General features: G+C 38.8%; 3 protein-coding genes and 1 long non-coding RNA gene across 17 annotated transcripts in view; 2 read left to right on the top strand and 2 right to left on the bottom strand.

Moving 5' to 3' along the window:
- SSBP2 (single stranded DNA binding protein 2) overlaps positions 1-18,007 on the top strand; it is a 302,125-nt gene extending 284,118 nt beyond the window's left edge. For 2 of the 8 annotated variants that reach the window (XM_060143230.1, XM_060143231.1), the window contains exons 13-16: positions 769-847; positions 3,172-3,200; positions 8,995-9,093; positions 16,684-17,349. In XM_060143230.1, the coding sequence (XP_059999213.1) occupies positions 769-847; positions 3,172-3,200; positions 8,995-9,093; positions 16,684-16,713 (237 nt within the window). In that variant the 3' untranslated portion in view covers positions 16,714-17,349. Of the gene's footprint in view, positions 1-768; positions 848-3,171; positions 3,201-8,994; positions 9,094-11,314; positions 11,429-16,683 lie in introns of all 8 variants that reach the window. The other 6 variants (XM_060143232.1, XM_060143226.1, XM_060143224.1 and 3 more) reach the window with 6 other exon arrangements.
- Positions 18,008-61,753: 43,746 nt separating this feature from the next.
- Positions 61,754-109,357, top strand: ACOT12 (acyl-CoA thioesterase 12). Its single transcript, XM_060143223.1, has 15 exons — positions 61,754-61,886; positions 66,654-66,723; positions 71,607-71,667; positions 82,732-82,833; positions 87,349-87,484; positions 91,993-92,149; positions 93,705-93,824; positions 94,683-94,833; positions 95,340-95,395; positions 95,681-95,744; positions 96,419-96,502; positions 105,455-105,588; positions 107,327-107,455; positions 108,816-108,942; positions 109,208-109,357. The coding sequence occupies exons 1-15, from the start codon at positions 61,754-61,756 to the stop codon at positions 109,355-109,357; spliced, it is 1,674 nt and encodes a 557-aa protein (XP_059999206.1).
- On the bottom strand, positions 93,840-115,439 carry LOC132516929 (uncharacterized). Of its 6 annotated transcripts, none has more exons than XR_009539519.1 (7): positions 112,069-115,439; positions 110,167-111,608; positions 109,217-109,302; positions 108,826-108,978; positions 104,466-104,679; positions 101,584-101,791; positions 93,840-94,777 (listed from the first exon to the last, which is right to left on the bottom strand). It is a non-coding gene; the product is annotated as an uncharacterized LOC132516929 (long non-coding RNA). The 6 variants fall into 6 exon arrangements; XR_009539518.1 differs by having other exon boundaries at positions 109,250-109,302; XR_009539514.1 differs by having other exon boundaries at positions 108,826-109,302.
- Positions 115,440-118,292: 2,853 nt separating this feature from the next.
- Positions 118,293-127,068, bottom strand: ZCCHC9 (zinc finger CCHC-type containing 9). Of its 2 annotated transcripts, none has more exons than XM_060143220.1 (6): positions 126,981-127,068; positions 125,439-125,877; positions 122,617-122,767; positions 122,205-122,297; positions 120,180-120,248; positions 118,293-118,901 (listed from the first exon to the last, which is right to left on the bottom strand). In XM_060143220.1, the coding sequence occupies exons 2-6, from the start codon at positions 125,820-125,822 to the stop codon at positions 118,783-118,785; spliced, it is 816 nt and encodes a 271-aa protein (XP_059999203.1). In that variant the 5' UTR covers positions 125,823-125,877; positions 126,981-127,068; the 3' UTR covers positions 118,293-118,782. The 2 variants fall into 2 exon arrangements, with proteins under 2 accessions (XP_059999203.1, XP_059999205.1); XM_060143222.1 differs by having other exon boundaries at positions 125,439-125,845; positions 126,981-127,065.
- Positions 127,069-144,179: the final 17,111 nt, after the last annotated feature.

Raw genomic sequence — 144,179 nt, 5'->3', positions numbered from 1 at the left:
CAAACTAAGGTCTGAGTTTCCTTAGAAGTATTCCGGGGAGTTGAGGGAGAGACTAAGCGGGCAGGTCATGGGCTCTCCACCACCAACTCTACCACAGCACATCTCTTTACATCTGTGTTGTACTAGGCTTCTAATGTAAGGTTTCATTTGAAAATGAAATACCACTACTTTAAAAAATGTTAAATCTAACTGCTATTGAATGCCTAATTGTGACTGAACTGACATAGTTGAGACTGCCAAGAAGACTTAGCTATATTCAGCTATCCCCAAGGAGCTAAATGTATTTAACCTGCAAGATGAAATTATTTATCATGTCCATTTGAACAAAGATAGATTGTCTGCTAAGAAAAATGTTAATGTTGGCATATAATGTTCAGTTATTCTTATTAATAAGCCAATACCTTTAGCAGTTTCTTAAGAATTACCTCTGGTTTATAATAGCAGAATTTGTCAATAGCATAGAATACTTATCTTCTCATTTGCACTGGAATATATGTGCTTTCTGGTTAAGGATATCTGAAGAAAAATTTGGATATGAATGAGGATTAGCCTGAAGATCTAGAACATAGAGAAGATGGAATGAGGGAAGTAGCAGTCCAGTTAGAGAATCTAGAAAGCTGGAAAAAAATCTAGGAAAATAATCTCCATAATTTGGAAATGAAAATAAGTTATAGAAGTGTCTTACAGTGTTAAAGATAGGTATTGTGACATTGAGATGAACAATTGTTTTCAATGTGATCACAGTCATTTTCTCCGTTTTTTAAATAGTTTCCAATGGGCCCTGGGTCAGATGGTCCCATGGGTGGATTAGGAGGAATGGAGTCACATCACATGAATGGCTCTTTAGGTAAGGATATTAAATCTGATGTTCAGAAATGAATTCAAAACAAAACCTTAATTCTACATCGTGAATATCATGATTTGCAAAGTTCTTTTTATAGGAACTCATTTTGAAATGCTTCAGCTTTTATCTACAACTGATAGTTTAATCCATAGGATATTCGCTATGATGGCTAGAGATTATTTGGAAAATCAGATATGCGAGAATTGTTCTAACCTAGCTCATATTCACAGGTATTTACTTTAACTTATCAAAATCTGAGTGTTTATGATGAAAGGAGACACTGCTGCTTTGGGCACCTAGAGGACCATGGTATCCTCACAGTGGGTTCCTTTGTCTCCAGAGGTCTGTAGACACAGTCTCAGAGGAACTTCAGTCCTCTCCAAGAATGTCTTGATTTTGTTTTTGCATTTTAATGTTTGTCTCTTTTTAAAAAGTAAAATTGGTAATCATATTCTGGATAATCTGAATGATTCTCTTAAGAGAGAACACTGCCCACATTGTCTGTGTTCGTGATAAAGCTGATTTCAAGTAGTGCAAATAATGGTTGTAAACATACTTCATAAATGATGTCTTCTTACCAAATGAAGCCAAATATCTGCAAGGTGAACAAAAAGTTTCACAACAGTGAGAAACAGAGACAAGTGGTACAAAATTGACCTGGTCACACAGCATACTGTATATGTAGGCAGGCCAAAGGCAAAACCAAAACAAGGGAAAAAAGACATTTATTTTATGTTTGTATGTTTATCATCATCATATATCATAAACTATTTTAAAAGTTGACAGTGGGGTTGGAGGTTTGTGATAATTTTTTTCTTTGAAAAAGAACCATCTTTTACTTAAGTTGGAGAAACTATGCCATGAGTAACTCAGGTTGTACACGGATTTCACAACCCCACCCTAGGTCAGGAAATGCCATCCTCTGATACTTCGAAAAGCTATGTAACTTCAATAATCAAGAAATTATTTACAACACTTTGATAGACTTTTTTTTTAATAGACTTTTGTGCTTTTAAGGATCCATGCTTGTTTTGCCTCGTTTTCAAAATGTTAATTTGCACTGTCCAGTTATGGTAGTTACTAGTCATGTGTGACTACTTAATTCTAAATCAAATTAAATGTAAAATTCACTTCTTCAGTTGCACTGCCACATATCAAGTGCATATAGTCACATGAGCTAATGGCTATTGTAACAGACAGCACAAGGAAACATTTCCAGCATCACACAAAGGTCTACTGGGGATAGCACCATTCTAGAATTTTACTTTCTAATTTATTGCAAAATAATTTACTTTCCAATCTTTTAATTTGTAAAATCATTCACAAAAAGATGGCATTTGGTCATAGTGAGAAGATTCTTAGTTATATTACTCACTAGAACAGAATTTGCAAAATAGTTTCACATATACTTGTCATCTATAATGAATATTGTTGCATATATTTATAGATACATAATTGCATATATACATTCAGTATTTAACATTATGCCTATTTATAAACTAATGCTAATAAGCCTTTACTTTATTTGTGACTGTTGAATGCTGTACTATTAAAATATTATAATATTTTTATGCCAGGAAAATTATTTAAATAGTTAAAAATAAAGCTAAAATTGTGGCGAGGATCTGATTATTTTTCTTTGTTACCTAAGTTATGATTCCATTTCTTAAGTAAGAAATTAGTATTGATTGTCCATTTCTCCTAAGAATTAAAATAAACCCACAGTGTTACATTTTGAAGACATTTTTACTTTTGATGGACTGCCATGAATATTTGTTGCTGCCAAAATTTTCTTAAAAATATTATGCTTTGATTTTGGTTATTATAGTAAAACATGGTTCAGAATCTTGTCAGGTATTGTTGCAAATGCCTGTTTTGTACTTTATCAGATGTACAGAAGCATCATTTCAGAAAATAGAGATCTCTCTCTCTCTCTTGCTCTCTATTTACATATCTATAAATATATATATACACATGTGTATTAGTGTACACATTTTAAAATTTTGAATTGAGTAGGATATATATGTCTACTGTTTCACTTTCAGGAATTTATGATAGCAATAGTTTTTTATTCTGGCATTACCAGAAAAAGTAGATGATTGGGAAGGAAAGGTACAACTCTTACTTGCATTTGTCATCAGATGATACTTAACTTACCACACAGTATAAGAGAAAAGTAATTTTTTGAGATTCAAAAGTCTAGGAGATATACACTGCAAAATACATACAGTGTACTGCATTACTACATTAGTTTATTTTAAAGGAGTATTTAATTTACAGATAGAATCATTACCTAATAAAGGCTTTCTTTCCATATTTTGTTTTAGGCTCAGGAGATATGGACAGTATTTCCAAGGTGAGTATTATGTATTGTGTTGTTTTTTATCTGTGTTTTATTCTACACAGAACTCTTATTAAGTTTGAGAATAACATTATGACTTTTGTTCTTAAAGAGTTTGAAAGTAGAAGGCCAAATATAATTAAGTAGAAGTTTAAAATATTAGTGCATATAATCTGTAGGAAAGGGTAAAATCAGTCTTTTAAGAATATTTCAAAGCATGCTAGGATTCATTTACAGGATGTGATATACATGATTAATTGATATCCAAACAAATAATAATCAGTTTAATCACATTATGATGTTACGCATTTGTAAAGCAAACTGGCATACTTTAATCTTTTGAAAATGTAAAGAAATCTAGAGCAACACGAAAAGAGGTAAATTTGAAAAAGTGGTTATTATATGTTGTAAGGGCATTGCATTTATACATCTCATTTGTATTCCAAACTCTTATCAGGCAATGCTGATGTCCTCAATCATTATTATAGTTCCACAGAATAGAGTAAGAAAGTAATTAGAGGAAAATTATATTAATAGAAGTAGGAAAGTGACCCTTCCAATAGCACATGTCTCTGTTTTTCCTCTGTCAGTCGTCTGAGTTTCTAAAATTAATCCTTTGGTAAGATGCCGTATATTTTTTGAAGAATACCTAAATACTTTTTAGGTGATGATGAATTTTAAAATACTTCTCTGTGGGTCAAATGTATATTTAGAATGGCTGATAAGAACTAATTATTAACTACCACTAGAATGACTCTCTCAGAAGTCTTCTTTATATCAATAAATACAGAAATTCATTAAAGGATGACTTCATTTTTAATTCTACTTTGAATTTATATTCATGTATAATAAAGTAAAATTCCTGATGCCAAGAAAAATAAAATGAAGTTGAGCTATAGAAACTTATAAATTAAGACTTCAAGCTAAAAAAAAAAGAGAGAGAGCGTTTAATTGGCATTCTGACATTGTATCTGCATCGCCTGGCTGCTTGGCCTAGGAACTTCATCATGCACTTTGGATGTCTGTGTTTAGAAACAATCAGGAAGATCTTTTTCTTTTCTAAAAATAGATATATACAAACGGCACCATCTTACCTCTGTGAGAAATAGTATTAGGTAAGCCTTCAAAAACCTTGTTTTCAAAATAAGATTAATTGTATAATACCGTTAGAGCCTTCCTTCTGGGAAGCACCTTTACAAACCAGATGAACGTGATTGTATTGGCTGTCTTAGGTATCTAACAATTGATGTTGGCTGAATTGTGCTTTGTGGTCACAGTAAAATGTCTGAAGTTATATTTGAGAAACATATTCTAATGTCTAAAGATAATTCTTCATTACACAAAGGCGGGAACATCCAGATTGCTTAAGGCCGTCTTCGTAAAGTTTCCACTGACATAACCTTGTACACTACATAGATGTAAATGAAATTCTATACGGGAACGTACTTTGTAATTTATAAAGCACTTAAAAAATTTTTAAGGGCCATAATACCATCTTCTAATCTGCCCTCATATCAGATCCATTGCTATTCCTTCTATGCTTATTTTCCCATTCCTATACCCAGAAGCAAGTTTTTCCACCACACTGTGCCTGCTGCTGCTAACATTCTCTTGCCTAGTGATTACTGTTTATTCTTTAAGCATTAATTGACCACCCATTGTGTACTTTTATGTATTGAGTATTGCCTTGTGCACTATGGGGAAATACAAAAGACTTCTTTAAATACAAACATAATCTTTGCCCTCAAATGGTTTGTACTTCGGCAGGAATTCCTTCATTCAGTAAACATTAATGTGCCAAGGCATTATTCTGGGCTATGCAATTCCAAAGACAAACAAGATACGGTCTCTGCCCTCAAGAAGCTCAGTATAACTAAGGAGACAAAACAAATACAATAGGGAAAAAGTTTACAAAGGAAAGTACACTTCAACTGACATAAGAATTATGCCCAAGGGAATTCCCCGGTGGTCCAGTGGTTAAGACTCTGCGCTTCTACTGCAAGGGGTATGGGTTCGATCCCTAGTCAGGGAAATAAGATCCTCCTGCATGCCGCGCGTGGCAGCCAAAATAAATAAGTAAAAATAAAGAAAAAGAAATAAATAAAAAAGAATTATGCGCAAGTAATAAACTTGCCACTTAACAATGTACTGGAAATGACTGGTTGCATCCACCTTCAAATGGGCTCCGAAGCATCTCATTTCTGCCCTGCCCCCACTCCTCATTCCTTGGCTCCAGGCTCTAACCAGGCTGTCTGGGTGATGGTACCACTATTGTCTGTCCCATCTCCACTTGTCTGTCACTTTATCTCTAATCAGCAGCATCAAACGTATTATAAACCCCCCTCCCAATTATTTTTTCCCTACGTCTTTCGACTCACAGCTGAATTTTTCAGCCTTTTACTCCAAGCTATGCAAGTTGTCACTACCTTCGTTTTCCCCACCTCTTCCTTTTCCACCACATGTCCGGCCATCTCAAGAAGCTCTCTTCTCCCTTTTCTCTTATTTCCTGGGCTCATTCCTTTTCATCCTATTCTTTTTCTAGTCATTCTTGTTTGTGAATCAGAAGATGATCTTAACCACTTCTGCTTAGCAATTGTGTTCAAACTTGCTCTTGGGTCTCTAGCTGCATCTTCCTAATTCTCCAGTTAAACCTGTATTTTGTCAAGCATCAGTATTACATTTTTTAAATTTCTTACTCCATTTTAAGAAGTTGTTTGACCAACCTACGCCCTTTTTGTGCATTATATTCTTGCCTTGTTGATGAAATCTACTGGAGACACTGCACACAAACATAGCTACAGTTAAATGCAGCATACACACAGTTCATTGCCACCCACCGTCATAACCTGCTCTGGGTTGGTGCTTGGAACCATTGTCTTAGCTGTTCCTCAGATACCAATACTGAGTATATCTTTAGCTATATCTTCATCACGTCACCCAGGGACCATGGACAGCACAATTTCCTTAAGACTCCTCATTGAGCAACTTTTGTTGTTTTCACAACATTTTGCAGAGATTACCTCAGATTTGTTAAAGGTGTTCTATCATTTCATGATTTTCAAATATACCCAGTGAGCTAGATAGGAAGAGGTTTCAGAGATCTGATACTAGCTCAGTTTTGTGTGTTGAATGTGTCCTTTTAATCCGCCTCTCAATGTTCTCATATACACCACCACCACTGCCCCCTAAAAACATTTAATGCTGAGCCACCATGCTATGAAAAGATAGCATGGAAAACAGAAACACCATGAAGTGTTTTATATGTATTTAAATATTACTGTAATGTTACTTTTAAACTTCAGATTTTTTTTTTTTTTTTTTTTTTTTTTTTGCGGTATGCGGGCCTCTCACTGTTGTGGCCTCTCCCGTTGCGGAGCACAGGCTCCGGACGCACAGGCTCAGCAGCCATGGCTCACGGGCCCAGCTGCTCCGCGGCACGTGGGATCTTCCCGGACCGGGGCATGAACCCGTGTCCCCTGCCTCGGCAGGCGGACTCTCAACCACTGCACCACCAGGGAAGCCCAACTTCAGATATTTTTAAATCGACACTTTGAGTCAGGAATCAATTTGAAGGTAGCCAAACTCAGAATTGCAAATCAAGAAATGATATCACTTCAATGTGGAGTTTAAAAAAAGGATACAAATGAACTTATCTACAAAACAAAAATAGAGTTACAGATGTGGAAAACAAACTTATAGTTACCTGTGGTAAGGAGCAAGGGATACATTGGGAGATTGGGATTGACATATACACACTACTATATATAAAAGAGACAACTAATAAGGACCTACTGTATCACACAGGGAACTCTACTCAATACTCTATAATGGCCCATATGGGAAAAGAATCTAAAAAAGAGTAGATATATGTACATGTATAACTGATACACTTTGCTATACACCTGAAACTAACACAACATTGTAAATCAACTATACTCCAATAAAACTTTTTTTAAAAAATTAAAAAAGCAATGATACATGGCAAAAGTGCAGCAGAGTCTGGGAGCACCCCAGTTTAGTCAGAGATATGCTGCTCCTCTCAGGGCACCTCACGTACTTAAGGCTAGGAGTGTGAATATTATGCAAGGATGGACAGGGCTCGTTTCATATATCTGTTTGAATATGTAAAAGTATGCAGCTTGTAAGTACATGTTCATATACCCCTGTATAGGTATGTTAGATTATTTTTTATTCCAAGATTGCCAGTTTCTCCATTACGTATGAAATGACAAATCTGCCTTCACCAAAGACTTATAGATTTTGGGTAAATCTTATAGTGTTTTTATAAATTTGCCCTTTTTTGAGCTAAGTAAGCATTATCATTCCTGCTTTCAAGACACAGTTGATTAATAACTTTATTCATGAGTTGTAGCTTAGTTACCTACAGCTTAGTTAATTGCATTTCAATTTTACTTAATTTTTTTTTCAGGAAATCAGGTTATCCATGTTCATTTCAAAGTCCAGTTACTTGGGAAACTAACATTTCCAGAGAAAAAAAATTTTTCCAAAAAAAAAAAAATAGAATCCTCTTTATTCCATTAAGCTGTGGTTCCCCAGCCCTTGGGGTTCACTGGCAAATGGAGCTCCTACGGACTTCAGAGGATCCCTGTTCTCAGATCCTCCCTGTGGGGTGCACAGCAGGACAAGATACAAGCTCTATTTCTACCAGCTCATCTACCTGTCTCTGCTTTACAGTTTAACCATATTTTTAAAAAGCACATATTCTTCTGGGGATAACCCATTCATGACATTTTCGTTTTTATTGCCTAACTTGGTTTAGTTAAGTCAAAATCCTCAGAGCAATTTTGTGTAAAAAAATCTAAAAACTTATTCAAAAACAAAATATAAAATGGCAACAGCTCAGGAAAAAACTCTAAAACCTGGCTTACGTTTGAAATAACAAGTAAAAGTTTTTAACCTTGAAGTTTATTTTTACAAGAATCCCTTAGTCACAGTTGCAATCCTGTGTGAGCATGCTTTATACGCCGCTGCCATTCTGTATTCCCTATCAACGTGGAGTATCAGATGACCTCACGTGGCTAAAATCGCACAGCAAAAACAAGACTAGCGAACTTAAATAGAATATAAAGCAGTATACTGTTAACTTTGTGTTTGATTAGATTGCTAATATCAGCCATTTTATCTTAAAAGTTTCAAATAAATCTGCTCAAACAAATGATAGGAAAGGGTTCTAAATCACTCCACCTCTGAGCCTCCTTTTCCTGTACAAGTACATACTGAATTCTCAAGTCCTGAGGTATTTATTTCTCTTGTTCTTAACTATCGTTAACCATTTTCCTTTTTTCCTTATGGTTCATATAAAAATAATGGTTAAAGTCGTGTTACTATGTAAACCACATGTAGAATTAAAGGGAAATATTTATCAAAACAGTGACCTTTCGAGTTTGATTAGTAAAATCACCCAGGGAAGTTATTGTTCCATCCCACCTGATCAGTGGGTAGAATGCACACTTTATCATGCCCCTCCTGGGAATGTTTCTTAAACTCTCCAGAAGTCTAGGAACTCTGTGAACTGAGAGTGGGAAATGGAATAAATGATTCTGAGACTAAGACAAAGAGTTACAGTGAATTATTTTGGGTTTTCTGTTTTTTAATTTTCATTTGGGAAAGGATTAGTACTTGTCAAGGTGCAAAGAATGAACAGAATCCATGGTAGAAGTCTGAGATTGGAATTATAAGTCTGCTTTGTCCTTAGAGATGATGGTATAGATTCCATGTTTGAAACAGTACCATGTAAAAGGGAAATTAAAATCTTCAAAATGCTTTGTTTTCTAAATCTTGTTTACAGAATTCTCCCAATAATATGAGCCTGAGTAATCAGCCGGGCACTCCTAGGGATGATGGCGAAATGGGGGGAAATTTCTTAAATCCTTTTCAGAGTGAGAGTGTAAGTATTCCCTTGACTACGTTACTATATCCAGATTTTATTTCTGAAGCTCTTCTTTAGAATAAATGCATAAAGCCATTATTATGACTGTTTATCTAGAATTCAATAGGTTGATCTTTTAAAAGTTAGAAAACTAAGTGGAGTTTCTTTGAAAGTATTAAAAAATAAACTTTCTACTCCGATTCTATGTACATAGTTACAAAGACAAAAACTTTAATACTAATTTTACGTTAGAAAACATCCACCATAAAAGAACGTACTAGAAACAGGTTGCATATGTGATCGCTTTTATAAATTTTTCACATTACTAAAATGTCTTTGATCACTGCAAAACCAGGTTTATTCTCAGTGCTGTCCTGAAAGCTCTGAAAATTGTCTCTAAGATGTCTTTACATTATGCACTAGACTTTCCTGTCTTGTATGTTAACGAGTTATTTACATTTAACCTGAACTGGATATCCACGTCGTTTTCTGTGTGACTATAGTGTTAAGCAAAGGCAATATCATTTCATGTCTCCATAGAAGTAGATAGGAGCAAACGGAGAAGCGATAAAATTTATTCCTTCATTTAACAGTCACTGAGCACTGTCTACAGGCCAAAGCAATGTGCTAGGCACTGGAAAGACCAAAAGGACAACATGGTATCTTTTCTCAAGGACTTACTGCATTATACAATAATTTATTAACTAATATTTCACATAAGAAGCATCTATAGAATTTTTAAAAATACAATTTCCCAGAACCCTCCCTGGACCCAGCAAATCAGAATTTCCAGGAGTGGGGCCAGGCATCCTCCCATGTGAAAAAGCTTCGTCAGTGATGCTGATGCACATTCTCTGCTAAGAACTCCTGAACTGGAATAAAGGAGTTCAGAACCCAAACTAGTTTCATGTTCATAGAATCAGTGCCTCCAATACATGTACCGCCATCATTAAAGTAATAGAGGATCTACCAAACTATAAACAGAATCAGAAGAGAAAATTACCTTCATTTTGCCCAGACCTTTACCAGAGTTGATGCCATCAGAATTTGAAGCGGTGGCTAATAACATACCTACTTTTGCACAGAATGGCTGCTTCCCAAAATGGAACCCAAGATTGAGTGTTCTGTGGTTTCCTTTATTTCTTGGTGTTGACCTAGCACCTCGGCATGGGACAAGACTTCCCTTGTTTTTAGACTTTAATTTCTGTTAAAACTAGAAATAATATTATGATCTTTAGTTTATCTGTTTTATTTGCAGGATATTTATGATTAGTAAGAACCAAGAAGGTATACATAAAAACTCATATTTAAAGAAATCCAAAGATTAGCCTGTCAATGATGAGGAAATAGAAAAATGTGAGGAACTATTAGTTTTTCATAATGCTTAGGATTATGGGATTTCTTAGAGCCCGCTTCTTTCACTAGTTTGCTTCAAGACTATGGACAAATTAGTTAATTTTAATTAATTAATGTTCACTTTATCTAATTAGAGACATTAATTTCATTTTATGCTAATTCTTCCAGTAATGGTATAATTCAGTGAGGTATATGATAATTAATTCAGTTCAATTCAACATGTATTGAGCCTGCACTATGCAAAGCACTAGGTTAAGGACAAAATATTCTGAAACAAACATAATACATCCCTAACCTCAAAGAATGCAATCTGATGGGAAGAACATGTTTACACAACTAATTAAACCATATGTCAGATTAATAAGTGCTACAATAGATATAAACCAGGTGTTTTAAGAGCACCAAGGAAAGTATTAATTTTGTATTGGAAAAGAAAACTTCTTTAAAAAGGTTCCACGTGACTTTAACTTTAGGGGCAGCGACGACAGGAACTCTCCCCCTTCCTTCCCAGATTTGTTGTGGGCGACTGCCGCCTTGTTTGCCAGAGAGGGGAGCTGCTTCAGAGCTGGCATCAGAAAGCTCTTCACGGGGATCAGAGAATCAGATAGAACAGGACTTAAAAAACTACTTTGTGCAGAATAAACACCAGCCTCATCCTTTAACCCCAAGTGGATTATGCACATGCTGGATAGCAGATCCCTCTGGGAATATGTGCGTAGCATATAGAGCCACTGGAGTAGGGCTTCCCCCACCCCTGACTCCTGACCCAGCCTCGCTACCCTTAAAGCCAAGAAGCAGGTAAAACACCAGACTGCTGTGCAGAGTTAGCAGAAAACAGAAGCTCCCTCCTGTCTCCCCCCTCCCTCTCTCCTGTCCCCACTAGCAAAGTCCCCAAAAGAGAAATACTTGGATGATGGTTGAGAACCTGCACCACCTCCTGGAGGGTAGTGCAGCCTTGGAAGCCGGTCCACACTGGCTGCGCTGTTCTGTCTGCCAGGTGAGGGGTCTACATGCTATGAGTGACACCCTGGTTATCTGTGGCTTCCTCTATCACATCCACACATTTTTGTTTGCACCTTTTTAAAAGATCAAGAAAAGAGAACAGAGAGGAAGAAGACAAAAGAGATTCATTGCTGACAAATGTAGTAAGGCCTTGAAGTAAATAGACTAGGTATCTCCACTAAGTTAGCTTTACTATCATCAAGGAAAACCAGGAGGTCCAAGAGGGAGGGGATATATGTATACATATAGCTGATTCACTTCACTGTACAGCAGAAACTAACACAACATTGTAAAGCAATTATACTCCAATTAAAAATAAATAAATAATTTTTAAAAAGAAAACATTTCCAGTAACTAAACATGCAAACTGAATTCTAGTGGTTTTTAATGCACATAAGTCTGAAAAGCACAGATTTTTGAACAGTCTGCCTTTTGAGGGTTTGTCGGTCTTTATCTTGAAGTTTAACCACATAAGAGGCCTGGGCAGACAGCAAACGTCTATTGACTGATTATCATGTACAGACACTATCCCTTACACATACTACTTAATGTAATCAATATAGAAACAGAAATGTCCAATCCAAAGGCAGAAACCTTGCAGTGCCAACACACTTTACACAAGAAAATAGGAATCAAAAAATGTTTCAACATTCAGACTCTTTTGGGGGGGGATCCAAAAAAAGCCTTTATTTCAAGAAACAAAGATGCCCCCTAGTGTTCAAACTCTATAAAATGTTTGGCTTTAAAAACATAATACAAAAAGGCTTAATTCAAGGAATAGTGCTTCGTGCCTCTCAAGTAAAGAAAGCAGTTAGTCTTATTTCTTGAATTAATTTAGCAGAATATTTTCACCATACTGAGCAAACATGCTATTAAAATCATGGTGTCAAATAGAAATTAGAAACAAGGTGGTAGATCATTTCCTATTACCCTTACTGCCTTTTTTCATTTTCTTCTCTTGTAAAGAAATCACATATGCCCCAATTTTTTTTTTTACATAGTCACATACACACTAGATTTATTTCACTTTAGTTCAGCTCAGGTACCTGTAGTATTATCTCTCATTAAGAAAAAATATTATATAGATGCTTAGAAATAGAAATGTAAGATCTGAAGTGTTCTTGAAGTGTATGAAGAGAAATGTAAGATCTGAAGTGTTCTTGAAGTGTGTGAACAGAAATGTATGCACATTGTTCAAAGATTTAATGGATATTTCTGATGGAGTCCAAGGTACATGAACTGGGTATAATAAATTCTCTAGCTCATGTTTTACATGCATAACCAAACACTGATGCAGTCAACAGCACTGTAAGGCCATTTTATCATTTGATCGAGGAGAACCAGACTCAGAATAGTTTTGAATGCTGTGATATCAGGGCAACCTGATATCACAGCATTCTGACACAAACACTAGAATATGTCATGGCATATTGATGCAGCAGTACAACAGAAACATTGCAGTGTGGTCTCAGGACAATACACCATGAATATTTTATGTCTCTAAATACGATACCCCATTTAACACTTGCTCTTCTACTTCTAGAAAACTGTAAGCCACTTCTGCTTGAATAGTAATCAATAGCAAAATTCCTTTTTGCTGGCACATTCTGCGAGTTTCCCTAGAAAGTTTGCAATTGCCCTCAATCTTACTTAGTTGAAGCAGTTTCAATAAAGGCAGCAGCAGACGAGCAGTTTACAGCCTTAGCAGTGCAAATAGCCCATCGCTTATAAAGACAGTCACACACAAATACAATCTGTTTTACTGTGCCAAATACACTTAGGGCATCATTTTACAGTTACTTGTACTATTCAAAATTTAAATTTCATTAGATGCTTGCTAATTTTTGAGCTGTATTGCTTGGAGATGGTGCTTCCATCCTTTCTGACTGAATCTGGCCCTGACTTTCATGTTGTACCCTATTTTCCATTCAGTTTCCTCCCTGAATAAGCCTAACTCTCTTAACTTCCCAATGAATCTGTAACAAATTCTCATTTTACTGTAAGATTTGCTTAAGATATTTGAAATAACACAGGTTAAAAATCCTAACAATTGCCAATGTTAAGAAATGGGAGCAACCAATAACCATGCTTGGTAGCAGAGAATGTGCATATATACTTGTCTCTATATACGCATACTTTTAATGGTGTATAATTAGAATGAAGGCTATAATATATTCTTAACTATATTCCCTAATGTTACATTGCATTTGAATGAACTGGAATAATCCTTGTGAAGAAAGGATTCAGGGATTTTTAAAATCTGATTATTCAGGATGTGCATTAAATGAGATGGTCTCTAGAATTAATTATGATTTATCCAGAAAATTTTTTTGCAACATATCCTTTGAAGTCCTTTTTAAAAAAGGAGACTTTAAAAAAGCTTTAAAGTCTTTCACTGTTTTTAGATTGGCACAATATACCCATTAAAAGCTTTGTCTTTAAAATAATGATTGATGGGCTTCCCTGGTGGTGCAGTGGTTGAGAGTCCACCTGCCGATGCAGGGGACACGGGTTCGTGCCCCGGTCCGGCAAGATCCCACATGCCGCAGAGCGGCTGGGCCCGTGAGCCATGGCCACTGAGCCTGCGCGTCCAGAGCCTATGCTCTGCAACAGGAGAGGCCACAACAGTGAGAGGCCCGCACACCACAAAAAATATATATAGAGAGAAAAAATAATGATTGATGATCTAGCTGCGCTATTTAAAATTAAATACAGTTAAATTTTCAGTTCCTAAGTTACACTAGCTACGTTTTAAGAGCTCAGCAGCCATGTGTGGGCGCTGTACTGAACAGCACAGAATAGAACATATCCATCATCACAGAAGGTTCTACTGGGCAGTACTGATTGGCTCACCGATCCTTACTATAAATAAGCAGTAGCCATAGAAAGCATAGATTAAATTTCCTATGCCCATTTTGCCATATTCTTATGTTTTCTACTTTTAATAAAACCTTAGTATCCATTTATCTCCTTGTTTAGTCTTGCCCCTGAAAGTCAAATGCCAAAATAGGATTATTTTGTCAAAGGTTGTGCATAGGTCATGGCAGTGTGCTGTCATTATTTGTAGTGGAGATTTGCATGGTATCTCCTGATGAGATGGGGGTAGATCCCCTCCCAGCTCAGGGACGGGGTGGGCTCCACTTTACTGATCCTTCTCAATGATTGTTTGGGGGTTTTGGGTTTTATTTAGCTTTGCTTTTTCGTTGCCACTATCAAGCATAAAGAGGGAGTTTTTCTATCAAACTGAATCCCCTTTCGCTTCTCTGGCAGTCTCCCCTTTATATCACCCTACTCACTGTAATCCAATGTGGAAGGTCAGTAACATATAATTAGCTTTCCTATACTGAGGAAATTTGAGGCTATTAAGGGATTAACAAGTAGATTTTTCCTTGATTTGACCTGTGTTTAAAGGATTAACAATCCTCCCCCTAAGGTCCAGTGACCCGTTTTCAGGCTTAGTCATCTGCTTTTACTCAGGATCAATGTGGGCTTTTTGGTTTGAGCACTAGATCAAACTCTAATGACCTCCAGTCCAGACTTCTGCCAGCTGAGCCACTGTCACCCTGAGCTCTTCCCTGGGAAATCCTGCTTTCACCATATTAACAAATCCATCCCTATCTAATACACACCTTATACTTCGTTTCTGGTTCCTGCACGACCTCCGCTCATTTGGAATTCACTTCTTTCTGTTCTGTCTGTTCCTTTTTTAGAAGGTTCATGCTCCCCTTCCCAGGACCATCACTGTTCCTGGTTAAGCCCCTGCAGCCTGGGACCAAACCCTCTCACTTTATCTGCCTCTTTCCATGAGGCGCAATCATTATTAGCGCATTAAAAGGAATTCTCTTTTGCCCTGGTCCTCACAGGTTCTCATAAAGCATTTAAAATATTCAAGAGGTCATATTAAATATGGAAACCGTTACCTCTTGGAAATAGACGCTCCTCCTTCCCGTCACAGGGGATCTATAATGTGCTGTCCAAGATGGTGGCCACCAGCTACGTGGAGATATTTAAATAAGTTAAAGTTAAATAACATTAAAATTTTAGTTCCTGGGCTTCCCTGGTGGCGCAGTGGTTGAGAGTCTGCCTGCCGATGCAGGGGACACGGGTTCGTGCCCCGGTCCAGGAAGATCCCACATGCCGCGGAGCGGCTGGGCCCATGAGCCACGGCCGCTGAGCCTGCGCGTCTGGAGCCTGTGCTCTGCAACGGGAGAGGCCACCACAGTGAGAGGCCAGCGTACCAAAAAAAAAAAAATGTTAGTTCCTCAGTGGCACTGGCCATACTTCGTGGGCTCAAGTTGCCACATGTGGCTAGTGGCTTTCATACTGGACACCACAGGTTGTGGAACGTGTCCATCGTTGAAGTAAGTTCTGTTGGGCAGAGCTGCTCTAGAACTTTTCTGTCACAGTCTATTCCTCAAGCATATGAGGGTAGATTGGCATCATTATCAAAATAATTGCTGTTTGTCATTTGTTAAGACCACTTTTCCAAATTTCTGAAAGTCTCGCCTTTTACCAATGGTCAGCCTCAAACTGACAAGTAACATGTAACAAGAATGCCCCTACTCCCACCCAGAAATGCCTGTGGATTGAGCTAGGAGTCACAGCTTCAAGGAATAAGTTTATATGCTAAAGTATAAATCAGACTCTTAAGTATTTTCTAAATGCTTTAATAAGGATTTCTTATGGCCAGCTGGGAGTTATACTATTACTCCAGCATTTACTGAACACTTTCCGTGTATTCAATAAATACATAGTTTTAAGGGTTTTATAGTCAGTCCTCCCAAAACCCGTTTAAGATCGATACTATCATTAAGCTGATTTTACAGGTGAGGAAACAAGCACAGAGAGGTTAGTAACCTCCCAAGTTTACACAGCTAACAAAGACTCTCCTATCCCTCACACGTATCTGATTATTATGAATCAACCTTGGACTAGATTTACCCAAATTGTTCCAAGGGCCTATGAAACATGAATCTGGCTAGGCGGAGAAAGCTGAGGGCCTAGGTACTTATCAAACCCCTAAGCTCAGAGAGAGAATGAGACTGCTTGCTTTCCAGAGGAAATATTTAACAGTTCAGGACAGTCAATTCTATATAATTTTACTCTTTTTATGCTTTCTTATTTTTATGCTGTATTTAAAGCTTGTGCATAAAAGACATTAAAATTCACAGTTACTATTGTTTACCAAGGAGAATGTTAGTGGCCTGTAGAAGAATTGTTGTTAAAATATGGATTCTTCTCTCCTTCTAGTACTCCCCTAGCATGACAATGAGTGTGTGATCCATTACCAAGTCTCCTCATGGAAACCACAGTGAGTCAGCCCTTCACAGAACTACTACGGAAGAAAATTATTCATCACAGTGTACAGTTAAACAAAGGAATCTCAGTCACACCAAACCAACCTTTTTATTTCCTGCTCTCTCCCCTATTTTGTGAAGAAAGCGGGTCCAAACGTGATTCGAACAACTGTACAGAGCGGCATATTAGAATTGCCCTCAACGGAACTGCAAATGATTATCTGTGTATGTATATGTGTGGGAAAGAGAATGTATTGTATGTGTGTATGTTATATGGACACATGCACATACATACATTGACCCACAGGACATTGTAAAATACTATCACATGACATCTTAAGTAGAAATAAGTAGGGACTTTTATTCCATCCTTTTTTTCACGTTTACATTTTAATTATTAAAAGTTGCTCCTGCCCCTCCCTGATCTATTTTGTGCTGTGTATATCACTGCTTTATATAAGTTATTTTTTAAGGTGAACTCAGATGTTATGGTTTTGTAAATGTCTGCAATCATGGATAGGAATAAAATCGCTTATTTGAGAGCTTTCATTAAATTGCGTGTGATGCAAGTTATCCTGTGAATCACAAAGTGTACTGTCTCAGAAAAGAAGTGTGTCTTCATCTTTATGTCAAATCAAACAACTTCTCAGTAACCTTCAGTGAGTATTTTTGTACTTTTTATGTAGGAAAAGTGTTACTTCAAATCAACAAAAGCTTAACTGGGGCCTAACACAGTATATTTCTGCAATAACTGCTCTAGATGGAATTCTTGATTTGTCTTAGATGATACAGAAAATCATTAATTAGCCGTGATTGCTTAGACCATAGCAATAAAGTGACAGGGGTCATCATATTTTTAGCAACATATTTCCTCTTTAATATGATAAAGCCCAGAAGTGGTAACACAGCTATTTGCTTGAATATGTCACTTGTCACCAGGAATGCTAGAGCTAAATTTTTAATAACATACTAACGTGAAATGTACCTCATTTTTATTCAGACTTGTGAATATCTCCACATAGACACTGCAAAGGAGATAGATTCAAATGATTGAGACTTTCAGCACAAGGGGGAGGGAGTTTTTAATCACACACCAGGGGCTCTGGAGTGCTGCTTCTCTACCCAGGTATCTTAGTAGCAGCAAAACTGACTGTCCCTTCTTGCGGCCAGCAGAGCACCTGCTCTGTTCCCAGGATATAGGACTTACAGTAGAGCGAAATTATTGATATAACTATATTTCATCTAGCCATTGACTTCAGTAGGCTACATCTGCTTCATATAACTGTTCATAAAACATTAGAAAAATTTAAACAAAACACTTCCCTTATGAAAGCACATTGCTCTATGGCCCTTTCCAGATCTTTTGGGTTTTCGGTGTTGAATCAGGCATACAAACATCAAAGTCATAATAGAAAAGTCTGAAGACTGATTTTACATTCTAAAGCTAAGTTGGTGATCCTTTCTTTGAAAATTGTGATAAAAATAACCATTGATCAGCAACTATATATCCAGACTCCAGAGACTTTGAAAAGCATTGTTTAATCTCAGGTAAGGGGCATCCATATTTCTTTAGGCGTATGGTATCTAAAGTGAAAATTTGGCAATATATTTACTAGTTCCTCATCCCAGATGACTTATTTCTCTCAAATCCATAAGGATTTATTCCTTCTGAAAATAAAGATTTTTGCCTGTGCATGACAGGGATGTCAGGCAGAACTGTTAAGAGGGGAAAAGGAAGCTGAATTAAAATTTATGTTCCAGATTTAAACTAATCAAACTAGTTGCCATTAATCACAGTGTGCCAGGGGCTAGGACTGCACACTGGAGAACAACTCCAAGCTTTCAAGCCACAGAGAGGCTTTCATGAAAAATTCAAACGACAAGGTCTTTAACTCAAGCCAAGGTAACCTGAAGATGACACCTTGTACAGACACATGAATTTACCAAGAATAATTTTAACTTTCACTTTTTATGACAGCTGTGTGAACACTGAGAGTCTTGTGATTATTAAGCTTAATCTTATAATGCTAGAATTTTGAAACCTTTTGTTGACTCTTTTCTCTATTGTTACTGATCTTGAATTTCTTTCATTTGCCTTCTAAGAAGGTATTGTTTCTTATAGTCAAAGAATCCTGAGCATGATTTTACTTGCTCTTATTTTGGAAGTAATATTGGAATATGAAGGCAATAGGGTCCCATTATTTCTAGCCTATTTGGTCAAAATAGTAAAATTGACGTTTTCCAAGGTATAGCAATCAATTCAGCGTATTTCTCTTTCTCTTGGAACCCAGATTAAAAATAGCTAGTTTTTTAAATTCCTGAAATCATTGAAAATTTGAAGAAGTTGTATTCAAGAAAACCAGAAAATAAAGATATTTAATTCCAATATCAAATAATTTTCTCATGCACCGAATGGAGGATAGTATATCTATATATTAATTTTGTTTAGGTTTTGAATCATTTAAACCTTATCCTTTTCTCTTTTCACCCATGTTTTCCATGCATTTGTGTTGGTCTTTATATATACTACCTGTTCCTGAGTTACTTTTAACATTTCACCTCACAGTAACATTAGCAATTCTTGCCTACATTGAACATATAAAATATACATGTGAAATATAAAAATAAATAGGTGAAAACATTAACTCTTATTACTCTGCTTTGCGTTCTGCCTAACTCACTACAGCTGAAAATATATGTCAGAGTCTTTCTAAGGTACATATGTCCTTAACTAGCTACCTTTCTTATAGCAAAGCTGCACACAGGAACAGAGGCTGTGAGGTGCCACTGATCTGGTAACAACCCACACATCTGATGGGTGAATGTTCGTTCTCCTTTCCAAGTGTTCCAGTTTGGACACAGTTGCTGATGAACAGGAATTACATGGCTAAGAATCTGAGGTTAAGATTTCTCTATTGCCAGGAAATTAACAAATCTGCTCCCTGAGCCATGGAAAGTGCCCAAAACAACCCTTTCCCTCCAGGAATAAAATAAAGTGCCATTTCTATATTTATGATTCTCTAAGCTATCTGAACTCTGTTGCATTTCATAGGATCATTCAGTTAACACTCTTCTTATAGTTTAAAAGAGCAGATGAAAATATATGAGTTCAGTTTGGACATGAGGAAGCCCTACATCTGTCCATACCTTTTCTCTATCATTTCATCCTGAGAATGTGCAGCAAAGCATTTAGAACTGTGCGCTTGGCAAAGAGTTTTCCACAGTCCTTAATCCCATGAAGTCTTGATTGGGCTTTTTCTCCACGTCTCCTTCCCAATCCCTGCACCCTCCAGTAGAAATAAGATACAAACTGAACATTTTTACTTTCCTAGCCCTTACAGTTTTCTTCTTCATATAGTATATAGTTTTCCTAGGGGACGTAATCACAATTTCCACTTTCTGACTGCCACTGTTAATTGGGTCAGTGAACCATACCTTGAGAAATACTGGAAAAGTGAACCACTATTAATACACTTCCATTTGGCATATTAAACTTGCGTGTGTGTGTGTATGTGTGTGCTGGGGGTGGCAGTGTGAAGTTTGCTCACAAAACACTTCCATTATGACTTATATTATTGCACAACTGGTAACTATTAATTCCTTCCTTTGTATGTTATTTCAATGGTAAAATAGCTGATTAAAGTGATTTCAGATGGAAAGAGTAATACAAAACATAAGCAGATGGACTCACCTGCTTTCACATCCTCTGCTAGCTTGTCCACATTAGGCTTTCTTGAGAAGGCACTGCACCTAAAGGTAAGAGCATAAATGACCATCTAATCCTTGGTCACTTCACTGCCACGAATTGTGCAATAATTACAGTCTTTTGATGTAGACATTTGTTTAGAAGAAACTGAGTTGATGTTATTTCGCCAAAAATGTCAACTTTACCCATGAACTGTAATTCGCATTGAAAGGAGTGACCTACAGATGAAAACACCTGAGACCTCTTTAATTACTTTCCTGAACTATATTCTAAAGAGAAATGATCAGTTGAGTAGGTCTCCTAAGGAGGATTTCCTCTAAGTTTCCCATGTTAACTTAGTGCAAATGGTCTTCCTGAGTAGAAGAAAAATAATTTCTGTAAGTATTGATAGTTTAATGTGAATATTTTTGCTGACTACATCCTTAAATATGTAGACAAATATATAGATACTGTAAAATTTAAAGTGGGACTAAGTGTTTTCATGTATAGTTTGTCTTTTCCCCCTTTGCGGATTTACTGTCCTCAGGATAAATTGGACTCACCTTGATTATCCCAGTTATTGAAATGTAATGATATGTCCCTAGAAATATTTAGCATTTCCATTTTTTAAGTGAGATGTGCAATTAACGTGACAAAGGCAAGTGTTAATATTCCTATTAAAAAAGTATTTACTCCCAGAATTTTTTCCCAGTTAACATTAAAACTTTATCCCACTTTTCTCTTTTGTACCAAATGACCTCAGTACATTGCCCAGAAAATGAAATTTGGATTCTTCAGTGTTCTCAGAACACAAGACAACATGTTATTAGCTAAATTACCATCGTGTCCTGACAGAATTGCTCAGGAAAACACAATTAATCATCTACTTATTAGAAAACAACAACTCAAATAACCTTTCCAGTTTACGTAATTTGAAAATAAACCTGATTTTAGCCACACCTTAGAAATGTTTTTAATATAAACAGATTAAACTGTGTATGTGGCTTTCTATTAGATTATATTTCAAAATATTTACTTTCCATGCATTACAACAGTTAAAAACTTAACAGAAACTATATGTTAGAATGAATAAAGGACATGGTGTTGTTTCAAACATGAATGGACAAGTCTTTATAACGAGGGTTCTTTATAGCCATCAGCTTATTGTACTGTTTAATTTATCTAATTGTGATTTTAAGAATTTAAGATGTTTTCTTACTACATGTGTTAAAATGTTACTTATAATATCTTCCTGGAAAAACAATTATTTGTCAGGCTTTTATGAATGCACAATTAATGTATAACTGTAATTGGAGTCTGGGATGCCTCTTCATAACCTCCTGTCCTTCATTCTACTATGGCCACCAGCTACCCAATACATTTTGTAAATTCAGCGTCTGCCTGTGTGTGTGTGTATGCACACATGCATGCACATACGTGCATTATTACATTTTCAATTGGATTTATCACTCCCCATTTTTGTACAGATATTTGAGCTAGTCACGCAGTGTAAAAGGTTGCCATAAAGATGTACGTAAATATCCCTTAATTTCGCACATTTTCACATTTAATTCTAAAAATACAGATTTTCATCTACAGTTTCTACCATTTCTAGCCTCTAGCTTTATTACTTATTGAAAAAGTAAAGGAAATTGTTCATATGAAGCTAGCATAAATGCTGTCTGAATGATAAAATTGTAATTAATGTGGACATCTGTGTCTACAATTGAATTAGGCATTATGCTTTATGTAAAAACCAGGTGTCTCTAATATCAAAGAATTTCTTTATATGCATTTAAATAGGTTATGATGAGTGGCTAGCTCTCTGCGGTCAGATAACTAAACTTTGAATACCAAAAATATAACTAATATTATTAGCAAATCTGTTAATGGGTAAAAAGTTCAGTATTTTATTCCAAGTAGGATTGCACATAATGTGGAAATCTGAGGCAGTTATGCAGGTGATTCGTGTAAAACTATGCTTCTCCTCAAGTACATTCATCTTTCTGATGAATTATACAGATGGTCGCCTCAGCTCACCATGAGCATTTGCCCAAATACAAATTCTGAAGTAGGTTCTGCACACTACTGCATAGATATTTAAGAATATAGGAAGAGGGAGGTCTATAACTGAGATTAAGAATTCATCCTAGGGCTTCCCTGGTGGCACAGTGGTTGAGAGTCCGCCTGCCGATGCAGGGGACACGGGTTCATGCCCCGGTCCGGGAAGATCCCACATGCCACAGAGCGGCTGGACCCGTGAGCCATGGCCGCTGAGCCTGCGCGTCCGGAACCTGTGCCCCGCAACGGGAGAGGCCACAACAGTGAGAGGCCCGCATACCGCAAAAAAAAAAAAAAAAAAAAGAATTCATCCTAGATAAAATGGAAGCATATAAATTATTTTTTCAATAAATTCTTAAATGCTGTTTCTGTAGTATTCAAGAGAATTTAAGTGTTTTATTTTTAGCATTATGGTTTTGACCCACATGGTGTCTTCTAGCTCACTGCTGCCACATATTTGTACAGTCTTTAGAAAGGGTAATGCTGTAAATCCCACTGGGCAGACACCTTATTGAGCTGAAGGTTACCTCAAGTAACTTATGAGGCAGTTTTAGCAAGGTGTCTGGATTTCTGGGAGATGGAAAGTAGGTAGCAAGGCAACTGGAGAGTCCCTGAATTGAAACAGGTAGAGTCCTATAACTAAGAACTTCTCTGGAAGTTGTTACTTAAGCTGTTTCTAATGGTGCAAAAGTGGCTATTAGTGGTAGTAACATCCTGTAGATTCAGGACAAGAGTAACATACATTAAAAAAAAAGTCAGTAGAATTAGTTTAATGCCTCCTCGGCTCCTTTTGGTAAGTGAGATAACAGTAAAAGTACAAAATGAAGGGTAAGGGGCTGGAGACTGCACACCCAGGCCCACACAGTGAGACTCACCAAGTGTTTGTTCCCATAGCTCAGTGTATCTCTAAAGGTAAAACAAACCCTTTATATCTAGAGAGGCATAAAAATTAAATAAAAGAAATTCCAGAAGTTTCATTCCCTACAAAATTGTCTGATGACGAACATGGTATTGCCGTTTAGAAAGCTCTAGAGCCAACAGACATTATACATATAAATGTTTATCTGTCTTAGTTTGCAAAGTTTCCCTTGAAGTCTGAAGGGCCCTGCTTGGCTACAGGTGCATTTCTCAGTGTACAATGATATCAAATTTTCCTCACGTGACTGTATCTTTGCATCTTATAGCACGTAATTCTTGACGATAATAGGAAACTCCTGATATCTACTCAGGTCACATGAAAAACTTTGCTTTTAAATGTGCTCACAATATAATCTCCGTTATCACATATAATATAAAACATAAAATTAGAATACATTGTATAAAAGAATTCAGTGTTTATTATTTTTGTAAATATTGTTTCAGAGAAAGAAATAGTTTAAGAGTTGAAAAGTCAAAAGTATTCTCTTGACAGTCTTAATGGTGCTCACTGTCTTGTCATGAAGTTAATCATTATTCGCTTATGACTGAAGGGATAGTACACATATTTAATGGTCTCAAAATTGTTTTAACAGAACACATGTATAAATAATTGAAAGTAGTAATTAATTTTAATTTTGAGAACTCAGCATGCTATTACAACAAGCGGTTACTAGCCAAATTTCATATATTTACTTCATCTTTGAGAAGTACTTACCTAGGCACAATTTTTAATTCGATTGAAAAAGCTCCAGAGAGCTGAACTTATACCCAGAGAAAAAGAGAATACAATGAACACTTTCAAACATATAAGCAATATATGAAAGTGTTTTATGAAAATAGATCACTAGCAATTGCAAGAGATCATCTCACCATAAAAGTTCTCAAACTAATACACAATTCAAAATTGAAATGCTCAGTATAAGAGTTACTAATAAGAAATTTACTGAATCCAATAACCAAATCAAAACCAACATAGGAGCCATATCTAATTTGTACCAAAAGTGCATTAGTAAGACCACTACCAGTATTTCTAAGATAATTATCTCCACAAAAATCAGAACATAACCAAATTCTCAATATTGAGACAGAGTTTAAAATTCAATCCATTTAGCAAAAATTCCTTTTGAAATAGGCAACACAATCCTCTCAGGCCCTTCTCAAAAAATAGTAATCTTGCTGAAAGATTTCTGGTTGTAAAACTACATGGTCCAGTGAAGCTCAGTTTAGAATGTAAAGCATTCAAGGTCCAAATCTCAGTAGAACATATATGCTGCGAGTATCTCTAAGATGAGCCTTTTAAGTCATCTCCAAGGGGAGGTGGTCTGGGGTGAGTAGAAGTCTGGCAAGCTCTCTCTGGTTACTTCACTTCCCAGATGACTCAAAACCTTGTTTAATAAGGTATTTACTACTGTATTTAAGTTATAGAAAGCTTTTGTATAGTGTTTCTGTGTAAGAGAGTTACTGAACTGTGTATCTGCAAAAATAAGTAAGCAATATCAACATCCTTTCCTTCAAGCAACCAGAAATATTATGTTGTTTTGCTCTGGCAGGCAGCACTTCAGGAAACACGAAATGTAGATTGGAAAAGTATCTGTTCCAGATAACTTTGATCTTCATTTGAAATCTGTTAAATAAAATATCTTTCTGGTTCACTTGGCAGTATTATTTCTCATCAAGTTTGCCATGACACGAGCTCTTGCATTGGGCCTCAAAAATTGAGGTCCACACTTGTGCATTAAAGAGGCACTGAGGGGCTTCCCTGGTGGCACAGTGGTTAAGAATCCGCCTGCCAATGCAGGGGACACGGGTTTGAGCCCTGGTCCAGGAAGATCCCACATGCTGCGGAGCAGCTAAGCCCGTGCGCCACAACTACTGAGCCTGCGCTCTAGAGCCTGCGAGCCACAACGGCTGAGCCTGTGTGCTACAACTACTGAAGCCCATGCAATAGAGCCCATGCTCCACAACAAGAGAAGCCACAACAATGAGAAGCCCACACACCACAACAAAGACCCAACACAGCCAAAAATAAAAACAAATAAATAAATTTTTTTTAAAAAGGCACTGGAAATGTAAAAGCTTATCCAGCTGAAGAGGAGTTTTGGAGCAGACAAATAATTAAATCACATATCTTTTCCATTTGAGTTGCACAAATAGATGTTCTTACTCCTAGTAAGTAGGAAATTGGCATTTACCAAGGTTAGTGATTAACCACTAAACTGCCACATAAACTTCAGAAGTAAATGTGTACAGTTAGTCCCTAACCTATTGTGGATTTATTCCCACTACAGACAAAAATTTATGCTATAGGCTCTATATTATGGATCGCTTTGTGGTGGATCTTGATTCTGCTTGCCAAAAATAAGCTACATCATTCCAACTGTTTTCAGATATAAATGCCAGCAATTGAAACACTTCAAATCTATTTTTGACATAAAAACTTATACACAAAAGATGGATTCAAACAAAAGAATTGTGAAAAATAGGTAATTTGGGACTTGGAGAGAGAGAGTATATATGTGCTAACAGTGATTTATTAACATTTCAACTTTCAAACTCTTTAGAATAAATGCTTATTTCACAAATTGAATTTATATTTTACCATTTGATTAAAAGTTGAAAATCAACATAAATATACAGAATGTGCTTAGAGTTCAAGACATTTCTTGGTTACTTGGCTATGAATGTTTATTTTCAGTGATTATGTTAAAAGAATATATTGAAAAATATGACTTAATTGTAAGAAATCAGAGATCTAAGAGTTTGAGATCAAGATGGTGGAGTAGGAGGATGTGAAGCTCACCTCGCCTGATGAACACATCAAAAATACATCTACATGTGGAACAACTGTCACTGAAAACTGGAAACTGGCAGAAGGACTCCTGTACAACCAAGGCTCTAAGAAAGATACACAGGTAATCAGGTGGGAAGGGAAGAAAAGCAATAGGATTGGAACCTGTGCCACTGGGAGGGGACTCAGAGGAAAAGGAGAACACACGGGGGGATACCCACCCTGGGGAGTGAATGGTTGGAACCACAGATTGGGCACCCCAGCCCTGGGGTCCTACTTGGAGGAGAAAAGGCCCCTTGGCTGGTTAGAGGACTGCTAGGAGTAATGGAAGGGCTGGGGGAGCCTGGATATCCTTGTAAGGAGCACACGTTCACTGCCTTGTCCCTAAGCAGGACAGAGAGAGGTCTGCTCTAATGGCTGCCGGGTTTCCTGCAGTCACTTTGCCACACATTCCAGCCTAGCCAAGCCAACACTCTGGCCCCACTCACGTCACACCACAGTGCAGCACAGGATCTGCAGCAGCCATGACCAGGGGAAAGACGTGACCGTGGGACACAGAGGCAGCCCGGTCCTGGGGTGGAGCCTGGGTTGGATGGCAGCGCCCACTGTTAGTGATTACACACACAGAGCATCAGAAGCTGCCGCATCTCTGACAGTAGACACTCCACCACATTTCACCCTCCAATACACACCAAGAGTCTGCATGGGGCCTGCCTGCCCTGTGGAGCAATTCTACACAGGGCAGGGGCAGCAGAGGCTGGGGGCAGTGATTGGCTGTGAGGGACAAAGGGGACTTACACCTGAGGCTGTGTCTAAACAGAGCAAAGGAAACAATTGTGGGTGCCTGCAAAGGCAGCACATCGGACACAGCTTAGATCTCTGTCAGCAGAGGACATGTTCTGAGAGCCTGCACAGGCCCCACTTGCTTCAGCACGCCCCCACTCTGGGGCAAGGGTCGCAATGAGGGGAAAGGGAAAAAACATACACTTAAAGGGAACAGAGCCAGCTCAGACCCAGCTCTCAGGCTCCTGACAGCCCTCAGGGCCTCAGGGTAGTGACAGCCACTGAGCAAAGGGGAAGTCCCACACCCAGAACCAGCTCTAGTGACTCCATCTCCAGCCCCACCACCTACAAGGTGATAGCTGCCAGCACACCCTGAAGAAAGATGTGACTTACATCCATGTCAAATCCAGCTCACCCACCAAAGGCACTGGGCACGCTCAGTCTGCATAGGGATGCTCCCACATAAGAACATCCCTTCAAGACCACAATAGGTAACTGTTTCACATAAACTCATAGAGGCAGAGAAAGTTAAGCAAAAAGGCAGAGGAACTACTCTCCATTGAAAAAGAGCAAGAGAAACCCCCTGAAAAAATAATGAAATAGAAATAAACCATTTACCAGATAAAGAACACAAAACATTAGTAATAAAAATATTAACTGAATTAGGGAAAAGAATTGATGTACACAGTGAACATTTTAACAAGGGACTAGAAAATAAACACCTGATCATAAATGAAGAATTCAATAGCTGAAATCAAAAACACACAGAAGGAATGAATAGCAGACTGACACAGAAGAATGCATAAGTGATCTGGAAAATAGAATAACGGATATCACCCAATTATTAGAGTATCTAAAGAAAAACAAAAAGTCTTAAATGAAAACAATGTAAGAGATGTCTGGTATAACATTAAGTATACCAACATTCACATTATAAGGATCCCAGAGGAGAAGAGAGTGAAAAGGGGATCAAAAATGTATTTGAGGAAATTACGACTAAAAACTTCCCAAACATCAAGAAGGAAATAGATATCCATGTACAGGAATCACACAGGGTCCCAAAAAAGATGAACCCAAACAGACCCACATCAAGACATATCAGAATCAAAATGACAAAAAGATAGAGAATTCTAAAGGCAGCAGGAGAAAAACAAAGAGTCATATACAAGGGAATCCCCATAAGGCTATCAATCAGCCTTATGATTTCTCTGCAGAAACTCTGCAGGCCAGAAGGGAGTGGCACGATAAATTCAAAGCTCTGAAAAGGAAAAATATGCAGCCTAGGATACTATACCCAGCAAGATTATCATTTACAATAGAATGAGAGATGAAGAACTTCTCAGATAAGCAAAGACTAAAAGAGTTCATCAATACTAAACCTACCCTAAAGAAATGTTAAAAGGGGCTTCTCTAAGTGGAAAACAGGTAAGTATCTATGGCAAAAGGAAAATCCCACTAGGACAGGCAAATATATTGTAAAGACTGAGGATCAACCACTTAAGCCAGTCTGAAGATTAAAAGACAAAAACTATAAAATCAACTACAACTATAATAAACAGTTAAGAGATAAACATGAGGATATAAAATACGACATAAAAAATGCAAAAAGTGGGGTAGGGGAATAAAAATTTAGATATTTTAGAATGTGTTTGAACTTAAATGACTACAAGTTTGAAACAAGTAGATATACCTATAGGACAACATATGTGAACTCCATAGTAACCACAAATCAAAAACCTACACAGATTCATAAAAACTAAAAAGAAAGGAACACAAGCATACTACTGAAGAAAATCAAACCACAAGGGAAAAAGCAAAAAGAAGAAATGAAAAAGCAAAAAGAAGAAATGAACAGAGTGGAACTAAAAAAGAGAAAAGAAAGAAAAATGGAAAACAAGTAATAAAATGGCAGTAAGTACATAAATGCTCCAAACAAAAGACACAGGATGGCTGATTGGATTAAAAAAAATGACCCTTCTATATGCTGCCTACAAGAGACTCACTTCAGAGCTAAAGACACACACAGACAAAGTGAGAGGATGGGAAAAGATTTTATACAAACAGAAACAAGAAAGCAGGGGTAACAATACTCATACCAGACAAATTAGACTTTAAAACAAAGGCTATAACAAAAGACAAAGAGGGACATTATATAATGATAAAGGGATCAATACAAAAAGAGGATAGTACACTCATCAACCTATATGCACCCAATACTGGAGCACCTAAATATAGAAAGCAAATATTAACAGACATAAAGGGAGAAATTGACAATAACACCATAATAGTAGGAGACTTTAACAGCCCATTTACATCAGTGGACAGATCAACCAGATAGAAAATCAAAAAGGAAACAGTGGTTTTAAATGACACCTTAGAGAAGTTGGATTTAATATCTACAGGATATTCCATCCCAAAACAGAAGAATACACATTCTTTTCAAGGACATGGAATGTTCTCCACAATAGGTCACATGCTAGCCCACAAAATAGTCTTAACAAATTTAAGAGGATAGAAGTTATTTCAAGCATTTTTCCAACCACACAGCATGAAACTAGAAGTACAGAAAGAAAAATGGGAAAAGAACAAGCACTTGGAGACTAAACAACATGCTACTAAAAATCAAATAGGTCAGTGAAGAAATCAAACAGGAAATCAGAAAATACCTCAAGATAAATGAAAATGGAAACACAATACTCCAAAATCTACAGGATGCAGCAAAAGCAGTTCTGAGGGAAGTTTACAGTGATACCAACCTTCCTCAAGAAACAGTAAGGATCTCAAATAGACAACCTAAACTACCACCTATAGGAATTTAAAAAAGAACAAACACAGCCCAAAGTCTGCAGAAGGAAGGGAATAATAAATGTCAGAGAGGAAATAATTAAAATAGAGATTTAAAAGATAGAAAAGATCAATGAAAGCAAGAACAGTTGGGGTTTTTTTGTTTTTGAAAAGATTAAAAAAATGATAGGGCTTCCCTGGTGGCGCAGTGGTTGAGAGACGGCCTGCCGATGCAGGGGACTGAGGTTCGTGCCCCAGTCCAGGAAGATCCCACATGCCGCGGAGCAGCTGGGCCCGTGAGCCATGGCCGCTGGGCCTGAGTGTCCGGAGCCTGTGCTCCGCAACGGGAGAGGCCACAACAGTGAGAGGCTCGCGTACCTCAAAAATAAAAAAAGATAAAACTTTAGCCAGGCTCACCAAGAAGAGAAGAAAGAGGACCCAATTAAAACAAAATGAAAACTGAAAGAGAACAGATAACAACAGATACCATTCAGATATAAAAAAATCATAATACTGTGAACAGTTATATGCCAATAAATTGGACAACCTAGAAGAAATGGACAAGTTTCTAACAACATGCACTTGCCAAGACTGAATCAAGAAGAAACAGACAACTTGAACAGACCAGTCACTAGTAGTGAAAACAAAAATAGTAATTAAAAAAAAAACTACCAACAAACCAAGTCCAGGACCAGATGGCTTCACAGGCAAATTCTACAAACATTTACAGAAGAGTTAACACCTATCCTTCTCAAACTATTCCAAAAAATTGCAGAGGAAGGAATGCTTCCAAACTCATTCCATGAGGCCAACATTACCCTGATACCAAAACCAAACAAAGATATCACACAAAAAAGAAAATTACAGGCCAATATCACTGATAAACATAGATTTAAAAATCTTCCATAAAATATTAGCAAACACAAATCCCACACTACCTCAAAAGAATCATACACTATGATCAAGTGGGATTTATCCCAGGGATGCAAGGATTTTTCAACATCCATAAAATCAATCAAAGTGATACACCACATTAACAAATTGAATAAAAACCATATGATCATCTCAATAGGTGCAGAAAAAGCTTTTGACAAAATTCAACATCCCTTATGATAAAAACTCTCCAGAAAGAGGGCATAGAGGGAACATACCTCAATATAATAAAGGCCATATATAACAAACCCACAGCTAACATCATACTCAATGGTGAAAAGCTTAAAGCATTTCTTCAGAGATCAAGAACAAGACAAGGATGTCCACTCTCGCCACTTTTATTCAATGCAGTTTTGGAAGTCGAAGCCACAGCAGTCAGGAGAAAGAGAAACAAAAGGAATCCAATAAATTGGAAAGGAAGAAATAAAACTGTCATTGTTTGCAGATGACATGATACTACACATACAAAATCCTAAAGACACCACCATTAAACAGAGCTCAACGAATTTGGTTAACATGCAGAATACAAATTTAATATACAGAAATCTGTTGCATTTCTATACACTGACAGTGAAATGTCAGAAAGAGAAATTAAGAACACAACCCCATTTACAATCCCATCCGAAAGAATAAAATACCCAGGAATAAACCTACCTAAGGAGGTAAAAGACCTGTATTCAGAAATCTATGACACTAATGAAAGTAACTGAAGACAAAAAACAAACAGATGGAAAGATATAACCTGTTCATGGATTAGAAGAAGTAATATTGTTAAAATAACCATACTACCCAAGGCCATCTACAGATTCAGTGCAATCCCTATCAAAATACCAGTGGCATTTTTTCACAGAAATAGAACAAATAAGATTTGTATGGAAGACCCCAAATAGTCCAAATGTTCTTGAGAAAGAACAGAGCTAGAGGAATCACACTGACTCTAGACTATACTACAAAGCTACAGTAATCAAAACAGCACTGGCACAAAAACAGATAAATAGATCAATAGAACAAAATGGAAAGTCCAGAATAAACCCACACACTTATGGTCAGTTAACCTACGAAGGAGGTAAGTATATACAATGGAGAAAAGACCATCTCTTCAATAAATGGTGCTGGGAAAACTGGACAGCTATATGTGAAAGAATGAAAGTAGAACGTTTTCTCACAAATAAACTCAAAATGGATTAAAGACCTAAATTTGAGACCTGAAACCATAAACCTACTAGTAGAAAACATTGGCAGAACACTTTGACATAAATTGTAGCAATATTTTTTTCAATCTGTCTCCTAAGGTAAAGGAAACAAAAGCAAAAAGAAACAAATGGGACCTAATTAAACTTAAAAACTTACACACAGCAAAGGAAACCATCAACAAAACTAAAAGTCAACATACTGATTGGGAGAAATTATTTACAAATGATGTGACTGACAAGGGGTAAATATCCAAAATACATGAACGGCTCATACAACTCAACATCAAAACAAACAACCCAACTTAAAAAATGGGCAGAAGAACTGAACAGACATTTTTCCAAAGAAGACACAGAGATAGCCAACAGGCACATGAAAAGATGCTCAACGTCGCTAATCAGAGGAGTGTAAACAAATCAAAAGCACCATGAGATATCACCTCACACCTGTCAGAATACTTACCTTCAAAAAATCTACAAATAACAAATGTTGACGAGGATGTGGAGAAAAGGAATGTAGATACATTGTTGGTGGGAATGTAGATAGTGCAGTCACTATGGGAAACTGTATGGAGGTTTCTCAAAAAACTAAATATATAATAGAACTGCCATATGATCTAACAGTTCTACTCCTGGGTACATATCCAGAAAAAGATGAAAACACTAATTTGAAAAGATACATGCACCCCAGTGTTCATAGCAGCACTACTTCCAATAGCCATGATATGGAAGCAACCCAAGTGCCCATGAAGAGACAAATGGATAATAAAGATGTAGAATATATATATACATATATACAATATTATATTACTTAGACATAAAAATGAAATTCTGCTATTTGTAGCAACATAGATGGACCTAGAAAATATTATGCTTAGTGAAATAAGTCAGAGAAAGACAAATATTATATGATATCACTTATATGTGGAATCTAAAAAATAATACTGATAAATATATATAGCAAAACAGAAACAGTCTCACAGATATAGAAAATAAACTACTGGTTACCAGTGGCGCAGGGGAAGGGGAAAGGAGCATGTTAGGGGTATATGATTAACAGATACAAACTAGTATGTATAAAATAGATAAGCAACAAGGTTATATTGTACAGCCCAGGGAATTATAGCCATTATCCTATAATAACTTTTAATGGAGTATAATCTGTAAAAATACTGAATCACTATGCAGTACTTCTGAAACTAATATTGTAAATCAAGTATATTTCAGTAACAAGAAAAAATAAATCAGACATCTTAAAGAACTGGTTTTTGAAGATGTTTGTATATAGAACTGTTTCAACTGGAAAACATAATCTGAACATTTCTGGAATGCAAACAGAATTATAAGATTACTTTCCCATTAGGTAAACTTTGTCCTCCTAAGACATTTAGCCAGTATACGGAGATAAGAAGCTAGCTGTGTGAAGTTTACTTTGACCTTTACATTCTAGAAGAGATGAGACCAGAGGAGTCTTGCTGCAAAGAACCAAGAAATTTATGTGCAGGGTTGGTTCCTCTGTCTTCCTTTGAAATAATTCCAATCATATATCCAACTTGAGCACAACACTCCTTTTCCTGCAGTTAGTTCGACAGCTTCTGCCTGCATCACAAAACCTTATTTCTCAAGCCACGTTTAAAACAAAGAGGGTGAGTTAAGATGGAGGGATGAGAATGGAAACTTCAAGAAGGCGGCTTTAAAATAAACAAACCCTATTTTCAGCTTTAGAAAAAAAAAAAACTATTTTCCTTTCACAATAGAAGAGTACATAGAAAAAACTCTTACAGGTCAATGAAAAAATTAGTTACCCAATCATGCGTTATCTTCATCAAGTGAAATCAAACTTGTCTAATAAGAAATTCATATAATTTTTGTAAGTAGAATTACATTAAATCCTCTCTATATATCTTTCTCTCTCATTCGGGAGTCCTGTTATCTCTAGTACCTACAATTAGTCCTTGTAGTTAAGGTACCATGTAGAATTATTGAAAAGTTAATGCACCTTCATAAATAGTTATTACTTTAAAAGGATTAATGTGGCTCTTGAAACAACTACCTTATTCCTCAAGGAGTAACTTTGACACTGGTAAGAACAGTGTCCAATCGTTTTTGGAAGCTTATTAAGGCAAAAATAAATAAATAAATAACTCCAGGAAAACCCAGGTAAATAAAGCCAAGTTGATACAAATCTTAAAACTACTGTGGCAAGTGGTAATGGCATCTCACAATTACTATAATCTTTCCTGTAATGAAAGATTACAATTTGATAAAAGAATTCCATTTCTCCATTAAGCAATCTTTCAAGATGTTTTGCTTTGGGGCTAACTACACTCTTCACCTCTACCACAAGACCCATTATTCACGTTCAAGCCAGTTAAAGGTAACCTTTCTCAATCTCTCCCAACTTGTACCCCTCCCCACTGGTCCCTGGAGTCCTGTTTGAATCTGCAGCAGGTGGTTTACAGCATGCATTAGCAGCTACTCAGAATGAAGCCTCACTGCTTCCCTCCCTTGTACCCGTCCCCCAGTCTCTATCAGTCCCCATGGAGACCCACAAAACTTTTAGCTACTCTATGTTTTACCTCCAACTTCTATAGTTTGCATTGTGTCAGTTTGGGTTTTGTTTTTCAAGGTTTTTTGTTTTTGTTTTTTTCCTTTTACTTGTCTATCTGGGTGTTAGCAGTTGTTAAGGAAAGAAAGTGTTCAGTGACTGATAGAACATGATAGCTCAACAACGAACTGATTATCTTTTTATTAAACATGATTACTGGTTTCTACTGATAACTGTTAAGCATGTCCTATTAGGTAGGCGTATGATTCTTGAAGACCCTGAGTTCACTCTGGTTTTTTGGCTCCACATATTGTAACACTGAGACAAACATCTACTAATATCTTACAAATTAGCTTTGATGGAATATTATAAATGTGTAGTTTTCTTCCCAATGTTTTGAAGCAATGGGGGAGAGGAGGGGAGGGCGAGAGCATGCCCCTTCCTCTTTCATTATTGATCCTTTACATGGATGAAGTGTGAGCTGATTGTTTTATAACAAGCCGCCTCCACCTCTTCCATCAACAGTTCCTCAATGTGGTTTATAGTAAACATACCTAGGCTTCTAAGACTTCTAAAAACCTATAAATAAGTAATTTAAATATTTTAGATGCATGCTCATTACATCTATGAATTTCTTCTGTGAACCTAATTCATTACAACATGCTAATGCAGTATTTTTTCATCTAAACACATTCAATTATCTCAATATCTGATGTGAGGGAAAGGGGAGACTCTTGGTGGTAAGGCAGTCATATCCAGCAAAAACACATTAGTTATATGGCTTTGAAAAATTAAAATAGGAAGCATTTCTTAAGGAAAATAATTAAATCATAGCCCAGCATACTTCTGAAACCTGAGTATTTGATGATTGCTTACAATAATTAACTGGTTACTCCCCTGAGATGAGACTTCCTCCCTCATAGGAAACAAGTAAAATTAACAAGTGAGTATGCTGATTAAATGCTGTGATTTCACTCTGTGTCCCAAGTGACTCACATGTCTACTCAAAGGCTAAGATTAAAGTGGGGCGTGTAGGTGGGATGGAGAAGTACAAGCAGCTCCTCTGGCCAGCTTGGCAGACACGGCTGCTGTGTAGCTGAATGAGTACATGCCCCTCTCCGAGGTAAGCTCCCTCTCCCTGAGCCTGAATGGTACATGAAAGCCTAACGGTCTCCAGAAATCACAGCGCCAGTATGTTCCCAGTGGGCAAATAGCATCAAAGAGCAGCAAAATTCTTAATCTTTAAAGTCTACATGTTTTGTTTGTTTTAAATCATTTTATTGAGGTATGATTGACATGTAGAGAGCTGTACATATTTTATATATACATATTGCTAAGTTTGGGGATAAGTATACACCCATGAAACCATCAGAAACACAGACATATCCATCACCTCCCAAAGTTTCCTCTCACCCAATTTGTCACGTACGTGTGTGTGTGTGTTAAGAGTACAGTACTGTTAGCTGTTGGCACTATGCTGAATAACAGGTCTCCAGAAATTATCTTACATAATTCAAACTTTCTACCCTTTGAACATTATCTTTCCATTTCCTACTTCCCCCAACTCCTGGAAAACACTATTCTACTGTTTCTATGGGTTTGATGATTTTGAGATTCCACATACAACATTCATCTTTGTGTCTGGCTTTTTTCACTTAGCATAATGTCCTCCAGGTCCATCCATCCTTTGGATCAATACCCATAAGTGGATAGCTGGACTATATGGTGTTCTATTTTTAAGTTTTTGAGGAACCTAAATACTCTTTTCCACGGTGGCTGCACCACTTTACATTGCCACCAACAGTGTACAAGTGTTCCCTTTTCTCTACACTTCTCAACACATTTTTTTAATAAGCAATATCCTAACAGGTATAATATTTCATTGTAATTTTTATTTGCATTTCCCTAATAATTAGTGATGTTGAACACCTTTTCAGATCCTGTTAGCCATTTCTAAGTATTCTTTGGAAACATGTTTATTAGGTCCTTTGCCCATTTTTTGATATTGAGTAATACGAGTTTCTTATATTTTGCATGTTAAGCCCTGAATAGACATATGGTTTGAAAATAATTTCTCCATTCCATAGGTTGCTTTTTCATTCTGCTGAATATTTCCTTTGCTGTGCAGAAGCTTTTTAGTTTGATATAATCTCATTTATTTATTTTGCTTTTGCTGTCATATCCAGAAAGTCATTGCCAAAAATCAATGTCTAGGAACTCCTCTATGTTTTCTAAGAGTGTTAACAGTTTCAGGTTTTATGTTTAAGTGAAACAAAACATAAAAATTTGACTCACCCCAAACAAGAAGATGGAGACATATTCCTAATAAGGAATATGTGTAAACTATGGCCAAAAAAAAAAAAAAAAAAAAAAAACGAAAAACTTCAGATATTAACTTCCAAAGTTTTGTTACTTTTGCTTATTAAAATATTTTGGTTATTTTTAAAATTAAGAAATTAAAGACCTCTGATTAGAAGCAGTATAGTGTCACAGTGACCATAGTATTAGCAGACAGAAAGAAGTGGGCGTTATAACCTTGCTGTCATGACGTGACTGGACAGGTTATGTTTTTCTCTGAGTCTCAGTTTGTTCAGCTCTAAAATAAGATCATGGATTTGAAAAATCTCTAAGCATCATAAACTTCAAGAAAGTAACAATGATAAAATATCTCTTCTTAAAGCTATTGCATTTTGATAATACTAATAATAATACTATATCTAACACTGTTAATGTCAAGATAAGATCTTATAAATAGCTAGAAAATTTTATTGAGGTAGAGAAACAGTCTGATAATAAAAGAAGATTTGGAGGCCTGATTTTTCTGAAAGTTTACCACCATTTTTGAGTTCACTTTCCTATGTTAACAACCGATTTTCCTATGTTGTTATTGAAAATGCCAGAGAAATTGTCTAATAATATCGATCTTTTCAGACTTTAGGTTCCTAAAGAAAGAAGCAGCTAAGAAGTGATGAGAGTCAGAAGTGACATGATTAAATGCGTCCCCTGCCCAATGCATTAGCCCTTTCACATATTTAACAAAATTTTAAAATGTACCCACATCTCTATAGGACTAACTTTTGTTCCCTTGACTACATTCTGAGATTTTACTACATCTAAGCTCTAAAACTCTGACCTGGGGAGTTACTTACTAATAATATTTCAAGAGTATTAAAGAATAAAGAAGTATATTTATGAAGTTACCTTGTTCGTGTGGAGTTGTCTGCTCTTCTTTTTCATTCATTTGAATAGAACTCTAAATGTCCACTTGAACGAAGGAAGCTACCGTAATTATACCAGGCAGTAATGAGATTTTGGTACCTGAAATATTTAGAAGACATACTGATGAAGAAAGATGTCACAGGAAAGCAAATTTAATGAAAAGGTTTCAATCAAAATGCCCAAAATCTAATAAGCCATGCAGTGGTTAACATCAGATGTGACAGAACCTGATTTATTTTAGAGGTAAGGAAAGAGGTAGAGGTGGCAGTTGCCAGATCATACAGGAGATTTTGGAGATAAATCATTTAGTCACTTTATGAAATCGTTGTTCATTAGTCTATGACTTGTTGTGGACTTGTTATGCAATCTGTTTGGAATTAGACTACAATTAATTTGAAGCACTCTGCACAGATTCAAATGTACATATATCTTGTTTTTGTACTTGAATTCACAGTTTACATAGTTTTGTGTTTTACTTTGACTATTTTTTAGAATTATGCTAGAGTTAATATATGTAATTTGTTTTGAAACAAATCTTTATATTGGGTTTTAATTGATAAAGACTTCTTTTTTTAACATCTATATTGGAGTATAATTGGTTTACAATGGTGTGTTAGTTTCTGCTTTACAACAAAATGAATCAGTTATATATATACATATGTTCCCATATCTCTTCCCTCTTGCATCTCCCTCCCTCCCACCCTCCCTATCCCACCCCTCCAGGCGATCACAAAGCACCAAGCTGATCTCCCTGTGCTATGCGGCTGCTTCCCACTAGCTATCTACCTTACGTTTGGTAGTGTATATATGACCATGCCTCTCTCTCGCTTTGTCACAGCTTACCCTTCCCCCTCCCCATATCCTCAAGTCCATTCTCTAGTAGGTCTGTGTCTTTACTCCTGTCTTATCCCTAGGTTCTTCATGACATTTTTTTTCTTAAATTCCATATATATGTGTTAGCATACGGTATTTGTCTCTCTCTTTCTGACTTACTTCACTCTGTATGACAGATTCTAGGTCTATTCACCTCATTACAAATAGCTCAATTTCGTTCCTTTTTATGGCTGAGTAATATTCCATTGTATATATGTGCCACATCTTCTTTATCCATTCATCCAATGATGGACAATTAGGTTGTTTCCATCTCCGGGCTATTGTAAATAGAGCTGCAAAGAACATTCTGGTACATGATTCTTTTTGAATTATGGTTTTCTCAGGGTATATGCCCAGTAGTGGGATTGCTGGGTCATATGGTAGTTCTATTTGCAGTTTTTTAAGGAACCTCCATACTGTTCTCCACAGTGGCTGTATCAATTAACATTCCCACCAACAGTGCAAGAGTGTTCCCTTTTCTCCACACCCTCTCCAGCATTTATTGTTTGTAGATTTTTTGATGATGGCCATTCTGACTGGTGTGAGATGATATCTCATTGTAGTTTTGATTTGCATTTCTCTAATGATTAGTGATGTTGAGCATTCTTTCATGTGTTTGTTGGCAGTCTGTATATCTTCTTTGGAGAAATGTCTATTTAGGTCTTCTGCCCATTTTTGGATTGGGTTGTTTGTTTTTTTGTTATTAAGCTGCATGAGCTGCTTATAAATTTTGGAGATTAATCCTTTGTCGGTTGCTTCATTTGAAAATATTTTCTCCCATTCTGAGGGTTGTCTTTTGGTCTTGTTTATGGTTTCCTTTGCTGTGCAAAAGCTTTGAAGTTTCATTAGGTCCCATTTGTTTATTTTTGTTTTTATTTCCATTTCTCTAGGAGGTGGGTCAAAAAGGATCTTGCTGTGATCTATGTCATAGAGTGTCCTGCCTATGTTTTCCTCTAAGAGTTTGATAGTTTCTGGCCTTATATTTAGGTCTTTAATCCATTTTGAGCTTATTTTTGTGTATGGTGTTAGGGAGTGATCTAATTTCATACTTTTAAATGTACCAGTCCAGTTTTCCCAGCACCACTTATTGAAGAAGCTGTCCTTTCTCCACTGTACATTCCTGCCTCCTTTATCAAAGATAAGGTGACCGTATGTGCATGGGTTTATCTCTGGGCTTTCTATCCTGTTCCATTGATCTATCTTTCTGTTCTTGTGCCAGTACCATACTGTCTTGATTACTGTAGCTTTGTAGTATAGTCTGAAGTCAGGGAGCCTGATTCCTCCAGCTCCGTTTTTCGTTCTCAAGATTGCTTTGGCTATTCGGGGTTTTTTGTGTTTCCATACAAATTGTGAAATTTTTTGTTCTAGTTCTGTGAAAAATGCCAGTGGTAGTTTGATAGGGATTGCATTGAATCTGTAGATTACTTTGGGTAGTAGAGCCATTTTCACAATGAGGATTCTTCCAATCCAAGAACATGGTATATCTCTCCATCTATTTGTATCATCTTTAATTTCTTTCATCAGTGTCTTATAGTTTTCTGCATACAGGTCTTTTGTCTCCCTAGGTAGGTTTATTCCTAGATATTTTATTCTTTTTGTTGCAATGGTAAGTGGGAGTGTTTTCTTGATTTCACTTTCAGATTTTTCATCATTAATGTATAGGAATGCCAGAGATTTCTGTGCATTAATTTTGTATCCTGCTACTTTACCAAATTCATTGATTAGTTCCGGCAGTTTTCTGGTAGCATCTTTAGGATTCTCTATGTGTAGTTTCATGTCATCTGCCAACAGTCACAGCTTTTCTTCTTCTTTTCTGATTTGGATTCCTTTTATTTCTTTTTCTTCTCTGATTGCTGTGGCTAAAACTTCCAAAACTATGTTGAATAAGAGTGGTGAGAGTGGGCAACCTTGCCTTGTTCCTGATCTTAGTGGAAATGCTTTCAGTTTTTCACTATTGAGGATGATGTTGGCTGTGGGTTTGTCATACATGGCCTTTATTATGTTGAGGAAAGTTCCCTCTATGCCTACTTTCTGCAGGGTTTTTATCATAAATGGGTGTTGAATTTTGTCTAAAGCTTTCTCTGCATCTATTGAAATGATCATATTGTTTTTCTCCTTCAGTTTGTTAATATGGTGTATCACGTTGATTGATTTGCGTATATTGAAGAATCCTTGCATTCCTGGAATAAACCCCACTTGATCATGGTGTATGATCCGTTTAATGTGCTGTTGGATTCTGTTTGCTAGTATTTTGTTGAGGATTTTTGCATCTATGTTCATCAGTGATATTGGCCTGCAGTTTTCTTTCTTTGTGACATCCTTGTCTGGTTTTGGTATCAGGGTGATGGTGGCCTCGTAGAATGAGTTTGGGAGTGTTCCTCCCTCTGCTATAATTTAGAAGAGTTTGAGAATAATAGGTGTTAGCTCTTCTCTAAATGTTTGATAGAATTCGCCTGTGAAGCCATCTTGTCCTAGGCTTTTGTTTGTTGGAAGATTGTTAATCACAGTTTCAATTTCAGTGCTTGTGATTGATCTGTTCATATTTTCTATTTCTTCCTAATTCAGTCTTGACAGGTTGTGCAATTCTAAGAATTTATCCATTTCTTCCAGGTTGTCCATTTTATTGGCATAGAGTTGCTTGTAGTAATCTCTCATGATCTTTTGTATTTCTGCAGTGTCAGTTGTTACTTCTCTTTTTTCATTTCTAATTCTATTGATTTGAGCCTTCTCCCTTTCTTTCTTGATGAGTCTGGCTAATGGTTTATAAATTTTGTTTATCTTCTCAAAGAACCAGCTTTTAGTTTTATTGATCTTTGCTATCGTTTCCTTCATTTCTTTTTCATTTATTTCTGATCTCATCTTTATGATTTCTTTCCTTCTGCTAACTTTGGGGGGGTTTTGTTCTTCTTTCTCTAATTGCTTTAGGTGCAAGGTTAGGTTGTTTATTCGAAATGTTTCCCGTTTCTTAAGGTAAGATTGTATTGCTATAAACGTCCCTCTTAGAACTGCTTTTGCTGCATCCCATAGATTTTGCGTCGTCGTGTCTCCATTGTCATTTGTTTCTAGGTATTTTTTAATTTCCTCTTTGATTTCTTCAGTGATCACTTCGTTATTAAGTAGTGTATTGTTTAGCCTCCATGTGTTTGTATTTTTTACAGATCTTTTCCTGTAATTGATATCTAGTCTCATAGTGTTGCGGTCGGAGAAGATACTTGATACAATCTCGATTTTCTTAAATTTACCAAGGCTTGATTTGTGACCCAAGATGTGATCTATCCTGGAGAATGTTCCATGACACTAGAGAAAAATGTGTATTCTGTTGTTTTTGGATGGAATGTCCTAAAAATATCAATTAAGTCCATCTTGTTTAATGTATCATTTAAAGCTTGTGTTTCCTTATTTATTTTCATTTTGGATGATCTGTCCATTGGTGAAAGTGGGGTGTTAAAGTCCCCTACTATGAATGTGCTACTGTTGATTTCCCCTTTTATGTCTGTTAGTATTTGCCTTATGTACTGAGGTGCTCCTATGTTGGGTGCATAAATATTTACAATTGTTATATCTTCTTCTTGGATCAATCCCTTGATGATTATGTAGTGTCCTTCTTTGTCTCTTCTAATAGTCTTTATTTTAAAGTCTATTTTGTCTGATATGAGAATTGCTACTCCAGCTTTTTTTTGGTTTCCATTTGCATGAAATATCTTTTTCCATCCCCTTACTTTCAGTCTGTATGTGTCTCTAGGTCTGAAGTAGGTCTCTTGTAGAGAGCATAATATATATGGGTCTTGTTTTTGCATCTATTCAGCCAATCTGTGTCTTTTGGTGGGAGCACTTAGTCCATTTACATTTAAGGTAATTATCGATATGTATGTTCCTATTCCCATTTTCTTAATTGTTTTGGGTTCCTTATTGTAGGTCTTTTCCTTGTGTTTCTTGCCTAGAGAAGTTCCTTTAGCAGTTGTTGTAGAGCTGGTTTGGTGGTGCTGAACTCTCTCAGCTTTCGCTTGTCTGTAAGGGTTTTAATTTCTCCATGAAATCTGAATGAGATCCTTGCTGGGTAGAGTAATCTTGGTTGCAGGTTTTTCTCCTTCATCACTTTAAATATGTCCTGCCAGTCCCTTCTGGCTTGCAGAGTTTCTGCTGAAAGATCAGCTGTTAACCTTATGGGGATTCCCTTGTGTGTTATTTGTTGTTTTTCCCTTGCTGCTTTTAATATGTTTTCTTTGTATTTAATTTTTGACAGTTTGATTAATATGTGTCTTGGCGTATTTCTCCTTGGATTTATCCTGTATGGGACTCTCTGTGCTTCCTGGACTTGATTAACTATTTCCTTTCCCATATTAGGGAAGTTTTCAACTATAATCTCTTCAAATATTTTCTCAGTCCCTTTCTTTTTCTCTTCTTCTTCTGGAACCCCTATAATTCGAATGTTGGTGCGTTTAATGTTGTCCCAGAGGTCTCTGAGACTGTCCTCAGTTCTTTTCATTCTTTTTTCTTTATTCTGCTCTGCAGTAATTATTTCTACTATTTTATCTTCCAGGTCACTTATCCATTCTTCTGCCTCAGTTATTCTATTGATCCCATCTAGAGTATTTTTCATTTCATTTATTGTGTTGTTCATCATTGTTTGTTTCATCTTTAGTTCTTCTAGGTCCTTGTTAAATGTTTCTTGCATTTTGTCTATGCTATTTTCAAGATTTTGGATCATCTTTACTATCATTATTCTGAATTCTTTTTCAGGTAGACTGCCTATTTCCTCTTCATTTGTTAGGTCTGGTGCATTTTTATCTTGCTCCTTTATCTGCTCTGTGTTTTTCTGTCTTCTCATTTTGCTTATCCTACTGTGTTTGGGGTCTCCTTTTTGCAGGCTGCAGGTTCATAGTTCCCGTTGTTTTTGGTGTCTGTCCCCAGTGGCTAAGGTTGGTTCAGTGGGTTGTGTAGGCTTCCTGGTGGAGGGGACTAGTGCCTGTGTTCTGGTGGATGAGGCTGGATCTTGTCTTTCTGGTGGGCAGGTCCACGTCTGGTGGTGTGTTTTGGGGTGTCTGTGAACTTATTATGATTTTAGGCAGCCTCTCTGCTAATAGGTGGGGTTGTGTTCCTGTCTTGCTAGTTGTTTGGCATAGGATGTTCAGCACTGTAGCTTGCTGGTCGTTGAGTGAAGCTGGGTGCTAGTGTTGAGATGGAGATCTCTGGGAGATTTTCACCACTTGATATTATGCAGAGCTGGGAGGTCTTTTGTGGACCAGTGTCTTGAATTTGGCTCTCCCACCTCAGAGGCACAGCACTGACTCCTAGCTGCAGCACCAAGAGCCTTTCATCCACACCGCTCAGAATAAAAGGGAGAAAAAGTAGAAAGAAAGAATTAGTAGAAGTAGAAAGAAAGGAGGGAGGGAAGGAGGGAGGGAGGGAGGGAGGAAGGAAGGAAGGAGGGAAGGAAGAAAAAAAGAAAGAAAGAAGATAAAGTAAAATAAAATAAAGTAAGATAAAATATAATAAAGTTTTTTAAATAAAAAAATAATTGAGAGGAAAAAAAAAAAGGACGGATAGAGCCCTAGGACAAATGGTGGAAGCAAAGGTATACAGACAAAATCTCACATAGACGCATACACATACACACTCACAAAAAGAGGAAAAGGGGAAAAAATCATAAATCTTGCTCTCAAAGTCCACCTCCTCAATTTGTGATGATTCGTTGTCTAAAGGGGGGAAGGAAGGAAAGAAAGAAAGAAGATAAAGTAAAATAAAATAATTAAAATAAAAAGTAATTATTAAGAAAAAAAATTTTTAAAAAAAACGGATGGATATAACCCTCGGACAAATGATGGAAGCAAAGCTATGCAGACAAAATCTCACACAGAAGCATACACATACACACTCACAAAAAAAGGAAAAGGGGAAAAAATCATAAATCCTGCTCTCCTTAACTGAAAAAAGTCCACCTCCTTAATTTGGGATGATTCGTTGTCTATTCATGTATTCCACAGATGCAGGGTACATCAAATTGATTGTGGAGCTTTAATCCGCTGCTTCTGAGGCTGCTGGGAGAGATTTCTCTTTCTCTTCTTTATTCTCACAGCTCCCCGGGGCTCAGCTTTGGATTTGGCCCCGCCTCTGCATGTAGGTCACCGTAGGGCGTCTGTTCTTTGCTCAGACAGGATGGGGTTAAAGGAGCAGCTGATTCGGCGGCTGTGGCTCACTCAGGCCGGGGACGAGGGAGGGGCACGGAGTGCGGGGCGAGCCTGCGGCGGCAGAGGCCAGCATGACATTGCACCAGCCTGAGGCGCGCCGTGCGTTCTCCCGGGGGAGTTGTCCCTGGTTCCCGGGACCCTGGCAGTGGCGGGCTGCACAGGCTCTTCGGAAGGGGGGTGTGGATAGTGACCTGTGCTTGCACACAGGCTTCTTGGTGGTGGCAGCAGCAGCCTTAGCGTCTCATGCCCGTCTCTGTGGTCCGCGCTTTTAGCCGCGGCTCGCGCCCGTCTCTGGAGCTCCTTTAAGCAGCGCTCTTAATCCCCTCTCCTCGCGCACCAGGAAACAAAGAGGGAAGAAAAAGTCTCTTGCCTCTTCGGCAGGTCCAGACTTTTCCCCGGACTCCCTCCCGGCTAGCCATGGTGCACTAACCCCCTGCAGGCTGTGTTCACGCCGCCAACCCCAGTCCTCTCCCTGCCTCCGCCCGAAACCCGAGCCTCAGCTCCCAGCCCCGCCCGCCCCGGCGGGTGAGCAGACAAGCCTCTCGGGCTGGTGAGTGCCGATCGGCACCGATCCTCTGTGCGGGAATCTCCCCGCTTTGCCCCCCACACCCCTGTTACTGTGCTCTCCTCCGCGGCTCCGAAGCTTTCCCGCTCCGCCACCCGCAGTCTCCGCCCGCGAAGGGGCTTCCTAGTGTATGGAAACCTTTCCTCCTTCACAGCTCTCTCCCACTGGTGCAAGTCCCGTCCCTACCCTTTTGTCTCTGTTTATTCTTTTTTCTTTTGCCCTACCCAGGTACATGGGGGGTTTCTTACCTTTTGGGAGGTCTGAGGTCTTCTGCCAGCGTTCAGTAGGTGTTCTGTAGGAGTTGTTCCACGTGTAGATGTATTTCTGGTGTAACTGTAGAGAAGAAGGTGATCTCCCCGTCTTACTCTTCCGCCATCTTACCGGAAGCCCGATAAAGACTTCTTAAAGGCGAAAATTCCGTTTCACCATTCTCCGTACGTATACCTTTACCTGTTTCAATGGTACTTGTGTCTTGCAGTTTGGGACATGTTTTAGAATAAAGTTTCATATTATAAAAAAGTATATAATATTATATAAAATAATTATATAAGTGTATTAAAAATTATATAAACAGTTATAATTATATTTTAAAAATTCAATATACTGAATTTCTGGAGAAACTCCTAAGAATTAAGCAAATTTCAGATTATGTAAGAATGTAATCATGCCAATATTATAAAGAATAAAACAGTATAAAATATCTAGAAGCTTGTCATAATCTCAAGCATTAAGTTGACTCTGAAGTCAGGCTGCTCAGGTTCCATTTCTGGTTCCACAATTTCCCACTGTGTGTGACTTTGGACAAGGTGCCTAACTTGTGCTTATTTCCTCAAATATAAAATAGGAATTCTTAGTATTACCTTATACTAATCCATGCAAGGTTTTGTGACAATTACATGAAATGATGCATGTAAATCACTTCGTATGCTGTCTGGCACAAGCAACAATAAAGTACTAAAAATAAATAGAGTACTAAATAAGTCTAATGATTCTCTTTTATAATTAGAAATTATTGAATGAAAATTATTTTAGGTTGATTCTATTATGTGAAAAAAATATTTAGCATTTACAAAAAAATCCCAGGAACTTCCCTGGTGGTGCAGTGGTTAAGAATCCGCCTGCCAATGCAGGGGACACAGGTTCAAGCCCTGGTCTGGGAAGATCCCACATACCGTGGAGCAGCTAAGCCCGCGAGCCACAACTACTGAGCCAGCGTGCCACAACTACTGCAGCCCATGTGCCTAGAGCCTGTGCTCTGCAACAAAGAGAAGCTACTGCAATGAGAAGCCCACACGCCGCAACGAAAGTAGCCCCCGCCCGCCGCAACTAGAGGAAGCCCGCGCACAGCAACAAAGACCCAACGCAGCCAAAAAATAAATAAATAAATAAATTTATATTTTTTAAAAATTCCCAAATTATACATGCATATTTCTTTTAAAACCAGCTGGTAAATTTCCTTTTTTCAAATTAAAATATATTAAGGTTTTGCTCCATTTCAGTCTATGAGGTGCATTGTTTGACTAAGAACTTAGAACTTTGAGTATTTTTTAATCAAAAATCTCATGTATAGGACTAAATTTTTATTCTATATAGATTTAGCTATTTAAAAACTTACCTAGTGAAATCAAGTCTTTCATATTAAGATCAGTTCTAGAAAAACATTAGAAATCACAAAGACAATTGTTATTATTTTGCTATTTGAGAAAGAACAGCAAGGTAGCTGATATTAAAATTCTATTGAGTGATGTGTTTTATAGGGTATATTCTGAATTCAGGTCAGATTTGGTCTGATCACAATTTTACATTTATATTCTGTGCATTAATTATCAAGGTGTGGTAGAAAGTCCAGAATTATGAAAAATTTTATATTTGTTGCACTACAGATGATAGCAAGATAGTGGGCCTAAGTACTTAAGATGTTCATCAAGTGCTGAAGTTTAAAAAGCGGTTCTTCTTAACCCTCTAATATCAGGAATCCAGTTAGCTAATGTGTTCAATGTTTGCATTACTGCCTCCTACTCTTATTGTGGGTCTTGGCCAAAAAGTCACCTCCCCAGAGAGCTCTTCCCTGACCCCTGTAGCTAAAGTTGTCCACCCCTGCCCCTGCCCCATTTCATGCTTTATTTTCTTCATAGCACTTATTTCTATGATAAATTATCTTACTTATAGTTTATGTGTTTATCGTTGGTGATAAATTATCTTATAGTTTGTGTTTATCTTTGGTCTTCTCCCACTAACATGTGAGTTCTATGAGAGCGGAATTCTGACTGCTTTGCTCACTGTTATGCCTAGAACAGCATCTGACACATGAATGAATGGAAACAATGAACATGATCACTAAACAGTAGGTTTGCAGCCTCATCATTGTTCTGTTGTTGAGGGTGTGTGGTGGGGGGGGTTAAAAGTGGATTAAACCCCACATAGAGTCCTGTCATTGTTTCCTAGACTTCTGTCCCTATGTCACGGAACAATGAGGTGACAATGCCCTTACATTAAAAGGGGCCCCCTGCCCTGGTCCTGCACTTTAAAGGGCTCCATGTAACACAGGCATGCCCACCCAAATTTTTATTAAACTATACATGCGATACTCTTGGGGTCTGGCACTCACTGATGTGGCACCATCCTTAACCCTAATATCCATTCTAATGAGTAACACTGTCCAGGTCTCAGGGAAATGCCTCTCCACTCTGCTGCCCTACACCCTCAAAAGGTATCTGAATTTAATAAAGGTTTGTGATTTTTCAGTCAGAGATAAACACTGCTTTAGAATGTGGGAGGATTTCATTGGGAGAAGTTCAGTGAAAAATTTCAGTAGGTGAAAAGAGAAACTAATTCACCTAACAACTTTACTGTGAGATGGTTATGTATACAATAGATTCTATTGCACAACAAGGTATTTCCTGGGAGTTCTGTCTTTTTTTCTTTCCTTCATTTTCCAGTTCCTGACTGGGGAGATACCTGGGAATTAGGGAAGTATGTGCAACAGTAGTACATAGTGGCTATGTAAATTGCTACAATATGAAACAGTTACTCATCCAAACATCATCAGCCCAAAGACATGTGTAATAATAAATTCATTTGTGTTTTGTATTTTGCCAACTTTCTATTTTGTCATCATAAATGTATATTTTAAGATGGGAGGATAGAACATATTTTAACAATTTGCTCACTTGATTTATAATTTTTAAATATTTAGACATATGGAGTGTGGGCCTCCATTTGGACTCTTGTTCTAAAATGTACAATTTTTAGGAACAGGCTTGCAATGAAGCGATATGAAACAATCATTTTCTCCCTATCTGTGCTGTAAGTCATAGTTAGTCTAAAAGGAAAGGTTTCCTTATATCTGGAAGAAATTATAATCACCCTCATCAATTAATTCAGCCCCATATTAATTCTTGCTCTGCTTGAATCTAGTTCTGGAAATTCCTACCCAGTTCAGTTTTATGATCTTAAAGTTATCAGAAAACTCTTACTTGTCAAAGTTATTCTATTTGGACATATCAGATTTCCAGGAATTTTACATCATTTCTAGACACAAAATAATACTTATTTGACAATGCTTCCCACATAATTTAACATATATATATATATATATATATATATATATATATATATATATAGTTGTAAGATGCAGCCCTCTTAGATAATCAAAGACCTGACATGAGAGAAAAAAAATGACACCACACAAAATCTTTGTTTTCTAGGCAGATCACTGAAAAGGCAAATAAAATCCCCTGCTTACAATTTCTCATCAAGAAGAGACCAACAATCTGAATACTCATGTGAGCCAATAGAGAATTCTGTACTACATTATAAAGAGAGTCAATTTTTTTTTTTTTTTTTCCGGTACGCGGGCCTCTCACTGTTGTGGCCTCTCCCGTTGCGGAGCACAGGCTCTGGACGCGCAGGCTCAGCGGCCATGGCTCACGGGCCCAGCCGTTCCGCGGCATGTGGGATCCTCCGGGACCGGGGCACGAACCCGTGTCCCCTGCATCGGCAGGCCGTCTCTCAACCACTGCACCACCAGGGAAGTCTGAGAGTCAAATATTTTAATCAAAGTTTTCTAACCCAAACAGTTTCTCTGATGATTGATCACACTAGCATAGGAAACAGAAACACAATACAGCAGGAAAATATACACCTTGACTCGGGATTTTTCTCTTAGAATAATTCCTCCACTCCTCTTACCTTCTTTTACCAAAAACATACATGCTACTTTTCATATATAGTCATTTTCTTTCATTCTTATTATTCCTAGTAGTTTTGTACAAATCGATTTTTGGCTACAGAAGTCTGTATTTTTAAAAGCTTCTTTTACTCCCTTTTATTCTCATTACTTTCCCACACATTCTACCTCTTAGCTTAATCAGGTTTTGTCATCACCTGAATCTTAATCTGTGGCATCTAGTGTCCTCCTAGCTTTGCAAAATGTGAGGCTAAGGTCTCTAACTTATTATCCTGTTTTTCCATCTTGTCTTCCCCAAGCTAGCAGAGTAGTGGACAACCATTTGTCCTTCTACCTTTTAATTCATCCTCATAGTAAGTTTTTTCAGTGTGGCATGAACATGTTCAATACATCCAAATATCCCCAGTTCCTCTGCAAAAAGGAACAAAACTCTAATGGTGTAAATTACCTGTAAGGGAACGTGTATTTGTTTCCTATTGCTCCTGTAAAAAAAAAAAAAAAAAAGAACACAAACAGTAGCTTAACACAGCACAATTTATCCTTTAATAGTTCTAGAGATCGAAGTCCAAAATCAGTCATCACGGCCACCGTTCTTCTGGAGCTCTTGAGGAGAATCTGCTTTCCTGACTTTTCTCCTCTCCTGGAAGCCACCTACATTCTTTGGGTTGTGGCCCCTTCTTCCAACTTCAAAACCAGCAGCGAAGCATCTTCTCTCTTCTCTGACCTCCTGATTCTCTCTTAGAAGGACGCTTGTGATGACATTTGGTCCACCAAGGATAATATCTCCATCTCCAGATCGTTAACTTAATCATGTCTGCAAATTTCCTTGTGCTGTGTAAGGCAACACATTCATGAGTTCTGGGGAGAAGGATGTAGACATCTCTGGGAAGCCATTCATTATTCTGTCTACCCCAGAAGGGAAGGGAACAGACAGGGCAGAGGGAGAAGTTGAACTATGATATAGGTACATCAGAGACCTCAGGCAATCCCACAGAGATTCTAAACCAGGCATGTTCTTCAGAGATGTCCCAGAGTGAAGCAAGAGGCCAGGCCCTTATACTCCCCAAATTAGCCAGTCACTGAATACAACTTCCCTATGGGAAGGGAACATGAATAAAAACCCAGCAGTTTCCTTCCACTAAGGGCAAATCCTGGGGAGGTGCCCAGGTGTCATCCAAGAATAGGGACACTCTTGGTAACTGGGAGAATGAAAGCTTGGGTCCTGAAGCGGGTATTGTGTGCAGTGCACCACAAAATCCACTGAAGTCCACCCCTTGCCTGCTCAGATCCACTTGCTTTGTACAGTAAGTCAGACAACTTTGGAACCAGCCACTCCAAAATTCTAACTGATCTCTTTTCCTGGAGAAAACTTACAAGAGGAAACTTAGTGGGACAAGCTGTATCCCCCACGCTGCAGCTGGTTTCAGAAATGTGACGATGCTAATAATCACCCTCCTCAATTGCCCATTCTAGATTCCCCTTGGCTACACCTCTACTGGCTGAGGCAGTTTACCAGGTGAGTTAATTACATCCTCATCCCTGAGGGATCTTGTTTATCCTTGTCATCATGTCCTTCACAGGACATGGCTGCTGCACAGGTCTATTAATCACCAAAATTGGGCAAGTGAGAACCAAGAGATGCTCTGAAAATTACTGCATGCCGAATGTATTTTTGCCTTCCTCAAAAATCTAACCTACTCCTGGAGTTTTAGGTCAGTGGCCCTCGCAGGAATGGTGACACCTTTCCTCCCTGCTGGTCTCTTGGCACAAGGAGCCTGGAGTGACCGGGACTCTTGCTGGACCCCCAGCAGAAGTGTCCCCCTTTGGGAATCAGGAGATCTACACCCACAAAGCCCTGAGTTGGGAGTTGCAAGGACTGGAATCACACATTTTCCAAGCAGCATAAGCGACAGTGATTGGGTTCATCCCTACTTCCATCCCCTGCGTCCCAGACCCTTGGGTTCTATTACATATACATACAATGACCTGCAATGGTCTCCTAATTCCCCTTCTTGCACCTTTGCCCCCAGCAATCTATTCTCAACAGAGCAGCTGGACTTATCTTTTTGAAATGTAATGCAAATCTTATCTTTCCTCTACTCAAAGCTCCCTAATTCCCCATTTCATTCAGACTAAAAGCCAAAATATTTACAGTAACTTTGAAGGACCTGCACAACTTCTCTCCCTTCATTACCTTTCTGGTATCATCTCAGGACACTTCGGCCCCATCTGCTCCACCCAGCCTCTGCTCTGTTCCTCCAACATGCCAGGTACACCCCCAGCTGAGGGCCTTTGCACTGCTGCTCCCTTATCCAGAACACTGCTACATTAGTCGGAATAACCTAGGCAATGTTGCAATAACACACCACCCCCAAATCTCAGGGTTACAGCAACAGAGTCTCTGGGTTAGCTGCAGGCCCTGGCCCATGCTGTTGTGCCCAAGATGCCTCCTGAGGGGACCTCTTCTATGCAGACCCCACTGGCTGAAGAGAAGGGAACACGACAAATCATGCCCTGACCCTTAAAGTCCTTTACCCACCGCTGCTTACGTCTCATTTGTCAAATCAATTCATACTCGGGGAGATACGGGATAGTCCTACCGTGTGGCCAGAAGAAGAAGGACAGGAACATTAGCGAACAGTCCTAAAGACAACCTTCTCCCCTAGAGAGGCCTCATGGCTCCTCTGTCACTTCCTTCTGACCTTTGCTCAAATATCGGGTCTCAGGGAAGCTTTCCTGACTATCCTGTGTAAAATTGCAGCCATGCCTACCTCCCTCCATCCCTCTTCAGCTTCATTTTTTCTCCAAGCATCACACACACACACACACACACACACACACACACACACACGTTTATTTTGTTCAGCTTCTGTCTCCCCTCAGCAGAATGTAAGCTCCATGAGACCAGGGTAAGCTCTCAACATTTGCTGAGGGAATATTCGGGACCCTCTTGGCTTCCTACTCCCATTTGTATTAGGATTTTGAAATATTAATTATTGTCGTCGTTTGCCTCCAAACTTCTTCTGACCAAATTCTGACAAGAATAAGAGCAAAATAGTAAGGAAATGTTTATGTTCCTTTGATATCCCAGGCTTCACGTGTGATTCTATCGAGGAGAGAATGTGCAAGACAGTCGTAATTCCAACAGGTAGGAAATATATTTTTTCTAAGATTTATTAAAATCTTGATTAGCTCCAATTGTCTTTATTAGTTCTAATCTGTAAACCAACATTTTTTTGACCTATGAATTACTGTCCTGTAATGTAAAGTTAATTTCAATTTTCTCCTCTTTGATTTTCTCTCATGTGATAAAATTAAGAGGAAAAAAAAAATCCTTAATGAAAAATCCAAGACATCAATACCTACATTATAGAACATTTTTTTCTTTTCAAATGCTATACGATGAATGATAATTAGGATATTGTTTAAAACATTCATATTATTTTAGCTAAATAACATTGCAAATGGCAACAAGCCAAAGAAGCAGAGTTACTTAGGAATTCAGATTTGATTACTGATTAGGTGGACAATGCAGGGTAAATATCTGGACCTTAGTTTTCTCATTGAAAAGTTGGAGTAATTATAGTGGCTGCTCCCATGCAGAGTGTCTTGTGAATTAATTAATGGTTCTAAAGCCCCTCAGGATAATGCAGCATTATATAAAGTTGGGTTACTTTTCTAGTCTCCCATAGGGACAGGAACTGACCTGGATCTCTTTGATGCTGCTTTGCGTGCCCCACAGCACCCAGGCAGGGCTCATGCCGGTGAGACCTTGTGGGGACCGAGCGGTTGCCTGATTTAAAGACACACTGATGACTGTGGAGGTTTCGCATCTCTAGCCCAGTCAGCTGCATGGCTGAAAAACTGATTTCAAAATTTCTGTAAGAAAAAATGATTTCCAATGTGTGTTGCCTTTGTTTTATTAGGATGCTGCAAAGTGTGTAATCAAACATCATTATAAAAGTATACCACCTATTTGAAAAAAATAAAAATGTTATATTATGGAGCTGGATCACTTACCTGATATGAGCTAAAAATGAGAAGCACTGATGTCACTCAGAGACTGGAAAAATAATGAATATTTTCATAGCAAATAAAAGAAAAGTAAAGAACTGCCAGAAATTGTGTAAGACCATTGTGCGGGTGTATCAGTTAGAAATCTTTTGGTTACACATGACAGATAACCAGACTCAAACGGGCTTAAACAAACAAGCAAAAAAAAAGTGGGGGGAGGAAGGGCCATAGAAAAAACTTATCTGTTCATGTAATTGGAAAGTTCCAAAGTATGTTGGTTTCAGGTGAGGCTTGATCCAGCAGCTGAAGAACATTATCAAGGACTTGCCTTTCCCCATTGTCTTCCCCATGCCTGAATGCCTTTGTACAAGTCACTGCTAATTTTTAAAAAATTGTCTAGCTTCCCTTCTCCATTCCTAATCCAATTTCCTTTGGGAGAATGACTTCTCCCACAGTGGGTTTAATCTTAGTGAGAAAGTAATTCCAGGCACCTGTCTCATCTCTACTGAAACCAAGAGAAACAGGTTTTGCCCTTCCTGTACCCTTCCCTTCCCCAGTCCTAGGACCATGAGAAGACATATGAGTTAAGCTTGAGCAGATAGATGCTCTCTCCTGGGACTTTAGATCTTAACCAAGGTCCACAAGGAAGGAAGGAGCAGAGGCAAGGCCATACCAGAATCTTCTTCTTTTTTTTTTTTTAATAGGGTCTCTCTTTTTTTAAATTAATTTATTTATTTTTGGCTGTGTTGGGTGTTCATTGCTACATGCAGGCTTTCTCCAGTTGCCACGAGTGGGGGCTACACTTCATTGCGGTGCACGGGCTTCTCATTATGGTGGCTTCTCTTGTTGCGGAGCATGGGCTCTAGGCACGCGGGCTCAGTAGTTGTAGTGCACGGGCTTAGTTGCTCCACGGCATGTGGGATCTTCCCGGACCAGGGCTCGAATCCATATCCCCTGCATTGGCAGGCTGATTCTTAACCACTGTGCCACCAGGGAAGGCCCAGAATCTTCTTAACAAACATTTGCTGCACTTCTCAGCCCTGCAGCACAGCGTTTGCACCTGCCCACTGTCAAGACTGGTTCTCCAAATCTAGTCAGTTCTGGGAGCCTCCAAAGCATTCCCCTTTGCTTAGGATGCTTAGGTCCTGCTGCTTGACTGACAAAGTGATGAACAGTTTCTGGGGATGACCATGCAGAGGAGAGCCTCCCCTCTCCGTGTCCCCATGGCACTGTGTACAGTATCTTATGATATGCCCACTACTGATGTAAATAACAGACCGAGAGCTCCCTGAGCTCTGAGAACGAGGGCTTTACCTGTGCTTAGCCCAGTGTCTGGTCAATATTACATATTTAAGATAACGTGTTCAATGAAGTAGTTGGTGAATGAATCTCTTTAGAGAGAAAAGTCATGCTGGTATTAAACAATTTTAAAATTTAAGCAGTATTTTATCAAGCACAAATCATAAAGCCTCTTTACAAAGTGTGGAACTGACAGAAAGAATATTTTTAGGCTGTTTTATGAGGAGTTATTGCACATTCTTTGAGGATCTATATACCTGCCAGGACTAATCTTGTTCATCATTGAAATTTAATCTGAAGGCTTCTTCACAGCAGATTGATGCCTATATAATAGGGGAGAAATATCCAATTTGCCACCAAGAAATGCCTCTGATGTTTAGGTACAGGCCTCTTCCTAAATGAAATAAAGTATCGAAACCTCCAGTTGGTTTTAGCCTTCCAGCATCACTCCAGTCACCAAGTCCTGGCTGATGACTCCCTGTGGGAAAAGATGTACTTAGTCCTGCAGGGTGAGGGCATCTCAGTGGGCGCCGGCCCCTGGCCCCTCCCACCCGCTGCGGGGTCACAACCACATCTAGCCCCGCTGGGGTGGGCTCACGCGGATCCCAGGGGGAGCGGGGCTTGCGCTGGGCTGCAGGGCGTTCAGCAAGCAGGGGCGGCACCGGCACACCTAGTCAGGGCCCACCTCTTCCTCAGCCTAAAGCCATCATGTGAGGCGAGCAGGTGTGTGTATGCGCAGGTTGCCTGAGCGGGAGGCTGTGCCTGCCTAGTGGGGAGGTGGTCCCAGGACAGGGCCTGGCTGGGCGTTGGAGCCTGAGCAGATGAGGAGGGTGCCCCTCAAGGGCAATAATGACCTGGAGGTGGTAGACTGGATACACACGGGGGGACTGACCAAATAAGGCAATCTGCCAAGTGGGATGTAAGCCAGGCTTCTCATTGTCAGAAAACGGAGTTAGAGATATGTGGAAGGAGAAATAAAATGAACCCTGCATTGGTGGATGGGAACTGATGTATCCATCTGAATTTGGGGGCACTTCCCTGGCAGTCCAGTCCGTGCTTCCAATGCAGGGGGCACAGGTTCGATCCCTGGTCAGGGAAACAAGGTCCTGCATGCAGAGTGGCCAAAAAAAAAAAATTCTGAATTTGGGGTTTTATAGGTAGTGTATTAGTTTCCCAGGACAACGAGTTACCACAAACTGGGTGGTTTAAAACAGCAGACGTTGCTCCTCTCAAGGTTCTGGAGGCCGGAAGTCAGAAGTCAAGGTGAAGGCACAGATACACTCCATCTGTACCCACCTCTTCCAGCTTCTGGTGGCTGTGTGTTCCTTAGCTCGTGACCACATCACACCACCCTCTGTCTCCTCCTCTCCTCTGTGTGACTTGTCCTCTGGGTGTATATCTTATAAGGATACATGTGATTGCATTTAGGGCCCATCTAGATTATCCACGATAAGCTTCTCCTCTCTGATTGTTAATCACATTTTTTTTTGTTTGCCACATAAGCTAATATTCATATGTTCTGGTGAGTAGGACATGGACATATCTTTGGGGAGGACCATCATTCAATCCACTATAGACAGATATACACACACACTTACACTTTGTAGCTGTGTCCACAGTGAGGGCCTGGGAGCAGTGACACTCCAACAGCAACAAGCACATCTTTGTATGGTACTTCCACTTTTCTGCAAGTTTGTGACTGTCTAAAAACACACACACAAATCAGGAGTGATCTTCAGTCTAGTAAATGGTCAACTGCCGGATATAATTTGAGGAGCTGCCCAGAGCCATCAGCTAGTTTCCATACATGTTTATCACTGCTTCATCCTTATTAGAATGATTTACATTTTTGTAGCACATTTTATTAAACCACGAACTCTATAAAGTCAGGGACTAAATCTATTTCACTCATCATTTCATTTATCCAGTGCCTTGAACAGTCTCTGGGACACAGGAGGCACTCAATAAATATGCACTGATTGAATGAATGAATGAATGAGTGAAGGTAGCTTGACTAAGAGAGGCATGGCCTTTGAAGTTAGATCTGGGTAAACTCCCATCTCTCTCATTTCCTAATTGTGTGGTCCTGACCCCACTGGTCACCTTCTCAGCCTAGCTGAGACTCCAGCCAGATTACTGAGTTTGAATCCTGTCTTTACTATTTCCTAGTTGTGTGGTCTTGGGCAAGTTGCTTCAGTTTCCTCATCTATAAAATGGGAATTATAATAATACCCACACTTCATAGGGCTGTGTAGCATGTTATGAGTAGCTCAGATGGTTTCACTGGAGAATTCTAACAAATGTTTAAAGAACAATTTCTTCTAGAATATGGAGGGAACACTTCCCAATTCATTTTATGAACCTGACACCAAAACCAAAGACAGTAAAGAAAAAAAAGAAAAAGAGGAGAGACCAATATGACTCAAAAATGTAGATGTAAAAATCCTTAACGGAATATCAGCAAAGAGACTTCAGCAACATTTAAAATGAATTATACCCCATGACCAAGTGGGGTTATTCCAGAGATGCAAGGCTGGCTCCATATTTGAAAGCAATCCCTGGAGTCCAGCCTGCTGTCAAGCAATGGGGGTGGCAGCCAGGGGGTTCCACTGAGCTGTTCCTGGAATGAAGGTAGGGCCAAGCAAACCCTGGGAAGAGAAAATATTGGACTCTATACACATGGCTTTTGTTCAAAAAAATAAAGTGCTGCACTCCACATGCATTAGGTAACACCTGGCTTGTACATCTAATGCTTGTCTGAGAGCTGGGGCCACGGAAGGCACAGGAACAAACAGGAGAAAGTTTTGCTTGAGGCTCCAGGCGCTAAATGGGACAGTTCAATTTCCCAAGGTCAGCGTGACCCCAAGAATAGGGCCCAGGAGCAAAAAAGACCCTCCAGGCAAGAACTTGGCACCCGAAATACATGGAAACACACTCTGAATTTTTTGTTTAGGAACTCTGTATTTAAACTTTGAACCATATCCGTATAAATTTGAATTTGAAAACACTGACCTGGCGCCTTTCATAACCTCTACCAAAGGTGGAGATAGAGACTGCTAGCTAATAAAGTTCATCTCTGTGTGAAACACTTTAAATGACCAAACCCTCTGCCTGGGACTCGTCTCATAAAAAGAAAAGGCTCCCAGCTGCCCGTGGTGTTCAGAACAGTAAGTATCATGGCTCTTGGTGCCTTGCCACCATCCCCTCAGCACTCGCCATTCCAGCTTCCAGTACAAGCTGACAGCATCCTCCCTTCCTAAGGAGGCAAAGCTCTGCCTGAGAGCCCGCTCTTGCCCTGCAGTCAGTGTAAGTGCTGAGGAATTTATGCTGGGAAGCAGCTCTCAGCCAATGAAAGGTGGAGACTGGAGGGTAGAAACCTCCAATCTCCTCCATGTCTCCGGCAGGAATAACTCAGGCTGTTCTTCACAAACTTGGATGTGCTTATGACTCCCCTGGGAATCTTAATAAAATGCAGATTCTGATTTAGCAAGTCTGGGGTGGGGCCTGAGATTCTGCATTTCTAACAAGCTCCCAGGTGGTGCTGATGCTGGTCTGAGGACCACACTTTTTTTTTGCCTCTCACTGTTGTGGCCTCTCCCGTTGCGGAGCACAGGCTCCGGACGCGCAGGCTCAGCGGCCATGGCTCACGGACCCAGCAGCTCCGCGGCATGCGGGATCCTCCCGGACCGGGGCACGAACCCGCGTCCCCTGCATCGGCAGGTGGACTCTCAACCACTGCGCCACCAGGGAAGCCCAGGACCGCACTTTTGACTCTCCTACAGGTGCTTTCTGCAGTTTTCTCTCAAATAAACTGCTTGCTCTCAAATTCCTGTTGGAGGGTCCGCTTCTGGGGGAAGCACTTTTTTTTCTGTCTCTTTTCTTATATGTCATGCTCCTTGCTCTCAGTTTTCTCAAAGCCAGACCATTATCTTTGCAATGCGAGCCAGGGCCAACACCTCATTCCCTCATCTCCAGAATGACGGGGTTCAACTGTCTAGTTTCCCTCCTACACCAACATTCTAAAGATGTTCTTATTATTCTAGTGATTATCATGCTTTCCATACTCTTCCTGATCAGCTTTCCTGCTCCTGTGCATGACCTTCTAAAAATCAAGCTGGCTTCACAGCCTGCTCATCTCCAAAAGATGTCTCTAAACAGAAATGGAAAATGGAAGCCTTTTTTTCAAACATAATAGCAAAAATCCTTGACAGATAAAGGATATAGCAAATGTTCACACATGCAGATGTTATTGAGAAAAACATAAGAACAGTAGTTTCAGGCAGAGGCTATGAAAATGAAAATCAGTGCAAAACCAACAAAAGCTATGAAACCATAATCAAGACATCTAATTAGGAGATAATATATATAAGAAAACAATAGTGACTTTGTGTACTGTGTCTGCTTCTTTGATCAAACGTTCCTAGACATACATATACAGACACATGCTATCCCTTTCCAGATAATCACTTCAGAAAGCCACCAAGTATACGTATAAAGCAAGTACACAAGTCCTTACATATTATTATCACTTCAGTCACCTTTTTTTACCCAAAACAATACAACCCAACCTAAACACACACTTTATTTCCAATAACTTAATAAAATTTCTAAAATATTAATAAATGAAATTCATGCATGTAACCGTTATTTATTACTGTGTAACAATCCCCCAATCACAGTGACATGCAACAATAAATAGTTATGTCTCATTCAGGAGTCTGCATGTCTGCTGTGTGGCTCAGCTTCAGGCTGCAAGTCTGCAGGTTGGCTGGAATGGCTCTGCAATATGTGAATTCAGCCCGGCACCCAGATGCCAATGGGGCAGCAGCTCAGGCTAGCATCTTCTCACTGCAGAGGTCAGATGTTCCTGAGAACAGGAGCATGTGGTACCTCCAAGGGCTAGGTCCAAATTGGTACACTGTTACCTCCTCACATTCCGTTCCAAAGCAAGTCATGTGGCCAGGCCCAACACCAATAAGTGCCTCGCATGGAGTTATTAGTAGACTCAGTGAATATTTGCTGAACAATGATCTAATCTGCCAAGATGCTATTAAGAACTCTAGAGGCACTTGCCAATGAGGAATGCCAAAAGTGATATGAGTAATAACACTGTCATTGAAATCAGCATATAAGCACATGAGGGGACCATCCTAGAAGCACACATTTTAATTTGTTTGTTTAAAAAAGTCATTTTCATGCTTTTTATAAAAGTCAAACTTCATACTTCCCTAACTGAATGCATCTAATTCTTATTTATGCTTATATGGGACAGAAACCTACTCACAGAGGATCCTGAAAAGTTATCAAGTCCGTGTTTCCTTCATTCCTCTCTTACATTAAAAAAAAAAAAATCTTTAAAAGGAGAAGCAAAATTACCAGAATCTCCATTCTGATGCTCCAGGCTGGGGCTTGGCAGGCCATCTGCACAAGGATAAAAAAGCAGCACTGATTTGTTGGAGTCAGTTAGACTTTGTGGTAAGTCAGGAGTCCTGAGTTCAAGTCAGGTGCTCTACTATCTTAACTGCTCCTTTTACATCAGCTGCCTGTCTGACACATGGTTTTCTCTCCAGGTGTCCATTCCCTCACCCATCCCAGATGCAGCCAGCCCTCACAATATGACATCTATGGCTCTATAACATGCTGGAGGTTTTCTGGTGTCACTGTTTCCATAATGGAAACTGCTTTGTAGAGTCACTGATTTCAGCTCTAGAAAGTGTAACAGCTTATATGTGCTAAAGTTTGACAATGAGAACGCTAATGTTCTAGATTCTGTCTCTCATAAAGAAGAAATTCTCTTGGGATTTGTTGGGCTCATTTGTAATGAGTTGACAGGTTTTTTTGTTTTGTTTAATTAATTAATTAATTTATTTATTTATTTATGGCTGTGTTGGGTCTTCGTTGCTGCGCACGGGCTTTTCTCTAGTTGCGCCGAGCGGGGGCTACTCTTCGTTGAGGTGCACAGGCTTCTCATTGCAGTGGCTTCTCTTGTTGCAGAGCATGGGCTCTAGGCGCGTGGGCTTCAGTAGTTGCAGCACATGGGCTCGGTAGTTGTGGTTCGCGGGCTCCAGAGCGCAGGCTCAGTAGTTGTGGCACATGGGCTTAGTTGCTCTGTGGCATGTGGAATCTTCCCAGACCAGGGCTCGAACCCTTGCATTGGCAGGTGGATTCTTAACCACTGCGCCACCAGGGAAGTCCAAGTTGGAAGCTTTTAACTGTAAATTCTCTATATTAAAACCAAAAGGTTGACTTCCCTTATTGGGTGACTTCTGATGTGCCAGCAAAGATCAGCCCTTTTTAAATTTTTCTCCGTTTGTTTGGCAGTGGAGGTAATTTCATAACAAAAAGATGAATAACAGGGGGTTTTGGAGCCATTATATTATCCTAAGACTCAGAAGGTGTATTTTGAACTAGGGATGGGAAGAGTGAGTGCCCACCCTACCTGGCAGTCTACAGCCAGAAAAAAAAGAAAATAAGAAGTCAAATACTTTAAAATCAACTTCTAAAGCAAAAGGTCTACATTTCTCTGGACAGCATTTAACTAATTAATTATTAACTCCCCATCACCTGTCAAGTTCTTCAGACTGATAATAACCTCACTCTTTACTTGGCAAACACCTATGTCACCTTAGCCGGGCACACGCTATGACTTTTGTACTTTATCTCATTTAATTCTCTGCACAGTCCTCTTGAGATAAGTACTGCTATCCCCCCTTTATAGGTGAGAAACCCGGTCTAGTTCCAGCTTTGCCAACCTCGGCCGCCCGAGTCAGTGTCTTCTGAGACAGAAGAGAGTTCCCTTTCGCCCTCCTCGCGGTATTCCTGGCCCCTTAAATCTCACCTCCCGGTGCACCAGGTGGCCCAGTGGCCAGCAGGGCGCGGGGTGCGGGGCCGGGGTGGCAGCGGCTCGGTGCCCTTTGGAGCGGGGGCGGGCCCAGTTGGTGGCCGGGCGGCGGCCAGGGCCGGTTGCTTCGCACTCTTGACCGGCCATGGAGCTGGAGCGGCCGGCGCCCGGCGAGGTGCACGTGAGCCAGGCCATCCAGCCCGCGCACGCCAACCTCCGCGGAGAGCTGAGCGCCGCTCAGCTGCTCAAGTGGATCGACGCTGCCGCCTGCCTGGCGGGTAGGGGTGCTGGAAGGGGAGGGTAGGATGGGGGAGACCCAGGGTGCCGGGGGTCTGGAGTGGAGGAGCCCTGAGTGGGGGCGGGGCCCAGTGTGTGTAGCGGAGGGGCGTGTCTGGGAACTGGGAAGCGGGCTGGGATGTGGGGATGCGGGGTGACGGAGGTCCAGACGGCAGAGGTCGGGATGCTGTCACACCAGGACCCCTGATCGGTGAGGAGGGAGAAGGAAGGAGAGGAGGGTATTGACAGAGCTTTAAACCCCGTGCAGCTGGGAAGTAATGATTGAGATTGTTCACCCAACACTGGGAATGACCTAGACCAGTGGTTCTCAAACCTTTTAGTCTTAGGACTCCTTTACCCCATAAAATAAACGAGGACCCCCAGAGAGCTTTCGTGTTTGTTCTTTTACCCATATTTACCATATGCGAAATTTTAAAAAATAATTCATTTGAAAAGAACAAAAACCCATTACATGTTTTTATTGTAAAATAACTATATTTTCAGCAAGAACAAAAATGTACTTAGAGTACTGGTTTACATTTCTGCAAATCTCTTTAATGTCTAGTTTAATACATCACTCACCTCTTATATCTGCTTCTGAATTCAGTTTGTTGCCTTCCACACCGTCATGTAGTCTCTGCGAAGGACCTTTGCACCTGCTGTTATTTTTGCCTTTACACTCTTCTCTTGGCCCTTTCCATGCATTCCATCTCCACTAAATATCATTTATGCAGAGCAGTCTTTCCTAACTACCTGCTTTACATTTGCACCCTTTCATCACAACACCCTTTCCAAATTCCTCCACACCACTTAGCACAATCCGTAATTACTTTGTGTACATATATGTTCACCTTTTATTTCCTGCCTGGCCAATTAGCATGTAAACTGAAGCTTAGTAAGCACTTAATAAGTAAGCACTAAATAAAAACTTCCTGATTATATGGATGGGTAATTGGATGGATGGGTCCAGAACTTGGAATCTCATTTCTAAAAGGAAGCCAGGCTTTGCGTAAGGCACTTAATAGACTCAGCAAATGTACATTTTAAGTAAAATATGTTAGGATAAAATATTAGAGCTGGAAGGAGCTTAAGATCGTGTATCCCAGGACTCTTATTTTATACAGGACAAAAGTAAAGCTCAGCTGATTACAAATTCCTGTTTTCTTCAATGAGTGTGCATAGAGTTTCTAATGCCCTGTGTGTTAACCACCCACAAAATTCAGTCATATATCTGATGCCAATCTGTTTATTTTCTGTTTGTTGATAGGTCTGTTTGGTTTCTGTCTTAACAGTTTTTATCAGGATTTGAGGTCTGTTATAATAACAATAATGGAGACATGAATATAAAAGTAATTCACATGTATGAGAAACAAGTATAGAAATTATTCAGTTGCCATGCCTATTGCCATGGCAACTGAATTCATTATGTGAATATTGATGTGACTTTTAAAGTTACCTCACTTAGTGCTTCTGTCCTATAATGGAGAAACAATTGCCCTCCTGCAATTTTCATTAAGATTTCTATGGTTTTACACCTTTGGAAACTCGGATCACAGCAGGAGTCAATTGATAACCAATTACTGTGGACCTTAATAGTTATATTACTAATAATACAATATTGAAGAAACCTTTATGATAAAGTTGGTTTGGAAACACGGTTAATGTTAATCCTTGTAGGAAAACAAGGATTAGAATTAGCCACTGACCTTGTTAGAATTAGCCACCGGCCTCATCTGGAGACCAGAAGATACTGAAACAATATCTTTAATACTAAATATTATAAAAATTGTCAACCAAGAGCTTCAAGGCCCTATGCATGGTTTATCCTCAGCCTTCCCCTCAGCCTTATCTTACCTACTCTCCTTCTTGCTTTTTGCATTTTGCCACAAAAACCCCAGGACCTTTGTAGTCACTGTTCCTTCTGCCCAGCAAGCCCTTCCCTGCTCTCCTCCACAACACACAACTGTTTTACTCCTTCTCATCTTTCAGATCTCACTTCAAGCATTCTCTCCACAGGGAAACCTTCCCTGACATGCCACCTAGGTGTGGTTCCTCAGTTTACAGACCCTCACAAAATCCATGTTTCCTTCAGATCACCTAACTCATTTTGTTATTATGTATTCATTTAATTAATGTCTGGCTCCTCACTAGATTCCATGAGAATAGGGATAGTAGCTGTTTTATATTTCCAGCACCTTACAGAGAGGCTGGCATAGCACAAGTGTTCAATCAATATTAGTTAAAAGAAAGAATGAATGAAGCCACCGTCATTTTTATCAGTCATCATACCTGGACTATATCCACTTAGCTGTTCCTCAGCTTCTCTCAATTTCCCCAGGAAATCAGAAATAGCTTTAGGGTTTCTCCACTTTTACTGGCATACTGCATGAAGGGCAATCAAAACCAAGAACCAGAACAGACTGGTCCTGTTGAATTCATATCTGTCACACTTGTAAAAAGAAAATAAACACATGTAAAAATTGTGGCCTGTGTTGGTTCCCCATATTTTCATTTTTCATTTTTAATTTAATGGCCCTTGAAAGTCTATAATGTAAAACATGGCAGTTGAGCTCCTGAATCCCATATGCAGCCAAGTACTTCTCTAGGGAGCATTCCTTGGTTGGTCTTTTCTTTTCTCAGAGTTCCTGTTGCTTCTGTAGTAAAAATAACTATTTAGAACGATGTATTTGATTTTTATAAGCCAAAATTGCCTCTTTTGTAAGATAGAACTAATAACAGTATCAACCTCATGTAATTGATATGCATACTTAGCTCAGTGCCAGGCCAATAATAAATCATAATTATTATGATTATGTTTCTTTGTGCTATATATACATAGAAGACACCCAATATATACAATAAAAATTTAGTCTTTTATTGGTTTTTGCACTTTAGTTATCATTTAAATCATTCAAAATTTGGTAACTCATGTTGATGTACATGGTAACACTTTACCTACAAGAATAGTTTAATAAACTCAACATATCATCCCCTCATGTCAGGTGACCAGAATGAATGTCTATTACATACCCTTTAGTCAACACTTTATTGACTATGGCTAGATCTCTGTCACTGAGTAGACTCATTAAAAGATAGGACTGATAACAGCTCAGTGTCTGGAAATCAATGGGAATTTAACAAATGTTTGATATACTGAATTAAATTGAACCCAACTTTCTAGAGTCTAATACTTTTATGTTTCCTTCCTCTAATTGAACTTTAGAGCTGGGAAACCCATTTCCCCGCCTCCATCACTCACACACAGAGTTCTGCTATGGTTAGTTTTCTGGTAACTCAGTTTATGTTATCTGCATATTTGGAAGAATAGTTATTTCCAACTAGTAAAACCAGAATGTCCAGTTTTCTACAGAATTAGATCATAGGGAGGAATGTTTTAAATACTTGCTATCTGGAGTATTTTCTCATATCACTTTACCTGGGACTATCAATATATATTGCAATTAATGTAATCCACTACACACAAAGAATGCAAATTCAATATAATTCACTGTCTCTTTTTCATAATATGACAGCAGGAGTGAAGTCTCCAAAATTAAAATGGAGTTAAAATTTCTTTAAAAAGCTAATGCAGTCTGTTTGGGTTTTAACTGACTGTTCCTCAAAATGAAATTCTGGAAAAACCACATGTCAAGATTTTTCCCAAAGAGGAAAAATTCAGATACTTTTACATAAAGTAAAACCAACAATCAAAAAAAAAATCTCAACAAATTAACTGCAGACAGAGGGACTTCCCTGGTGGCGCAGTGGTTAAGAATCCGCTTGCCAATGCAGGGAACACGGGTTCAAGCCCTGGTCCAGGAAGATCCAGGAAGATCCCAACTAAGCACATGCACCACAACTACTGAGCCTGCGCTCTAGAGCCTGCAAGCCACAACTACTGAGCCCATGTGCCACTACTACTGAAGCCCATGCACCTAGAGCCTGTGCTCTTCAACAAGAGAAGCCACCACAATGAGAAGCCCGTGCACTGCAACGAAGAGTAGCCCCCGCTCGCTGCAACTAGGGAAAGCCCAAGGGCAGCAACGAAGACACAACACAGCCAAAAATAAATAAATAAATAAATAAATAAATAAATATTATAAAATGCAGGCAGGGAACATGGAAATAACTGGAGTGCTTCCCTAATCTCTCTCACCCTACTCAATGCTTTTCTCCTCCAACATAATTAATGCATAATGAATTTCATATGAATTTGGTAGTAATAAATAATAAATATTGATTAAATATTACTATGTGCCCATCTCTATTTCTCTGATGCCCAGACAAGTTTCTCTCTGATTTGGGGTATGAACTTAAGGTCTTCCACACTGTTCAGTGCTTGCACTGGTTAAGTGGTTTAAATATATTCAGCTACTGGTTATGTGGGATAATAGATACAGCTTTGGTGCATTGTTTTTTTAAACGAAAGAAGGGTAGTACCTGACAAAATATTTAAATTTGACACTAACTTACTAAAGTTACTATCTGAATAGCTAGATATGCTGGGTATTGGTGCTGAATTTCAAATCAAAGACAGTATAAGTTAAAACTTCAGAGAAAGTACAGTAATTTCCATGCAGTAGAAAAATAACTTATTGAGCAAAGGAACTGTTATCAATCCAGTTCATCCAGAAGTGTGGGCACAGTGGTCCTATACTGCATAAGAGGATGAGTTACTAGAATAAATCCACTTGTTTTATTCCTTTTCCTGCATGCTGAAATATTTTAATAACTATTAATGCAGCCCATTTTTAACCTATTTTTTGAAGCTGAAAAACATGCTGGGGTTTCCTGTGTTACAGCCTCAGTGGATGACATACAATTTGAGGAGACAGCTAGGTAAGTGGCATTGCTTTATCACACCTTTCTCCTGGGTTTATTGGTTCATTTACAACATGTATTTGTGGCACCTAAGCATACTCATTTGGAGCCAGGGATCCAATTTGTTAATGTAACATTTGAACCAATGTAAATCAGTAAAACATAATAATAATTTCAGGACCTACTTTTAGTAAATACTATTAAGTGTAAATTTGCAGCCCTGATTTTGTTGAGAAATAGCTCTCAGCATTAAATGCATTCTGGTATAAGGCACTGCAGGATTTCTAAAAGCTGGTTCTGAATGGCTCCTTCCTTTACTATTAATGATAATAAGTATCTCTATGATGGTGAATTTCATCATTAGGTTGTTGGGTAAACATTAATTCATCTGAGTAGAGGTGTTAAATTATGAAAAACATTTTATGTGTAGGAGTGTGTATATGTTTTACCATCTCTTATTGTAGAAAATTTCAAGATACACAAATCTTTCAACCATATACAAAAGTAGAGAGAATACTTCCATGTATCCCCAAGGACCCAACACCTAACTACAACAATAATCAACTCATAAATGCTGTTGTTTTATCAATACCCTTCCATACTCCCCCACATACCTGGATTATTTTGAAGCAAATCCCAGACATCATCTCTGAATATTTCAGTATATATTTCTAAAAGATCAGGGCTCTTTTAGAAAACATAATAACGTAACTGCAATACCATTAAGAAAAACTATCATTCCCAATGGTCTCAAAAAAATTTTTTTTTAATTTAAACAATTGGTCTATGGATTGAATCAGGATCCAATATGGCTGATATGACCTTTAACATAAAAACTTCCCTTTCTTCTTTTCTCTTGCAATTTGTTTTTTAAAGAAACCTGGTCATTTGTCCTATAGCGTTTACCACATTTTGTATCTGCTCACTGTATACCTGTTTAACATGCTCACTGATGCAGGGTTGGTCATTATTTCTATGCCTTTTTGGTGGACAGAATTAAGAATTATTTTTTTAAAGAGGTTACATTAATAACTGTAATAAACTAGGGTTATATGGTTTTACTTAATTTATCTGATTTTATGTAACTCTTTTTTTTCTTTCTGAATATCTTGATCCTAAAAGAACCATCCCAGACTAGAAACAGATGATCTTCTCTCTTCCTTTTTCTTATGTTATGTTTAGAAAAAGGAAGAGAGAAGATCATCTGTTTCTAGTCTGGGATGGTTCTCAAGGACCACGGGGTAGCTGCCACCTGTTTTCAAAACCCTAAGTAGTCTGTCCAGTGAGATGCCCACTTCATCTCTACAACCTCCAGCTTACATTTATCTATTTGGCACTTATTCATTTATATACAAACAAAATTAAGTTAAATAAAATGACATGCATAAAGAAGTTATATCTCCAAAGCTAACCCAAAAGAAATTTTTGGTAGGCATTAGAATCATAGATATGGAAAGACCTTTAGAACTCAACCCAATCATCTCTTTGTACTGATAAGAAACTGAAGCCTAAGGCCCAGAGCCAGCCAAAGGACAGAGGACACTTAGAGCCTGGATCTTCTTATGCTCTATCCAGTGCTTTCTCCAACCCACTTCTTCTATCTTTGTGATCAGCAACCTTTATTGAACATCTCCTAATGCTTGTTCTCATAGGTAGCTGCAGTGTCAGTGAAAGAGCCCTTGACATTCTAGAGACTTGTAGATATAGATAAAGGTCTATTGGGTCTATTGACTAAGCACAGATACTAGCTATGTGATTTTTCCTGAAGTAGAAAAAGTTGACATGTGTTTGTATCTCAACACAATTATAGATTACTGAAAATCCAAACTTATTTGGGAATAGATTAAAGCACCGTTATTAAATTTAGGAATGCCAACAGTATATTGCAATAAAACATCTATTATGTACTTTCCAATCCTAAATTCTGTAACTTAGACTTAACTAGTAACCTCATCATTAAAGTGTGGTTTGCCATTTGAACCATTTTGTGTTTGTGTTACCAGAAAGGATTTGTGGCCACTAAAATATATGGGACCTGCACCATTAAAAAAAGAAAATTAAGAACTACATATAGAAAGCCATACAATTTGTTTAAAAGCCATATTATTTTTTTTTACTATATTGATTTTTAAAAAATATTTATTTATTTGGTTGCATCAGGTCTTAGTTGCGGCAGGCGGGCTCCTTAGTTGTGGCAAACTCTTGGTTGCAGCATGCACGTGGGATCTAGTTTCCAGACCAGGGATCGAACCCGGGCCCCCTGCATTGGGAGTGCAGAGTCTTAACCACTGTGCCATCAGGGAAGTCCCACATTAGATATTTTTTCAATTCACAATATATATTGAATATACCAAAAGTACTGCTCTAGGTTCAATAGAATATGTGAATGTTTATGACACAATACTGAAGTGTGGCAGTCACTCAGTCTGGTAAGAAAGTCAAACAAATACATAGTCATCAGAATAGAAAGTATGATAGGATGCATGCCTAGGGTGAGATATAAATTCTGTGGGGTAGATAAAAGGTACATTTTGACTGGAGAACCAATGAGAGTTTCATGATGGAGGTAGTATTTAATGTGGGCCTTGAATGAGGTATAGATTTTCACTGGTGAATAGGAAAAGGACTTCACAAGATGAGGTACATACATGTAAGAGCCTAAGCATTGAGGTGGGAAGAAGTGGGGGGTGGTTAGGAAAAGCCTGGCGTGCAGAGATGATGCCCCAGCAGCACTGTGGGGCTGGGTAACAGAAGACCTTGAATGCCATGCTATGAAATTGATTTTACTTGGGATTTTAGCAGAATGAAAAGCAGAATGTCTCCTGCTTTTAAAGGAAGGGCAGAGTTCACAAAAGAGACAAAAACGTGGCAAGGTGGACTTCCCTGGTGGTCCAGTGGTTAAGACTCAGCACTTCCACTGCAGGGGGAGCAGGTTCGAGCCCTGGTCAGGGAAGTTACACATGCCACATGGTGTGGCCAAAAAAAAAAGTGGCAAGATGCTTCCCCTCCTCAGAGTCTGACAGGCAGAGGTGGAAGATTTTGGTAGTATATGAGTACAAAGTACTACAGTAGCTTTGAAAAGGGACTCTCTGCCTCGTGTTATCACTGTAAATCTCTGCTAGAAACTTTACCAAACAGAGTTAGGAAATCTAGGAGGAACAAGTTTAAGGAAAAGAGAAAATTGGTTTGGGTTTGCATGTGCTAAGTGTGGGGATTAAGTGAAATTAGGTAATGTGTGTGTAAGCAGCTATCACTCAGCCTAGTAGGGCCTCCATAACCATTAGCTGAATCTGCTGAGAGAAGTTTGAAAATATGGCTCTGTGTTTCAAGAATGAGGTTCGGGCTAAAGATTTAGATTTGAGAATCATCTCTATAAAGATGATAGGATTGTGGAAGAGAACAAGGTCTTCAGGAAGAGGCCGAAATGAGAAAAAACAAAGAACATAAATTTGGTGGATGGCTACCATTAAGGAATGGATTAAGAAAGGGAAATCAGTGAAGAAAACTGAGAATGAAGAGAGAACAGTATTTTGGAAGCCAAGGGAAGAGAAGGTTTCCTGAAGAAAGAGGTTGATTGATGCTGTTAAGTGAGAGAAGACCTTGGATTTAGCTGTTAGGAAGTGACTTCAGAGATATCAGGAGTAAGATGTGGAAGCAACAGCTAGATTTGAGTGGCTGAGAAGTGAATGAGAGATGAAACCCCCAAACTTCTGAACCTGACAAAATCCTAATCTTTTAAGACCCATCTCAGATGTTACCTCTTCTATGGCTCCTTTCCTGACTTTTCACATTAGTCACTTCTGGGTGTTTTTGCAATACTTGATTCTTTCTTCCTTTTGAAAAATTTCATAGCGTTGCACTTCACCTGTCTGCATCCTGATGTCCCAAGTGAAGACTGGTCTCCTTGATGTCATCAACCTTATCTTGTTAATCACTGTATCCTGAGGTCTTAGTTTCGTGCCAGGACTAGTTGTAACTCAGTAAACATTTGTTAAATGTATGAGCTGGAAAAAGAAAAAGATTATTTTAGGAAGTTTGAATATGGAGAAATATAGAGGAGAAGAGAAAAAAATGTTGTGATAGAATAAACTTGAGAGAAAGATTTTTAGCAAGGAAAAGCCTTGAACATTTTCACAGACTGAGAAGGAGTCAAGGAAGGGGCAGAGATTGAGGGTACAAAAGAGGAAAGAGCTGCCTAAGCCAGGCCATGGTGCAGGAGGAAAGGTAAGAGTAGGATGGGATCAAGGGCACGGGTAAAGAAAGAGGTCTGGAAGAGATCTATTTTTCTTCCCCTGAAACAGAAGATTGAGAAGAATAGTGAGAATGTAGTTCAACTTTGAAGTCAGGGAGAAAAACTGAGGAGGCTTATATTGGGTAGACCCTTAGGTGACTGAAGGGCCAGAACACAAAAGCTTTGAAACAACTAGGGTTACATGACCAGAGTCCCAGTAATAATGTGGAGTGAATGGATCATCTGGCAACATTGAGGGCTCCTGTAAACCGAGTGAAGGTATTCAGTTTGTTTGCTTGCTTGTATGTTTACCATTTATTTGTTAACCAACATTTAAAAATATCAATTGTATAGGTTTGCATGTGTGTTCGTTTTCTCTTAACCGAACAGCTGTGGTACAGTCAAGTATCTGTTGTAGATTTGGAAATCATTTTGCACACCATCTTTGCAAAGGCCGTTTTCTGTTAAAAAGAGGTAGTCAGCTAACTCTTGTGTGGTTTACAATAATCAGTATCTATTTTTAGTGCTGTCTCGTTATGTTATTGAGTTTCTCATGCATGAACATTATCAGCATAAGGTGGAACTGTTCTATGGCACAAACATTTAAGTGAATCTCCAAGTCTGAAATGAGATGTGCTAGAATTACTGTTGTTTTTTTTTTTTAATCTAGAGTTGGACAAGTTATAACCATCAAAGCGAAAGTTACTAGAGCGTTCAGCACAAGCATGGAGGTAAGAGGCTCCCTTTTCTTCCTTCTGCCTGTTGGTGCTCATTTCTTCATTGTTTACAGAGGAGAGAGGAGGAGGCCTGGAATAACTTGGAGTTCATGTGATTCTGAATTTCAGAAGGCCATTGAATCTGTAGTCAGGCTCACAGGTAAATAATAAGCCTGTGTTTCCCTGCTACTAAAATTAAATGTGATGCAATGAACTATTTTTACATAAAAGGATATACACAAAGTAAACATACAAGGGAGGGCACTCCCTTGGTTCTTTGCCAGGTATAGGTTTTATTTCTTAATTATTCTGACTCTATTACTATTCTAATTCTACTTGTTCCCTATCTCCTCACCTATAATGAAAACTAGCCCCACAATTAACTAATTTTTGAAAGGCAGAGTAATTGGAGCAAGAAGGGAAGCTTAGATTTTTCTTCTTCGCCTACCTGGTTTTCTTTTCTTTATTATAGCTATGAATACAAAATTCTTGGGAGATTTTGAAGTCTCTATCCAGGTTAAAATAGCAGGAAAGGAGTTCATGGATCCCATGTTGCAACTTGTAGTTTGCTCAGTAGCAGTCCCTTTGATCTCTGGGCACAAAAGACATGTAGGGACTTACATTTGTTTCTTAGGGATTCTATGACAAAGTTTCACAGATTAGGTGCCTTAAACAACAGAAATTTATTGTCTCACTGTTCTGGAGGCTAGCAGTCCTACATCAAGGTGTCAGTAGGGTTGGTTCCTTCCAAGGCCTATGGGAGAGAATCTGCCCCCATCCTCCCTCCTAACCTCTGGTGGTTTGCCAGTGGTTTGCTTCACCCCGATCTCAGCCTTCATCTGCACATGGTGTTCTCCCTATGTGTGTGTGTGTGTGTGTGTGTGTATGTGTCCAAATTTTCCCTTTTTATTAAAAAAAATTTTTAACATCTTTATTGGAGTATAATTGCTTTACTATGGTGTGTTTCTGCTTTATAACAAAGTCAATCAGCTATACATATATATATATATATATATATATATATACATCCCCATATGTCCTCCCTCTTGCATCTCCCTCCCACCATCCCTATCCCATCCCTCCCATCCCTCTAGGTGGACACAAAGCACTGAGCTGATCTCCCTGTGCTATGTGGTTACTTCCCACTAGCTATCTGTTTTACTTTTGGTAGTGTATATATGTCGATGTCACTCTCTCACTGCGTCCCAGCTTACCCTACCCCCTCCTCGGGTGCTCAAGTCCATTCTCTATGTCTGCGTCTTTATTCCTGTCCTGCCCCTAGGTTCTTCAGACCCAATATTTTTTTTTTAGATTCCATATATATGTGTTAGCATACGGTATTTGTTTTTCTCTTTCTGATGTACTTCACTCTGTATGACAGTCTCTAAGGTCCATCCACCTCACTACAAATAACTCAATTTCATTTCTTTTTATGGCTAATATTCCATTGTATATATGTGCCACATCTTCTTTATCTGTTCATCTTTCAGTGGACACTTAGGATGCTTCCATGTCCTGGCTATTGGAAATAGAGCTGCAATAAACATTGGGGTACATGACTCTTTTTGAATTATGGTTTTCTCAGGGTACATGCCCACTAGTGGGATTGGTAGGTCGTATGGTTGTTCTATTTTTAGTTTTTTAAGGACCCTCCATACTGTTCTCCATCGTAGCTGTATCAATATACATTCCTACCAACAGTGCAAGAGGGTTCCCTTTTCTCCACACCCTCTCCAGCATTTATTGTTTGTAGATTTTTTGATGATGGCCATTCTGACAGGTGTGAGGTGATAACTCATTATAGTTTTGATTTGCATTTCTCTAATGATTAGTGATACTGAGCATCCTTTTATGTGTTTGTTGGCAATCTGTATATCTTCTTTGGAGAAATGTCTATTTAGGTCTTCTGCCCATTCTTGGATTGGGTTGTTTTTTTGATATTGAGCTGCATATGCTGTCTATAAGAGACCCACCTCAGACCTAGGGACACATACAGACTGAAAGTGAGGGGATGGAAAAAGATATTCCATGCAAATGGAAATCAAAAGAAAGCTGGAGTAGCAATTCTCATATCAGAAAAAATAGACTTTAAAATAAAGACTATTACAAGAGACAAAGAAGGACACTACATAATGATCAAGAGATCAATCCAAGAAGAAGATATAACAATTGTAAATATTTATGCACCCAAAAAAGGAGCACATCAATATATAAGGCAAATGCTAACAGCCATAAAAGGGGAAATCAACAGTAACACAATAATAGTAAGGGATTTTAACACCCCACTTTCACCAATGGACAGATCATCCAAAATGAAAATAAATAAGGAAACACAAGCTTTAAATGATACATTAAACAAGATGGACTTAATTGATATTTATAGGACATTCCATCCAAAAACATCAGATTATACTTTCTTCTCAAGTGCTCTTGGAACATTCTCCAGGATAGACCATATCTTGGGTCACTAGTCAAGCCTTGGTAAATTTAAGAAAATTGAAATTGTATCAAGTAACTTTTCTGATCACAACGCTATGAGACTAGATATCAATTACAGGAAAAAAATCTGTAAAAAATACAAACACATGGAGGCTAAACAATACGCTACTAAATAAGCAAGAGATCACTGAAGAAATCAAAGAGGAAATCAAAAAATACCTAGGAGCAAATGACAATGAAAACACAACCACCCAAAACCTATGGGATGTAGCAAAAGCAGTTCTAAGAGAGAAGTTTATAGCAATACAATTCTACCTCAAGAAACAAGAAACATCTCAAATAAACAACCTAACTTTACACCTAAAGCAATTAGAGAAAGAACAACAAAAAAACCCAAAGTTAGCAGAAGGAAAGAAATCATAAAGATCAGATCAGACATAAATGAGAAAGAAATGAAGGAAATGATAGGCAAAGATCAATAAAACTAAAAGAGGTTTCTTTGAGAAGATAAAAAAAATTGATAAACCATTAGCCAAACTCATCAAGAAAAAAAGGGAGCAGACTGAAATCAGTAGAATAAAAATGAAAAAGGAGAAGTAACAACTGACACTGCAGAAAAACAAAGGATCATGAGAGATTACTACAAGCAACTATATGCCAATAAAATGGACAACCTGGAAGAAATGGGCAAATTCTTAGAAATGCACAACCTCCTGAGACTGAACCAGGAAGAAATAGAAAATACAAACAGGCCAATCACAAGAACTGAAATTGAGACTGTGATTAAAAACCTTCCAACAAACAAAAGTCCAGGACCAGATGGCTTCGCAGGTGAATTCTGTCAAACATTTAGAGAAGAGCTAATACCTATCCTTCTCAAACTCTTCCAAAATATAGCAAAGGGAGGAACACTCCCAAACTCATTCTACGAGGCCACCATCACCCTGATACCAAAACCAGACGAAGATGTCACAAAGAAAGAAAACTACAGGCCAATGTCACTAATGAACATAGATGCAAAAATCCTCAACAAAATACTAGCAAACAGAATCCAACATCACATTAAAAGGATCACACACCATGATCAAGTGGGGTGTATCCCAGGAATGCAAGGATTCTTCAATATATGCAAACCAATCAATGATAAACCATATTAACAAATTGAAGGATAAAAACCATATGATCATCTCAATAGATGCAGAAAAAGCTTTCAACAATATTCAACACCGATTTATGATAAAAACCCTCGAGAAAGTATACATAGAGGGAACTTACTTCAACATAATAAAGGCCATATATGACAAACCCACAGCCAACATCATTGTCAATGGTGAAAAACTGAAACCATTTCCACTAAGATCATGAACAAGGCAAGGTTTCCCACTCTCACCACTATTATTCAACATAGTTTTGGAAGTTTTAGCCACAGCAATCAGAGAAGAAAAAGAAATAAAAGGAATACAAATTGGAAAAGAAGAAGTAAAACTGTCACTGTTTGCAGATGGCATGATACTATACATAGAGAATCCTGAAGATGCTACCAGAAAACTACTAGAGCTAATCAATGAATTTAGTATAGTAGCAGGATACAAAATTAATGCACAGAAATCTCTTGCATTGCTATACACTAATGATGAAAAATCTGAAAGAGAAATTAAGGAAACACTCCCATTTACCATTGCAACAAAAAGAATAAAATACCTAGGAATAAACCTACCTAGGGAGACAAAAGACCTGTATGCAGAAAACTATAAGACACTGATGAAAGAAATTAAAGGTGATACAAACAGATGGAGAGATATACCATGTTCTTGGACTGGAAGAATCAACATTGTGAAAATGTACTACCCAAAGCAATCTACAGATTCAATGCAATCCCTATCAAACTACCAATGCCATTTTTCACAGAACTAGAACAAAAAATTTCACAATTTGTATGGAAACACAAAAGACCCCAAATAGCCAAAGCAATCTTGAGAAAAAAAAATGGAGCTGGAGGAATCAGGCTCCCTGACTCCATTGTATACTACAAAGCTACAGTAATCAAGACAGTATGGTACTGGCACAAAAACAGAAATATAGATCAATGGAACAGGATAAAAAGCCCAGAGATAAACCCATGCACATATGGTCACCTTATCTTTGATAAAGGAGGCAAGAATATACAATGGAGAAAAGACAGCCTCTTCAATAAGTGGTGGTGGGAGAACTGGACAGCTACATGTAAAAGAATGAAATTAGAACACTTCCTAACACCATACACAAAAATAAACTCAAAATGGATTAGAGACCTGTATGTAAGACCAGACACTATAAAATTCTTAGAGGAAAACATAGGCAGAATACTACATGACATAAATCACAGCAAGATCTTCTGACCCACCTCCTAGAGAAATGGAAATAAAAACAATAAACAAATGGGACCTAATGAAACTTAAAAGCTTTTGCACAGCAACGGAAACCACAAACAAGATGAAAAGACAACCCGCAGAATGGGAGAAAATATTTGCAAATGAAGGAACTGAGAAAGGATTAATCTCCAAAATATACAAGCAGCTCAGTATCAAAAAAAACAACCCAATCCAAGAATGGGCAGAAGACCTAAATAGACATTTCTTGTTCTTTCAGGTCTTGTTTTTGTATCCATTCAGACAGTCTATGTCTTTTGGTTGGAGCATTTAATCCATTTACATTTGAGGTAATTATTGATACGTATGTTCCTATTACCATTTTCTTAATTGTTTTGGGTTTGTTATTGTAAGTCTTTTCTTTCTCTTGTGTTTCCTGCCTAGAGAAGTTCCTTTAGCATTTTTTGTAGAGCTGGTTTGGTGGTGCTGTATTCTCTTAGCTTTTGCTTGTCTGTAAAGGTTTTAATTTCTCTGTTGAATCTGAATGAGATCCTTGCTGGGTAGAGTAATCTCAGTTGCAGGTTTTTCCCTTTCATCACTTTAAATATGTCCTGCCACTCCCTTCTGGCTTGCCGTTTCTGCTGAAAAATCAGTTGTTAACCTTATGGGGATTCCTTTGTATGTTAATTGTTGCTTTTCCCTTGCTGCTTTTAATATTTTTTCTTTGTATTTAATTTTTGATAGTTTGATTAATATGTGTCTTGGTATGTTTCTCCTTGGATTTATCCTGTATGGGACTCTCTGCATTTCCTGGACATGATTGATTATTTCCTTACCCATAGTAGGGAAATTTTCAACTATAATTTCTTCAAATATTTTCTCAGTCCCTTTTTCTTCCCTCTTCTTCTTCTGAGAACCCTATCATTCAAATGTTGGTGTGTTTATTGTTGTCCCAGAGGTCTCTGAGATTGTCCTCAATTCTCTTTTTTTTTTTGCTTTATTCTGCTCTGTAGTAATTTCCACTATTTTATCTTCTAGGTCACTTATCCATTCTTCTGTCTGTTATTCTGCTATTGATTCCTTCTAGAGAATTTTTTTTTTTTTTAATGGTATGTGAGCCTCTCACTCTTGTGGCCTCTCCCATTGTGGAGCACAGGCTCCGGATGCACAGGCTCAGCAGCCATGGCTCATGGGCCCAGCCGCTCTGCGGGATGTGGGATCCTCCCGGACCGGGGCACGAACCCGTGTCCCCTGCATCGGCAGGAGGACTCTCAACCACTGCACCACCAGGGAAGCCCCTTCTAGAGAATTTTTAATTTCATTTATTGTGCTGTTCTTCATTGTTTGCTCTTTAGTTCTTCTAGATCCTTGTTAAACGTTTCTTGTATATTCTCCATTCTTATTTCCAAGATTTTGGATCATCTTTACTATCATTACTCTGAATTCTTTTTCAGGTAGACTGCCTATTTCCTCTCCATTTGTTTGGTCTGGTAGGTTTTTACCTTGCTGCTTCATCTGCTGTGTATTTCTCTGTCTTCTCATTTTGCTTAACTTACTGTGTTTGGGGTCTCCGTTTCACAGGCTGCAGGTTCATAGTTCCCACTGTTTTTGGTGTCTGCTCCTAGTGGGTAAGCATGGTTCAGTGGGTTGTGTAGGCTTCCTGGTAGAGGGGACTGGTGCCTGTGTTCTGGTGGATGACGCTGGATCTTGTCTTTCTGGTGGGCAGGACCACGTCTGGTGGTGTGTTTTGGGGTGTCTGTGAACTTATTATGATTTTAGGCAGCCTCTCTGCTAATGGGTGTGTCTGTGTTCCTGTCTTTCTAGTTGTTTGGCATAGGGTGTCCACCACTGTAGCCTGCTGATCGTTGAGTGGAGCTGGGTCTTAGCATTGAGGTGGAGATCTCTGGGAGAGTTTTTGTCATCTGATATTATGTGGGGCTTGGAGGTGTCTGGTGGACCAATGTCCTGAACTCGGCTCTCCCGCCTCAGAGGCTCAGGTCTGACACCCGGCCAGAGCACCAAGACCCTGTCAGCCACACGGCTCAGAAGAAAAGGAAGAAAGAAAGGAAGGAAGGAAGGAAGAGATGGAGTGAGGGAAGGAGGAAGAGAGAAAAAAGGAATAAAATATGTTATTAAAAATAAAAAATTAAAAAAAGAGAGAAAGAAAGAAGAGAGTAACCAAACCAAAAAAGTTGGTTATAGCGCTAAAAACTATAGTTACAAACAAACAAAATGGACAGTCAGAACCCTAGGACAAATGGCAAAAGCAAAGCTATACAGACAAATCACAAAAAGAAGCATACACATACACACTCACAAAAAGAGAAAAAGGATAAAAATTAGGGCTTCCCTGGTGGCGCAGTTGTTGAGAGTCCACCTGCCGATGCAGGGGAGGCGGATTTGTGCCCCAGTCCGGGAATATTCCACATGCAGCAGAGTGGCTGGGCCCGTGAGCCATGGCCGCTGAGCCTGCACGTCCGGAGCCTGTGGTCTGCAACAGGAGAGGCCACAACAGTGAGAGGCCCGCATACTGCAAAAAAAAAAAAAAAAATTAAAGAAGAGAGCAACCAAATCAATAAAGAAATCTACCAATGAGAATAAGCTCTAAATACTAAACTCCGATAAACATAAACCAGAAACAAATTATTTGGAGAAAGCAAACTCCAAATCTACAGCTGCTCCCAAAGTCCATCACCTCAATTTTGGGATGATTTGTTGTCTATTCAGGTATTCCACAGATGCAGGGTACATCAAGTTGATTGTGGAGGTTTAATTCGCTGCTCCTGAGGCTGCTGGGAGAAATTTCCCTTTCTCTTCTTTGTTCGCACAGCTCCTGGGGTTCAGCTTTGGATTTGGCCCCGCTTCTGCGTGTAAGTTTCTTGAGGGCATCTGTTCCCTACCCAGACAGGACAAGGTTAAAGGAGCGGCTGATTAGGTGGCTCTAGCTCACTCATGCTGGGGGTAGGTGGGGTATGGAAGGTGGGGTAAGCCTGTGGCAGCAGTGGCCACTGTGACGTTGCAATAACCTGAAGTGCGCCGTGTGTTCTCCCGGGGAAGTTGTCCCTGGATCATGGGACCCTGGCAGTGGCGGGCTGCACAGGCTGCCGGGAGGGGAGGTATGGATAGTGACCTGCGCTTGCACACAGGCTCTTAGGTGGCTGCAGCAGCAGCCTTAGCATTTCATGCCCATCCCTGGTGCCTGCGATGATAGCCACGGCTCACGCCCAACTCTGGAGCTCATTTAGGCGGTGCTCTGAATTCCCTCTCCTCACACACCCCTAAACAATGGTCTCTTACCTTTTAGGCAGGTCCAGACTTTTTCTTGGACTCCCTCCCAGCTAGCTGTGGCGCACTAGCCCCCATCCAGGCGGTGTTCATGCAGCCAACCCCAGTCCTCTCCCTGGGATGTGACCTCCAAAGCCCAGCCTCAGCTCCCAACCCCCGCCCGCCCCGGCGGGTGAGCAGACGAGTCTTTTGGCCTGGTGAGTGCTGGTCGGCACCGATCCTCTGTGTGGGAATCTCTCCGCTTTGCGCTCTGCACCCCTGCTGCTGAGCTCTCCTCCGTGGCTCCAAAGCTTCCCCCCCCACCCCCCACCCCTGTCCCTGCCCGTGAAGGGGCTTCCTAGTGTGTGGAAATTTTTCCTCCTACAGCTCCCTCCACAAAGTGCAGGTCACGTCCCTATTCTTTTGTCTGTTTTTCCTTTTTTCTTTTGCCCTTCGCAGGTACCTGAGGAGTTTCTTGCCTTTTGGGAAGTCTGAGGTCTTCTGCCAGCATTCAGTAGGTGTTCTTTAGGAGTTGTTCCACATGTAGATGTAATTTTGATGTATTTGTGGGGAGGAAGGTGATCTCCATGTCTTACTCCTCTGCCATCTTGAAGGCACCCCCCCAAATTTTCCCTTTTTATAAGGACATCAGTCATTATTGGATTAGGGGTCCATCCTACTCCAGAGGGATCTCATCTCAACTAATTACACCCTATTTTCAAATAAGGTCACATTGTGAGGTACCAGATTTGGTGAAGGACACAAATCAACCCATAGAAGAACTATTTTGGCAATAACCACACCTATGGTGATGGCTTTACCCTGATTTAGTCACTTTCTCCCAGTATGTTTATAAACAGAATAGAAAAAAACCTGAAGAAATCAGAAAGGTAATAAAAACTTGTGGATAAAATGAGCTCTGTCAGAGACAGTTTATGATGGTGCTTCTGGATCCTGATTCCTCAGCTATGGGGCTCTTGAGCTTTGCCTCACAGTAGCCTCTGGGTCTAGCCTTTCCCCTGAGAGACAGCACTCTCCTTTATACTCAGCCCATACACAGATGAAAGTTCCCTTTCTTTTCTCCTTTCTTCCTATTCCCTGATAGCAGCTAGAATTTCCAGAGGAAGTTTGACTAAAAGCTACGAAAAGAACCCGGTGAGTTTGAAAGCACAGATTTCTTATCTTAAGAAAAATAAATGCTAGCCCCATCTAGGGCTAATTTAGTTCCTCTACTCAGTTGTGGTCTTCTATGGCCTCTATGAATGTGTTGTGTATTCACTGAGGTCTGGCTGGAGGGAACGCCAGATTCCTAGCGCTGTATGAGCTCTTGGAACTGTTTACCTTACAATAACTGTTTCTTCCTCAGAAGCTGTTCCTTTCTGGCTTTGTCGGATTTCACCCTACACATGCTCAGACTGGTATCAACCCAAACACTCAACAGGAACAATATGCACATACCTGGAATTCTTTCCTTTTGCAGCTCCCTCCTTTCTGGGATAATCTCAGCTGCCTTGATCTCCTTGATTTCTGGTTCTTCAATTCAGCAAGTTTCCATTTCCCCTCCTTGTTCATAGTCTGGGAATTATGTGCATGCTGAGAACCCAGGAAATGCAAGTGCTCCCTTCATTTATCTCCCTTTCCTTGGAGATCACAGGTCTGTGTTGTCTGTTGTCCTATGTGTGAAAATAGTTGCTTCCTATACTTGGTCCAATTTTCCAGTTGTTTTCATAGGATGTAATTCCAATCTGACCCACTCTGTAATGACACAAAGTGAAATTCTCCCTGGCATATGTTTTCGAGACATTTGGCCTTCATACATAACTAAATTAACTGTTCTAATAGAAGACAATGTTTGGAACTTGTTTTAACTCTCCAGAATTGTTGCTTTGTTTTTACTATTAGTTGTCTATTCTATTTTTCATTTGCCTATTTTTCTGAAAGTAGAAGGCTATGTGGGGTTGAGAGTTGTTGGGAGTTGAAAATGGATGGTTTAAATTTGGTTAATCACCATCTAGTTAACTTATGTTTACCATGCAAATACTAATTTGGTTTCATAAGTTAAGTGAATCACCAATTGATGATTATTTTTGTGCATGATGTACTTGGTGAAGATGTAGAAACAGATATTATCATTGATAACACAGTCCTGAACTAAGATGCCCGAGGTTGCCCACTATTTCAAGAAGGTAGTATTATTTCTCTGGGCTATGTTCCCGAGTTTACCTACACTTCTGCAGTGTGTGATCATGAGGACCAGAGCTTCAGAGTTCTTCACATGGGGAAATCCAGTCCACTGTGGTGTCACCATAAAATGTCTCAACTACTTTCTTGCTATTCCTGAAAAATAAAACTCCTGAAAGAGAAAACAAAGCTGCAAATAACATGACTGCAAATAACATGCTGTCCATGTCATCTTGGTTATAAAACTCAGACTAAAGATTAAAAAAAAAGTTATGGTGCATCTCTCTGATGGGCTATAAGGAATTCATTAATATCTTGTTTTCAAAAGCACATTTAGTAATAGTGGGATTAGAAAATGCTTATCATATAAATGCCAAAAAATTTCATTATAATATAAAATTGTAAATACAGTATGATAATCTTTTGTGTGTGTGTGTATACACACACACAGACACAACTATATACATATAGATACATTTCATACATATGTATATATATAAAACTGGAAGAAATTTTATATAAAGTTTAGCAACTATTAATCTGAGTGATGGAATTACTGATAATATTTACTCTTGATTGTCAGATTCCATCTTTATCATTTATCAATTTTTATACTTACCAAATTTTCCATGGTAAATATATATTTTTCTATAATCAGAAAGAAAATTTTTTCCAATTTTATAGAAAATCATTGAGAGGACAGTATTGGTTAAAAGTAAATTGAATTGCTGGTTTTATTCAAAAAACAAAACAATGGTGAAGTGCATAAATGAATTTTGAATGCTGCAGTCTCATCTGTTGTCTAGACGGCTGAAAAGTTTTGAATTTATTTTTCTTTCCTTTTTAGATCAGCATCAAGGTCACAGTACAGGACATGTTCACTGGCATTGAGAAACTTGTTAGTGTGGCTTTCTCTACATTTGTAGCCAAACCAGTTGGAAAAGAAAAGGTAAATTTCTTTGTGAAGAGTATCTAGCATGTAATTCAGGGACATATCAACAGAAGTATAAGCATCAGAATTATTATGGAATAAGGGACATTTCTTTTTACCGTGAGATATACTTTCCCAAGATTTGTTACTCACCAATACTTATCGTAATTTTCACCAATATTTATGTGGTAATATCATTGTATTAACTGCCTTAGAGAAAATGAGAGATGTAGCCAGTTCGTGAAAGAGAAAAACACTTGTTTTAAATGATCTGAAGGTCATGTCTGTCTCCCCACAATATTGCTTGCTGGTTTAGTTCTTTTCTTTTGTGGTTATATAACTCAAAATTGAGTTAAAATATTTTTTTAAAGCAAGGGCATTTTAGCTAGCAGTTGTGTCTTATGGTCCAATCACTTTTTCATACCTAAAGGAATAATGTCAAAGTTGCTGAGTTATTGAAGTTTAAACATAAGCTGCAGGGCATATATAGGGTAAAAACACCCTTAAAAGAAATATGTTGGCCTCATGTGGGTGCCCAGTGGGCTTGCCTTGCTTTGGCCCAGAGCAGCATGTCCCTTGTCTGCTGCGGACTTACTCATAATTTCTTGGCTTTTCTTTTTAGGGTCAGAGTGCCTAGGGGAGGATCTGCATTTAGTCTAAGCATTATTTTTTTAACATTTTATTTATTTAGTTAGTTTATACAGCAAGTTCTTATTAGTTGTCTATTTTATACATTATTAGTGTATATATGTCAATCCCAATCTCCCAATTCATCCCACTGCCACCCCCCCACCCACTCTTTCCCCCGTTGGTGTCCATAAGTTTGTTCTCTACATCTGTGTCTCTATTTCTGCCTTGCAAACCGTTTCGTCTGTACAATTTTTCTTGATTCCACATATATGCGTTAATATACGATATTTGTTTTTCTCATTCTGACTTACTTCACTCCATATGACAGTCTCTAGGTCCATCCATGTCTCTACAAATGACCCAATTTAATTCCTTTTTATGGTTGAATAATATTCCATTATATATATGTACCACATCTTCTTTATCCATTCGTCTGTTGATGGGCATTTAGGTTGCTTCCATGACCTGGCTATTGTAAATAGTGCTGTAATGAACATTGGGGTGCATGTGTCTTTTTGAATCATGGTTTTCTCTGAGTATATGCCCAGTAGTGGGATTGCTGGGTCATATGGTAATTCTATTTTTAGTTTTTTAAGCTCCATACTGTTCTCCATAGTGGCTGTATCAGTTTACATTCCCACCAACAGTGCAAGAGGGTTCCCTTTCCTCCATGCCCTCTCCAGCATTTGTTATTTGTAGAGATTTTCTGATGATGCCCATTCTAACTGGTGTGAGGTGATACCTCATTGTAGTTTTGATTTGCAATTCCTCTAAGAATTAGTAATGTTGAGCAGCTTTACATGTGCTTCCTGGCCATCTGTATGTCTTCTTTGGAGAAAAGTCTATTTAGGTGTTCTGCCCACTTTGGGACTGGGCTGTTTGTTTTTTTAATATTGAGCTGCATGAGCTATTTATATATTTTGGAGATTTATCCTTTGTCTGTTGATAGTTTGCAAATATTTTCTCCCATTCTGAGCGTTGTCTTTTTGTCTTGTTTGTAGTTTCCTTTGCTGTGCAAAAGTGTTTAAGTTTCATTAGGTCCCATTTGTTTATTTTTGTTTTTATTTCTATTACTCTAGGAGGTGAGTCAAAAAAGATGTGCTGTGATTTATGGCAAAGAGTGTTCTTCCTATGTTTTCCTCTAAGAATTTTATAGTGTCTGGTCTTACATTTAGGTCTTTAATCCATTTTGAGTTTATTTTTGTGTATGGTGTTAGGGAGTGTTCTAATTTCATTGTTTTACATGCAGCTGTTCAGTTTTCCAATCACCACTTATTGAAGAGACTGTTTTTTCTCCACTGTATATCCTTGCTGCCTTTGTCATAGATTAGTTGACAACAGGTGCATGGGTTTATCTCTGGGATTTCTATCCTGTTCCATTGAACTATATTTCTGTTTTTGTGCCAGTACCATATTGTCTTGATTACTGTAGCTTTGTAGTATAGTCTGAAGTCAGGGAGTCTGATTCATCCAGCTCTGTGTTTTTCCTTCAAGATTGCTTTGGCTATTCAGGATCTTTTGTGTCTCCATAGAAATTTTAAGATTTTTTGTTCTAGGTCTGTAAAAAATGCCCTTGGTAATTTGATATGGATTGCATTGAATCTCTGGATTGCTTTGGGTAGGATAGTCATTTTCACAATATTGATTCTTCCAATCCAAGAACATGGTATATCTCTCCATCTGTTTGTGAAATCTTTGATTTCTTTCATCAGTGTCTTCTAGTTTTCTGCATACAGGTCTTTTACCTCCTTAGGTAGGTTTATTCCTAAGTATTTTATTCTTTTTGTTGCAATGATGAATAGGATTGTTTCCTTAATTTCTCTTTCTGAACTTTCATTGTTAGTGTATAGGAATGCAAGAGATTTCTCTGCGTTAATTTTGTATCCTGAAACTTTACCAAATTCATTGATTAGCTCTAGTTGCTTTCTGGTGTCATCTTTAGGATCATCTATGTATAGTATCATGTCATCTGCAAACAGTAACAGTTTTACTTCTTCTTTTCCAATTTGTATTCCTTTCCTGTTTTTCCTCTCTGACTGCCGTGGCTAGGACTTCCAAAACTATGTTGAATAATAGTGGTGAGAGTGTACATACTTGTATTGTTCCTGGTCTTAGATGAAATGCTTTCAGTTTTTCACCATTGAGAGTGATGTTTGCTGTGGATTTGTCATATATGGGCTTTATTATGTTGAGGTAGGTTCCCTCTATGCCCACTTTGTGGAGAGTTTTTATAATAAAATGGGTGTTGAATTTTGTCAAAAGCTTTTGCTGCATCTATTGAGATTATCATATGGTTTTTATCCTTCAATTTGTTAATATGGTGAATCACATTGAATGGTTTGTGTATATTGGAGAATCCTTACATTCCTAGGATAAACCCCACTTAATCATTGTGTATGATCTGTTTAATGTGTTGTTGGATTCTGTTTCCTAGCATTTTGTTGCGGATTTCTGCATCTATATTCATCAGTGATATTGGTCTGTAATTTTTTTTTTTTGTAGTATCTTTGTCTTGTTTTGGTATCAGGGTGATGGTAGCCTCATAGAAAGAGTGTGGGAGTGTTCCTTCCTCTGCAATTTTTTGGAAGAGTTTGAGAAGGATGGGTGTTAGCTCTTCTCTAAATGTTTGATAGAATTCACCTGTGAAGCCATCTGGTCCTGGACTTTTGTTTGTTGGAAGATTTTTTTTTATATAAATTTATTTATTTTATTTATTTATATTTGGCTGCGTTGGGTCTTCGTTGCTGTGCATGGGCTTTCTCTAGTTGCGGTGAGCGGGGGCTATTCTGTTGTGGTGAGCAGGCTTCTGGTTGCGGTGGTTTCTCTTGTTGCGGAGCACGGGCTCTAGAGTGCAGGCTCAGTAGTTGTGGCACAGGGGCTTAGTTGCTCCACGGCATGTGGGATCCTTCCGGGCCAGGGCTCGAACCCGTGTCCCCCACATTGGCAGGCGGATTCTTAACCACTGTGCCACCAGGGGAGCCCCTGTTGGAAGATTTTTAATCACAGTTTCAATTTCATTACTTGTGATCAGTCTGTTCATATTTTCTATTTCTTCCTGGTTCAGTCTTGGAAGGTTATACCTTTATAAGAATTTGTCCATTTCTTCCAGGTTATCCATTTCATTGGCATAGAGTTGCTTGTAGTAGTCTCTTAGGATGCTTTGTATTTCTGCGGTGTCCGTTGTAACTTCTCCTTTTTCATTTCTCATTTTATTGATTTGAGTCTTCTCCCTCTTTTTCTTGATGAGTCTGGGTAAAGGTTTATCAATTTTGTTTATCTGCTCCAAGAACCAGCTTTTAGTTTTATTGATCTTTGCTACTGTTTTCTTTGTTTCTATTTCATTCTGTTGCATCACATTTCCAGGTTTCTGGAGGTCAGTTAGAGTTTTATTCTGACTTATTGATTTTTTCAGTTTGCTTATTAGACAATGTTTTCACCATGTGTTGAAATTTCCAAATTGGGAATATCTCTTGGTACATGATAGCTTTCTCTAGAACATCTTTATTCTCTCCCTTTGATAGATTAATTTTGCAAAAGGTAGAAAGCATTTCTTGATAAGAATTTAGTGGAGTCAAAGTCCCTCCCCTCACTCATTAATCTGAAGAATTTTTAATTTTGTAGTTCTGTTGAAAGTTTTTTAAATCAGGGAAAATTAATATTTGGAAAACTTATTAAGGCACATATTATATGAACAAATAATTAAGTCTATGTTGATTTTTTGTAGTTTAAAAATATTTTAAGAAAAAAATTAAGTCAAAATAAAATGCATATATAAACACCCATAAATGCTCTATTTACTTTGAGTTAGAAAACAATGTAGCATATCATTTGTTTTTGCAAAATTCATGATGTGCTTTTATAGTTTAACAGGGCAATGAAAGATAACTGTTTTTCTTTCTCTAGATTCATTTAAAACCAGTCACACTTTTAACTGAACAAGATCATGTGGAACATAATCTGGCTTCTGAGAGAAGGAAAGTTCGATTACAACATGAAGATACTTTTAAAAACCTGATGAAGGAAAGCGGCAAATTTGATGGTCAGTAAATCTACTTACAGGAACTTTAATTATATGACTGTGGCCTAGCATGTGATCTATCCTGGAGAATGTTCCATGTGCAATTGAGAAGAATGTGTATTCTGCGGTTTATTGATCCTTTCCAGTAATGAGAAAGAAAACCAGAGCTAGAATAACCTCAATTCAGGTCAGAGATCCTGACCAGAAAATGCGGGATAAATGTAAAATTGTCCAAGCAGAATGACACAATACTTAATGAACATCCAAAGTACAAGAATTGAAATTGACCTCCAGATGAGTATGCCCCTATTTGGAAGCCTGTAGAAAGGGAGACATTTGTTTATTGTACTTAACATGGGTACACAGCCAGAGCTGTGAGCCTACACTGATCTCTAAACCTGGAAGAGCCCTATTTCCCCATCGATTGGCAATTACCTCAAATAGGCATACTTCTGCACCAAGGTCCCCTATACTCAATATATTTCTGCATAGATGTCATAGCTGATGCTTATACACATATGACCTGCCCTAGTTATCTCCTCTATGTGTCCTAGTGTAGGCCATGTATGTCTTCATAGGAATCAAGTAGCTTTTTCTTTAATTATCCCTCAGAAAAGGAGTTGCCTTATATTTGAGTCTTAACAATGTCTCTCACAGTATAAGGTCCTCTCAATTTTTTATTTTATCCTGGTAACACAATACTCAAACAAGTATGCACCTTTCTTTTTTTCATTTAACAATATAGTTTACAGATAATTTATATTAATTTATTTTGAAACAAAAAAGTATCATTTGAGTAAGAGAAATTAACCTTAAAAAATCTCAATCAATACTGGTTTTGGATGTTTATACAAAATTATCTAACAAAATCAGTACTTAAAAAAGAAGTTGGAAGGGATTTAAGACTTCATATGTTTTTTAAGGATCACTTTAGGAAACAATCCAATTCTGATTACAGCACTATGGTGGACTTGGAGTCTGAAAAAAACTAAAATTTCTGGATGAAATATTTACAAACATCTTTGCAAACACATCTCAGCAGGCAAAAAAATAAGAGAAAGCCTTGAAGTCCACAAATGATTAGAAACACAAATTCAGCAGTGTAAGGAGATACAAGAGTTGGCATTTACTCAGGAGGAACCTGTATGTGCCAGACCTAGAGCTGTGTTTTAATGGGCCTGCCAGGGCTCAGGAGACACAGCCAGGTGGAAGGTTGGATCAAGGAACCATACCTGGAGCTGCAACACCCCCAAAATGATACCCTCAGTGGGCCAACTGGAAAAATCCCACCCCTCAGAGAGCTCTGGTAGGGATGCTTTCCACTTAGCCCTAGGTGGAATGGAAAAAAAATGTTTCTCTTTGAGGATTCAATCGCAATTACATTCTCAAGCAGATTTGGTGTCAGAATTCACATAATTTGTTTGGCCCAAAACAGACCAAGTGATACTTAGTGTGAAGTGGTACTGTGCTATGTACCCACGGGTGATCTGCAGCCACAAATACAAATCCTTTGTGAAGAAATGACTTTAAGCCCAGCCCTTAAGAATTGTCACAGATAAAGATCCAAGGAATGTGAGCTCCTAGTCAAAAATCATAAAAGACAAAAATAAGTCACCTAAATCCAAAAAAGCACCAGACCATAGAATGAGGTCCACAAAGACTACAGATATTAAATTTACCATATAAAGAATGTGCAGTAAGAACATTAATATATTTTAAGAAAAGAGTATCAAAAGTATTATACAGGAACAAGAAAATGACCTAGACTACTTGACAAAGAAGCAAAAGGAATTTCTATAAAAAGAATATATAATAATTAAAATTTGAAACTCAGTGAATGGGACTTCCCTGGTGGTGCAGTGCTTAAGAATCTGCCTGCCAGTGCAGGGGACACGGGCTTGATCCCTGGTCTGGGAAGTTCCTACATGCCATAGAGGAACTAAGCCTGTGTGCCACAACTACTGAGCCTGCGTTCTAGAGCCTGTGAGCCACAACTACTGAGTCCACACGCCACAACTACTGAAGCCTGCGTGCCTAGAGCCCATATTTCCCAACAAGAGAAGCCACCACAATGAGAAGCCCGTGCACCACAATGAAGAGTAGCCCTGGCTCGCCACAACTAGAGAAAGCCCGCGTGCAGCAATGAAGACCCAATGCAAACAAAAAAAATAAATAAAAATTTTAAAAAACTCAATGGATGAATTAAACAGCATCTAAGACAGTAAACTGGAAAAGTAAATCTGAAGAAGTTACCTAGAATGCAGATGGACAGACAAAGAAATGGGAAATATATAAGAGAGATTAGGAGATATAGAGAATGGAGTAAGAAGTCTAACAAGCATCTAATCAAAGTTCCAGGAAGAGAGGAGAAAAAGAAAGGGGGAGAAGTAACATTTGAAGCAAACAACATTGACATTTCATTAAAGGGTAACATGAAAGTTTCATATACATATGAAAAGATGTTGGACCTCATTATTAATCAGGGAAATGCAAATTATAACCTCCATGAGACACTATTTCACACCCATGAAACTGGAAAAATTGAGGAGTCCACAATACTATTTAAGTGAAAATGGGGAGCAGTAGGAACTGTAATAAACAACAGACAGAAGTATAAATCAGTACAATCATTTTGTTACCTAAAAATATTCTGTTGTTAGTAAGGACTGTGAACGTGGAATAAATCAGCAAAGTTAAGTTTATTCATCCACTTATTCATTCAATAAATATTGACTGAGCACCCACATTCTGGAATTTTATTAGAATTTTAAAAAATCAGTCCTTGCCCAAAGGAGCTTAGGATATAGGGGGTCAGAAAATCAAAGATCACACAAATAAACATAAAATTATAACAGTGAAAGAAAGGTACAAGTGGGAGCTCATAATAGTGGGGTTGCTGTGGCCAGAGAAGGCTTTCCTGAGGAAGTAGTGACTGAGATGGGCCAAGAGAGAATAGGAGGTAAGTGGAAGAAAGTGTGGGTGGCCAGTGGAACTGCTGCTGACAGAGGGAGCACCATGTACAAATGCCCTGATGTTGAGGGCAACATTTAGTTACAGGAACTGAAAAAGGGCTATTGTGGTTGGAACAAAGGGAGAGAGAGCTTGAGAGGGGAAGGGGTGCTACGAGCAAATCAGACTAGCTGGGGCTGGAGAGGTAGGCATAGGCCAGACAGGAAAGGAAGGGCTTGGGGCCATAGGAATGATTTAGGTTCTTCTAATAGGCCAAGGGGAAGTCACTGCATGTTTTTAAGCAGGGGACTGAAATGATCAGTGGAATGAAGGGGAAAAAACATAAAAGAAAAATACCATCAATTAATGAAAAATATAATAATTAGATCAGGAAATGGAGTTAAATCTCTGTAACCACTCTTCTCTGCTCACTTACATGTGACTGTGATAAGAAAGGCTCCATTCCCAGTTACCAACAACAGCCGGGCATGTCTGTGCTCTCACACTGAAAGCTCAGCTGTGCCTCTGACGGTACAACCAGGATGGTGCCCTACTCTGTAATTCTTTCTCCCACCTCCTCAACAATAGTACGTGAGATATAAGCCTAGCTGGTAATTCCCTTGATGATGCAGGCAATATAACTGAATACATTTTACTGCTTTGCCGCCAAAGTAAATGATTTCTCCATTGTTGAGAGTCAAAACCAATTTGTCAGTAAATGAAGCAGATATGATTCAAAAGAAGCAGAATGACACTAAGAAGTACAATGTATTGTGTCTTTTCTGTTTGTGACTGCATTCATTGCAAAACAGTAACTACGGGAGGCCATATTCCCATTCTGAAGTTTATCATACAGCAAACTATTCCAGATTTTCAGTGTCTGTGGCCCTTTAAAGCTCAAATCCCTTTCTTTTTAATAACTTTATTAACATACCATAAATGGCCCATACTTAAAGTGTACAACTTGATAGGTCTTGAGACATGTATACCCCCATGAAACCATCACCACAATCAAGATAATAATATATCCATCAATCCCCAAATTTCTTTCTGCCCTGACCTGCTCTGATCTGCCCCTCTTCCACCTGAAGCAACTCAAACTTAAACTTAAACATTCTTTTAATCAAAATTCTGGTTGAGGGCTTCCCTGGTGGTGCAGTGGTTGAGAGTCCGCCTGCCGATGCAGGGGACACGGGTTCGTGCCCCGGTCCAGGAAGATCCCACATGCCGCGGAGCGGCTGGGCCTGTGAGCCATGGCCGCTGAGCCTGCGCGTCCGGAGCCTGTGCTCCGCAACGGGAGAGGCCACAACAGTGAGAGGCCCGCGTACCGCAAAAAAAAAAAAAAAAAAAAAAAAATTCTGGTTGACTTGTAAAACAGGTTGGAATACAATCTCTAAAATGCCCTTTCTGATCTGTGGTCTTATCCAATTCACTGTAAATAAAGCCTATTCATTTCTTCAGGAGTTTTAAGTCTTTGGTAATAATTTATGTTTTCTAAAAAATCCCATGAGTTGAAGGAAAGGCTGTAGCCTCAGGTTCTGCATTTAACTCCACCATCTTTGTTCACATCCACCTTTCAGATCCCACTTGTGATGAAGAAGAAGGAACCGTTTCCACGAGGGGCACCTCTGTGCAGAGCATTGAACTTGTCCTCCCACCCCATGCAAACCATCATGGAAATACATTTGGTGGCCAGATCATGGCTTGGATGGAGACAGTGGCTACTATTTCTGCAAGGTTCTTGGTTTGGACCTTTGGCTTGTGATCTTGAGACCAGTGGGGAGAGGATAGAAGGGTCTGAGGCTCAGCTATTGGGCAGTCAAGGAAACAAGTAGAGAACAATGTTGTCTTTTATCAAAATGAGAAAATGATAAGTCATTTTCCTGTTTACCTTAGAATTATTCTGTCCTTTTTTGAAGGTGAATGTTTAAATTCTTGGTTCAAAAAAAAAATGAAATGACAGTTCTTATACTTGATTCTGAATTATGACTGTTGATCTTATGACACTGCAACTCCTTGTCACATTACTTATGACAAAGTAGATGCAGGATAGAAACAGAAGATAGCCTTTACACTTAAAAACGGTCAAGATACAAACTTTTATAAAGGCGGTTTACAATTAGGTCTGATCTCCGAAGGTGCTGGTTAGAATCACCATGGCCAAAGGATTAACTGAAAAATAAGATGAGAAAGAGGAAAGAACTTAGAAAAGTACTTTTAAATGCTCCTCAGTTTCAAAAAGGGTTCCTTTATTCTTAATGAAGCCACGTAGGTAATTGAGCAGCTTTAAAGAACACTGTGTTCTCTGAAAATGCATTTGAACAGGATCTGCCCTTCCGACAATTTTTGTAACCACTGAAAATTGTTAAGGTTTTATTTCCCCCAAATTAAAGGAATTTTATTAGTAATATGTCTACAGTTACGACTATAATTAGAAACCTGTGGTTATCCTTCCTATAAATTGTGCACAAATATAAGAGCTTGTTTTTAAAATGACATTGTCACTCTTAATGACAATAAAGCATTTGAACCTGTTCTACTGTAAAGGCTTACAATATAATTAACTATGGCAGAGTCTGTTCACTTATTGTTGGCACAATTCTTTAGAGTAACTGGATGACTACAGTGGGAATCTAAAATGTAGAAAATTATGGAAGTAACTTTCTGAGATTAAATTTTCTTTATAGATTTTCAAAACTCCGCACACCACAAAAACTGTAAAATGTATTCTTTGTAGCCTTTCAGGCTTTGTGCAGCAATCCAGGTAATTTTTCTTTAGGGGAAAAAAATTAGTCTTTGACATGCGGGTGAACTCAAGTAACAGTGAAGCCAGGGAATGCATGTGAATGGCACCAGCTGACAGTTCTCTTCACTGTGCCCCACTCCAACCTGGGAGTCACAGCTTTCTGTGATTGTAGTCATGAGCTGTCAGGAGGAAAAAAAATCCCTCAAATTAGAACAAACGACAGCGGTTTGTTTTTTGGAGATACTTCCATAGGGCACAAAACAAGAGCAGGACTGTCACCACAAGAGCAGGAGCACCAGCATCTTGGTAAAGACCCCACGGCCTGGGGACGTGTGGCATTTCCTAAAATATTTGCAGGTAATGTACAGAACCACTCTCAACACACACAATCCAGTTATTCATTTCCCTCTTGAGCTAAAAGAGATATTCATTTAGAAAGCACCCTGAACAATGGCCTATTGCATCCATTAAGCAAAGCAACAGTTCCTGAAAATATTTTGGAGAATGATCACTTGCTTCTCTCTCTCCTTCCCTTCGTTTCATCAGCCGCCTGTGTCGAGCGCATCCCCTTCTGAAGTCCGTGGACATGTTTAAGTTCCGGGGACCATCTACAGTTGGAGATCGTCTTGTCTTCAATGCCATTGTCAACAATACATTTCAGACCTGGTAAAGCATGTCTGGTGCTCTTAGGCTGCTATAAATGAATTCAAACTTGCACATAAGCAATATTTTTTGTTTTATTTCAATCTGGAGGTAAGTATAGTGACTATTTTAAAAAAATCAAGTTCCTTCTAATTATTTTTAAACTTCACTTAATCTTCGAAATCCACAGACACACATTTTAACTGTTCCACTTCAGGCCTCCTTACACTGTTAGGATAAGTTGGTTTTTGTCTCATAATAAGTGTGACTGTATGTCCTACTTGATCCAGGATGGTCTTGGTTTTTGCACCTGTCATAATTATTCATTCTTCCTTTCACTCTCAAAAGAGTCCCAGTGACTGTGTGGTCAACCACTTCATAATGGACCCATCATTTATCACCATGAAGTCCAAACCACTTCCCAGTTATTTTTATTATTCTTGATACACAAAGAAAAGATTTAATTTAGTATTTTTTTCTTTTTAAATGTAAAAAAGAACATCTGTGTTTCCTATCCAGTTTCAGTGTTCGATGCTTTTAAATTATAGGACTATTGTTTTTAGGAGAGAAAACTTGACTTTGGTACAATTTAACCACCCCTCCCCCATTACCAAAGTATGTTCATGAAGGTATATAAAGTTCCAGTGGCCTTTTTACCACTTGAAAGTGGGAGAGTAAAGCAGAAATGCTCCCAGGAGCTTGTACATCAGATCAATCGACCTGATGAAATGGATGTTAACAGTTGCATAGACTAGCAGATGACAATGAAACAACCCAGGGTCCTCATTCTCTTCCTTCCCTGGAGGAGGTGGTGGGGCAGTGGGCAGAGTAGGCCTGGCATGCTCAGGTTCTCTGCCCACTGCCCTTGTCGCCCATCTGCAGTGTCGAAGTGGGAGTGCGCGTGGAGGCCTTTGACTGCCAGGAGTGGTCTGGGGGCCGGGGCCGTCATATCAACAGTGCGTTTCTCATTTATAATGCTGTCGATGATAAGGAAGAACTGATCACATTCCCCAGAATCAAACCGATGTCAAAGGTCAGTTATTAGCATGTGTGGTTCAGTAATCAGACCGCTTATTCTGGGGAAGCTGTGGGTACAGAGCTCCACACAGAATCTTTCCCTGAACTGGCAACAACCTCCATGTCTATTCCCCTTTGGTTTTCTTTCTTTTCTGTATCACAAAGTAAAATGGTCTTTTTCTTCTTTTTCCAAATCACTCTAGTCATTTCTTTAAATGATGAAGTCCCTGAAGACTTCACATCTACTCAGCCACATGCTGCTGTTGGAAGCATATCGTCTTCCGTGTCTCATTTCTGACTCTCTTCTCCCACCTTACACCCAGTTCTCTATGCTGCTCTACACTCATCGGAATTAAGCCTTTCAGAATAAGCTGCCTTACTGCCAACTCTGACCTGAAGATAGTTCACGTAGAGACCCCTTGTCCCAATTAGCCTTTTCAACTGACTTAGGAGAGAGAAACTTAAGGATTGTAGCACTAAAATATTAGAAATTTATTGATTTTACTTTGTTTTTTATTTAAGGATGATTTTAGACGGTATCGTGGAGCTCTTGCACGCAAGAGAATTCGCCTAGGCAGGTAAGGGACTTAGGTGTAAGGATTTTATGGAATCTTCTCTCATCTGACAAATTACATAGCAAAGAGCCCTCTCTGTGTCTCTATTCCCACATAATGTAAAAAGAGAAGGTCTGATGCTTTTTGACTGTGGAGACTACTGTGATGGAAATTGTTCTTTCTGATTGTTCCACCAGTAAAGGCAGCTTTTTAAAACTGCTGATTTCAGTTCAAGAAACTGTCATAGTTATTGCTGTGTGCTAAATACAGGGAAGAAAACTGTTATTTAATATTTTAATTTTTTTCCAGAAAATACATTATTTCCCACAAAGGAGAGGTTCCACTTTGCATACACTGGGATACTGGCAACCAGGTGACAGTTTTATGATCTGAAGCTCTTCATGTAAAATCACTTCATTACAAAAATGGAAATCCCCTCATTTAACTGACTCATGTTGTGCCTACACAGGTTAGATGGAAAGGTGAATTATAGCAACCAGTCGTCTCAAAATGAAACAAAACCAAGCTATCAGTAACTAGTTATCAGCCAGCTGCTTCACTGCCTTGTTTGAATTATATGTATAGTTCCTGAATACAGACTCTGGATGCTCTGCCATCAAATGCATTCAAGCAACATAGGACATTGAGATCTGGTGTTTCATCATAGCTTGTGTTGAATGACATGCCCACTGGCTTGCGTTTTTATAACACAATAGAGAAGTATTAGTCATTTTAATGTTTTTGACCATAAAATGTAAAGGGAAATCCAAGTTTACTTATTACCCGTTGATTACAAGTCATACTGAAGGGTGTTCTTGTCTTTGCTTAGGATGCTAATTAAAATGATACTAATCTGCTAAGCATATATGACTCACATTACCTGTTTGAATTCGGCATTAAGAGTTTGAGACAGAAATTATGTTCCTATAACTTAGTTCTAACCTCAACATCATCACTTTGGCTCTAACAGTGCCCACTTTCTAAGCAGAAAATATTTGATCACATATCTGCACTGAACTCACAGCATTTCAAATATTTGTGTTTTAGGTATCCTTGAGTAATGGCAATGTGGAGGCTCTCAAAAGCCTGGCGGCCAAAAGTGGTTGGGAGGTTACCAGTGCTGTCGAAAAGGTAGGAGGCATCCAGGTATACACACAACCCACTGCCCATCACAAATGAAAGTTGTCATGGTAGTGGTTGTTCTGCTACTTTTAAGAAGGAAAAAATGGAGATCAAGATGGCAGAGTACAAGGACACTGAGCTCACCTCCCACTACGAACACATCAAAAATACATCTACATGTGGAGCAATTCACACTGAAAACAAACTGGAGAGTGGCAGAAAGACTCTTATACAACAAACAAGTCTGTAGAGAAAGATCCACATGGAGTCAGGTAGGAGGGGAAGAGGAGCAATCAGGTCAGGACCTGCAGCCCTAGGAGAGGACACCTCAGCCCTGGGGTCTGATACCAGGAGAAGGAGTCCCCTTAGCTTGTTTAAAAACCACTGGGACTAACAGGAGGGCTATAAGAAACCTAGACTCTGCTCTTAAAGAGCATACACATGCTTCCTTACTCCTGGGAACCAGGCAAAGGAAGCAGATTGAAACTTCCCAGGGCTACGGCTGGTTTCCTGCAACCACCGCAGTGCACACCCTGGCCCATGCCAAGCATCCACTCCAGCCCCTCTAGCTCCACTGCAGCTCCCCACTAGGGTGAAGGTTGCCACTGCTGAGGAGGTTGCACAGCTGGCGGAAATGGAGCCAGCTCAGACCAGGCACTGCATCTGAACAGGGCAAGGGTGGCCATTACTGGTGCTCGTGAAGGTGGTGGATCACAAGCAGTCTGGAGCTCTGACTGGTGTGCCAAGACTGCCTAGCACATACCCCAGCCTACACCGGGTACCCACTCTGGGCCTTCTTGCTCCAGCACTTCTCCCCTCTGTGGTGATGGTGCCACTGCTGGAATAGGGGAGAGCGCACACTTAGATGGAACAGAACTAGCTTGGACCCAACCCTCAGGGCTTCTGTGCCAGCACATTGGGACCCCCTCACTGCCCCCAGTAGGGCAGTAATGGCCACTAAGCATAGGAGAAGCCCTAGCTCACAGCTAGCTCTGGCTTTAGTCCCTCCATATCCAGCCCCCCACTCCCACCAAGGTGATAGCTGCCAGCACACCCTGGGGGAAGATGTGACTCATGCTCACGTCAGATCCAGCTCTCCCACCAAAGCCACAGGGCAGATATGGACTGCATATGGACATTCCCACACAAGGATACCCTTCAAGACCAGGATAAGTAGCTGTTTCACCTAATTTCATAGAGACAGAGAAAGTTAAGCAAAATGAGAAAACAGAGGAATTTGTTTTAAATGAAAGAACAAAAAACCCTGATAAAACAACTAATGAAACAGAGATAAATAATTTACCAGATAAAGAGCTCAAAGCATTAGTAATAAGAAATACTAACTGAACTAGGGAAAAGAATAGATGAACACAGTGAGAATTTTAACAAGGAACTAGAAAATATTAAAAAAAGAACAAGTCAGGGATAAATTAGGAGTCAGGAATTAACATATACACACGACTATACATAAAAGAGATAATCAACAAGGACCTACTGTATAGCACAGGGAACTCTACTCAGTATTCTGAAATAACCTATATGGGAAAAGAATCTGAAAAGGAATGGACATATGTATATATATAACTGAATCACTTTACTGTATACCTGAAACTAACACAACATTGTTAATCAACTATACTCCAATTAAAAAAAAAAAGAAGCAGTCAGAGCTGAAAAATACAATAATGGAAATGAAAAACACACTAGAAGGATTTAAAAGCAGACTAGGTAATAAAGAACACATAAGTAACATGGAAGATAGAATAATGGAAATCACCCAAGCAGAACAGCAAAAAGAAAAATAAATTAAAAAAAATAAAACTAGTTTGTTTAAGGGACCTCTGGGACAACATCAAGCATACTAACATTCATATTATAGGGGTCCCAGAAGGAGAAGAGAGGAAGTGGTCAAAAATGTATTTGGAAAAGTTATGATTGAAAACTTCCTGAACCTGAAAGAGGAAACAGATATTCAAGTACAGGAAGCACAGAGAGACCCACATCAAGACATATCATAATTAAAATGGCAAAAGTTAAAGAAAAAGAGAGAATTCTAAAGACAGCAAGAGAAAAAACAGAGACACATACAAGGACAAGACACCCACTCCCCAATAGGCTATCAGCTGATTTTTCTGCAGAAACTTTACAAGAAAGAAGGGAGTGGCATAATATATTTAAAGTGCTGAAAGGGAAAAACCTACAACCTAGGATACTCTATCCAGCAAGATTATCATCTAGAGTTGAAGGAATGATAAAGAACTTCTCAGACAAGCAAAAAATAAAGGAGTTCATCAGTACTAAACCAACCCTAAAATAAATGTTAAAGTCTTCCCTAGGTGGAAAAGAAAAGGCTACAACAAGAAGTAAGAAGTCATAGGAAAGGAAAAACCCCACTAGTAAAGGCTGTGGATCAACCATTTAAATAAGCTAGTATAAATATTAAAAGACAAAAACTATAAATAAAATAAAATATAACTACAATAAACAGTTAAGGGATAAACATCAAAATCATAAAATGTGAGGGAGGAGAGAAAAAAATGTAGACCTTTTAGAATGTGTTTGAACTTAAAGGACTGTCAGTTTGAAACAAGCATATAGTTACAATGACAACATATATGAACACCATGGTAACCCCAAATCAGAAACTTAAATAGATGCAAAAAAACAAAAAGAAAGGAACTCAAGCATACTACTAAAGAAAATAATCAAACCACAAGGGAAGAAACAAACAAACAAAAAGAAATAAACAAGAAGAACTACCAAAAAAACTGGAAAACAAGTAATAAGATGGCAATAATATCAATAATTACTTTAAACGTCAATGGGCTAAATGCTCCAATCAAAAGACACAGGGTGGTTGACTGGATAAAAAACAAGACCCTTCTATATGCTGCCTACAAGAGACTGACTTCAGAGCTAAACACACACACAGACCAAAAATGAGGGAATGGAAAAAGATTTTATACAAACAGAAACAGCAAGAAGGCAGGGGTAGCAATAATCATATTAGACAAAATAGACTTTAAAACAAAGTCTATAACAAAAGACAAAGAGGGGCATTATATAACGATAAAGGGGAGGAAGACAAGATAGTGAAGTAGAAGGACTTGAGCTCACCTCCTCTCATGAAAACACCAAAATAACAACCATCAACAAAAGCCTGGCGGCTTTTGAACAACCATCGACAACCATCGACAAAAAAGACTGGAACTTACCAAAAAAGATATTCTACATCCAAAGACAAAGTAGCCACAATGAGACGGTAGTAGGGGTGCATTTGTAATACAATCAAATTCCATGCTCACCAGGTAGGCGACCCACAAACTGGAAAATAATTATATCACAGAGGTTCTGCCACAGGAGTGAGAGTTCTGAGCCCCATGTCAGGCTCCCCAGTCTGGGGGTCTGGCATCGGGAGGAGAAGCCCCCAGAGCATTTAGCTTTGAAGCTAAAAGCTTTTGCGTGGCAAGGGAAACCATCAACACCTGCTGAATGGAAGAAAATATTTGCAAATGACATGACCAATAAGGGGCCATATAAACAGCTCATACAACTCATACGTATAAACAGCTCATACATATAAACAGCTCATACAACTCAATATCAAAAAAAATAAACAACCTGATTAAAAAATGGGCAGAAAACCTGAATAGATATTTTTCCAAAGACATACAGATGGCTAACAGGCACATGAAAAGATGCTCAACAGTCCTAATCATCAGAGAAATACAAATTAAAACCACAATGAGGTATCACCTTATACCTGTCAGAATGGCTATCAACAAAAAGACCACAAATAACAAATATTGGTGAAGAAGTGGAGAAAAGGGAACCCTAGTACACTGTTTGTGGGAATGTAGACTGGTACAGCCACTTGGAAAACAGTATGGAGGTACCCCAAAAAACTAAAAATAGAACCACCATATGATCCAGCAATTCTACTACTGGGTATATATCTAATGTATAAATATAGATATGTACATCTACATAGATTCATATATAGTCACATATATATTCATATATATAGGAGTATAAGCTATAAAAATATTAAATCACTATGTTATATACCTGAAACTAATATAATATTGTAAATAAACTGTATTTCAATTTTTTTAAAGGTAAAAAAATCTTTGAGGGAAATTTTTTTAAGAGTCAAGTATCTTTCCAGCCCTGTCTCTACTCCTCCACACTGGCTGATCTAGGGTCCTTCAAATCGCCCTACACATTCCTACCTCTGAGCTTAGTTCTCATGTTCCACCTCTCTCTCCTTCTCCTATCTACCCCAGTCCTACCTGGTCTTCATGACCCAGGACAAATGCTTTTCCATAAAGCCAATCACTCCTGACTGAAGGAACTTATCCCTCTAGGAATTCCTTTAACAATTACTTCTTTATGATTAACTTGTCAATTAATTATGCATTATCTCATGACATTTCTCCCATAGCTATGTTGAGTTAGTATTTGTCTTTCATAGTAATTCAACTTTTTACATATGGTCTTTTTCCCTAGATTATAAACATCTTAAGAAAGAAGCCTTGTCTTGACATCTTTCTTCTCAGCACCTTTTACAATGTTTTGCATGTCATCAAATTTAAATTAATGTATATCATTTGGATTTTAATTTTATCTAATTTCAAAGGTATATCAGGAGGCCCTTTGAGGCTGATGTCCACACTAAACAGATTATAAGCTCTTTAAGGACCATTTTGTTCATGACTATAGTCCCAGAACACAGCACTGCCTGGCATTCAGGAGATGCTCAATAATGCTGACATTTTGTCTATGCTCACATTTCAGTGTGTACTGTTTTTCATCATCAATGAAACAGTAGCCTCTAAAATATGATTACCATATGTTCTGGTTTTCCTGGGACAGTCCTGGTTTTCCCATCATAATTATTAACAGTGCCTAAGTGTTCCACTTTGGATAATAAGTTATATGGTCACTTACCCTGAAATCAAAGCAAATTCAGTTACTTCACTTATTGTTTTCAGCTCTGACTTTGACCTCCTCTCCGTGTTTTGGCTTTGGTTGTTTGCTTTTATTATGTCTTGGTGCTCAATTCTGAATCCTTTCAGGGTCTTCCTTACCTTCTTTGGATCCAGTTAGGTTTCCATCTGTGTGTTTGGTTCAGTGATGCAGAAATACAGGTTTAACATAACTAAGTTACTTGCTTCTCTTTATCCCCCATAAAAGCTGCTTCAAGACTGTTTTCTTTTACTAATATGAAATCTGTTTCTTGCATCATTGCTGGCATCCGAGCATTCATGAGCAGCATAGCAAAGGACAAACTCATGTCTGGAATGAAGGACGAGAACATATTTAGTGAAGTCATTAAAATTTCAATTCTTAAAGAGTTTGGTGCCAGAAACCAATCTAAACAAATAAACGTATATTTGCTAGTGTCTAAGGAGAGCCATCAATAATTAATTCTTAAGTTTTGTACAGATACTTATTAGAGAACACTGTATAATTAAACATTCTTATGTTATCTCTGTTGAATTTGAAGCCCTCCTTTTTTTTTAGATTGTATTTATAATAAAAATCTAATTTTTTCTTTCTGAGTTATCCCCCTTTTCTCTCCCACTTTTTAAAGCTTTTATGTGGTTTTTTTAACCACCTTCACCATTATATGCTTTTAATTTAAAAATACAGCTCACATTTTTTTCTGTCACCTTTTAGCTGAATAAATTCTTACAACAAAACAGTCTGTTAAGAATTATACTTATTTTGGGTTATAAAAATCTATACTCATTTTGATATACATTTTGATAGACGGCAAAATTCTAAAATTTCTAGTATTTGTAACGAAATTGGGCAGTACTTACTGTTTTAACCCATATTTCATTTTCAATGTATAGTGTTGGAATTAATAATACCAGTAATACAAGGAGCAAAAGATGAACACCCATCTTAAAGGAGCTTATAGTCTATCTTGAAAGCATCACATATATACATATCATAGCTGAAGGATAATTTTAAGGTAGTTTATAAACAAGTGAGAGATTGTAGTATTTAAACCGCAAAGGTCAGCTCTTAGGCAATTCAAAGTCAGGGAAGACAGTTGTTTAGAGACAACTTTGGAGAGTTGATTCTTTCCTCCTTGAAGATAGTGTAAGGGTAAATTGCTGGAGGGGTAAAGGGTGCTTTCTAGGCAGTGAGTAGCTTTGAGCCAAACCTTCCTGGTTGGAATTGGCATGGGTAAGAGATTGACCTGACAGAAGTAGCTTTTTATTTAGGGAGTAGCTGAGAGTGTACTGGAAGCCAGAATGGCAAGGATCATGTGAAAACCTTCACACAGGACAAAACCCACAGGAAACAGACCAAAGAAGAGCTATTCTCATTGAAGCTGGGGCTGGTCCCAGAGCTCCACCTGATCATGTCTCCTCCCCTTAGCCCAGGGGGTAACCTACCTCCAAGGACTCTACCCCTGTCCCAATGACTCTGTAAAAACGAGTTTTGTCCTCCTTTCCGCAATATAGTATCAATAACATATTTGTCAACAGATAGTATAAAATTCTAAAACTTTGAGTTATTTCCTCTTGTGCTATTTGTATAAGATCCAAACCCATTAAACAGAATCTTATTAGAATGAAAAAATATATCATTAGTAAAATGTTAACAAGCTCCAGCAGATTTGGGGCCTACTATAAGCTTCATTTCATAGACTAAAATTCTCCAGGCACCAAATGATAAAACATTTGAGATGATAAATGGAATTTAACCTGTCTTCTTCCAAGCATGAAAGGGAACTCGTTTTCTTGGAGAGTTGGTCTTGGAGAATTTTTACACTAAGCCAAAGTTGGCTTTCCTAAAATAGTACGGTTTAAAGAGAACCAACAACAACTGCTGCCTCTCCTTGTCTGCTGTGTCTGCATCAATGTCATTAACTCTGATTGTCTGCTACTTTTAACTTTGGGGAAAGGATCAAAATATCATCCACTCATCCAATACTGCACTTGGCACTGGATAAGTCAAGTGAGTTTTATAAGGGCAGAATTTAATGATGGCTACTTAGCGTGAAGTTTGTTTTGGTTCCAGGATAGGAAGCAGCAGCATGTATCTGCAACCTGGAAAAGTGCTGTGATAGTTTCCTAGGGCTGCCCTAAGAGTACCACAAACTGGGTGCCTTGCAGTTTTGGAAGCTGGAAGTCTGAGATCAAGGTGTTGGCAGTGTTGGTTCCTTCTGAGGGAGTGAGCGAGAATCTATTCCAGGTCTTTCCCCTAACTTCCGGTGCTTTGCTGGCAATCTTTGGCATTCCTTGGATTGTAGATGCACCACCTGACCTCTGCCTTCACCTTCATATGGGATTCTCCCAGTGTGTGTGCATGTGTGTATGTTTACGTGTCCACATTGCCCCTTTTTATAAGGACACCAGTCATATTGGGTTAGGGGCCCATTTTACTGCAGTATAACCTCATCTTAACTTATTACACCTGCAATGACCCTATTTCCAAATAAGGTCACATTCTGAGCTACTGGGGGTTAGGACTTTAATATATGAATTGGGGGGCGGGGGACACACAATTCAACCCTTAAAAAATGCTCAGTCCAGTGTTACATCCTACTCCACCCTGGTTCCACCAAGGTTAACCATGGTTGCCCCATGGCCAGAATCTGACTGAGGTGATGGGATTCACTCTGGCCCCCTGCCCTTGCCTCCTCTGAGACTGCAGAGCCCCAACAGGTTGGCTAAGAGCCACATGGACACCAGGCTTTGATAAGGTGACTTCCCTCTGGATTTACACCAATGAACCTGCTTCGACTTCTGCTGTATGGGGGGCAAAGGTAGGCATGTCTATGCTGGGGTGAGTCTCAGCCACCAACTACAGCTGCATTCATGGTTTTCTTTCTCTTTGATAAGTGCCCACAGCCTACATCATGTCCTCCTTTGCAGGCTCAATTTAAAGACAGGCTTCGCACTGAGGTCAATTAGAGAGGTAAAAGCATAAGCAAATAGTCACTTCTCACCTTTCTAAGCTGCTTTTAGTCAGTTTCTCATTTCTTCATTCTCTTCCTAAAGATATTTATGTTTAAATAAAGGTTTTCTCCCTCACAGCCTGATTTTTCCATCTGCTTGATTCCCTCAGTGAAGTCTTAACCCTATGTTTGTTTGTCTTCTCACAGCTTGTTGCCATGGGAATGATTATAAGATGGCAAATTTCAACACTGTCTTCAAAGCACCCTGAAAGAGATGGAGAAAATGGGCAGGATAGAAATATGCTCTTAGCTGAACATGTATCTCTGATTACTGGCCAAAGCAGAGTAGAAGGAAAGTTCAGAGTAACAAGGGATACATGAATGTTTAAGTATACATCAAATGGATCCCCACAACAAGCCTCCTCTTATCTAAGGAATAATAAGCACTAGAAACCCAGGAATTGGCCGCCTTGAAAGATGAGCTCTTGTGATTCACAAATGAAAGAATTCTTTGTGCTGAAGAAACGCTTCAGCGGCCCTGTTGAGAGGCTTAGTTGGCTCTAGAGGCGTTGACTTACTCCCTGGGCTCCCTCAGCCCACGTGAAGGCATGCCTGACATCCCGAGAAAGTACGTTAGGCTGCAGCCTTGGCTCCAAGGTCTTAGGGGGACATGAAGCACTGACTTGCCCAGCAGTCTGGTTATAATTTCTGCTGTTCCTGGATAGAGGCAGGGAAATACCACAAAGGGATAAAGAAAGAAAGGCTTATGTTCTTAATTTTTCATGAGAAAAACTATTGCACAATAATAAACCACCCTCAAGTCACATATTATTTAGATGACACAGGGGCATAGCATCCTGGTCTGTGCTCTAGACATCCAAGTATTTAAAGTGAACTTGCCATCATTTGGCTTCATTATTACCCAGATGCCAAGATGCCTTAGCTAGTGCAATCCGCCTATGACTACGTATATATGCTGTGGTTTTAATGTAAAAACACCTAATTTTCTTTTGTAATTTTTTCTTGTTATTTTCTTTTAGATAAAAATATATACTCTGGAAGAGCACAATATTTTATCTGTTTGTGTTGAAAAGCATGTGGAAAGACCAGCACACTTGGCTTATCATCTCTTGTCTGACTTTACCAAGCGACCTTTGTGGGACCCCCATTACATGTAAGAATAAATTTTAAATATTTTCTTATTCAACCCTGACATCATGTAAAAGATGACCTCTACATTGCAGTGTATCTCCATTGCCCAATGTATGACCTATTGTTTTATTAAACAGTATTTGCTAAAGTTTGCTCTGCATGGAAAACTGCATCAGGTGCTACTGAGAGACACAAAAATTATTATAATCATCTATTTTTCATCTATATTGAGTTGACATGCTTTACCCACATCTATTGTACTCCTATCAGTAACTCTTCAAAGTTGATATTATTCCTATTTAACAAGAGAGAGATCCCAAGACTTGCCAACATTACACAGGCAGTAAAGCAATGGAACCTGAATTGGAACCCAGGTCTGTCAGGCTCTGAATTCCACACTCTTGTACTTTAATACACAGTCTCATTGCTCTTGAGGAAGTGATTATCAAATAGTCCCTCCAACTTCCCACTCTTGATCTTTATTTGGTAGTCCCCTCTTTTTCTGTGAAGCAGCACTCCCTGGTGAGAAGCTGGGAGAAGCAGCTCTATGAGTACATTCCTTCCTGCTCTCCATGTCTGATCAGGGCCCACTCCTGTCAGCCTACATCTCTTCTGTTACTCGTTGTCTCCCACATCCCTAATCCAATCTTCTCCACTCTCCCTCCTTTGCTGGAATGCAGAGCTGGGCATCTTGTCAACTGCACTGTCAGGGTAACACCCCCTTCTTCAAGGAGTCCAAGCTCCTGGGCTGCAGGGCTCAGGCCTCATGGACACCTTGCTTGAAGGAAAGGATTAGTAAGATTATACCTATTATATTCAGCATTACCATTTACTTCCTAATTTGGATGAAGTAGAGTTTCATCTTTTAAATGTCCAAATCTCACTGTGATTAACAGCATGTAATAGACAATTTAACACCATTAAAGTGAAACATCTCTGGGCTCATGTGTTACATTTGCATAGATGCCAGAATGATACATCCTGGTTAATGTTACAATAAACATTCGGAGAGAAGAGGAAACACTTGCCGATTTTCTTGCGTAGATCTTTGTAGATAACTCTATAAGTACAAAGATTTTAGCAAGAATAATGCCTAAACTTGCTGCTTTTTTCAAATGTATCTCCCATTATTTTCTATATCACCTGACATTCTAGCCTAACTGAACTTGAATGAATGAATTCTAATTCCACTTACTATTTTGGTGCATCTATCATGATTCAGGTACTGTGCCAGGTGTTTTCACTTGATCCTCACAATAAACCCATAGGTACTATTATCTACATTTTATAGATGAAAAAAAAGTGACTTGCCTAACATAACACAGCTACTAAGCAATCTGAGACTCAAAGGCAAGTTGCTTGATTCCAAGCTTAGTTCTCTTTCCCAATATACCATATTCCTTTACCTCAGAGTCGTTGGATTGTCTATATAATTCACTAGTCTTCAAAATATTATTACTTGATCCTAGAGAAAAATAATTTTGTGGAAAAAAGAAAAGTGCCTTTCTCTTCAGTGTTGAGGGCAGTGACCTTAGAGTCAGATGGCCAGCACTCTTTTCATCACATGCAGAATTATTCCTTCTGGCCAAACAACTCTAAAAACAGACTTTAAGAAATGATGCTGGCTTTGGGGGGATGGTTATGTGAGCAGAAGGGTGAAAATGGACACCAATAATGAAGTTACGCAAACAAACAAAACGAATGCCTTATTCTACCAGGTAGTAAAATGTAGACTTTCTGTCACTGTTCTATTTACATAGGTCCTGTGAAGTCATAGACTGGGTAAGTGAAGATGATCAGATATATTATATCACTTGTCCTGTGGTGAATGATGACAAACCCAAAGACTTGGTAGTACTTGTTTCACGAAGAAGGCCTCTCAAAGATGGGTGAGTATATGTAATTCAAGTGTTATGGCAATGTCTTATAATATAGAGTAGAAAGAAAAAGTTGATATGAAAACAAGGAAGTCAATGGAATAAGCATTTCTTGTCTTGAATGATGTTCATGTGAATTTTTTCTAGATGAGGCTTTAGTTATCATTAAACAAAGAACCAGAAAGAAACAATTATCTATTAAGTGCCAGCCATGTGCAAAGCATCTGTGAGACTCGTAAAGCAGTTCCCTTTCCTTTTGCTCTATGCAGATGTAAAACGGATATTTAGCAAACCTTCAAAATATTCCGTTATTGTAAAAATGCAGTGAAAGCCAAATAAAATACCAGGAATTGGTTTTGGTTCAGAATTTACAAAGACTCAACTGTGCTAGACACCCAAAATGGCTGGCTGTCAATTAGAGTGTCTGTTCATGGCCTCTCCATGGGCATTGGGCTTCTCAGAGAATAGTGTCTAGGTTCTAAGGGGAAGGGTCCCAAGAGCAGGTGTTCAAAGGGACAAGAAGTGGAAGCTGCCAGGGCAGTTATGGTCTACCCCTGGAACTAGCCAGCATTATTTCTGATGTCAAAGCTGGCCTATAGAAATAATCCCTCCCGTGTGGGATTAATGCACATGGATGTTCAGTGTAGTATCATTTACTATGGCAAAAGATATTAGAAATAAACTGAAGCTCCATCTCATTAATTATGGTAGAAGCACACTACAGAGCACTATACCAGCATTAAAAAGGATGAAGTAGTCACAGAGGCATTGATACAGAAACACCTCCAAAGTTTTACCATTAGGTGAAAAATCAAATTATAGACCAATATTTGTAAAATGATTATATTTATGTAAAAATCTACATACGTCCATTTGCTTACATAAATGTTATATATTTATAAAAAGATCTGGAGGATCACAATATAACGTGGTCATCTCTAGGATAAGCATGTATTGTGCTTATGGTGGACTGAAGGATGACTTCTATTTTCTAATGTATAGGGTTCTCTATTGTTTGAAGGTTCTTTAAAACAATGGTATTATTTTTCATTAAAAAAAGAAGAGACTGAAATTACAACCCATTAGGGCACCAAAAAAAAAAAAAAAACAGTTTGGAGGTTGACTGCAGCTTCGCGGAGTTATACAAAGTATATGTAATTCTTAGGCAGAAAACACCTATGGCCCTTATTTGCTATACTTGAATGTATCCACAGAGAATGTTTTCCTATGTATACCACTCATCTAAAAGATCTGGGTGTCTATAGTTTTACTTCTACTATATAAACAAGTTGCATTAACTGTAGGAATTTATTTTCTAACAACTATTCTTTGTTTCTCTCAAGAACTTTGAAAATGTCCTTTTATCTTTCAGTCACACTTACACGGTGGCAGTGAGGTCAGTTATTCTGCCATCAGTCCCACCTTCTCCACAGTACAGCAGAAGTGAAATCATAAGTGCTGGATTTCTCATCCGTGCTATTGACAGCAGTTCATGTACCGTAAGTTTGATGAAACATCTGCAGATTAATTTGTTCCTACAGATACAGAGGAACCTTTTACCTGGATTTACTAATTAACTCTAATTCTGCAATGTGTCCACCCACACCCACCAGGGAATCCTAAGGTCATCCTTTCAGATCCATTCCCAAAAGATTAGGGTCATAGCCTCCCCTACACCAACAAGATTGAGATCCCTGCTTGAAAAAGCTCCAAGTCAGTAAGAAATTAAAATATTGTTTTGTTTTGCTTTGTTTTTTGAAACAGGTATCTTACTTGAACCAGATTTCTGCTAGCATCCTTCCTTACTTTGCTGGAAATCTTGGTGGCTGGTCAAAATCCATTGAAGAGACAGCAGCCTCCTGTATACAATTCATAGAGAACACTACTGATGATGGGTTGATAAGCATATTTTAAATGATAAACTTTAAATTATCTGTCATTTTATTTTCCACTTTCAATTTCAAGCACCCTTAGCTCTGACACTTGACAAGCTTCTGGGCCACAAATAATTTAATATCAGTCTAAGCAAAATGCAGTTATGAAGAGGTTAAAAAACAAAATGCATCCCAAGTTCAATACCAGTGATTTGGGTTAACATTAAAAGAGCTTTAAAACTCTGTTTTAGATCACCCGTGGCTTTGCTCCCTTCCAGGGGCACAGGCAATGGAAAATTCCCACATGCAATATTGTGTGTTCTGTAAAATGGTGGAAGTTAGGTTTAAATAATCAAAACATTTTTAGGCTACATGTTCTGTTTGAAAGTTTACAAAATTTTATAAAATCAGAAATGATAAGTTGGCTAGTTGATTAATAGTATGGGGTTGTTCCATGTACAGCAGGTATCTGTATGTCAAGAGCATCTGACAAGATGTATTATGTTTTAGAGCTTTAAATTAGGAAGACATTAAAACATAATGGAATCCAATCAATTTTAGTAATAGGAACTACTTTCCTAGTGTCATTTAACATATATCAAGTTAGCTGACCAATTTAGTATCTATTGCTCTATCTACACTCACAAAGTACCTGCAAAATGTGATATTGTAGAGAAAGCATTAACTGAGCTCTACTTTAATAATCGTTACATTAGAACTTTATTCCCTAGACTTTTTAAAAAAATTTATTTTATTTTTGTCTGTGTTGGGTCTTTGTTGCTGTGCATGGGATTTCTCTAGTTGCGGCGAGCAGGCGCTACTCTTCATTGCGGTACACAGGTATCTCACCGTGGTGGCTTCTCTTGTTGTGGAGCACGGGATCCAGGATGCATGGGCTTCAGTAGTTGTACGTGGGCTCAATAGTTGTGGTGCATGGGCTTAGTTGCTCCGCGGCACGTGGGATCTTCCCGGACCAGGGATCAAACCCGTGTCCCCTTCATTGGCAGGCGGATTCTTAACCACGGCACCACCAAGGAAGTCCCTCTAGGCTTTAACATTTATTATTTTACTCTGTCTGTGATTTGTCTTAACTCGTAAGACAAACCAGCATACGTCAAGTTAGCCTCCTCTACAGGACAACTTCTAAAAGTTAAAGGACTTCTCCGTTAAGAGTTTAAAGCACTTAAGAGATTAGTTACATCCTGCTTTAGTTTGTCAAATCTTTACTTCTGTCCAAATTTGGCTGTAATTATTTTTATTAATCTGTGCCAGCAGGTTATTTATATGAACTTTGGACTGTGTCCCAATTTTATGAATTAACATTTATATACAATAAGAAGAATGGATATGTCGATTAAAACATGCTTATACATTACATTCTAAAAGTAGATTTTTGAGAATATTGTTAGATTTTAAAAAGGTGATAAAAAGGAGCAATAAAGAGGGTTACAGTACACTAGAGTTTTGTATGCTAAAATTTCAGCCCTCTCCTACAATTGAAACACTTCTAACTGCTGCCTCTCCTACACCTCTGAATTTATTTATTTTTTTTGAATCTTTCTCCTGAACAGTAACAGAAACATTGTGAGGTTGAAGGAATAGAGTAACTTTGGCTGGATCACTTTTAGACATAAAGATGTTGCCCACTCTAACTTGTAACACAGGCATAGTCAAGCACTGTCCAATATGGTAGGCACTAGCCACATGTGACCATTTACATTAATCAAACTTAAATAAAATTTGAACATCAGCCACACTAGCCCCACTTCAATATTATCAGTCACGTGGTCATCATGGCCTAATTTGAAGTGCTCACTTTCAGACTACTGGACTAAAGAGACTTTAAAAGGGCATGACACTGGAAAAGATAGCAATGCATTCGGGCTCTACATAGGGCACCTCAAAAAGTTTAAAATCTGTGCCTCAAACCATGACACAACTGACTAGGGCATTCCAATTGCAAAATTCAACAACAGCCCTTAGGTTTACATTTCCTTTTTTTTTCTTTTTTTATAAATTTATTTATTTTATTTATTTTTGGCTGTGTTGGGTCTTCGTTGCTGCATGCGGGCTTTTCTCTAGTTGCGGACAGCAGGGGCTACTCTTCGTTGTGGTGCGCAGGCTTCTCATTGCAGTGGCTTCTCTTGTTGTGGAACACGGGCTCTAGGTGCAGGGGCTTCAGTGGTTGTGGCTTGTGGGCTCTAGAGCGCAGGCTCAGTAGTTGTGGTGCACGACTCTGTTGTTCCACAGCATGTGGCATCTTCCCGGACCAGGGATCGAACCTGTGTCCCCTGCATTGGCAGGCGGATTCTTAACTACTGCGCCACCAAGGAAGCCCTACATTTCCTTTTTTAATGGAAATGTATTTGATTGCTCTTTCACTCATTCAATAAATATTTATTAAGAACCTACTTTGTGTCAGACACTTTTAGGCACTGTGGGTTCAGCAAGGAACAGAAGCATACTGATAACATCATAATAAAATATTGATAAATAAATAGAATATTTAGGAGATAAGTGTTAAATGGAAAAATAAAGCAGGGTAAAGGATGTGAGTGCTGGGGAGGTGTTGGAGGTAGTTGTTCATATTTTAAATAGGGTGGCCACTTGCCAGAAGCAGCAGGAAAATGCTTCTGCTGCTTCTGGGCCCCCCTCGCCAGGGCTGGGAGGCCAGTGCTATGGCTCAGTGCAGAGACCGGGGTCCCTCAGCCCCACTGCCTTTGTAGGATGCCCCACCCCCCCACTCCTTACCTCGGCCGCCCACACTCCAGCTGGGCCAGGGCTGGAGGGGCCTTGTGAGGAGTTCCAGGAGTTGCCCTCATGCCTGGGAATTGCAGGCATGTGGACCAGGGGTCAGAAGTGTGAAGCTTCACATCTACTCCTTAAGGGAACTGCAAGTTAAAGACATAAAATTTAATAACATTTTTCTGGCCATGAAACATGACTTTTGTCAAACAACAAGAAGGTGTGGGGGGGAGTTCACACTGAAAGATAGTAAATATTCTATATAACGAATGTAGCAATATATACATCCAGGATTCGGGCTTTTGGTTATTGATGGCCTGGTGGATAGGGTGGTCAGAGTAGGCCCCATTGAGGGATATTTCAGTGAAAACCTGAAGGCAGAGAGGGACTGAACCATGAGGATCTCTGGAGATAGCATGTTTCCTGCAGAAGAACTAGCCCAGGCACAGCCTTTGAGATGGGAATGTGTTTCTGGCACATTCCAGGAAAAGCAGACGCTGGAGAGGCTGGAATAGAGAGGTAATTGAAGCCAGATGAATTAACGACAGCCTTTTCTGGATTTCTCTGGTGCCCTGACTTTAAGCAAACATGCCTGAACCAAGGATAAGCAGCAAAGCTCGTTCATCAGCACTCACCCTCAAGCCGCTGGAGACTAAGGACAGAGGGAACATAAAAATGTAGTCATGCTTATTTTCTCCTTTGGAGTGTCAAAATATCCTCCAGGAACACTAAAGATTTCATACCTTTCTTGATAGTAAGGGTTTTCAAGTGCGTCTAACAGGACTGAAAGCTTTTTGATTAAGAAAGGAAGTTCTTCCCTATTAATTCTTCCTGGTTTTAATGCAACTGAGTTTCTGATTTATATTCAGTTTTTCTATCATATTTTTAAAGAATTCTAGAGGAAAAAAATGTAAAAATTGATCTATACAGTTTAGAATATAGTTTACCATTATGGTCTAACACCTCTAGGAAATAATGAACAATTTTAATTAAACCTAGAGAAATCCAGAGTATTTTTATATATACCATCACATGGTTTTGTTCGTATTTCTTATTGCACATTTCAGAGACAACCTTGGAAATTTTTATTGGTATATTTATAGGAGTAGTTTTGAAAATATATGTTGAAAATGTGTATGTTAAGGAATGTTTTATGTTTAGAATAAATTATTGAAATGTAAACTATGAACCTTGTTCATGACTCATTTTACCCATTTGAAGGTAGTGTAACTACTGGGACAGACAGTTCACCATGGGCCCAGAGGGGTCCTGCATATTATTGCTGAGTGTGCCAAACTGCAAGACTTATTTATCCACAGGCAAATGCTAGTCCCATAGGCAATTAAGTAGGTCAAGGTGACCACAGCTTGACTTCAGTGTAATGGCTCACTCTCTGGGGCGCAGGAAGGCTGGCTTGTTTGCTCTGTGCTACAGCGTTTGCAACTTGTTCCTCAGCTATGACACAAACCGGCTATGTCTATAGCATCCATCTGGGCCCATCATGTCACCCTGTGGGGACTAAGGGAAAAAGGGAAGCAACAGAAATAAGTTGATACTCACGGTGTTTGCTGTGCCATGAAGACTATCTTTTGTCTCTGAACCAGGATTCTCATGCCTTGTCGACATCCATGAAACAGTAACAGACTAGTGTATTAAGAACCTCAGACCCTTCACAGTTCTTGATAGTAACCCACCTCCAGATTCAAAAGTCAAAGAAATATTATAAAATGTCTTTCTCAGTGTACTTGAAGGTATAAAGTACCATATAAAAATTACACATCTGATGCCATCTTTCCCTTCCTCATTTTGTGACATTTTTAGGGACATTTGAAAATAGATTCGAAATTAATATTTCGATCATTTCCATAGCTCATTATCCCTCTCCATGTCCTCCCTTCTTTCTTCATCTGGCTTAGATTCCATGGTCTATCATTAATATCACACCCTGGAAAACACCTGTACCTTTTCCTTTCATTCTACTTGTCTGGCAAACTCAAAACTGTGGTTAAAGTATTTGTAATACCTCACCCCTGCACTAAGCATCTGAAAATTGTGGATGGGTCTCACCTGAAATTTATGACCACAGATTTCAAAAGGGCTCTGATAATACCACTACATTTCCTATATGTTTGCTATTTCACACTGCCTTCTCTTCCTTCAAGTTTCTCATGTCTCTTACCCTTTCTCAGTTAATGAAATTTAGAAAATACTTCGAGGAAAATATAAACCATTAGGCAGAAGTTGTCTCATCTCCCCATCTATGTACATTCCACATCTTTGCCATCCCTCCTAACACAATGAATTAAACATCTCTACCCTAGCAAAGAACCATTTCTCTAACCTTCTCCGAGGCTTCCCTCCTCCAATTCTCTTTTTTTCTCTATTTCAGGAGTCTTTCCTGGATTATTTTCATAGCCACTCTTATCTCTTATCTTAAAATAAATAAAAACAAAGCAAAACAACACTTCACCTGATCCAGTTTCCTAAAGGCCACCATCTCTACTCCAATTATCTATAAATGTGGTCTTCATATCCTTATTTCATTTACCGAACTGTACTTCTCCCTCTGTTACTCCACAAAGACCTCTCATTGCCACACTAATGGACCTGTTCTTAGCTTATTTAGCCTCTGAGCAGCATTAACAAAGTTGACTAGTTCCTTTTTGCAGCATTGTCTCCGCTTGGCTTCCATGATGTCACACTCTTGGATTTCCTCCTGTGTGACCAGTCACACTTTTAAATCCTCTTGAAGTTCTTCCTCCTCCACCAGACCTCTAAATATTAGACTACCCAGGGCTCTGTTCTTGGCCTCTTCTCCTCTATCTCCATTCCTCAGTGAGTCCACCCAGCCTCTGGGTTTTAAAAGACATCTACTTGCCAATAACTCCCAAATCTGTGTCTCAAGCCCTAAACTCTCCTGAACTCCACACTTGTATATCTAACTACTTATCTGACATTTCCACTATGATAATCGTCATCTCAAAGTCCACATTTCCAAAATAGATCTCTTAATTCTGCCACCTTTCCCTCCATAAATTCTCCTTCCTTCAGGAAATCTTATTAGCTCTATGTTAAAGATATCAACATAATCAGAACCTGACCCCTTCTAACAACTCCACCACAACCACCCTCATTCACACCATCTTCTCTCACCTGAATTATAACCTGCTTTTATCCTTACTCCTCCCTTCACTCTGCTCTCAACTCGGCAATCAGATCATGTCACATTTCTCCCCAAACATGTGAAAAATTTTGCATATCACAGAGTGAAAGCCAAAGCTTTATAATGGTCTGGGGTATGTTGTGGTACGTTGGATTATTTTTCAGAAGTATTCACTCCCTCACCACCATCCCCACCTCCACGAATGGAGCGCTGTTCTACCTCTTATCTCTGAGCTCGATTGTGTGACTCATCAACAGACATGATGCAACCAAAGGCTTGAAAATGGTTTTGCAAGTGGACCTGCCCTCTTACATCTCTGCCATTGTCCTCAGAAAAACATGTCAGGGCTAGCCTGCTGGTCCCAGGAAAAGGAAGAGAGACACATGCAATAGAGCTTCTTCATCTGAGTCTAGCTTAGATCAGCTGACCCCAAACCAAACTTCTTATGGATGTGAGCAAGCCCAAATGAGATGCGCAGAGCTGTCCAGATAAGCCCAGTCTAGATCTGACTCATAGGCATGAGCTAAATAACCGCTTATTCGTGTATGCTTCTGAGAGTTTGTGGTTTTTATGTGGCAGAAACTGGTAGAGGCTGTAAGATAGGACCCCTGTTAACTCTCTGATCTTCTACTAGTTTATCCCTCTCTTTTCCAACCATATTCGCCTCTTTGCTGTTTTCCAACTATACCAGGCAGGCTCCTTCCTCAGTATCATTGCATTTACTTATTACCTCACATCAAGATATCCAAGGCTTTCTCCCTAATACCTCCCTGTGTACTATACAATGTAACATTACAAATGAACCTTGAAAACATGCTAAGTGAAGGAAGCCAGTCAAAAAGATCACATCTTCTTTCTGCCCCTCAAATATGGCAAGCTCATGGCTTTGACTATTTTCTCTCCCTAAACGCTCTTCCTCATTATCTTCACAACAGATTTCTTCTTGTCATCCAGATTTCAGCTTAAAAGTCTTCCTCTCAGAGGGCTTCCCCTGATTATCCAATCTGAAGTAGCTACCCAGCCTCTTGTATCATCTGTGTGTTAATTCTATCACATATTCATTTAATTCACTCATTCATTCAACAGTATGAATGCTCTGTATGCACCAAGCACTTCTGAGGATGAGTTAAGACAAAATTCCTGCCCTCATGTAACCTATAATCCGGTGGAGAGGGGACAAATAGTGTTATGTAGGGACATAAATTATGGAGAAAATTTAGACAGCAAGAGAATGAAAAGTTATTGGGATGAGGAAAAAGCTATTTCCTATAAGGCTGGTCATAAAAGACTCTCTATTAGGCAGATTATAAGCAGACGCCTGAACGAAGTGAGAGAGGGTTGACTCTGGGATGTGGTGGGGAGAATGTCAAGAAAAGCGTAACTTGAGATGCGAGCCTACAGGCTTGGAATATAATTGTACTGAATAAAATGGAGACAAAGGGAATTAGCCCATTTTTTCCCTCAGGGGAAGTGATGAGATTTAAAGCTATTATGAGTTTGAGGTGTTAGTGCAACATCCAAGTAAGAATGTCCAGCAGGCAGGTGAGAAGACAGAACCGAAACCAGGGATTTTAGGGCAAGATGGAGATTTAGGAGTCAGCCACGGAAAAGTGAAAGATAAGCTTGTAAAGAGAGATGACATTTCCAAAGGACTAAAGGAAGAAAAGAGTGCTAACCACTAAGTCTTAGGGGATTCAACAAAATATTTATAAAATGTATAAAATATCCCTCTCTGATATTATTTTTACTGATATTTCTGATATGTATTTTTTGTTCCTAAGTCTCCTCTCCATTCTTCAGCCCCAGCAGAATGCATGTGGCCTTGTTTGTCTTATTCACTGCCACAATCTCAAGTGCCTGAAAGAGTACCAGGAACATAGTAGGTCCTTGGAAAATATATAATGAATAAAGTAAATGTGTGCCTTCTTCTTTTGGCATTCTTAGTTAAGAAAATAACCAACATCAAGCAATACACAATCTCTCAGGATGTCAGAATTTCTGTCTCTGGTGAGCTTCTTTAACAAAGCGTCCACATAGTTTGCCAATGTTACATTCAGCACCTGCAATTTATTTCCAATGATTTCACTGTCTACTTTATAGACCATTAAAATGCAAACAAAGTAACCCCAAAGAAGACAAAATGGACATCCCTGCATTGAAGACTACATAAAAAACATTAGACTTAACTTGCAGCTGACAGGTTTTTGACTTTCCAGAGCCTTTTGCTCCTGATAGGACAGGTGAAATAAATCTGGGTGTGTTCAGACTAAATGACCAGGGCAGCACTGCTGTCCTTTTCCAGCTGCATGACTTGTACCATTCCTTTTAAATGGCACTCATTTCCTTAAGTTCTGGGATGCTGAGCCATAGTCTGTTCATATTTTCCTGTCACTGAAAAAAAAAAAAGAACAGCTCCTATTAAGATTAGAAATGTTCAGAGGTACAGACATTAAAACAGAAAAGTGTTCCTTTTCTTATTTGGTAAATATTTTGCTTTTGAAACATCAGTAACTAATCACAGCTGTTTCCTTTCATTACAAATGTATCCAATCAGGTAAAATTCCAAATGAAACACACAATCCAACAGTCATTCCATTATACAGTACAATGGGAGGCTTAAGCCTTGTGAAATATATGTATTAAGTATGCATGTATTCATCAAATCAAACAAAGAAGCTAATGGGTCTCTGATTAGTGTTCTAACTCTGTTTTGATGATGATGATGCTTGCATCTCATCCTGACTCATCTAAAACGTGAACAAAATGCTATTAAGTTTGACAGACAATCTGTTATGTGCCATCATCATTCTGGTTAAATAGCACAAACTGAATTTTGGCTAGAATTTCTCTCTTGAAAATCAGGGGCAAAGAAAGAGCTGCTGTTAAGTTGAGATACTCTTCTATTTTAACCTCATTAATTTGTTCTTTATGTCAAAACTAAAATAAAAATTAATAAAAATTAAGCTCATCTAGGATTCATAAAGACTGTGTTTCCAAAGGGATTGTTACATGGACATTAATGGACAATGGCTCATTCAATCCAAAATTAGGTATTCAGAAAAATAAGTAAATAGCAAGTGAGTTTTTATTAAATACTTTTAAAATACAGATTTTGTGGCAATTATAAATTAATTTCTAATATAACAATAAATTGATGCTTTGAGCCAAGAAAACAATATAACAAAAATTCATTTCCAAATGCAAAGCAGGTACCCCATGTTTAGGGATAGTTCATATTAATGCATAATTTTGTTTTTAGAAAAAGATGATTGTTACAATCAGGTATATAACCACTTAGTTACACCTAAGTTCTGTTGGTTAAAAATATATTCTTTTAGAAAATCCATTTTGAACGTATTATACTTTTTTTCAGTGATTTTCTCCAAACAACTGTAGTAGTGCTCCCTGATGGACAGAACTCAGGAACTGGTTTGACCACACCTAGATTATACTGATATCTACAATACAGGACTCCAAGGGAGAGTCCAGCTCCAACTTACGAAGTAGGCCCAGTTCAGAATGTTTAACAATGAGGTGCTAACAAACGATAGCACTAATCAAAAATTAACAACTTTAGGCATCTTTGTTTTGGGTTTCTGTGGTTTAGGCACATCCAAAATGTCTTCATAGTCCGCACTCATTCCCTTTGCCCAGCGACCAACCGTGACCATTCGATCTGTAAAGACACAGAAAAGTCCGAATGTAAGAGAAACAGTCATCAAATACATCACCTAGACTGGTATTGGTTTAGCAAAGGAACTAGTTTTGACATGAATAATCACAAAGAGAGAAGACTCCATCACTAAAGGAAAGTGAGCAATTCTGTAATTGATTATAACCCTTGATTTCAGAGTACCACAGGCAATTTCTCATCCCAATTAGGGAAATGCATCAACTGCTTTGCAATGCACAAATTGATGAGAAAGCTCTTTCATTCTTTCCCAGAGTTCATCATTATAGAGTCAATGAATTCCAAGAGTCTGTAAACAGCAAGACTTATGAAGCATCAGTTTCAAATGAACAAGATTCCACCTGTGAAATTATACAACATCTGCTTGTCAGTCTTGTCATTTGGGAAGAGGCAATCCTCCCAGGAGGGAGAATTCAAATTCCACTTCATCATTTCAATCTCACTGCCTACAGTGTAGTAAAGACTATCTTCTTCTAGACAAGATTGTAAACAAGAACTCTTGGTTTTCAGATTCAAATGCTAGGGGTAGGAATTAAGAATGGGCAGACTTATTTGTGTGGTACTATGACTATATGATATAAATAGAAATGTGCTTTTTCCCCAAGAAGCACTAGTGGGCTATCCTACTGTCTTGCTTTCTTTCACTCAGGATTATCATCATTTTAAGCTAGGTAAACTAATGTAATAATGGTCTCCACATCCCAAAAAAATCTGCCTTAGGTTTGGTGAACATTTATGAAGTTTTCGATGACCGAGGGTAGTATTTCACTGGGAAGAAAATATAACTGGCCAGATGCTGTGTAGATAACACAATTTTAATATTTTCGGCAGTTTTTGCAACTAACTGAATCCTTTTGGTTTCACAGCATACATGAGGATACTCAATCATAAGAATACTGTAAGTTATTCTCAAATTTCTTATTTTCTCTTAGTGAGAAATACTTTTCTCATACTTTTCTTCAAGTGACAGAATTGGCTCTATTATTAAATACATGGGTTAGCAAATAAAAATATTTATGAATAAGATGCTTTATAAAATCAGGGTCCTCTGGGGCTTACTGGTCATCTTTTTTCCCACCTGAGAACAGCAGCTGATGCTCAGTTAGTACTGCTGATAAAGAAACGATGAAGTCATTACTGCAGTAGGAAACCAGGCAGCCTTAAAATCAGTTGTACATCAACAAGTTATTAATAACAAAATCCAGCAAAAACACAGAGGAATACTAATCTCACCCCTTCTAAATGGAGGCCCAGAGATCTCACCTGAATTCTGACTTTTGGGGCAATCTTTCTTAAGATGTTCCACAGAGCCACAAAGTCTGCAGCAACCACCTATAAAAAGAACAGAGTAATTGAAAACCTCTAATACTTACCTAGGGCTTTTAAGGTCTCAAAGCACTTTCATATCTTATTTGGTCCTCACAACCTTGTTAGTTGCAAAGGTAGCTGGAGCCAGGAACTTACTCCTACTAAGTCCATTCTCCATTCCTCTTGACTTCAAAGAGCACTAAACTGTACCTACCCACCATTTCTTGCCCCTGGCCTTCAGGGCATATGTGGGAAAAAGAAGTGAGATATGACGGAAGGTACGTGTCCTCTGGAGTGTCCAAGAGCCACTGCACAGAAGCCTAGATCTTAACCACGGTTAGAAAGGGAAGGGTTTGTGAACTCTGAAAAATCTGTGGGCAGATGCGTTTTTTGAGGAGAATGCCCACAGTTTTTAATCAGATTCTTTAATGATCAGAATGTTTAACCATGAGGTGCTATGAGGTCCTCAAAGGGTTAGGAACCACTGCTCTGCTGTACAGGTCAGATAGGGGTGAGCAATTACAAAAGGAATGAAATTAACTTTTGTTTCAGTACCTTCTATCTGCCAGGCATCCTAACTCGAGTAAAAATGCCTATTGCCCTTCTTTAAGCAACATTCCAGGACTGTGAATTACAACACATTTGGTTTCTAAAATGAGTCTTCACTGAATGGTCGAACACTATTGCTTAACGGTCAAGCATTATCACGATCATGCTCATAATGTTAAGTGACTCACTCAGAAAAATGATCCTAATAGGATGAATTCTCACTTCTATGTGACCTACTCCCCTTGCTGCACTTTTTTATATCTAGTCATTTTGGTTGACCATACAAAGGCATCTTTGCTCACTAGTCATATTATATGACCTGTTTCTTAAGTTCAAAACTGAAAGGCACTTTTGAGCATCTTCCAGGTCCAGGACTCTTTACTATTGTAGATGCCATAGTGAAATAGAAGAGGCACTTGAATAATATATTTTAATCCTCATAACTCTTCAAGGTAAAATACCATAATTCATCAAATCTAAGATACCACTGATTATAAGATGTATCATTATTTTACATTGCTCTCTGGAAAAAAAAACTTCCAATTATGTGACACGCCCCAATAGTAAGATACAATGAGTTCAGAGATACTAAAATGTGAACAAAATGTGCATTTTAGAATCAATGAAATACAATTTTCTCATCTCCATTTTACAGGTAAGGAAACTGAGAAGAGAGAAGTTAACTTGGCCAAAGTCCCACAGTTAGTGAGTGGTAGTGCTGAGGCTATAACTGGTCTAACTCCAAAGCTATGCTTTTTCACTGGACTTCTGCAAGGGGACCCAGTCACAACACAAGGTTTCTAGAACCTGATGGTACCAGCATCACATTAACAAATGACTCACATTAACAGATGACAACCTCCTCCTTAAAGCTTTAAACATCACAGACTTTACTGTGGGCACCTTAAGCCATTAGTTGAGCTAAAGTTAAGAAAGTTACTTGATTCCCATGCCAGACAACTAACTAAGGAAAACATTCAAAAACAAAAGTTACTACAAATATGAATAGTGTGTACCAACCCTTCTACCCAAAATGGTATGCTAGACTGAGATTAAATTCACAACACTATTTTTTAAATCTTCTCCTAGTTTGAGAAATTATCCCTTTGCTTCTGTTATGTTTAAAAGTAGATACTTATACTCTCACAAATGATGCTGAAGCAAGCACAGATATTTTTAAATATACATGTCAGTTTTTTCTGATTTGATGTATTAAAAATAATACCAAGTTACATTACACAAAAAGTCTAGTACATAGAATAGTGCTTGATAAAGATAATGAAATTCTCAAGATTTTGCTACTTACTCAAGAATTTATTTAAAAACTAAATAAATTTAGTTTTTAAATAATTCTTGAGTAAGTTTAAGTATAAACTAAATCACAACTGCATGATGACTCACCATTTTCGACATAAGAGTAAAAGTACTCACCATCAGCATAGAGTCCTTTGGGATTATCAGGACAAGATCTGGACAGATGTCCCATTTCCCCACAAACAAAACATTTTGCAAAAGGAAATTCACCTGTAACAATCAACAGTTCCTGTTAAGTTAGTTTTATATATATATATATATATATATATATATATATATATATATATATATACACATACACACACACACATCATGTAATTCATATTATTTTAAAACACTGTATTCTCAGAGTGTTTAAAAACATATTTGTTTTTACATGATTTAAAGTTTAATCTCATTTGATTTCAAAATATTAAGTGACACACTCATAACAAACCCTGTCAACAATGAAAAAACAAGTTGGCTACTTACTGGCCACTTTCCCCATTAACCAAATAAAAAACTGATATTAAAAAAGATACATTAATACCAAAAGCTGGGTCTACTTTAGCCTTGCACTTGGTTATTTCATGCTCTGTGGATCCACACCGGTAACATATTCCAGTGCCCATTTCTTGATTCTCAAGGGCAGCTGGGCAATCTGCAATCCCATGGCCAGGTTTTCTACAAAGGAAACATACCTAGGAAAACAAAAATGTGAGTTTCCACACTGCAACACTACACTGGCTTTATTAATTCTAGTCATCAAAAATGTCTTTAAAACATTCCTCATTTTAAAGTTATCTAGTTCTTTTTTTGAAATCTCAGTATTTTATCTGTAGAAAAAAGTGTTTCACATATTCCTAAACCATAAGAAATGTCATTTCCATCAGAGAGTTTCAGTGCTTTTGAAAACCCTCAATCCATCAATATCTCAGTCTCAGACACAAGTTATAAATGTCTTTGTAGGAGGTAATTGCTTAAATGAATTAAGCAAATATGGACTATTCAATTCATTAATGGGGATGTCTGTACCTAGAAACACCGAGTTTTCTGGAGGAGATGGACAATGACCATAAAAATTATCACTCAAAATTAATACTTTCACTTTTAAAGTTCACATAATTGAATGAATTTGGGTCAAGTGATTCCATTGAAATTATGATTTGAATCATAAGATATATTTCATACCAAAATGTATACTTAAATTTTTATATCTTTCATACATATTCCTTAGTATTCATAAATAGATAGATGTTTCATTTTAGAATATATGCACATTTTCAAGGTATAATTCTAAGATGAATTATTTGGCTCCAGCCTAACACTGAACAATGGTTTGGTTTCTTTACACACTACCTAGCAATTTGCAGGATATTTTTCGCCGCAATGAATGAGAATATCAGTCATAATCAAAGACGGTAGAGAGCTAAAGTATTTTATTTAAACTGGAAAAAGGTACATTTTTTGGATAACAAATATTTCATCATTTAATTTTTTTTCAAAATAAGCACAAGGTTTTTAAAAAGCAAATTCAGTAGGCAAAATAATATTTTGCAACTATGCCCTCACTTTCTTTTTTTCCTGTTTAATAACATACTGGAAAAGAATGAGTCCCTTTAGTCTTTATTAACTTTTACATTTAAAATGAGCTAGTGCAAACAAAGAGAATTCATTTATTCTACAACTGCAGGAAAAGTTACTACCCAAAACTGGATCACCAACATAAGAAGTCTTGTATTCTTGGTGAAGTCAAAGTTGTCTCTAGTAACCTGACAGCTTACTGACTGGGGTTTTATCTGTAAAACCTAATCTTCACCAAATACAAACTTTTTGAATGATCCTTAAATTTAATGTAGATGGGATTGTGGAGAGTGGACTGGTAAATTTCTAGATGTCAACTTATTAACAATAGAACTGATGCTTAGTCTGCTTAGTCTGAGGTATTAAAAAGAAAAACAAGAAAATTAGTTGAAGGGTCTCAACAAGCCATATACTATTTAAAGCACATGCTTTAATATAAAGAATTCCTTTTTTTTTTTTTTTGGAAAAACAATGTCCTTCCCCTTAATTAAAAACATAAAACTTCTCTTAAAAGGTCACAATACTAAACTTTTTCCAAAAGTATGCAATTCACCACACTGCCTATGTCAATGAAATTATCTTTACATTATCCTTACATTAAATTAACTTGATTTTAAAATATTTGAAAATTGTATAATTTAAACAAAACTATCTTGATCCAAAAAGAAATGATTATCTTTTCTATCCCAATTTATCCATAAGGAACATTTTATCAGTATTATCTCCACAAAAGAATCTTTAAATATGACACCGCATAAAACTAATCCTGCAAATAGCCAGAAGCCACATTTATGGAGGCTGTAACATTTCAAATCTACACTGGTGCAAACAGTGCTCTACATGTAGTAATTCTGATAAAAAATAAAACTGTAAAATAGCAACAAATCCTGATTCTTATGTAGTATCCTGCTAGAAGAATCCTTTGCTAGAGAAGGGAAAGAATTATACCAAGTATTTCATTTCCTGTGTCTGACACAGTTTAAAATCTAGGTCTTGGCACCACGGAAATAAACCTGTAGCCCCCAGCACTCCTCTCAGTGTAACATGGGGAAGGAGGGAGCAATGACTAGGGAGAGTCTCAAGGAGTTTTAACTCTGCTATTACTCTGCTCTGTTACTAACCAGTAGGATTCTTATTAGATCTCCTTCCTGTGCAATCAGTTTTTCATGGATAAAGATAAAAGGAGACATCCTTTCCAACTAATGGGAACCACACATATCTAACCTGTTGTACTTAACCTTCCCCCTTATTTTGATCTTTTTTAAAAATGGCTGTTTGAGAAAGGGCTACTGGAAGGGGTGAGAACATAGGTCTTAAAGTCAGACTCTGGGTTTAAATATCTTCTTTTTTTCTTTTGGCTGAACTACATAGAGTTAGTAGCTCATTTAGGTTCACATTTATTTAATAACGCATATACTTATAAAGTGCCAACCATGATTCTAAGTAATCAAATATTAACACCTTTTCCTGGGTTTGAATTTCTCCTCTGCTACTTGCTAAGTGGCTTTCAGCAAGATACTTAACCTAGCTGCACACCAGTGTTTTCTACCCAAAACATGGAAATAATGCCACCATCTTTGTATGTTGTGATAATTAATCAGTACATCAAGTGTCTAGCATAGAGAAGGTGTTCAAAAAAAGTCCTACTGTCATTACTAGCCCTCAAAAAGATGCCATATAAGTCTAGTACATAACCACAATCAGACTCTGCTAAAATACGTATCTGAGTGTATGAATAATAGTTTCTAGCCATACAAAGTAACATTTTAGTAGAAGTGATAATCTTACCATTGCATTTTTCTTTGCTGCTTGTCTTTTTAATCGTCTTCCTTCCCGGCGACTATCTTTCTTTAAAGCAACTGCAATTTCTTCCCTGACTTCCTGACTGTCTGCTGCTATCATCTCCCCATTGCGAACCATCTGTGAGTTTTGCCTTAGATATTCCATGAATCCATTCACATCTTCATTTAAATACTCCTTTTTCTTTTTATTCTTTTTGTGTTTTGCTTGGGGTGCATGATTTTTAAGGCACAGACTATCGGCTTCAAGTTGTTTACTCTTTGGTAGGTTTTGGCTTTTTCCCTCAAAGGACCCCTTCTTCATGTCCTCCCATGATGTTGCAGGGAAGGGTCTTTTGTTCTGTGTGGTAGTAACTCGTGCCCACCTGGTCATGGCTTCATCAGATGTTTATCCGTCTTTAAGACAAGCATGGCCAGTTAGTCACCATCTCAAATTAAAAAATGAAAAAAAAGATACATGCTATATCACTATATAACCTGTACCCATATGTTACAGTTTTAATTATTAAAACACTTTTTAACTTAATTTATATATCTGTATATTTAATTCTATAACATGCTGCAGAGATATGCCTGTAATGTAAATCTAGCCCTTGCTACCACACCAGTAAGAAAACAAACAGCAACAACAAAAAACACAAGGATATAAATACTTGCTTCAAACTGGAAAACAATTCATTAAGAAACCAAATTACTTCCAAAATTAAATCACATAGTAATAGTAAATGAAGTTACTTTTCCCAAATTCTGCAGTTTTCTTAGCGGTTTATTTTCCTATCTCTAAGTCCCAGGTCTACTTTCTTCCAATCTTCTTGCTTAGTCTGCCATTTCATCGCAAATAATTTGCACAGCAAATTAGTAAGTATACACAACTCCTGTCCTTTGACCTGAAGTCTGTCATGACAACTCTTTCCGGCAGATTGATAAGCAAAACATGTGTTTGCAGTCACGTGATAATACCGAGTCTTCCTTTTATTAATCAGAGCGTAAGCTACTTCCAGCCCAGCTGTTTCAAATAATTTTCAGTTATTAAGACGCCCCTCTTTTAGGGCAGCATCCCGTGCGGAAAACCTCAGTTCCTGCCACGACATCCCTTCAGCACAAGCTGCGGGGCGGAGCCAATAAACAGGTGTGGTGCTGTGCACGCCACTTTACACCACGCGCGCGCACTCGTCGCTGCAGATCCTGTGACTGTCACAGTGGGGACTGGAGCTGTTCAAAAGGAGAAAGGTTATCCTTCCCCTGAGTACATGGAACAGGGGAAGCTCTGAGTACCCGGTCGGCCGGATCCATTCGACCCGACGGGTCCCAGTGGGGCTGGCCTGCGCCGGCCCAAGCGGCCAACCTCCTACAGCTGAGGCGGGTCCCGTCACCGGCGGCCTGGTCCCGCCGCGGAGCCCGGTGCTTCAGCCCCACCTGGCGCTGGGGGCCCTCGGGGACCTAGCTGCCACTCCCTCCGCCCTCCCGCCACGTCCCAGGGAACGAAAGAGGGGGGTCCCACGACCTTACTCCCCCACGCGCAGCTTCTTACCACGCACGAATCCTCCAGAGCAGCAGAGTTGGCAGGCCAGAGAAACCCGTCACGCTGCGGCGGCGCGACAGTCGGGAGCGGAAGCACGTCATCCCTGACAGCGCGTCACTTCCGGGGGGCAATTGGTTCACACGCTGAGGTGCGGCTGTCAGGCGCTATGCTGTCTCTCAGCGCCAGTAAATGTGGCTAATTAGAAAATGTGAAGCTCGCAGTGTTTGAAGGGCCCCGCTCTGGACCCCGGAGACGCGAAGTTGAGAGTGCGCAATCTGTGCTGTATGGAACGCACAGCATAGTGGGCGAGATGGATGGAAGGATCCGTGGGGTGGGAAAGGCCCGAAAGACTTCCCTGAGAAATGATCTTTGTACTGGACTTCGAAAGATAAAGCAAATATTTCTTGGGATTGGCGGCGGGAGGGAGTTACGTTTTTCTATCCGAAGTAAAGTAAAACTATTAGCGCAGTGGGAATGGATCACTGTGATAGAAGTGTAAAAAAGGACATTTGGGGCCCTACTAGGTGAAGGGCGGTGCCCCATAGTCCTGCCCAATGCTAGTTCAGCGTTCAATTGAAATACCACCCTGTGGAGCCAAAGACGTTCTCCTTTAAGAGAGAAATTGTAGTCTCCTGAGCAACTCTTTATCTCAACTAGCCACCCCTCCCCCCGCGCCCCCCAACAAAAAAAACCCAGCTACCACCAGCATTTGTGCTTGGTGGAAAAATTGGCAATCCACTCAGTTCACCAGGACAACTGCTCCCATCCCCATCATCATGCTCGATCCCTTTTACCTCTTAAATATCTGTCCACTTTATCGCTACTGCTACCTCCCTTGTTCCAGCTTGCATCATGTCTCGCCTGGATTACTGGCAGCTGATCTAGGCATCCGTTCTTGCTGCACTCCCTCAAATCCATTTTCCGTGCCTTAGCGAAGCAAACTTTTGAAATGTAAATCAGATTGTTGCTCCCTGCTTTAAACCCTTCCATAATTTCCCATTGTTCTTAGGATGAAGTTCAAACTCATTAACAAGATAAGTCCCTGCCTATTTCTCTAGCCTCACGCTGCACAAGTTCTGCCTCTTCTTTGAGCTCCATGCATAGGAGTCTCCTCAGTTTGTCAAATGCCACATGCATCTTGCTATCTCCAAGCCCTTATATATGCTCTTCTCTTTGTATGGTACTCCTCCTTCTCTTCTTCCAATTAATTTCTATTCACCCTTCAAGGTTTTTAACGTTTTATCCTCAAGTAAGCCTTACAAAGCCCCCTCCCCAAACTAGATCGATCCCTAGTATACAGTCATGGCACTCTATACTTCTTTATGGCGCTTTTCAAATTCGTAATTGCATAATGAATTGGGTAATAAGTTGTTTGTTGTATCCCCATTGCCTGGTACATAGTTGATGCTCAGTATGGCTTGTTAGCTAAATGAAGAATAAGTATTTTGCAATGCTTGTTAAAGTAAGCTAGAAAATGACTCTATTTTAAGAGGAAAGATTAAAGTCAATGCTATAGGAATATTGGAATTTGGTATGGTAAATATCACAAATATCCTAGGTCTTACGGTGGGGAAAGTTTTAAAAGATTTTTTTTTAAAAATCCTCCAGCTCTGGAAGAGAGGGAGCTTCCTAAAAGATGTGAGAGTGCCACTCATACCATCATGTTCTTAACCAGCTGGCTTCAGGCTCTAAGTGCCGACCTAGAACCTGACATTTCATAAAGAGGTTTTCTTTGGTAGATGCCAGGTTCTTGCACATAATGTATGCCACTAGAGGGTGCATTCAACTAAAACTCGTCTTTAGTATTGTGCTGAATTTTAATCTGTAGAAGGTTGTATATTCCTGGTAGTGAAGGAACATGATCTCAATTTGCTTTTGTGGAAATGCATCAAATAAAAATTAGAAATTGAGCAAATCAGCCATAGAAATCCTTTGGGATTCAGAAGAAAGTATTAGTACTAATTATAGCTAACTTCCACTGAACGTTTTATAGGTACCTAGCACTCTGTGCTTAATGCTTTCCATTCATTGACTCATTAATCCACCCAGTATCCTGAGAGGTAGAAACTACTATTTTCTCCACTTTACAATGAAGAAACAAGCTCAGAGAGCTAAAGTAACTTATCCAAGGTCACACATTTAGTAAGAGGCAGAGTCAGGATTTGAACCATAAGCTCAGTCCAAAGGTGTGAGCTCCACTATGTTGAAATACTATAGGGGATTCTTTGCCAGCTTGAACCCACTTTAAAATAGACTTACTCAGTTAGCCTTGCCCATATGAGACTTTATTTATTTATTTTTAGAATGTATTCACTTTCACAGTTCAATGGACTATCTTTTTATTAAATTTTTTCATTCAGATATCATTAAAATACTGTAAATGTGTTATTTTCAAAACAATATGATCCAGAGGATAAATGTTAAGTGAGGAACTGAAGTTCTGGTTATGAAGGGCTGAAGTACCTCATTTTTAGAAAATTGTGAAGTGTATGATGCATACAGAAAAGTATATGACATATGAAGTAATCATAAAGCACATGTTCATGTAAACACTGCCCAGTTTAAGAAGCTGACAATTGTTTCAAATCATATTAATTTTTTTTTGCAGAGGTAGTACATTTTAATGTTTCAAACAAAAGTAGTTTGTTATAATGATATAAGCTTTCTACAAACCATCTCTTATCCTGATGACTATATATTCTGGATAAAATATAAAAAACAATTACCTGAGGATTCTGAAGAGTCAGTAAAAGCAGACATTTGTGGAGGGGAGTCAAACTATGAAGAAGCAATTGGCACATGATTGTGTGTCCCTTTGTGTGTTTGTGTCTTTGCCATGAGAGTGGGCCACAGTCACAAAGTACATGAACAGCTAAAACTGCAATGGAAACCCCACCATCAACTTTCTGGTTGGAGGAACCAGGGGAAGAAGCATGTAACAGCCATCCCTGGAGAGTGAGGGGAGAAGATCCTGGAAGGAAGAGGGCCACACGAAGCCCTCTTTGTATTCGTATATATATGTATATGAAGATGTAGATGTAGATGTATGTGTATGTATCCCTCACAAATCTCAAGGTGGTCCCTGAACCCGCATGCACAAGACAAACTTGGAGGCTAAAAGAATAAACTGAGATTTGAATTTCCACTGGCAAAAAGTGAGGCAAACCTGTAACCCAAGCCTACACAAGTTAATTGCCTGCTTAAAAATTTTTTCCCTAAGGAATAAAACAGAACTCAGAGTATATATAAAATAACATCCATAATGTCCAGGATAAAATCCAGAATGTAAATTTAGCACTGATTCAGTGGTACTCTGAATTCTGATCTTCCCTAATTTACCTGCTACTAGTTTTCAGAGTGCTCAAACAGCTGATGTATGCATTATCTTTTATAGCTGGACTCACTGGGAGACAGGGTGGAGGTGTGCTCATTCCATCTCACCTGGAATTGGAACCACTACCATTAGAATTTTAAATCCTCATTCTTGCCTGGATTCTCTCAGAGTAAGAAGCACTTGTCAGCCTGGCTAAAGTCACCAGTAGGTGCTGTAGGGCTAGGAGTGCCCAAGACCCACCCCGGATGAGCCAGCCCTCAAGTTGAGTCACATAGCACGAGCAGCTTCGAACACCTATTTAGCTGTAGAGTAATTTGGAATGAAGGGTTAGTGCATCTAAAAAGGTGGGCTGGCACCAGATTTTACTAAATTAAAGGGTTTTTTAAAAATGCCAAATCAAAGTGTTCGTATTTTATCCTTTAGAGCTTAAGCAATGAAGACCTATACATAAGAGGGTTGTATGTAGAAAAATGTACTTTATGCAGTGCTCAGGACCCTCTGGACACTTGCTGAACTTCATTAAATATACAGAAAAATAGCACAGGAGAGAAAAAGAATTAGTGATTCTACTGTTGGAAATAAAAATGAGATCCAGACCAGTGACATTCTAACAGCTTCTTTATTAAAAATCTGTCTGATTTTTTTTTTAATCTGCTTTAGGGCCCTTACAATAACACCAATGGGTAATAGAATTATGAGTTCCTTTTTTCTTTAAATATTATTTTTACAAATGTTCCTTAATGAGCATAAATTACCTTTAAAATCATTATTAAAGAGCTTTTTTAATCCATGGATATTTTGAGACAGCACATGAGAATTTCCAATTACATATAGATTCGTAGAAATACATACCTTTAAAAATCTTGTTTTACAGGTCAGAGAAGTGATTGCCATAGGACACAGAATTTTATTACCTGATATGCACATAGAGATGGCCTTATTTTTTAGTTTTTCATTTGATTGTTGGTTTTCTCAATAGTAAAGTTACAAGCAAGATCTGAAGTGCCTAACAGGAGAAACCTGTTAGTGGAAGTTGCTTGAGGTTGCTAAGGGCTAAGGAATAGAAATAATATGAAGTTTGTGTTCTTCCGCTTGAATCTTTTTCATATTCTTTGCTTAAACATGAGAAAGAGTAGCACTGGAAACATTAATCACAAAAATGATGTGGTCTTCTGACTCTCATCTCACCCTCTTCTGGTGTGTCTCTCAAGTTTGAGTTCCTAATCAAGCATTTTAGTGGTTAGAGTGTCAAGTGCTTCAAATGAATACTTAAACCTAAATTACAAGTAAGTGGTAAGATTTGCAAGCTCTCTTCTCTGAAGTGAGTACTTCTCCCCTCCTCCTTAGGCCTGAGGAAATGCTACCTGATATGGGCCTTAGATTGTCCCTTCCAAGGGAAAAGTGAGAGGTCTGTAGTTACAAATGGAATTCTATAAAATGGGGTAGGTGAGGAAAAAGCATTTTTTTTGTATCTACTGTTTGCCAATACCTTGTTAAACACTAGATATAATATATAGAAATGACAGTCCTTGCCTTTAAGCAGCCAACAGCCTGTGAGGGTAAGACATGCAGACTCCTAAACCACTAGTAAGGTGGTAAGTGAAGGAACTACACTGGCAGTACAGATTACAGATAAAGTCATTCTTCCTGGGAGATTTTTGGAAAACCTCACAATAGAATGTGTTGCAGACAACTGGAAAGAGGGATTTGGGAGGTTATGGGGAGGAATCAATAAAAAAGAAAAAATCTAACCATCCACTTCAATAAGCTGAAATGCTTCATGTAAATAGGGTGTGATCACACACACACATATATGCACGAATTTAAGGTAATACTTTATAAAAGACCAAAGTGAACACAACCAGATGGCCAAAATATTTAGTACAGATTTAGTGACTACTATAAGTAATCTACCTATAAGTCTCTGGGTAAAAAAATAATAATAATTAATTTAAGAATACCACATAGTAGGAAAAAGTTAGCCCTCCAAAAATTATGGCATAGCAAATAAATGATCATGGGAAAAGAGGTCCCACAACTATTTTAAGAAACGTTTATGGACTAGTAAAATGTACAGTCATATTGCATTTATTGTGGAAAATGTGAGTATATGATGGTGAGCTCTATGAAGATGAACTGGGCACCATCCATACCCCCAGAAGAATCTGTAATCTAGTGGAGGATTCAGGAAAGTAAGCCAATAATACCCCCAAGGAGTAAATGAAGGAAGGCAAATGTGGAGGTGTGCCCGGGTATGTCCAAGGCAGCGCAATATGGAAATCACCAGCAAGTTTTCAAATAGAAATTGCTTATATTGGGTGTATGTTGCTTTAGATATCTAAACCATGTCCTGGAGCAGGACAGCAAACCAACAGAGGGATTTCTTTCAAGAACTGATCCGAATGTACAGTGATGGGGCTCAGGGCAGGTTGCTCCAAGATGTGCCACTCTGGCATGCTGATTATTTTCAGCTGAAAACAAGCAAGCCCCAGAATACTCGAGAAGACCGTTTGAACATCCCCCATACTGCCTAAAAGAATTTAATATAGGAAGCTTGTCCCAGGAAGGAGTTATCACCATAAATAACAACTATTTTAAATATGAACTAAGAGTGGTAGACAGGAAGAAACCTAGCAAGGTCCATTTGATCAAAGTCGTCTCTGTGCCCCATTGTCTTTGGATGGCCCAGCAAATATTTGTTTACCAAACGTTAACTCTTTTTTACCGTCCTGTGAATTACCTCACTTCCCTCTGAAGTCCTAGACCCTTACCTACTTCTCTTTAGTCCAGAATAACAGATATACCTCATCTTGCCATCTTCAGAATTCTTCATATTTATGAGGATTTTCCCATGCATATGTAATACATTTGATTTTTTTCCTATTAATCTGCCTTATGTCTGCCTTTTAATTACCAGAGTAAACAAAGAGCGTTTTTATTCACCACCCAATTCTGCAAGGATTAAGTCGCAACCTGCTGCAGTCACTGACTGACACTGCACTCTGAGAGGAAATTAAGACCATAACAGGATGCTCTGTGCTTTGGACAAGCAGGCCCCATACATAGTTAGATGTATATCTCAGGAAGAATTTTAATGAACCCAGATTCTTGCATCTTCCCATACATAGAGAAACTCTGAAATCATTAACTTGAGATACCTGTTCTTTGTGACTAGCATTAATCTTTTACCAAGATATATGCTTGACTGCACAGATTCCCTCGCCAAGCATCATATATATATATATATATATATATATATACACACACACATACACACACATATATACATTCCTAGAAAAGATTAAAAAAACAGGGGCCGCACTGGCTTATAAAAGTGCTAGCAGCTTAAAAGAGGGAAAAATGACATCTCAGCAATATAATGAGAAAATTTGGAATCTGAGAGAGAACAATTATTTAGTTTCTATTTTAAAAAAAAAAACAGGACAGCAAAAGACAGATAACTCAGCTTCTGTTTTAATTAAGCTAAACCTATAGGCCATTTAAATGAATGTTGAAGAGATGTGCCAGGGAGTATGTTGAACATAATGTGTTACTTAAAACCTTTAATAACCAAAATTTTTTACCTGTCTACCAGAGAGAGCTGTGATTGCACTGTGAACCAAATTGTTGTCATGTGAATAAAATGCATAAAAGACTTTAAAACCAACCCTCTTTTACTCATTAAAGTCTTCTAGTGCTTCATTAATTTTAATGGTATAATCTAGTTCTGATTGAAGTGCACCTGAATGCAGTTAGTGCCTCATCAGTACTGATGAGTTCCAAGTAATTCAGGCCATGTTTGCAGAGTGATCACAAATTATGTCTTTATTTACATCTACTCTATGCCTGTTTGCCCATGTCTTCAACAGCACAGCTTTTACATTCCAGGAGCCCAGCATCTTCCTTTTTGACCTTACCTACATTATTTTAAAGAGATTTCTATTTTCAGAGCTGCTTTTATACTAACAACCGAGTTCTGTGCAAACAAAAAAAAAGATTTTGTGGAGATGCCAAAATATGACATTTCTTCCTCAGATCTTCAGACTGAATATAGATATGAGACAAATGCATTTTTGAAAAGTAGGGAGTCTCATGTATATGTTAGAAAGTAAATGAATATCGGTTTTGCATTTCCACTGTAACTGTTTCATAAAACTAATTTTTTAGAAAAACCTCTTCTTAAATCCTCTTAGAATTCCATAATTACATCTCTCAAACTAGATTTACTCATTGTCAAATACAGGTTTAGCTTACAGATTGAAAGCACAATTAATTATGGGGCACCTCTAATCCTTGACCTCTAGTACGAGTATTTTCGCGGAACTAGAATAAGTGACTCTCTGAATATATAGACCCAAAGCAAGAAGATCAAACAATCTAACCCCATCCCCACCATAGGAACTAACTAAAGAGGATTTGGACGTTAGTAGCACCTGAGTGGGGCTTTCTCCAATGATGCTAAAGGCACTTTCACCAAATGTGGTCTCTTCATCCCCCTTTTCTAAGTTCCATGATAACCATTTGCCTTCTCTTCACATAGGCTTTTTGCAAAAAGGGTAAAATGTAGTTAATTTGGCTTCCTTTTCTGAATCATCTGATTCCAGTCTTGCAGTTCTTTGGTTTAGTCTTAGATCCCAGGCAGTTCTTTGATTTAGTCTTCCAGGTGGCTAATCTCCATTATGTGCAAATTTTTCTAGTTGTCAGATGGCAAATTTACTTTTTTTCATTTTTGAGGGTTTTGAGGCTCCCTCAGATATGTTTTATTCCCCAATAAAATTCTAAAGCCTTGTATAGTTCCCTACACAGATGATAAAAAGAATGAATATTTTTAATGTAGAGAGATGGTGATTATTTCATTTCTACCTTGATTATTGGATTAAATACAGTAGATATTGCATACTTTGTACCAAAGTTTTTCTCCACTAAAATTAATAGCAACTGTGTATCCTTTCACATTAAAAAAATTAGGCATGATTAAATGTCAAATTTTTAAAAGTTGTTATGAAATATTTTTGACATTCAAAAAGCAATAAAAGACTTCTTATGTCTGGGGACCAGCAGGTGAGGATTCATCATTGTGAAAAGGGTAATCACCAAATACCATGGAAATCAGAAGGTAGTGGAACAAAATATTTAGAACTGAAAGAAGGTGGGGTGGGGGGGGAAGGAGAGAATTTAATGTTTATTGAGTCAGGTAACTAGGTCTGTGTCTTTGAAAATGTGAATTTCATCCCATAAATGTGACATCAGTTTAGAGGATCACAATCAGAATTTTTTTTAAACTGAAAGAGAATCAGTTAATATAGAATAGAAAAGCATCAAGTGCATCTCACATAGTACAGGTAACTATTATTACCTGAAACTTTTATTTGGGTTTTACATACATACACATACACACTCACTTGCTTACTCATATATGTGGGTACCAGATTCTAATGTAAAATATATTTATTCCCAGAGGTTACAGTGAAAGAAAACAATGCAAGTCACTGCCTTATATTATTTAATTATCATAAAAACTTTGTAAGGCAAATTATCTCCATTTTACAAATGAAACGAAGACTCTATTAAGTTAAATCATTTGTCCTTGGTTATACACCTGGTTAGTGGCTGAGCTTGAATTTAAGGCAGATCTTTTGACCTCAAAACAATTTCTTGATCCAAATCAGGGCACTTGTGAAAGAATTGCTGATAGAGATTGGTTCAAGATGGCGGAGTAGAAGGATGTGTGCTCACTCCCTCTTGCAAGAGCACGGGAATCACAACTAACTGCTGAACAACCATCGACAGGAAGACACTGGAACTCACCAAAAAGATACCACATATCCAAAGACAAAGGAGAAGCCACAATGAGACGGTAGGAGGGACGCAATCACAATAAAATCAAAGCCCATGACAGCTGGGTGGGTGACTCACAGACTGGAGAACACTTATACCACAGAAGTCCACCCACTGGAGTGAAGGTTCTGAGCCCCACATCAGGTTTCCCAACCTGGGGGTCCAGCAATGGGAGGAGGAATTCCTAGAGAATCAGACTTTGAAGGCTAGTAGGATTTGATTGCAGGACTGCGACAGGACTGGAGGAAACAGGGACTCCACTCTTGGAGGGCACACACAAAGTAGCGTGCACACGGGAACCCAGGGGAAGGAGCAGTGACCCCAGGAGAGACTGAACCAGACCTATCTGCTAGTGTTGGAGGGTCTCCTGCAGAGGTGGGGTGTGGCTGAGGCTCACCGTGGGAACAAGGACACTGGCAGCAGAAGTTCTGGGAAGTACTCCTTGGTGTGAGCCCTTCCAGAGTCTGCCATTAGCCCCACCAATAAGCCCAGGTAGGCTCCAGTGTTCGGTTGCCTCAGGCCAAACAACCAACAGGAAGGGACCCCAGCCCCACCCATGAGCAGTCAAGCAGATTAAAGCTTTACTGAGCTCTGCCCACCAGAGAAACAGTCAGCTCTACCCACCACCAGAACCTCCCATCAGGAAACCTGCACAGCCTCTTAGATAGCCTCATGCACCAGAGGGCAGACAGCAGAAGCAAGAACTACAATCCTGCAGCCTGTGGAACAAAAACCACACTCACAGAAAGATAGACAAGATGAAAAGGCAGAGGGCTATGTACCAGATGAAGGAACAAGATAAAACTGCAGAAAAACAACTAAATGAAGTGGAGCTAGGCAACCTTCCAGAAAAAGAATTCAGAATAATGACAGTAGAGATGATCCAGGACCTCGGAAAAAGAATGGAGGCAAAGATCGAGAAGATGCAAGAAATGTTAAACAAAGACCTAGAAGAATTAAAGAACAAACAAACAGAGATGAACAATACAATAACTGAAATGAAAAATACACTAGAAGGAATCAATAGCAGAATAACTGATGCAGAAGAACGGATAAGTGACCTGGAAGACAGAATGGTGGAATTCACTGCCACAGAACAGAGTAAAGAAAAAAGAATGAAAAGAAATGAAGACAGCCTAAGAGACCTCTGAGAAAACATTAAATGCACCAACATTCGCGTTAGAGGTCCCAGAAGGAGAAGACAGAGAGAAAGGACCTGAGAAAATATTTGAAGAGATTACAGTCGAAAACTTCCATAACATGGGAAGGGAAATAGCCACCCAAGTCCAGGAAGTGCAGAGAGTCCCAGGAAGCATGAACCCATGGAGAAACACGCCAAGACACATAGTAATCAAATTGACAAAAATTAAAGACAAAGAAAAATTATTGAAAGCAGCAAGGGAAAAGACAAATAACATAGAAGGAACTCCCATAAGGTTAACACTGATTTCTCAGCAGAAACACTACAAGCCAGAAGGGAGTGGCACGATATATTTAAAGTGATGAAAGGGAAGAACCTACAACCAAGATTACTCTACCCGGCAGGGAGCTCATTCAGATTCGATGGAGAAATCAAAAGCTTTACAAACAAGCAAAAGCTAAGAGAATTCAGCACCACCAAACCAGCTTCACAACAAATGCTAAAGGAACTTCTCTAAGTGGGAAACACAGAGAAGAAAAGGACCTAAAAAAACAAACCCATAACAATTAAGAAAATGGTAATAGGAACATACATATCGATAATTACCTTAAACGTGAATGGCTTAAATCCTCCAACCAAAAGACATGGGCTTGCTGAATGGATACAAAAACAAGACCCATCTATAGGCTGTCTACAAGAGACCCACTTCAGACCTAGGGACACATACAGACTGAAAGTGAGGAGATGGAAAAAGATATTCCATGCAAATGGAAATCAAAAGAAGGCTGGAGTAGCAATATTCATATCAGATAAAATAGACTTTAAAATAAAGAATGTCACAAGAGACAAGGAAGGACACTACACAGTGATCAAGGGATCAATCCAAGAAGAAGATATAACAATTATAAATATATATGCACCCAACATAGGAGCACCTCAATACATAAGGCAACTACTAACAGCTATAAAAGAGGAAATCAACAGTAACACAGTAATAGTGGGGGACTTTAACACCTCACTTACACCAATGGACAGAGCATCCAGACAGAAAATTAATAAGGAAACACAAGCTTTAAATGACACAATAGACCAGATTGATTTAATTGATATTTATAGGACATTCCATCCAAAAATAGCAGATTACACTTTCTTCTCAAGTGCACACGGAAGATTCTCCAGGATAGATCACATCTTGGATCACAAATCAAGCCTCAGTAAATTTAAGAAAATTGAAATCATATCAAGCATCTTTTCTGACCACAACGCTATGAGGTTAGAAATCAATTACAGGGAAAAAAACCTAAAAACACAAACACATGGAGGCTAAACAATACGTTACTAAATAACGAAGAGATCACTGAAGAAATCAAAGAGGAAATCACAAAATACCTAGAGACAAATGACAGTGAAAACATGACAATCCAAAACCTATGGGATGCAGCAAAGGCAGTTCTAAGAGAGAAGTTTATAGCTATACAAGCCTACCTCAAGAAACAGGAAAAATCTCCAATAAACAATCTAACCTTACACCTAAAGGAACTAGAAAAAGAAGAACAAACAATACCCAAAGTTAGTACAAGGAAAGAAATCATAAAGATCAGAGCAGAAATAAATGAAATAGAAACAAAGAAAACAATAGCAAAGATCAATAAAACTAAAAGCTGGTTCTTTGACAAGATAAACAAATTTGATACATCACTAGCCAGACTCATCAAGAAAAAGAGCAAGAAGACTCAAATCAATAAAATTAGAAATGCAAAAGGGAAAGTTACAACAGACACCGCAGAAATACAAAGCATCCTAAGAGACTATTACCAGCAACTCTATGCCAATAAAATGGACAACCTGGAAGAAATGGACAAATTCTTAGAAAGGTATAACCTTCCAAGACTGAACCAGGAAGAAATAGAAAATATGAACAGACCAATCACAACTAATGAAATTGAAACTGTGATTTAAAATCTTCCAACAAACAAGAGCGCAGGACCAGATGGCTTCACAGGTGAATTCTATCAAACATTTAGAGAAGAGCTAACACCCATCCTTCTCAAACTCTTCCAAAAAATTGCAGAGGAAGGAACACTCCCACACTCTTTCTATGAGGCCACCGTCACCCTGATACCAAAACCAGACAAAGATACGACAAAAAAAGAAAATTACAGACCAATATCACTGGTGAATATAGACGCAAAAATCCTCAAAAATATACTAGCAAACAGAATCCAACAACACATTAAAAGGATCAAACACCATGATCAAGTGGGATTTATCCCAGGGATGCAAGGATTCTTCAATATACACAAATCAATCACTGTGACACACCACATTAACAAACTAAGGAATAAAAACCATGTGATCATCTCAGTAAATGCAGAAAAAGCTTTTGACAAAATTCAACACCCATTTATAATAAAAACTCTCCAGAAAGTGGGCATAGCGATTTCCACATAAGCAGACATACTGTGGCAGCACAGAAGTCAAAGAGAAGGACACAAGGAAGATAGCCAGAATGGTTGCCTAGCCATCAAAGCCTAATCTAGCTGCATTCTGCCCCAGATACAAGGAATATTGCAAATTTTAAGTCTTGTGACACAAAACCATGCTTTGTTCACATCATTGCTCAATGAATATTGATTGAACGAGACCTTAGTAAACAGGAACTCTTTGCATGCTGTGACTACTTTGGCTGAAAGATATGGCATTCAATTAGAATTTAACTAATATTTAAGTCTTTTTATCTCTTTCAATTGACCCATTTGTTACATAAAAGATCTCTTATTTTCACTGTAACATCGCCAATGTGCTTCTTTCCTGTAGCAAAAGAAATCACAACTTCTGCAAAGAGGATCACATCATTCAAATATCCGGCAATGTTTGAGGAGAAAGAATATTCCTGTATCCAATTTAAGTGCTATTCCATGCTCTGAAAATTGAAGAGCTGTCAGGGAAGGATATTTGATGAATATGGAAGGTTTTAACAAAACCTGAGGTGCCAGACTGAGTATTGAGGAATCCATTGCAGACTTTGTTTAAATGACTGCATTTAGTTATGAATATCTTGCTCTGAAAGAGTAAAGTCACACATGAGTACATTCCAGGTAATACAATAAAGCAGTGGTCCCCAACCTTTTTGGCACCAGGGACCAGTTTCGTGGAAGACAATTTTTCCACAGACTGGGGAGGGAGGGGAATGGTTTCGGGATGATTCAAGTGCATTACATTTATTGTGCACTTTATTTCTATTATTATTACACTGTAATATATAATGAAATAATTATACAACTCACCATAATGCAGAATCAGTGGGAGCCCTGAGCTTGTTTTCCTGCAACTACATGGTCCCGTCTGGGGGTGATGGGAGACAGTGACCCGAAGTGTGTTGCTTATGTCCAGTCTCCTCCGTGATCTCGTTTTGGTCGCTGTCACTGCAGAAAACCCTGCTTCACAAAGATTGGATGTTGGAAATGGAAGCAGGCTTTTCAGTGCCTTTGTGGCAATCTCAGGATATTCCTCCTTGATTTTAATCCAGAACGTATGGAGATTTGACATTGTCTCAAGCATACTTTTAAGGCCCCCGTCACTTGTGATCTCAAGCAGTTGATCCTCTTCTAGCTCCGACGAAGTCAATTCACCTGGCTTATTCACAAATGGGTTGCAGATCCATTCCTTCCCAGTTTGGGGGTCTTTTGTGGTTGGGAAGTAATGCTCAATCTCTTTTGAAAGCTGAGATAAGTGATCATGCACCATCTGGGAGAAAGAAGGCACTGGCTCAGTCTCTTTCAAAATCTCTGTTTGAAACATGTCAAAAATCCTAATGTTCACTTGTCGCTCCCATAATTCCAGTTTGGCTTTGAATGCAGCCACTTTATCTACCGACTTGAACACAGTTGTCTTTCTCCCCTGAACTGACAGATTGAGTTCATTGAGCAGGTTGATATGTGTCACACAACTAAGCAAGTTTTGTGACCCATTCTGTGTCACCGAAATGTGCTGCCAGTGGTGACTGTTCTTCTAAAAGTAATCTCTGGAGTGGCTCTCATAACTCAAAAACTCTGGCTAGTGATCTACCTTTAGAAAGCCATCTCACTTCTGTGTATAAGAGAAGACGTGTGCTCTGCATCCATCTCCTCACAGAGCAGCATGAACAGATGTGAGTTAAGGGCATGCACTTTAACGTGGTTGATAATTTTAAACACATCCTACAAACGTTGTTAAGTTCAGGTGACATTTTTCGGCTAGCCGGCATTTCTCTAGGGATGACACAGTGCATAGACTCACATTCAGAAGCGACCTCTTTGACCCAAGTAGTGAAATAAGAAAGCCATCCAGTCATGGCAGCTGCTCCGTCCATGCATATACCAACACAAAATGACCAAGTCAGTTTTCCTGATGTGTAATCATTCAAAGACTTCAACAGTTCTGCAGTTGTGGTGTTGGTTGGCAACAAAAGTGCACATAACATATCCTCATGCACATCCTCCTGAAAAATATATTGCACAGAAACAAGCACTCTTGCCTTGTTGTCAACATTGGTAGACTCGTCAACCTGGATTGCATACCACGGTGACTCATTAATCCTCTCTGACAATTGTGCCTCAATATCCTCTGCTATTTCATCAACTCATCTAGTTATGGTGCTAGCCGAAAGAGGAACACATGCTACCTTTTGAACTGCATGCAGCCTCTCCTAAAAGTTCAAGACAGATGTCCTCAGCAGCAGGCAGGATCAACTCGTCACCAATAGTAAAGGGCTTCTTAGCTTTAGCAATGCCGTTAACCACTAAGAATGATGCTTTCAGTGCAGACACATTTGATGAAGTGGGCCTTCGATAATTGCTTCTGTTCTTCGTGTTCACGTTTCTTTCTTTTGAAAAAGTCCAAAGCCTTGTCCTTTAAGGCAGGGTGCTTGGTCTCCATGTGGCGAAGCAGTTTTGAAGGTTTTACAGCTTTTTTGGATAGCCAGTCGCCACATATGATACAGAGCGGGCTTGGAGAAAGTGAATCACCTGTTGCAATGAAACCATCATTTAAGTAGGACTCTTGTTATTTTCTTTTAAATGCAGCTTTCTTTTTGCTGGCAGTCTTAGAGTCTTCTGCTGTCTCATCATTGGGTCTTTCCCCCTTTTCAAAGAAGCTCTCCAACAACGTTTGGTTTTTACTCAATTTGGCTAGGATTAGCTTGCGGGCTTACCAAAACTGCGACTGAGACAAGTGTGCAGTGCGGGAAAGAGGCGTGGACGGAAGTGGTAAATAAAATAACGGGTGGGCCACATGCGGACAAAAATAAGTGTCAGATTCTGACTTAAAACCTACCACCAGATGCAGCTGTACAATTGAAGTACAGCAACTCACTTGCCACTATAAAGCCTGCCACCAGATGCAGCCTAATTGTCACTTGCCACTCACTGATAGGGTTTTGATATGAGTCTGCAAGCAATTGATTATGGTCTCTGTGCAGTCAAACCTCTCCGCTAATGATAATCTGTATTTGCAGCCGCTCCCCAGCACTAGCATCACTACCTCAGCTCCACCTCAGATCATCAGGCATTAGATTCTCATAAGGAGCACGCAACCTAGATCCCTTGCATGTGCAGTTCACAGTAGGGTTCGCACTCCTATGAGAATCTAATGCCACTGCTGACCTGACAGGGGGCGGAGCTCAGGCGGTAATGAGAGTGATGGGGAGCGGCTGTAGATACAGATGAAGCTTCCCTGGCTCACCTGCCACTCACCTCCTGCTGTGCGGCCCAGTCCCTGACAGGCCACGGACCGGTATCAGTCCGATACCAGTGGCCTTTTACAGACTGACACCAGTCCATGGCCTGGGGGTTAGGGACCCCTGCCTTAAAGGATGGTTTTAAAGGATAGTCAAAGACAGATTATTATCATATTATAATAGTGATTCATTTTTTATTATTTAACATGCAAACCCTTCCATAGTACTTAAAATGTGTTGAGCACTTCTAAGTGCTCAAATATTAATTTTATCCTCCAAACAACCCTATGAGAGAGGCATTATCATTGTTCTCATTTTATACAAAGGAACTTCAGGAACTTAGAGACTAAGTCAATCACTTAACGTCATATAGTGGGAGAGCTGGGACGTGTACTCAAGCAGTGTGGCTGTAGAGTCAACATGCTTGGCCATGATGCCAGTCCTCTCAACCCTCCGTCCCTCGTCCCCAGAATGCCAGTCACTGCTCGAGGTTCTGTTCCCTCTTTTGTTTACAGGCATTAGTTGGTAGAATGGCCCTCCACCCCATCCCATTCAGGGTGTTTAGCACAATGGCCTGAATTATATTGGGTGTGGCTTCCTCTTCTATAATTCAAAGACATTAATTTGTCACTCAAAAGTTAGTATGGTGCCTATTAGCACCAGCACAAGTGTATTCTTTTTATACTTTATTTTTCTCAATATAGTAGGAGGGAAGACAATTGCTTATATTATAGCTGTGATGTATTTTCACAGTGGCATCTACAGTACTCATTTACTCACAAAATGCAGAACTTGATCTCACTCCTATTATTCTAGATAACAGTATCTTTCTTGTTATGTGGAACACTTTTAGAGTTAACAGAATTAGCTGCAGCCACGTCGTCTGTCATATGCCCCTTCAGGTTACAGACACCACAGGATGGATGGAAGAGGATAACAAGTTTCGAGAGATAACTATCTGTGTGCTGAGGGAAGAATTTGGCTTTCAAATTATACTAAATACATTTTCAGTGTTTGAGACATCACACTTTGGATTGCTTTTGAGAGACTGAATGTACAAATACACAATGGCCAGACCATACATGACAACAGAACTCTGACCCACAACCTCTGCAGCAACCAGTTCAAGAAGCCAAACCACAGTCTCTGAAGCAATCAGCCCAGAGATTGGGCTTTGGT

Source organism: Lagenorhynchus albirostris, chromosome 3, assembly GCF_949774975.1.
Source record: "Lagenorhynchus albirostris chromosome 3, mLagAlb1.1, whole genome shotgun sequence".
NCBI classification, from domain to species: Eukaryota; Metazoa; Chordata; class Mammalia; order Artiodactyla; family Delphinidae; genus Lagenorhynchus; species Lagenorhynchus albirostris.
Note: the sequence above shows the minus strand (reverse complement) of the source record. Positions and strands in the feature narration are given on the sequence as shown.

Coding starts and splice junctions, on each gene's coding strand:
- ACOT12 (XM_060143223.1), top strand. CDS start 61,754: ATGGAGCTGGAGCGGCCGGCGCCCGGCGAGGTGCACGTGAGCCAGGCC. Junction 94,834..95,339: donor GAATCAAACCGATGTCAAAG/GTCAGTTATTAG, acceptor TTTTTATTTAAG/GATGATTTTAGACGGTATCG. Junction 107,456..108,815: donor AGAAGGCCTCTCAAAGATGG/GTGAGTATATGT, acceptor TTTATCTTTCAG/TCACACTTACACGGTGGCAG.
- ZCCHC9 (XM_060143220.1), bottom strand. CDS start 125,822: ATGACCAGGTGGGCACGAGTTACTACCACACAGAACAAAAGACCCTTC. Junction 122,298..122,616: donor TAAAGTAGACCCAGCTTTTG/GTATTAATGTAT, acceptor TGATTGTTACAG/GTGAATTTCCTTTTGCAAAA. Junction 118,902..120,179: donor CCCCAAAAGTCAGAATTCAG/GTGAGATCTCTG, acceptor GTGTCTTTACAG/ATCGAATGGTCACGGTTGGT.